Source organism: Schistocerca cancellata, chromosome 8, assembly GCF_023864275.1.
Source record: "Schistocerca cancellata isolate TAMUIC-IGC-003103 chromosome 8, iqSchCanc2.1, whole genome shotgun sequence".
In the NCBI taxonomy this organism is placed as follows: Eukaryota; Metazoa; Arthropoda; class Insecta; order Orthoptera; family Acrididae; genus Schistocerca; species Schistocerca cancellata.
This window is the reverse complement of record NC_064633.1, coordinates 267913480-268057658: the sequence shown is the minus strand read 5'-3', so window position 1 is coordinate 268057658 and position 144179 is coordinate 267913480.

Genomic DNA, 144179 nt, shown 5'->3' with positions numbered 1-144179 from the left:
CCGTCACAGAACTTCACATCATGCACTTCATCTTTAAATGCATGCACACTTTGTTACTTCAGAATGGAGGTATATCAGACATCTTTCGTGGTTAGATAACAGGGATGAAAGGGTCTTGATAGGAGTCACGGTTTATTACAAAAATTGTCGTCTTTTATTTTCAAGTTTAGATTTGGTTACTGGTATTGGCAAAACTTTCGGTAGTTCATGACTCTTCATGGCTAATAATCAATATGATGTGATTAGATTAGATTACATTACATTAGATTAACTCTTGTTCCATAGATCATGAATACGACATTTCGTAATGATGTGGAACGTGTCATTTTAATGAAAGATTTCTTTAAATACCATGATTCAATTTCTTTACAACAATTTTTTACACACTCTCTCATTGCTTTTTATTTCTCTCTCTCTCTCTCTCTCTCTCTCTCTCTCTCTCTCTCTCTCTCTCACACACACACACACACACACACACACACACATTCTTTTTTATTTTTATTTGTATGTTCTGCTCGACTATCGGCGAGGCAGGAAAACGCCTGTGAATGACTTTCTTAGTTTTGAGTGCACTTACGAAAGAAATATAAAAACAACAATGAGAGTTACTGATTTATGATGCTCAGTTTGCAGTCAGTTCTGAGTATTATTAGTAACTACGCTCCAGTCCCTAAACCTAGTTACAGAAAGCGAATCAGACGCATTACGTATTCCAGGCCGTAGCAGCCGCGACTTGGAGACACCAGCTATGGTCACTTCCCAGACCGCTGTAGGATCACATCGGTTCGTCTTCTTCCTGCTGGTACTGTAACTGAGATTTGGCAACAAGGCAACGTATGTTTGGCAACTCTGTGATCGACGAGTTACTTCCTGGTGTGCACGGAATTAAGCCTCAAAGTTCACTTGATTTTACCTGTCATTTCCATTGAATAATCTGAGTTATTATAGCTTGAAGGGTAACAAAAGATTGAAAATTTACGGTTTTCAGCCCAAGAAAGTCGTTGCAGGTGGAAATCGCAACTAATCTCGACCTTTAAATAGCGGTTTACGAGTTCTAGTTACTATTGCCGTCGTAATAGGAAGCTGACACCCATACCCCCTCGCCAGCTCTGTGGTAACGTGCTGACATGTGAAACAGCGTCTGTTACGGTTCGCAGTTCCTGTCTCACTGACTGAAACGTTTTTATCCCTTCTGTGAAAGAGCTACAAGCAGTCAGATCAAACATCAATACGGAAATCGCAAGAAAATGCTTTCAGCTCATAGCGCAATGTTGAAAAACTTACAATGCTGCACAACAGGTAACGCCTCTTTCCGCTGCTGACAAGCGAATTTTGGGTTTCTAGGAATACGTAACTATATTTATGAAATGCCACATTTGCATACCTCTTGAGTATGACACAGCATACCAATTAAACACAGACCCTATCAAAATCTAAGTGAGTAGTATTTTACTAATTCGTGTCGATAGAGGCATGCTTGTGTACAGATACTTTCGTCGTAAGGTTATCATCGTTAGTTTTATTTCATTTCTTATAATACAGTGCACAATTTTCGTAAGGTTTCGTTTAGTGTTGTTAAAACAATAGTAAACATGAGAGAGAAATTAATCATCAACGATATATGCGAATTCTCTGATGTTACCTATGACAGTCTGACAATGCACATGCAGTTTATTGATTACATGCATGTAGAAAATTTGTTCTGAGTTAAAGCTGTCAATCAAAGTTTGAAGAAGAATAAAATATCACTACCACACGACGGATAATGTAGAAAATACTTTTCTGACATATTATGGCACGATGCGCTCTCCCTGCACATCTTCGAGATGCATCTGCTGCCTGCTGTCTATTAAACCTGAATAGGACAAAATGTCACAGTAGTTAGTCCTTTTTCCACATGCGACTACTTTGGGTTGAGAAGTGAAGGGAATTTGTTCAAAGTTCCATTAGATTGATAACTTCAGCAGAGAGCAGAATTGCGTTTTAAAAAATGTAGCACTGAATGTATTCGAACTCGCGACATCTTATCTATGCTACAAGCTGACACGGAACTACAACAGCTCCAGAGCTCGGCAACTATTCCTTCAGAACTTTTGGATTCCACAGCACTGTGAGATTGGTGGTGGTTAGTGTTTAACGTCCCGTCGACAACGAGGTCATTAGAGACGGAGCGCAAGCTCGGGTGAGGGAAGGATTGGGAAGGAAATCGGCCGTGCCCTTTCAAAGGAACCATCCCGGCATTTGCCTGAAACGATTTAGGGAAATCACGGAAAACCTAAATCAGGATGGCCGGAGACGGGATTGAACCGTCGTCCTCCCGAATGCGAGTCCAGTGTGATAACCACTGCGCCACCTCGTTCGGTAGCACTGTGAGATTATGCATATGGCCATGTCTTGACTTCTGAGAGACAAACAGTTACAGCTTTTCTTTTGGACTGAACGACGTTTTCTAGTAACAGATAGCGCAATAGAATAGCTCAAGTGAAAAGGAACACTTCTTATTTAAACTTCTGCATCCTACAATGTTGGCAGTTGTGTGTAGGTGGCAGTAACGTGATTTTATTTCTGTGATTACAAAATAGTCGAATGTATGCACTGGGTAGCCGAGGCAGCTAGTTCATGGTGATTCGGTCAACCAAGTAAATGAATTTACTGAACTTGCTGCAAATTACTACAGGGAGCCTGTGTGTCAGAATTCTCATCCAGTGTGGCACAACTGCGTTACGATAGAAAAATGACTCGCAGAGAAGAGGATTTCGTGGTCTGTTGGACGGATGGTAGGTTGTTATACCTATGGTCTGGGTTCGATTCCCACTTCTGTCAATGATTTTAGATAGGGAGAGACAGATTCCATTCTCTCCTGGCTACACCAAGTGAAGGAGATATAATGGCTGCATGGTCAGAAAATTCACATTAAAGATGATATTCCTTCTTTACCAAGTAGACGGTAGGTTGAACCACAATAAAGTCTGGAGTGGCGACATGTAGAAACTCTACCACCAGTAACCTTTCTTATACTAGTTATTTATTTCAAGTGACGACACAAACGCTATGTATGGTCACAGGACACTTATTCCATCTTTTATTTGAGCTTCTGTATGTCGATAAAATTGGTTCTGAACTGGGAATGCAACTCAGACCGCCCTTACCGCGGAATTTGATCCCTTCGTGGCAATACAGCTCGGCTACAATTTGTTGTTTGTTCAAAACTGCAGATTCCTCAACACCTTCACATATTATGCGTGAATGGGATCGAATCCTGGCCCGGCACTAAAGATTTAATTATGTATTATCAAGCTCTAGCATGAGAACACCTGTCTGCTGGTGGATAATAATTTTGATTTTTAATGTATTTTCATTCGCTGTCACACTAACGATATCTGACGTTTTTAACTCCCAGTGAGACACAGAACTATTTGCGAGATGACTGTAAGTTCAAGATGCTATTCTGAGCAGCTGGTGGAGAAAAATTCGGTAGCTGGCGTCTCTTTGTGTGTAGTCAACAACGATATGTGTGGGGCTCTATTCCCAGTGAGCGCTGAACTCTTCGTCATATTATTTCAGTTCAAACATGCTCACATGTCACTGCTGGTGCAACAAACCCATATTTAACGTTAGTTTTCTCTAGAATATAACAGCGATAGGTGCCGGGTTGGAGTCCTGGGAAGGAAAAAATTAATTTTTCGTCTCGTCATTTCAGTTATAACATCTAGTTACTGCCGCGAAATTCCGATATGTCACATTTGACTGTGCTTCGATAGCAATCCGATTAGGTTCCGGGTTCGAATCCGTGTCCAACACACAGCTTTACCTCACGGCATTTCAAGTAAGTTACTTGTGAAGAAGCAATATTTAACATCTCTCGTAGTTCGTTAACAGGGACAATAGATGCTGGGTAGGAATTCGCGTCTGTTAAAAATGTTTGCGTTATGCAATTTAAAGTTGATATTTGCTAACTGATACTGTCTAAAATCGAGGTATATCACTCTCTGTATGCCTAATCAGGAATGACTGTTAGTTTCCGTCAGTCACGAAATCTTTGCTTAGTCTGCATGAGCTGGGTTTGAATCCATATGCAGAACATGACGGTTCGTCGTGTCATTTAATGTTCATACATATTCTCAACTAGCTGCTCGTGAATAACTTAAATTTTTAATGTCATTTTGTGTTAAATAGTTCAAATGGCTCTGAGCACCATGGGACTTAACTTCTAAGGTCATCAGTCCCCTAGAACTTAGAACTACTTAAACCTAACTAACCTAAGGACATCACACACATCCATGCCCGAGACAGGATTCGAACCTGCGACCGTAGCGGTCACGCGGTTCCAGACTGAAGCGCCTAGAACCGCACGGCCACATCGGCCGGCCCCCACCATCTGGTATCAATGCATTACCTTATAATCCATTATATATAATCATTTTCATAGTACACTTGATATTATAGATGAGTAGGACACAAGACAGGACATAGATAATGTCCGTTTGACGTCAACAGTGTGTAACATTTTACTTTTTTGAATAGGACAATGTTCCTCTCCAATAATTTTTAGATTAGTTACAATAAGCTTACGCTGCAAGAGAATTCGCTTGTATTTTTCAATATGTGGTCTGTTGTCGGTTTGAAGGCCTTCCGTAACATCGGCAACGTAGTGCAACTCCACCGAGAGCTGTCTGGAGTAGGGTGGGGATAGCAATGTGAAAGTTGCGAGCTGTCGAAGACGATCTTCATATTCCTAATGCGATTAGGACATCGTATACTCTTGACGACGTTTAGCACCTGTGCGGTCAGTCACCCAATTTCAGAATTCATTTTGAGTAATCCTGTTAAATTCCCAAAATATTGTCTTTTTATATTGATGAGTAATATGGATAGTCGTCACGTTCATGTGACGTCTACAAACGCAAATTTAATGTTACTATCCTAGGAACTAACCTGCAATACGTTTTGTATTTCATAATCGGAACTATCTGCATTAACCGTCATCAGAGCAATGTCAGGGAACAGAGTGCAGCAGTGCCTACTTGAGGACCTGCTTGAGTCGTGTTCTAAGGAAAGGGTAGTTGCTGGTTCACATTATATTACACTAGCGAGAAGTACCGACTTTTCCTTTTCTCTGCAAACATCCAGAACTAAATTCAGTAACTAAATGCTAAGAATATATTTTCATTGTGCCAACTCAAAGATCAATAGATATGGATATAGATATAGATTTTTATATTTAAAGCCATTCTCTTTCTGCGTTGGAATAAACATCATTCATTATTTGCTTGTTCTTGTTACGATTGTTATTGTCATTCTCTCACTCGCAAGAGTCTTATGCTGATGCTGTATGAATAAATTATGCCATTGGATACAAAGCGGTTTAGTTTTGAGACCTAACCCACGAGGGGGGAAGGCACAGTGGTCTGCTTCAGGAATTCCAAGCAATAAAACACAAAAAACAACCCAGGAAGGGTTCGAACAGCTACTTTCACGCAGAGACATGCATTTGGAATCTGTTCATCGTTACGGGGTCAAACAAGAGGGTCACATTACTGAAACAATGATCGGGCTACTTAGTATATAATAGAGCATACAGATTTCAAGGAGGAAACGTATGAAGACGCAGACTTCCTCGTTATCAATATGTGCGGCATATCTTTCGTGTTAACGAAAGTAAATTCCCGCTTTACCTCTTCTTACGTGTCAAATGAAATGAATGCCATGAGGAATAGAATATTTGTTGACTGCGTCTCTTCTTGCTTCCATCCTTACCAACATATTTCTTCATTCTCGTGGTAATCATGACAATCTATGTGCATGCTGCAAACGATTGCAAGTGGACAAATTCGACATCGAGGTGCAAAGCGTTTGGTATCTTACATTATATTCAATTCGAATAAGATTCCGGTGTATTTTTACTTCGTTTGTATTTTTAGATGATTATGAACGTTACGGAAATTTATCTCACATGCTTTATGTTGAATGAGAAACATTGAATGATCCGTTTTGCTTTCCCTACGTTGAAATGATATAATGTCGGCGTCAACAGCCTTCTTCCACGCCGGAAGCTGAAACTTGTATCATTCTGGATTAATGATAATTGAATGTCTCATATGTATACATAGCCCACAAGGCGACGTCAGAAACCACCAGGGGAGAACGCCGCATAAAAACCAAACGTGCGCGCGCGTCTCCACTCTGAAGAACCGTATCGGAGAATCACGGCAAGCATTTCGCTGAAGAGCTGCCTCGTCAGAGAGCCGAGAAATGGCATCGTCGTAGCAAGTATTTGTCAACACTCTGATAGTGCATTTACTTCCGGGTGTAGGTCGGCGTTACCTCGCTAAATTCACTTAACATTTGTTTTCCACATCGAAGACTCGTACGATATAATCCGCTGCAAGATGACACAATTAGAAAGTATATTTAATTTCTGGACTCCAAGAACGGCGTTCTTCACATAAGTAACACCTGTTTGTGTGTGCATTCGGGAGGACGACGGTGCAATCCTGCGCCCGGCCATCCTGATTTAGGTTTTCAATGATTTCCCTAAATCGCTTCAGGCAAATGCCGGGATGGTTCCTTAGGAAGGGCACGGCCGATTTCCTTCCCCATCCTTCCCTAATCCGAGCTTGTGATCCGTCTCTAATGACATCGTTGTCGACGGGACGTTAAAACAGTAATCTCCACCTCCTCTGTTTCTGTGTTTAAGGTTGCGTTTTGAGGCTCAGGCAACATCGCAGTGACTATAGTCCGCCTCTGGCCGCCAGTGTGTCGTTAGCTCAGAGGTTCCCTTGTGCGTTGTAGTGCTTGTACTGTAAGTTCGAATCACGGTAGAAGCCGCTGACTAAAACATTTTATTTTCCATTTTAATTAATGGAGTTGCAAACTGCTAGTAAACATTTCTTATGCGAAATCTGAAGAATGCCTTTAAACATCAATCTTCGTCCGATTTCGATTTAGTAAATTAAGTTAATATCATGGATTTCTGCTTTGCAAATTCCAAGGTGCTTCACTGTAAAATAGGTCCTGAAAAGATTCAAACCGACTGTCAACGATATAAATTTGAGCTTTGTTCGTCATATAGGTCTAACATGTCAGAAGGTTGTTTATGAAGTGCACATGTTCATTAATATAGTTCACATCTTCTAAATTTTTGCAATAGCATTTAACTGTAGACGTTTTCTAACACCGGCGTTAGCAATTCCTTTCCGTTCTCTGAAACCTTCAAAACGACATATTTATCTGGATTAAATCTGATGACCTTAACTATCACTTCCGATCAACAATAAATACTTCATGAACCCATACATGGAACTCCAAATGTGCAGTGTTCCTGCACTGCTACAGAGCATGCATTGCAAGGTATTCACACAGTTTATCGCATAGACTTACCATAAGGAATCAAACAAGAACTGTAATACATTTTACACCACAGACGCTCACTCTGGCTTGACGAAAACATCCAATCATTGACCAAACGTTGCACAAATAATTAAGTTTGAAAGGAAAAGAAACGAGGTATGAAGCATTTATAAATTCATCGAATGTAGTGAGGTGGTTTAATTTCGTCCCAGTCTATAAAATTAATTTCGGGCCATACTCAGCTCTTGCCGATTACCCGCCTACTAATCAGGGCGTCTGTCTCCGTTGCTTTTGAGCGTGAATGGAAATTGTAGAAATTTTCTGTGGAGCAACATTTAATAATAAAGCGTTTCAAATCATCAAAAGCGATGAGCGGTAGCAGGCGCTTTCGATAAAGAACGAGGGAGTGCAGCGCCGCTGCTGTCGCCACGGCCGCTGCCAGTAGCCAGCAAATGGATCCCGGAGCTTTGCCGCATACGGCGTCCAGAGGAGGACAGTCTGCAGGAAATCTGCCGCAAAATCGTTACTAGATAAAATTTTGATATCGGTGTGTCACAAAGCGAAATAGATTGAATCTGCGCTACCATTACATTCACGTCTTCAGCATTCAGACAGAAGAGGCTATAAAAATATTTTATGCCAGCTGCTCTCGATCCACTGACATTATGAACAGAAACAACGCACGCTACCACTAGACCACAGGCGTAATCAGCCTGGAGTCTCTCTATCTTGGGACAAGTTTTCCTCCAGGAAGTGCCGCAGTCTACAGTGTTGCCAGATTGTGCAGATAACCGGACTTAGAGAATTAGCGAGTTGGCCAGTTTCTTTGTCCCATGTCGCGATCGGCGCGGATTTAGCCTCTGAAGCGGCCGGCCGCCGGTCAAGTTTTATGTCAAAGAGTGTACATAAACTTTAAAAAACAAACTTTTCATGAAATGCAGCCGACCACTGTGGCTGAGCGGTTCTAGGCGCTTCAGTCTGGAACCGCGCGACCGCTACGGTCGCAGGTTCGGATCCTGCCTCGGGCATGGATGTGTGTGATGTCCTTAGGTTAGTTAGGTTTAAGTAGTTCTAATTTCTAGGGGACTGATGACCTCAGATGTTAAGTCCCATAGTGCTCAGAGCCATTTGAACCATGAAACGCAATTTAAAGTTCAGCCTAACTTTTTCCTTATGTCACTTAATCAGAAGGCACCACATTTCTACTCTGGGTCGTCTTTCCCTTCAAGGCTTCTCTTCTGGTTTCTTGTTGTCTGTCTTCTTTCCTTTACCAGGTCTTCAACTGACTTTTCAGCTGCAGAGACGCGCTGTAAATCTATTTTTCTCAGTCTGTCTTGAGTAAAATTTCCTGTCTTGAAGCCCATTCTTTCTAATACCTTCATCCTCCCGACATTCCCATCATTAAATACAATAACTTCTTCATAAGAAAGAATCGAGCACTTGTATAAAAAAACCGTCAGTATCACAAGGCAAAAAAAGAATTGCTTCGTCATAAACGATGCAGCTAGTTCGTTATTGTTTATAAGATACGGAACAGAGTCAGAGATGATTTATAAAACCAAAGAGTATGTATCACGGCCTTTTAGATGTATCCCGTACACGTCTGGTTGAAAGTAATACACAGAATCGTTGTTCACTGAGGTGGTATTGAAGTGCTGCTTCAAAACGTGGGCGTGGTAGGGAAGCCGAGTCACACTTTTAATTAATTTTCAGGCACTTCGGGTGCGATTTCAACATTGAAACTTAGTGAACTTACTGTCCATGAGTTGTACTAACAAATACAAAAAATAAATCAAAAATTGACATTTTTGTCAATTTCATCAACATCCCCCCTTAAACGTTTACCTTAAGAGCTACGAGCACTTGTTCGCCTTCGCCACTGTGAAACGCATCCCTTGTACTGAACAGGTTCTCATAGATCTTAAGGTGCGCATTTTAGAGGCCACGTTTACTAAACAACTTTTTCTTATTTTGGTCCATAATACTTCCTTCCAAAACATGGAAAGCAAAGACCTTGCGGTAGGAGAGATTTGTTTCACAGTATCGAAGATGAAGAAGTACTCATAACTTTTACGGTACGTACTGTGTGCACTGAGGCTTTTTTGCTTTTAAGAGGGGCTTTCAGTAAGTAATGTAACAGTATTTGCCTGGCCAATTTCGGTTGAAAAGAAGCGGAATTTGTTGTGTGACATCACGGAATAGCGTTCCAAGCAGAGAGCTGCCTTTTAGTTTCCTTTGGCGGAAAACCATAGCATCACAAATATTCATAGGCGCTTGCAGAATGACTACGGTGACCTGGCAGTGAACAAAAGCACGGTGAGTCGTTGGGCGAGGCCTCTGTCATCATCGCAACAAAGTCACGCGAACCTGCCCAACTCCCACGTGGCGGCCGAACACACATAGCTGTGACTCCCGCACTGTTGCAACTTGCGGCACCCTCTTTCGAGACGATCGACAGATCACACTCAAACACCTCGCTGCTCAGCTGGACGTCTCTGTCGAAAGTGGTGACACACTCTGGGGTTCCTCGCCACCTAGCAGAAGACCATAAACAGCAAAGAAGGACCATCTCCGCGGAAGTGCTTGCGCTTTACGAGGCTGACAGTGGCAATTTTTAGTCGACTATTACCACAGGTGATGAAACATGGACTTATCACCTCGAACCGGAAACAAAACGAAAATCCACAGAGTGGCACCACAGCACCTCTCCTCCGAAGAAAAAGTTCAAAGCCGCTCTCTCAGCAGGTAAAGTGATGGCGACGGTCTTGTGGGACTCTGAAAGGATTATTCTGTTTAATGTGCTCCCTCATGGCGCAACGATCAACTCCGGATACTGAAGAAACGACTTCAGTTTGTTCGTTGACACAAAAGTGCAAATGAACTTCTCCGTGTTGATGACAACGAAAGGCCTCACACAAATCTGCGTGCCGGAGAGGAGTTCACTAAACTTCATAGGACTGTTTTTCATCATCCACCCTACAGCGTGAACTCGCCCCTTCCGTCTTCCATCTGTTTGGCCTAATGAAGGATGTACTCCACAGGAAGAAGTATGTGGATGACGGGGAGGTTACTGTTGCAGCAAGACGTTGACTCAGACGTCGACGAGTAGAGAGGTACCATGAGAGCATAGAGGCCCTTCCTGTAAGGTGGGGTAAGGCCGTTGTATTGAACGGAGATTATGTTACATGTAGCCAAAAGAATGGGGGAATAATATGGTGTACTGGAATCCTGAATAAAACAAACTCGCTTTGAGCAAAAAGTGTTACATTACGTACTGAACGCCCCTCGTAGTATCGTGTACTTTCTACTGAATGCATTTACGTCTTTAATTAAAAAAATGGTTCAAATGGCTCTGAGCACTATGGGACTTAACATCTGTGGTCATCAGTCCCCTAGAACTTAGAACTACTTAAACCTAACTAACCTAAGGACATCACACACATCCATGCCCGAGGCAGGATTCGAACCTGCGACCATAGCAGTCGCGCGGTTCCGGACTGCGCGCCTAGAACCGCTAGACCACCGCGGCCGGCGCCTTTAATTCTGATATACCCTCTATACTGTGAACGGTATTCAACAAACTTAAGTACAGCTGTTTGGTTAAGAAGCAGTTCTGTCTCTAGATGGTACTGTGTTGATATCTAGAGTTTTACCTGCATGTTACGTAGATGTAGTGCATCTCCAATGCAGAATGAAGGAACTGCCACCTACGGACTGCTGCAGCAGACGATCGGGCCTAACACAGTTCTGTATTTATAGCAATCGTCTACTTCGTGGGGTGCGGTTTCTGTCGCTCCAGTTCTGCTATCCTCGATACATGAATATATTTTGGGACAGAGGACTTGCGTTTGGAACTATCAGAGCACAATTGCTACCAACCGATGGTTCCGCCTCGTACCTCACTGGCTCAAGAGTGGCAAGCGAGATGAAGTGCAGAAGTTAAGCACCAATGGTATTGGCACCCTCCTTGTGGTTCTGATCCCTCCCCATGTGATTATCACGCCATCAGCCCCTTAGAAAAGGCCTTAAACTGTCGACGATTGATGTTTGGCGAGGATGTGCAACAGGCAGCTATGGGCTTCTTCACGCCGCAGGACGATGTTGGTGCCTCAATGCTCACGGCGATTTTTGTCCGATTGGCACACCGACTCTGGAATGTATACGGCTATGGAATAACTAACGATCATAAGTATGATAAGCGAGAACAAAAATTATACAGCTGTCAAGTACGTTGCAGAATGTATTTTTTGCACATATAATACACGATTTTTAAACAAAAATAAATAAATAAAAATAATAATAATTCACGTCAACAAATGTAACATATGACAAAAAATTTATATCTTTTATAAAATACAAGGTGCGCATGTGGTTTGTAATGGTGTTATAATATCGCTTAATTCAGAGGAATTTCACTATCAGCGTAAATAGTAAGACGTAGTGAGATGCCTGGTCTGACAAACACCATTCTTCTGATCAGCTATTTTGTTAGACTGATTTCAGATGTTGCTATAATCAGAGCAATTACTCAAAAGCAAATCTGGAAAAATACGGAAAGCAGGAAAACACGTGCAATATGAACAGTTTCTTCCATTTGGAGAGCTGTTGTTAACGTTTTGTGATATGATAAGGTATTGTGAGGTACTTGAAATAGATATGTACTTCACTTTATGCTTTTTTATCACCATAGATTCTTAATCAGATAAGCCAACAGGTAAAAATTAGAAGCGGCTATATGAGAACAAGATACAAGATTACTTGAACATAGGTTTATTTGATTTACTTTCAGCTGACCCCCGAGAAGGAAGTAATAATTTTACAACTATCGATTCTTACACTGCTTCCCTCCGATGATAACCTGCACACACATGATGAATCGTTTATTACAGCATGGTGCATCTTATCATTTTCTATAATCTTACGTACATTTTCACACATGTAAATAAAGCTTTTAATCACATTTGTTGCAAGCCACTCTTCGTTTCTCACACAAATATCCTGCTCCGACTTCAGTATTCTTTCATTAGGAACTTTACCACCTTCAGATTTACTTGGTTTACGTAAACAGTGTGGTTGATTGGGAAAAATTCTTTGAATCACACGTTCACGTAAATTTGGTTCAGAAGTTGGGTACTTCTGATCATTTACTTGCAAATCACACGAAGTATAAATTATTGTTAACGTCATCTTCTTCAAAATGTTTCGAATAGACCATGGATTCCTTGGAAATTATCGAGGTTTTCCTCGCAATTGTTTCTGTGTGTTCGTCCCTGTTAAGAACTGGAATACTGTGGTGTAGCTCTCTGCTCTGCAAGGACTGTTTGCTCATCCGGGTACAACGTATGTCTGTGCCATCTAAAAAGTGTTGTTTAATTCATAATGACACACATTTACTATAAGTAACTATACCTACTCGTACTTTGCTATAAGTAACACACAACTTTGTGCTGTTGTGCTATAGCTACGTATTTTATAATGTGCCTTCACTCGCTTATGCTGTCTTTCAATGTCGTTTCTCTAATAACAAGGAAGTAAGAAATGTCGCCTTTAGACAGATCAGTAGCCTCTGGACATCTTGGGAGAATATTTTAGCAGGCGTTGCACATCTTACAGGAATGGAAATCAAAACGATCATAATTCCTGTTTCCCTGAATAAACCACTGCAGCCATGGTAAGCCATCTTCACAGTGTTTCCTCTAATCATGGACTCCGGCGCGTTTGAGGTCCCTATGATTTTGCCCAGGCTCTCGGCCGTTGAGGGCCACTTGTGTGAGTGATGTGTCGCCACGGTGCGATGTCAGAGGCCGAAAAATCGTCTCACTGCCACGAAATATGTAAAATCCATAATGATGAAGTTACAAAATAGACAATAACACCAAATGAAAAATGAAAACAAGAACAGTAAGTGCGTCTAAACGCCCATTCAGTAGGCAGAATACTCATAGTACCAACTTGTGTAACTGCTGAAGTTAAAGGAATTTAGTGTTACCTCTTGTAAGGAAAGATATACATTTTTTCTCTAGCCTTTATTTTTCTTTTAAATTTCAGTCAAATTTTCGTTACAAATATTAAGGACAACACAAGTTCAGGTGATGAAAAATTTGTGTTTGAGTACATTCTGAGAAAACATACGAGGGCGTGCTGAAAAGTAATACCTCCGAATTTTTAAAGTGGAAACTCGCAAATCTTTTTAAACAAAACAAACTTTGTTTACATTATACACTTTATACTTCATGTTTACGTATTTATTTCTCAAAATACCCACCCTGGCTACGAAACATTAGTCCCAACGAGAGACCAGTTTGTTAATTCCACCATTTTAGAATGTTTGACTTTGTTGATGGAGCCACAACGTCACCTCTGCTTGTAGCGCTTCATCACCATCAAGTGACGTCCTTGAAGGTGTTCTTTAAGGTTTGGAAACAGATGAAAGTCGGATGCGACCAAGTCGAGAGTGTATGGAGGATGATCGATGACAGTGAATCCAAGGCGTCGGATCGTTTTAGATGTCGCAGCGCTCGTGTGTGATCTGGCATCGTCTAGCTGAAGGAGATGGTGCTCCATGTGTGGATGAAATCGTTCTTTGAGTTATTCTGACTGTCTCTCATTCACCGACATAGTTATCTTACTGCCACGTTAAACCCTACAATTTGGAGCCATCTACCGGCAGAGAGTAGCAACATGGGTCGTCGAATCATGAGGATGTCTCTATACCCGTACACGTTCTTTCGCTCGATACAATTTGAAACGAGACTTGTCCGACCAGGCAACATGTTTCCAGTCATCAACAGTCCAATGTCGGTGCTGACGGGCCCAGGCGAGGCGTAAAGCTTTGTGTCACGCAGTCATTAAGGGTACATGAGTGGGCCTTCGGCTCCGAAAGCTCACATCGATGATGTTTCGTTGAATGGTTCGCACACGCACACTTGTTTGATGGCACAGCATAGAAATGGTTCAAATGGCTCTGAGGACTATGGGACTTAATTTCTCAGGTCATCAGTCCCCTAGAACTTAGAACTACTTAAACCTAACTAACCTAAGGACATCACATACATCAATGCCCGAGACAGGATTCGAACCTGCGACCATAGCGGTCGCGCGGTCCCAGACTGAAGCACATAGAACCTTTCGGCCACTGTGGCCGGCCAGCATAGAAATGTGCAGCAATTTGCGGAAAGATTACACTTTTCTCACATTGAGAGCTTCTCTTCAGTCGTCGTTGAACCCGTTCTTGCAGGATGTTTTTCCGGCTGCAGCGATATCGGAGATTTGATGTGTTGCTGAATTTATGATCTTCACGGTACACTCGTGAAATGGTCATACATGAAAATCCCCACTTCATCGCAACCTCTGAGATCCTGTGTCTCATCGCTTGTGTGCCGACTGTGACACCATGTTCAAACTTACTTAAATCTTGATAATTTGCCATTTTAGCAGCAGTAACCTATCTAACAACTACGCCAGACACTTGTTGTCTTATATAGGTTTTTGCGGTACCGTATTCTGCCTATTTATATATCTCTGTATTTGAACACGCATGCCTATACCAGTTTGTTTGGCGCTTCAGTATAGTTCACACCAGTTTATTTGTTTTTTTTTTTTTTTTCATTTCAAGGTCTATACGGCGTCTCGCCCGCTCTAAGTACTCATCACATTTACTTGCGACGGTAATATATTCTTACCACATGAGTCATATTCTATAACGCATGTACAGTATGACAATTGCCAAGACTACAGAGGGAGAAGAGATATGTGAATGACCGAATTGGAAGTTAACTGTTTTGTGAGATAAAAAGGGCACAGGTGAGGTTTGAACACAGATCTCCCGCTTTGTACTTTGATACCGTGACCACACAGCATATAGAGTGTGTGTGCTTCCTCCGGTGCAAAGACGATCTTCATATATAAAACACTAATCAGAACATTCTTTCGTACATTTTGTAATCTAAATCCTAAAACTTGTAATATTATTTATGACTGTAACTTACTCGACTCACTTGTTTGCAATATTCTTAAAAAATTTCATTCTTCTTTCCTTACCACAGCTACGACACTCTGTACGAAATTTTTTCTGGGTGGGGAGGGGGGGGGGGTAGAGAATAATTTAAAGTTCTCATACGTTTTCTGCTATTGTAAATAATTCATCATTAGTGTACTGCGACAAAGGTGAATGAGTAGTGAATAAGATCTTTAACTCTGTGTTTACTTTTATCTGTGGTTACAATACATTACATTAATACTTGTTCCATAGAACATGAATACGACGTATTGTAATGATGTGGGAAGTATCAGATTAACGATAGTTTTTTTTAAATGATATAATTTGCTTTTCTACTTCATATATAAAAATTCATCTGTTGAATAAAAGGAGTTGTCATTCAGAAATTCTTTTAATTTTTTAAAATGTTGGTAGGCTGTCTGTCAGACTTTTAATCCTATTTGGTAAATGGCCAAAGATTTTTGTGGCAGCGTATTTCACCCCTTTTTGTACCAAAGTCAGATTTAACCCAGTATATTGAAGGTTATCCTTTCATCTACTGTTGTAGTTGTGCACTTTGCTGTTACTTTGGAAGTGGGATGGGTTATTAACAACAAACTTCATAAGTAAATGTATGTATGGCAAAGGTACTGTGAATATCCAGAGTTCCTTAAATAAACGTCTGCAAGGTGATCTTCTGTGGCTTTGAGTTATTATTCTGATTACACACTTTTGTGCTATAAATCCTTTTTCTCTTAATTATGAATTACCCCAAAATATAATGCCATATGAAAGCAGTGAATGAAAGGAGGCATAGTAGGCAAATTTACTGACATGATTATCACCAGAATTTTCAATAACTCTAACAGCATAAGTAGCTGAACCTAAACGTTTCAGAGGATCATTAATGTGTTTCTTCCTATGCAATTACTCATCAATTCACACACAAAGAAATTTTGAATATTCTGTCTTAGCAAGAGACTTCTGTTCAAAGTTTATATTTATCGATGGTATTATGTCATTTACTGTGTAGAACTGTGTATCCTGTGTTTTCTCAAAATGTGGTGAGAGTCCATTTGTAGAGAACCACTTAATAATTTTCTGAAAGAGGTTATTTAAATTTTCTCAGGTAGGTTGCTGTACTGGTATAATCAGCGAAAAGAACTAGTTTTGCATCTTTATGAATATAGAGTGGCAAGTCATTACTATATATTAAGAACTATAAGGCACTCAAGACTGAACCCTGTGGGACACGATTCTTGATATATTCCCAGGTAGAGGACTCTCCTGATGTTTGCAGACTAGCTCTACTGTTAATTGCAACCTTCAACATTCTTCCAGTTAAATATGAATGAAACCATTTGTGCACCGTCTCACTCGTACCACAATACTTCAATTTATCTAGAAGAATTTCGTGATTCACACAGTCTTTGCGAAATCACAAAAAATCCCAAAGGGTGATAGTTATTCAGACCGTTATTATTTGATCAGTGAAAGCATATATAGCATTTTCTGTTGAAAAGCCATTTTGAAAACCAGACTAACATTTTGTTAGTGCATCGTTTTTACAAATGTGTGAAGCTACTCTTGAGTGCATTACTTTTTCAAGATTTTAGATAAAGCTGTCAGAAGTAAGACTGGGCAGTAGTGGTTAGCATCAGACCTACCCCCTTTTTAAGCAATGGTTTAACAATAGCACATTTCAGTCTATCTCGAAAAATATCCTGTTGCAGTGAGCTACTACATATGTGGTTGAGAATCCACCTTATATGTTGCGAACAAGCTTTTAGTACTCTACTGGAAATGCTATCAATTGCTTGTGAGATTTCACTTTTGAGTGAATTTACTATTTTCTAATTTCAGTAGCAGAGGTGGGTTGAATATCAGTTTTATCAAGTTATATAGGTATTGTCTCTTCCATATAGAGTCTTGCATTTTCCAGTAAACAGCTGGATCCTTCTTTCTCTACAACACTAAAAAAAGATGATTAAAAATGAAACTTCTTGGCAGATTAAAACTGTGTACCGGACCAAGACTTGAACTCGGGATCTTTGCCGTTCGCGAGCAAGTGCTCTACCACCGGAGCTACCCAAGATCGTCGCGAGTCGTGCTTGGGTATCCTAGGTGGTAGAGCAATTTTCCGCTAAAGGTAATGGTCCCGAGTTCGAGTCTCGGTCCGGCACACAGTCCTAATCTGCCAGGAAGTTTCTTCGCTGCAGTGTGAATATACCATTCTGGAAACATCCCCAGGCTCTGGCTAAGCCATGTCTCCGCAATATCCTTTCTTCCAGGAGTACTAGTTCTGCAAGATTCGCAGAAGAGCTTTTGTATTGTTTGGAAGGTAGCAGACGAGGTACTGGTAGAATTGAGGCTGTGAGTAGGGGTTGCGAGTCGTGCTTGGGTGGCTGAAACGCTGGAGCAGTTGCCCGCAAAAGGCAACGTTACAGAGTTCGAGTCTCGGTCCGGCACACAGTTTTAATCTGCCAGGAAATTTCATATCAGCACACACTCCGCTGCAGAGTGAATATCCAATTCTGGATTATTAAAAATGTTTACTACTTATGACCTTTTGTTAACAAACGTTTCATGGAGTTTGATAAACATACTGTATTCCTCTGCTCCTTGTCCTGTTTCCCTTTTCACAATATTCCGAACTGTTTCAATTTTATTATCAGAGGTGCTAATCCCAGACATGATGCACATTCGTCTGGACTTTTTAATAACTTTTCTTAATACAGTGCAGTAGTTTTTATAATTCTTGACTGTTTCTGGTTCATTGCTCCTTCTAGCTATAAGATACATTTCTCTTCTCTGTTTACAAGATATATTTATTCCTTTCGTAAGCCAAGGCTTTTTACATGGTTCCTTACAACTACGTGTCACTGTTTTCTTAGGGAAACAATTTTAAATATGCTCACAAAGATATCATAGAATACGTTAAATTTGTTCAGACGGATCTACACCTCATTCCAGTCTAAATGTTGCAAGCTTTCCCTAATATATGCAATTGGTAAATCGGTAAGTGTGGAGGACTGTTTTACATTACTGTATGGAGCAATGTCATATACTGTAACTGGTTGCGCATCATGACCAGAAAGACCATTCTTAACAGGAAAAGTTTTTGTTTTATTTAATTTATATTGGTCTGCAAAAACATTGTCACTGTACTGCTTTCCTGTGTTACCTGAGCAGGAAATTCAATAACTGATGTGAAATTGAAAGAATCAAGTATATATTCAAGGTCATTCTTTCTGAGAGACTCTTTGAGAAAACCTATATTGAAGTCCCCATAAACAATAACTTGTTTCGCTCTGTCTGACATAGCACAACAAAGAATCCAAATTTTTTAGTCCGTGAGCTACGCAGCATCGAGACATCCTTATTTGAAGCATAGTAGCGCCTAGTTGATTTTTCAAAGAATGAGATCTCTTATTGTGAATCTGGGGGAGGCTATTTAGAACGCGCTATTTTGGAGATCGAAATTCATTTAATACTTTCTTGTTATTTATGTTAACAGAGAAGATTTTGCAAGAGTTTAAAGGTAAGTTTGTAGTTTCTTTTTAATGAGAGAATTTTGTAGTTGTTGCAGTCTTCTTATATTTTACAGTATTTTTGTCAATAATCAGAGTTTGATTTTTCAAAAATGATTTTGTTTAAAGTAAAATCTACCTCCATGAGTCTTGTAAAGTTCTGAATTTTTATCTTGGTTGTGTATTGCACCTTACGCGACTTACAGCAACAGATTGTTTCTTACAAAAGGAATTTAGAGTAGATTATTTATCTTTGGCTGCTGCATCTGCTGATTTGTATTTGCTTTCAAGAACGTCATACTCCAGACATGAAAAAACAGCATGCTCAACACAGGGCCAACCAACAGCCAGTTTTGCTCAGTAACTGATTACCGTACGTTATCTAAAGCACATGTTACCCGAGGAGAAAGTTTCAGAAATCTACGTATTCCGATTTCTCTCATAAATAGAGAGAATTTTATAGAAAGCTTACAATGTCACTGGGCCTATCAAAGCTGTCTATAAGGGTGACAAATTAAGTGAGATTTCGAGTTCTTAAACGACCAATGACTGGCATTCCGATACTTCCAAGATCCCTTTTTTCATGCACCAGTTACCTGCGGACAAGACTCTCGAGGCGGTCATAAAATATTACCTGCCGAAACCACAGCCAAAGAAGTTGAGGCAGAACTCTGTACCAGAGGTTTCTCCCAAGCCGCTGCTCATAAATTTAAGTATAGAGAGGACAAAACCATGACCTGTTTGCTGTGTCTCCCTGGCAGTGGGTACAACTAGCGATTCCATCTATGACGTACGTCACAAAATGGATACAAAATTAATGTTGAAACTTATTATGCAAAGGAGGGTCCCTCACAGTGCAAGCGCTGTTTAAGATCCTTCCAACCCACCAACTAGTGTATGTGTCAGGTGTGGGAGCACACACCAGTCCAAGAATCGTCGACAGCCACTCTCTCAGAAAGAGAAGTTTGCAAACCCAGCTACAAGGCGCGGTTGCACCACGTTTCAGCAATCCCCGAGGACCTACACGGCACAATAACTAGCAATCAAGACACGAGAACAGCAAGCCAATAAATTTGCAGCACAACCGAATATCTCAGACCCTAAAGCTTTTCCAACGCTGCCAGTTCGCTAGGCTCAGCCACAACGTCAACTGAATCAACCCGCTCACTGAAAGGCTGGTCAATGCTCCACCGCTTCAAGTAAAGGACAACCACCATTCGACTTTTCGGAACTTAGGGGAATACTTAGTACCATCAAGGATTTCATCGCGTCACTACAAAATGGGATCATCTTCAGCATCATCAAAGATACCTTGTTCAAATTTCAGGCTGAACTCAACACCGTTAGGAAGTTCATGGTCCTTCTTTGAGTGCGCTATGTCTCTATTTCTTCCCCAGCAATGACCCATAGATCTGGAAGGACCAACGGGAATGTTTCATCACTTGGTACCATATTGATAACCTTTTCATCACCGAGACTCACCACTGTCCTGCCGAATCGTTTAAACTGAAGAATATGACAGCATGCAGGACACACTTCTCAAACGGTCGTCAGCGAGGCACAGCAATCTTTCTCATGAAACGCATTACTCATGCACCTGCTACTGCCTACTTTGGAAGCCACAGCGATCACCAGATCGAATTCCTATGGTATCATCACATTGGTTGCAGCATACCCCAGCCCACAGCAGATGTTTGTAGAGGATGATTTGCAAGCACCCTTCAACCATTATCCGAAGGTGCCACTGTGTGGTAATCTTAAAGGGAAACATTATTTGTGGAACTCGAGGTGCAGCAACCCATGGGGTGTTCGGCTTTACCAATTGGAGGAACGTCTGGAAGTGATAACATTTGGACCAGAAGACCGCACATACATTCTGTCGAATCCAGCACATAATCCAGAAGTTTTGTATATACCGATGTTAAAGAACTTGTGGCTGTATCTCCTTTTACTAACATTAAACGATATGACGTCTGACCGCCTTCCTGTGATTGGTGTGATATCAAAAGCCCGCTTCCACTTGCTTACCCTGTCATCAACTCTAATCCACTGGGAGCAGCTTGGACGGTGGCTTAATAATGTTAACCCTTGATGTCTCTACAACCGAGCAGATAGATGATGCCAACTTTACTGTCTCAAGCAAAATACAACGTGCTTGCCAACGGGCCTCTGTCACAGTAGAACAATATACACCATACCACGACACCTGTTCGACACTGTTGGTATAGTTGAACAGATTGGTGAGACGCTCGTAACGGCTTCGAAATCCGGCTGAAGAGACTCTTATCAGAAGCGCATAGATGGGTAGTGGAACACGGAGAAGACCTACGGGGATATAAGATGGCTGTCCTTGAGCTTCATTCACACGAACACTGGACAACCTCCGAAACCCTAACTCGCGTTCAAGCCTCTTCGAGGTCAAACAGGCCTTGCCTATGTCCCACTGCGAATAGCAGAAATTTTTGCTTCCGTCTTTGAAGCTCAAAATCCAATAGACGACTTGGGGAACGATGCGGATGCTGAATGGGTTAGTCAGACAAGAAATTAGGGAAGCGGACCAGCATATCAAGCTGACCCTACAACGCCTGCAGAAGTATGAAAGATCATCAGACACCTGAGATCTCATTCCGCCCCTGAACCAGACGGAATTACAAATGCTTACCTAAGCACATCTCACAGAAACGTCTTGTGCTCCTCACGGGGATCTATAACGGTTGTATGAAAACTGATTACTTCTGGGACCCTTGGAAGGTCACCCGTGTCGTTCCACTCCCTAAATCATGGAAAGACCCAGTAATGCCAGTTAGCCTCTTACCAACATTATAAAATTTTTTAGAGCGACTCGTCTTTATCTGCTTACGAGCTGTCTTCATGGACTACGATGTAATGAGAACGGATCAGTTTGCTTTTTCAGCGGTCTCTCTCGGTGGAACTCCATCTCTTACGAGTCATGGAATACATCGCATACAACCTTAACGTCTCCAGCTATATGGCTGCCGTGTTTCTTGACGTTGAGAAGGCTTGTGACAGAGTCTGGAGGGATAAGCTCCTCAAAAAAGTTTATGACATTCAGCACCTCTCAGGCTACTGCGTACGATTAATTAGCAGCATTTTACAGAAACGGCAGATTATTGTTAAGCTCAAGTGAACGCGGTCGGGTTATAAACAACTTCAGGAAAGCCTTCAACGAGTATCGGTTTCATCACCAACACTCTTCCTTGTGTACGTTATGTTTTACCTGTGCTATCTCAATTCATCCTGGCCCAGGCTGCAGATGACGGCCCTCTGTTAACTAGAAGCAGATGGACCACTGCATCAATTGGTCAACTGCAACGACAACTAGTGCTAACGGAACAATGGGCCACTGCCAACCACATTCGTTTCAAGGCTGACAAGACCACGGCAATCCTGTTTACTCGTCGAGAGCGCAAGTTGCTCCATAATAATCTTAATCAAGAAGTGGCTGCGCGGTTTGAGGCGCCATGTCCCGGACTGCGCGGCCTCTCCCGCCGGGGGTTCGAGTCCTTCCTCGGGCACGGGTGCGTGTGTGTTGTTCTTAGCATAAGCTAGTTTAAGTAGTGTGTAAGTCTAGGGACCGACGACCTAAGCAGTTTGATCCCCTAGGAATTCACAACATTTGAACATTTTGAGCAGTGGTCGTCAAACTGCGTCCCACGAGCCACATGCGGCCCGAATCAAGCATTCATATAGCCCGTGGTTCTCATCTAACAACTACCAGCTGAAACGAAGAGTGTCGATTAACTTTAAGAACTTCTTAAGAGTGTGGTTTTCCTGTTCAGTACCTACAGAGAGAGTAATGTTTTAAGGTTCACATAATTTTAAGTGAAATTCCTGAATTCGGCCCTAGGCTAAGCAAAGTTAGCCGCTTACCTCAGGGCAGAGGGTAAGCAGCGTGGCCGCTGCGGGGTTAGAGGATGTGAGCTGTTTGTCTTCCAGTACTGGCAACTCACGGGTATAAATTTTGACTCAAACCTAACTTGGATTCGTGAGAGAGTCATATTCAAAAGCGTTACTCATCTGTAGGAAGAGCATTGAATTAATTAAGGCTGTTGTAAAGCTACGTCGTGAATAAAAGAATACTGGCGTTTATATCATTTATCAAAGTTTTGTGACGGTGTATTATTTTCAGTACTGCATTTAAACATAAGTACAAATACTATCATTAATCAAAGTCATTCGTATACATTGTAAGATCAACTATACTTCACCACGCAACTATAGTGCCACAATTGTTAGATCACTGAGGTTGGCAACAATCTGAAACGGACCACAGTCAACACGAAGTGTTCAGAGTGGTGCCGACTTGTAACGATCAGTACTTACCACCCCCTACTACAGCTAGTCAATTGGGGGATCATAACATACTAATTTATGTACGTTACAATAAGGTGCCCCTGCACAAAATCGGTATTGGCACACAAGTAGAACAGTTTGACGAACACACTATTAGAGAGTAAAACAGCTTTTGATATTAATCTGCAACACGACGTCCATTCTGGGAGTCGGCCGTCTATTTGACATCTGCGCCAGCTACTCGCGGGTCAAGCCGGGTGTACATGGTTCGTGTTTTCGAATGTCAACAACGAGCGTGCTTAGCCCAGCGTGCTGCTGAACACACTGAAACGATGCGACTTGAGCATACGGTACATGTGCCTTAACGTGGTATACTCGATCGCATTGCGCTCCAGCGGTAGTTGTTGCTGTATCTGGCACGACTGGACTTTTACGAAATGGACAGGTCTCTGTTGAAACTCACATTTCCGCCCTTGTCCGTATGCTAGTCATGTTGTATGCACAAATAAAAAACAGAAAGGAAACTACAATGTCCAGTCAGTAGGGACACTGGCTTATAAAAGTTACAGTACAGTCACTGCAATACAAGTTTGCAGGTAAAAATTATTTCATCATCATTTTTTTGAAAAAAAAAAACAACTCTAAGGCCATTCTTACTCGATTGCCGTTCCTATTCAGTAACAGAATCTTTACTACACATGAAGTACAGGACTTGAAAAAAAAATGTAAAAGATCTTACTGGAAGTAGTGCAAAATATTTTGTAGATAAAGGCAATCAAACAAACACACTCTTCAGAAAGAACGCACTTATGTTTATATGACATCATATTACAGAATATACTTTTATTAGTTTAATAAGAAAGTACCAGAACGTTTTAGAGAACTCGAAAGTTAGTAAAAATTGTTTTTGGACCCAGTACAAGGTGAACCAGAGAGGACAAGTTACTCTCTCACCTACTTTTCACATACAAAAATTATTAAAGATTTCATTACAACCTGATGCACCCTGAGCGGGGCTCTAGAAAGTTAACGGCCTGAGCAGACATTGATGGAACCTGGTAGGGCGCTAAAAGCATGAGGTATTTTTATGGTTCTTAGCTCGCAGAAACGGCTTATTGGGAGTTGAAAGCAATTGGTGGCGAGCTCATCCCTTAGGAAATCTTAACCGACGGGCCCACAGCCATACAGGGCAGTCAGGGCAACCCCTCGTCAAGACAGGGCTCCAACAGCACAATGCCACGATACCTGCTGCGGCGCCAGCAAAAGCCTGGACTGGGGCAATGGTGTAAAGAAATGCATCTACACAGTGGAGTAATAAACCACACATTGTGTGTAGAGCCAACTGTAATAAAAATTCATATGTTTTAGTGTTTGGCAATAGTGCAGATAGGCCAGTGAACCACTTCCCTTGGCCGCCTTGGTTGTATAAGAAAACTTGGGCGTCTGAGAAACGTTTGGAGATAGAATCTCTGTTACACCTCGTAGCTAGGAGTAACAAGCTCCATGGTACAGGAGATTTAGATAAAGATCTTTGAGATTGTATCTGTTCATTTGTTGCTGTGGGAAGAGATACGACTTCAGGAAAAATCATCTCTTCCCCCTGTGTTAAAACTTAAGAAAGCCAGTAATTGGTGGGTTCATTTTCTTCAGAGACCCAGGTTTCTTAACTCTTGCCCTGGTTCAACATGAGTTTGAGCTGTCGTGTGGGAGGGGAGATTCAGCGTGTCTAGAGCCTTGTGATTGGCTCAAGAGAGGGTGAAGATGGTGTCGTTCATACAATTTGCGGGAAAACTGAATTTTTTTTCTGGAGAGGTGCGAAGCACTCGAGTGCGGGACTCTGTTCTGGTAAAGCACTTCTGGTCGAAGCTCTGGCATGTGTGGTTGGTACTTGAGACCTGTCCTGAGACAGACTTCACTTACAAGTATTTCAGACAGGGGAGCCTGTGATGAAGCTCTTACTGTACTGACAGTGTTACTTCAAACGTCTCGGACTACTCGTTTGCTGTGGGCACACTTATTCGTTTTTGGTTTACCTGTCTTGACGTTTGGTATCCTTGTGTGCTCTGTCGTATAATGTACTGCCGCTCTGGCATTGTCAGGGCCGACAAATCTTAATCGCCACTTGCTCCCACCTGCACCTATGTAGAGAAACTTCAGTAGATTTGGTCAATCAAAGTCTGCTCAGCGTCAGATCAATTCAGCTTGCGTTATCCACATCTTAAGGGCCAGAGTACCTGAGTCACTGATCACCTAGTTAAACTGTGTGTGCCAACCAGGACCCACACAGTGGGGAATTAAATCACCTGGCAGTTGTTTAGGGTGTTCACTCTATAACTTGTTTAGTATAATTTATGTCTTGTTTGAAAAAATAAATGTTGTTAGTACACTAAATTTTGCCAACATTCTCAATTATTTAAATACTCCAAACTAGTTACCTTTCAACATTACCTGTTAACTTACAATTCTTCGCCTCTGCACCAACCATGAATGTTTTGCGACCATGATTCCCGTCCTACCATTTCCTGAAAGCTTTATCGTGCCTATGCCATTAACTGACATTTGATGGTAACAAACTGTACCAAATCAAAGCGTTTTTGATGGCTCCTCAAAGTACTGTTGTCTTGAAACTGCATACTTCCATAATAAGCAAGTTACAATAATTCTTTAACCATCTATATGACGTTTCCCGTAATTTTATTGCAAAAAACCATACAATTAACGACGACTTTTCGAGAGATTCTCAATTTGTTAGAGGTTAAGCCACTGGCACACGGACTGTGCATTTGAACTTTGAGCGTGCCCAATCTCTGACGTCACAGCGTGGAAAAAACACGTTGAGGAGTTTTTCCGAACGTGCAGAGCAATATCTGAACGTGCCTTTAAACGTTGTTCAATGTGATGGCGGAACTTCACCTACGTCATATGCACGTCATCTCTTTCCAATATCGAGTCGCGAGACACCGTACTGGATTTCAGTTGAAGCCCACAAGTACATATGCCGTTTCTAAGCATCATAAAATTGAGGTTCTCAAAAACACGTCGTTACTCGTGTGAGTTGTTGTAATAAAATGACCGGAAACATCATGTTGGTGGTACAGAATTCTTGCAACTGACGTATTTTGGAAGTATGGTGTTCAAAGCCAACGACACACTGAGGTTCCGTAAGAAATGCAATGTTCTTTAAACAGTTTGTAACAATCAAATGCCATTTAAAAACAATTGCTATTAAAAACTGTAAGATGCAAAGTATGATTCTGTAACACTCGTGGTCGGTATGGCGTAGTGAGTACTGTCGTAGAATTGTATGAGGCAAGGCGCTGCTGGTTAGCATCTCACTGGACAGAAATTTATTTTACTAACCTTCATGTTGTCTAATAGATTTTGATACTTTCTTATTATGTAAATTGAAAATGGAGAAGGGAGAAGGGAAAGGAACTAATGGTATCAACTGCTTTAGGACTTTATGCGGAATCAGCGGCGACGAGTGAAAATATGTATCAGACCGCGATTTGAACGCAATACCTCCGGCTTACTAGGGTCAATTGTCTTCACCACTGTGCTTACGGCAAATGCGCGCTTGGCGCGCTCTCCAGCCGAGTCCTTTCCCACCCACCTCCCATCCTACTAACGCCAGTTCCCGTTCATGTTCCCATGCTCGCAGATTTTAAGTTCCCACTGGAGGACGTACGTAAATGTGCATCCACACTGAAACTTGCGAATTCATTGCCCATCGAGGCGAATCGATTATACACTGACGCGCCAAAGAAACTGGTATAGGCATACGTATTCAAATACAGAGGTATGTAAATACGCAGGGTTCGATGGCAGGTTATCAAGATTTGGGCGACTTTGAATGTGGTGTTACAGTCGCCGCACGAGCGATGGGTCACAGCATCTCATGGGCAGCGATGAAGTGGGGATTTTCCCATATGACCATCTCATTAGTGTACCGTAATTATCAGCAATCCGGTAAAACATCAAATCTCCGATATCGCTGCGGCCGGAAAAAGATCCTGCAAGAACGGGACCAACGAAGACTGAAGAGAATCATTCAACGTGACAGAAGTGCAACCATTCCGCAGGTTGCTGCAGATTTCAATGCTGGGGCATCAACTTGTGCGAACCATTCAATGAAACTTCGTCGATAGGGGTTTTAGGAGCTGAAGGCACACTCGTCTATCCGTGATGAATGCATGACAGAAAGCTTTGCGCCTCGCCTGGGTCCGTCAACACAGACATTCGACTGTTGATTACCGGAAACATTTTGCCTGGTCGGACGTGTCTCGCTTCAAATTGTATTGAGCGGATGGACTTGTACGTACAACCTCATGAATCCATGGACCCTGCATGCGAGCAGGGGACTGTTGAAGCTGGTGGAGGCTCTGTAACGGTGTGGACCGAGTGATATGGAATCCCTGATACGTCTAGATACGACTCTGACAGTTGAAACGTACGCAAGCATCCTGTCTGATCACCTGCTTCCATTCATGTCCATTGTGAATTCCGATGGACTTGGACAATTCGAGCAGAACAAAGCGACACCCCACAGGTCCAGAATTGCTACAGAGTGGCTCCAGGAACACTCTTCTGAGTTTAAACACTTCCGCTGGCCTCCAAACTCCCCAGTCATGAACATTATTGAGCATGTCTGTGATGCCTTGCGGCGTGCTATTCAAGAGAGATCTCTACCCCTCGCGAACTCCTATGGATTTATGGACAGCCCTGCAGGATTCGTGGTATCAATGACCTCCAGCACTACTTCAGACATCAGTAGAATCCATGACACGTCGTCTTGCGGCACTTCTACGAGCTCGCGGGTGCGCTACACATTAGGCAGGTGTACCAGTTTCTTTGGCTCTTCAGTGTATGAATGCATGGTGTCTGTTCTTCCTGAGGGGACTCAGATGTTAAGTCCCATAGTGCGTAGAGCCATATGAACCATTTTTTTTTCTTCCGGACATGTCCAAAAGAACAAACATCACAGATTCGTATTTTATTACTAGTTTTATAAAAATATATTCTATAATATTCGATGTTATGTAAATATAAGTGCGCTTTTTCTGTTTTAAGTTTTGTATATTACATGTTGTAAAGATTGTGCTACTTAATAGGAATAGTGATCAACTAAGAATGACCTAAGAATTCTACTAAAAGTGAGAATGATGAAATAATTTTCACGTTCCATGGGGAACTGTTGTAAATTTCCGTCTCTGTGTTTGTAATCTAACATTAACAAGCCAATGTCCTTATTGACTGGAAATAGTACTTTCCTTTTTTTTTATAACATGTCCATGGATAATGTAGTTTTTATTTATGTATACTCCAGACAGAACAACTTGATTAACAGATGGACAAGACAGCAAATGTGGGTTTTAATAGAGCTAACGTAGGCATTTTACGCCCGTCCATTTTGTAAACAAAATGTGTGACGTGCAGGCCACATACGAGCGAAAACTGCTGCTGCAGCGCACTGTGATCGGATGTATTTCGTGCAGAACACTTACCATATGCACAAGCTGCATCGTTTCTCAGCGTTCAGATCAGTCGGGCCGGCCGCTGTGGACGAGCGGTTCTGGGCGCTTCAGTCCGGAACCGCGCTGCTGCTGCTACGTGTAGGGACCCTTTTTTCTATCCCGACTTCCGTATCTTGCATAAAAGTAGGAATGTTAATTTATCCATGCAACAAATTTGACAAATATTAAAATTTCAAAAGGGCTTAACAAAAAAATGGTTCAAATGGCTCTGAGCACTATGGGACTTAACATCTGAGGTCATCAGTCCCCTAGAACTTGGAACTACTTAAACCTAACTAACCTAAGGACATCACACACATCCATGCCCGAGGTAGGATTCGAACCTGCGACCGAAGCGGTCTCGCGGTTCCAAACTGACGTGCCTAGAACCGCTTGGCCACACCGGCCGGCAGGGCTTAACAGATTTGCCCACTAAATATTTCAAGACACAACCTGTAATAAAATTAATAATTTGGCCTAACCGAACTGCCACTACACAATTCAATAATTAAAATTTATCACTTATTATATAGAGCCTAAGCGCACTGCTCTGTTTAAAAAATATCATGGCTCTATACAAAACTAATTTTACCAAACTGGAACTTCAACAATTTCTTGAATTTTCTGCTGATGACAATACGCGCAAAAGAGAAGTTGCTACCGCACCAGATTGACCAGGCAGCATTGTACAATCTGTTACTTCACTCGGCCAACTCTTCTTTTGGCTTGCGAGTGAGACTTACGAACGTCTGTATCTCATTGTTTAATACAGACTATTTACGTTGTCGTCACTCGAAGAAGCTCGCCATAGAGACACTGCCAACTGCACCAGATCGACCAGGCAGCGTTGTCGATCTGGTTCTTCACTCGGCCGCCTCTTCTTTTGGCTTGCGACCGAGACTTATTTCATGAAGTTCGATGTTCTGCTGTATACAGTCGTTAATAGCTATATCTTCGACGATAATCACCGATATTACGAGGTGCATGCAAGTTCTAAGGCCTCCGATTTTTTTTCTCCGCACTGAAAAGAGATAGAAACATGCGCATTGTTTTAAAATGAGGCCGCGTTCATTGTCAATACGTCCCAGAGATGGCAGCACCATACGGTAGATGGAATTTTACCGCCAGCGGCGAGAATGAGAACTGTTTTAAATACTTAAAATGGCGACGTTTTCCTTACTTGAACAGCGTGCAATCATTCGTTTTCTCAATTTGCGTGGTGTGAAACCAATTGAAATTTATCGACAGTTGAAGGAGACATGTGGTGATGGAGTTATGGATGTGTCGAAAGTGCGTTCGTGGGTGCGACAGTTTAATGGAGGCAGAACATCATGTGACAACAAACCGAAACAACCTCGGGCTCGCACAAGCCGGTCTGACGACATGATCGAGAAAGTGGAGAGAATTGTTTTGGGGGATCGCCGAATGACTGTTGAACAGATCGCCTCCAGAGTTGGCATTTCTGTGGGTTCTGTGCACACAATCCTGCATGACGACCTGAAAATGCGAAAAGTGTCATCCAGGTGGGTGCCACGAATGCTGACGGACGACCACATAGCTGCCCGTGTGGCATGTTGCCAAGCAATGTTGACGCGCAACGACAGCAAGAATGGGACTTTCTTTTCGTCGGTTGTGACAATGGATGAGACGTGGATGCCATTTTTCAATTCAGAAACAAAGCGCCAGTCAGCTCAATGGAAGCACACAGATTCACTGCCACCAAAAAAATTTCGGGTAACTGCCAGTGCTGAAAAAATGATGGTGTCCATGTTCTGGGACAGCGAGGGCGTAATGCTTACCCATTGCATTCCAAAGGGCACTACGGTAACAGGTGCATCCTACGAAAATGTTTTGAAGAACAAATTCCTTCCTGCACTGCAATAAAAACGTCCGGGAAGGGCTGTGCGTGTGCTGTTTCACCAAGATAACGCACCCGCACATCGAGCTAACGTTACGCAACAGTTTCTTCGTGATAACTTTGAAATGATTCCTCATGCTCCCTACTCACCTGACCTGGCTACTAGTGACTTTTGGCTTTTTCCAACAATGAAAGACACTCTCCGTGGCCGCACATTCATCAGCCGTGCTGCTATTGCCTCAGCGATTTTCCAGTGGTCAAAACAGACTCCTAAAGAAGCCTTCGCCGCTGCCATGGAATCATGGCGTCAGCGTTGTGAAAAATGTGTACGTCTGCAGGGCGTTTACGTCGAGAAGTAACGCCAGTTTCATCGATTTCGGGTGAGTAGTTAATTAGAAAAAAAATCGGAGGCCTTAGAACTTGAATGCACCTCGTACTACACTACTGATCAATTTTAGGTTGGAACAGTAGATTCAAAGTATTCCATTGACTTTTAATTAATTTGTCCACATTCTGTTCTCTAATACGTTCTGTTGAATGCCCCTGTGACGGCCGATTAAAAATGTCAAGGCAGAAGAGTACTGAGTAGGATCCTAAAAATATGGAAGTTATGGTCAAACATGGGGGCGGCAGCGTAATGGTATAAGAATGTATGGCGTCAGTAGTTGTGGGTGAGCTAGTTTTTACTGAAGGCAACATGAACGAGAACATTTACAAGAATATACAACCAGAACATCTGCAAGAACTAAATCTTGGAAATAATTATTATTTCCAACAAGACAACGATCCTAACTATGCCTCAGAAGTTGCTAGGTTATGGATCATCTTAAACACATCACTTATACTCAAAACTTGAACTCAATCGAGAACATCGGGCAAGAATTGGAGGACAGGACCAGGAAACACTACATCACAAGTAATCAAGACTGGCAGATATTATTCAGCAGGAATGGAATAATACTGATTCGGACATAACAAGCAAGCACGATAACCAAGTGATAGAGTACTGTTTAATTTAATTTGTATACGCCCAACTGTTGGGCGAACGTTTTTCAGTTTTCATTACTAAAATGAATTTATGTTTAATTTAAGAATATGTATATGTGACATAAACAATGAAATAAAGGTTTATTAAAACCATAGAACGGATTCATTTATTTTACTGTGTATGCTTTGGTAGCATACAGTTAACATTTGAATACTTCTGTCCGCCCCTGCAGGTTCTGAGTACATAGTATACTCATTTCCAGTGTTGTGAAAGTAAAAGTATGAGTGTTACAAGTGATGTCGCAAATGGCGGAATGGTGATTGGAAGTACGCCAGAGGACGCAACGAATCACGCTGTGGTTTCGCACTCGTCTACATCACGCAAGACGTGATCCAAGGAGACGATTTCAGCCGTTGGAAAGTGGATGTCGCCAAAACATTTGCTTATTCCTGTGTAGTGCATACGGCTGGAGCATTTCCAACGTGCCGCAAAAATACTGGTGGTATATTATGTATGCGTGTGTGTGTGTGTGTGTTTGTGTTTGTGTGTGTGTGTGTGTGTGCGTATGAGTGAGTGAGTGAGAGAGAGAGAGAAAATGGTTTACATTGCAGATTTATATAGTTTAATATAAGGCGCAATCAAATATAAACGAGACAGATTAAAAAAAGTAAGAAACCTATTTATAATTTAAAAGATAATCGCCATAATGTTTAATACATTTATCCCACTGTGGGACGAGACGGAGAATGTCTTCATGGGAAAATGTTTGCATTTGCCTACTGAACCATGAGTGTTACCAGGCGTGCTCCTGTTCCTCTGAAGGAAATCGACGACCACGAATGTCTTTCTTCTGAACTCCAAAGACATGAAAATCGCAAGGGGAGAGAGCGGGACTGTACGACGGATGAATAAGGGCCCACATGTTGCCAAGGTTGTTTCGATTCAGCTGCAGACGTTTTTCTGGGAAGCCCTGTTGTGTCTGCGAATCCTGCATACTCGGTTCGCTAGACAAACAATCAAACAACTCGTATTAATGGGTTTTATTACAACAAGTACAAATACTTAACTTTGATCTGAGAATTCTCGAAGTCCATTATATATGATCATCCACAAAGTAACTACAAAGATGTGTTGCAAGCAAAGGGGTACATACAAAGTAATCAGTCTTCTTCAGAACAGATAAATCCAAGTAACATTTCTGGTCCTAGCGACAGCTACTAACAAAAGTCTGTCAACTGAGTTGCAGCGACTGATGATCTGTAACTGTACTATGTAGAGATTGCGAATGAAGTGGCTACAATGCATCGGCTAGCAAAGTGGCTAACATTGGAGCTGCTGTCGGAGTGGGTGCCACTAGTCGGGCGCGACGCTGATGTCTTCACCTAGAGGCCGCTGCTGTCGTGTTGTCATCCTGGAGGAAGGTTGCCCAGTGTGCGATTGACTGACCTCTTGTTACACAGCCTTCTCTTCTCTGTCGTTCCCGACCGCGCAACGGCGTAGACTTTACGCCGTAACAAGCCCTTACTAATCCTCCTATGTGGATCATATTTTCAGCCTTAGACAAATAAGTGAGAAGACGTGTTCTAAGGAAGTACACCAAATATTAGTGTGATCAGAAAATAGTATGATTCTCTACCCACAACGAATTTTGGGAAGCGATGGAGTATACAGGGTGTTACAAAAAGATACGGCCAAACTTTCAGGAAACATTCCTCACACACAAAGAAAGAAAATATGTTATGTTGACATGTGTCCGGAAACGCTTACTTTCCATGTTAGAGCTCATTTTATTACTTCTCTTCAAATCACATTAATCATGGAATGGAAACACATAGCAACAGAAAGTACCAGTGTGACTTCAAACACTTTGTTACAGGAAATGTTAAAAATGTCCTCCGTTAGCGAGGATACATGCATCCACCCTCCGTCGCATGAAATCCCTAATGCGCTGATGCAGCCCTGGAGAATGGCGTATTGTATCACAGCAGTCCACAATACGAGCACGAAGAGTCTCTACATTTGGTACCGGTGTTGCGTAGACAAAAGCTTTCAAATGCCCCCATAAATGAAAGTCAAGAGGGTTGAGGTCAGGAGAGCGTGGAGGCCATGGAATTGGTCCGCCTCTACCAATCCATCGGTCACCGAATCTGTTGTTGAGAAGCGTACGAACACTTCGACTGAAATGTGCAGGAGCTCCATCGTGCATGAACAACATGTTGTGTCGTACTTGTAAAGGCACAGGTTCTAGCAGCACAGGTAGAGTATCCCGTATGAAATCATGATAACGTGCTCCATTGAGCGTAGGTGGAAGAACATGGGGCCCAATCCAGACATCACCAACAATGCCTTCCCAAACGTTCACAGAAAATCTGTGTTGATGACGTGATTGTACAACTGCGTGCGGATTCTCGTCAGACCACACATGTTGATTGTGAAAATTTACAATTTGATCACGTTGGAATGAAGCCTCATCCGTAAAGAGAACATTTGCACTGAAATGAGGATTGACACATTGTTGGATGAACCATTCGCAGAAGTGTACCCGTGGAGGCCAATCAGCTGCTGATAGTGCCTGCACACGCTGTACATGGTACGGAAACAACTGGTTCTCCCGTAGCACTCTCCATACAGTGACGTGGTCAAAGTTACCTTGTACAGCAGCAACTTCTCTGACGCTGACATTAGGGTTATCGTCAACTGCACGAAGAATTGCCTCGTCCATTGCAGGTGTCCTCGTCGTTCTAGGTCTTCCCCAGTCGCGAGTCATAGGCTGGAATGTTCCGTGCTCCCTAAGACGCCGATCAATTGCTTCGAACGTCTTCCTGTCGGGACACCTTCGTTCTGGAAATCTGTCTCGATACAAACGTACCGTGCCACGGCTATTGCCCCGTGCTAATCCATACATCAAATGGGCATCTGCCAACTCCGCATTTGTAAACATTGCACTGACTGCAAAACCACGTTCGTGATGAACACTAACCTGTTGATGCTACGTACTGATGTGCTGGATGCTAGTACTGTAGAGCAATGAATCGCATGTCAACACAAGCACCGAAGTCAACATTACCTTCCTTCAATTGGGCCAACTGGCGGTGAATCGAGGAAGTACAGTACATACTGACGAAACTAAAATAAGCGCTAACATGGAAATTAAGCGTTTCCGGACACATGTCCACATAACATCTTTTCTTTATTTGTGTGTGAGGAATGTTTCCTGAAAGTTTGGCCGTACCTTTTTGTAACACCCTGTATAGGTACAGAAACATAGCAGATATCGCTAATCCGGAGAATATACTAGCAATTGTATGAAATGTTTTAAGTAGGGAGAAAGCTGAATCAGCCATTCCGAACATCGAAAGGACTTGGACAGGGTTGCAGTATGTCACCGACCCTGTTTAAAATATATAGTATATGCAGTATATACTGGAACGGTGGGATCAGTCATGGAAAGATACGAGAATTCTTTTCCAGCATAGTGCTGTCTATTCATTATTATTTGCCGCTGATCAAGTACTGATAGCATAAAGTAGGGGGATGTTAAGTTTATGATAAAGAAGTTAATGGAAGCATTTGAAGGAGGCAGATTTAGAATAAGTATGAGCCAAACAATCTGGTAGTGATAAAAGATGGAAGGGCTATAGTACTACGGCAAGGAACTAACTGCTGTAAAGCAGTTTAAACACTCAGGATCGATTGTCTATTTCTCAGGAAGCAGATGTGAAACGCAGGAACCAGACGGCACGAGGAGAAATTAAGATGCTAAATGGAGTTCTATGGAGCAGGGCAACATCAAAAGAGAGAAGAGGATTCTGCAAACAGTAGTGGAAAGTATACTAACATACGGTGCAGAAGGATGGTCCCTGGAGAGCGGAAAAGAATTACCGCAGTAGAGGCAGCTGGAATAAGGAAGGCAGCCGGGATATCCAGAACAGAGAGGAGAAGAAACGAGGAAATTACGGAGATAATGGATATGGAACAACCAGTCGTGCACGGAATTAAGAGAAGACTGCATCACTGGTATGGCCAGTACTGCGAATGGAGCAAGGACGATGATCGAGAGTAATCCCGTAATGGGCCGCCGAGAAGGAAAAGCGTGGACGACCGAAAATAACATGGAGAGCGGGAGTTAGTGGAGAAGTGACGAAAAGAGATCTGGAAGACCGAAGACTGCCATGACCGTGAAAGCTGGCGACTGGAAATACCGTGCAACCGTCCAAGAGCGGAGAAGCCCGCAAAAGTAGAAGAAAGTGAGTAGTATGATATACAAACAATTTTAGTTCATTAATATATTCTGAAATTACGTTTCGGTTTGGTTATTTTATTGTATTAAGTTACAAAGAATCAGTGGCTGTACACTTTTTACAAGTAAGACACATCTTTTTATTTATTTATTTTGTACAGTAACTGTACAACTTGATATTACGGACGTAATAGCGGTGAAAGTGTACGACGTTAATGTTTGAAGTTAAATCCAGTCAACCACCGGACACAGATCCTGTCAAGGTTTCAGTTAAAAAGTTGATATTGACCATTTGTTGCGATTGTAAAGTGATGTTAAGGATGAGGAAGATGAACATGGACAAAATGTTGGATTCACTGCATAGGGTGTACAAAGGAGAAATGTTGAAAAGTGTGGCGGATCCCTTTCAAAACGATTGAAGACTGAAATCCGAGCGCAAAAGTTCAGTTGACCGAACTTTTTTGACAAAATTAGTAATAAGAGGAATTTTACCCATGCCTCCCATCGCTCAGTAACAGTCTGAAATTGATATTACCGCAGAATTAAGTTGTAATTTAAAATTTGGCGAGGAATAAAAACGAAACGTATGTAAGCGGACAATGAAAAAACATTGCAGCTGAATCTGGTATTGAGCATTTGCAAAGATTCCAGACTGCTCAGACACAGGTGCTGATGATGTAAATGACTGGGTGCAAAATGACGGTATCATTTTTAATGACGAAATTATCTCAGTTTTTTCGTCTGCAGACAATGACGGTAGTGATAATGGGTTAGCTGACGATGTTGGCGCTCAGTCTAAAGACGTTATGATACGTAGGCTTACGGAGGTAACAACGGAGCTGGACAATACAGTTCTAGTTGGCGCGCCAGGGGGAAGCAGTTTTGACCGAATTAACGCTGGTGGAGCGCCTTCGTGGTCGTCCTGCACATAAACACACGAGTCTGGCTCATAAGAACTTCTTGATTTTTCAGTGTATAAAACACACTATTTTGCTCAATATCTGGTCAACATTTATATGAAAATGTTGTATCATTTTTGTGTTTATGTGAAAATAAATACGTCATCCAATTTTTTTTCACTATCCTTGTTATCCAGATTTTCCATTAAGCCCGATATCCTACGGCCCAATATAGTCAGAATAAATGAGGTTCCACTTTACTAGGTAACAGCTTTTCATAAGTGCAGCCACCATAAATGATAATTAGTGTTCTGCAAATGTCTTAGGAGCATTAATTTCCTCTAACTTTCTACAGTTCCTGCAGGGTTAATTAAAAAAATAAAATAAAAAATAATAAAAAACACGAATGACTGTATTTAATTTGTAGTAATATTTGAATATACGATTCCAATCAAATATTCAAACGTTATGTGCATAAGCTAATTCATATCGTAGCTTTATCGAACGAGGTGGTGCATTAGTAAGACACTGGATTCGCATTCCGGAGAACGATGGTGTGAATCCATATCTGGTATTCCCATCGCTCATCTAGATTTAGATTTCCCATGATTTTCCTAAATCAGGTAAACTGAAGTAAAAGACACAATGGCTCCTTTGAAAGGGTACCATCATCCTATCCTAATCTGAGCTTGGTACCTGCGTCTCTAATAACCTTTGTCGACGGAAAATGAAACTCTAACCTTTCTCCTTCCTTCCTTTTAGTGATTTCTTCATCGCACGGAAGAATGCAAGGAAAAAAAGATTTTAATGTCTCCTCGACCACAAGTCCGTTATAGACGCTGCACAAGCTCCATTCGAAAAGAAGCAACCCAGCATTTGCCTTTAGAAAAAGCACGAAAAACATGTATTTAGATGGCCAGACTGGGAGATGAATCGCTGTCCGTTCCGAACGCGAGTCCATTGCCTTACCACCGAATCAATTCGTTCGGTATGTTATTTTCTGGATATAAAACTTCAACTTTTCTTCCCCATATATGCATTCTGTTACAATCTACTCCAAATTGAAGCAAACGTCCACATTTTCTTTTTTTTTTGTTTTTTTGGGCGACACGAAATACGGAATACTGTAAACAGTCAGTCTGTATATTAAGAATCTCTCTACTTTGGTCTCCCGTTGACTTTTTTCTTTTTTTGTCACTCAAGTAGTCAGACCTTGTTGTAAGTCATTTGTCCCAAAGCTTGCGGTATGCATGTCCCGACGTGACTCTGCCTGCAGCGCTTGAAACGAAGGTCAGTCTGACGAATCGTTTTGCCGGCTCTGCAGGCGCTGATTGGTTGGCCCGTTATCGTCTTCCTTGTGCGCTCTGTAACCACAGCCATCTTCCCACTTAGCTCGTTGCAGCAATGCCAGCTCCCCCCTTCCCACACTTATACCGCAGTCACGTCTCTTTTTCCTGGTCTGATCGGTTCTGCTCTGTCTCGCCACGAATGAAATACATTCTTCTGACTCTTCCGGCTTCCGGTTTGTACTATTTCTGATACTATGCTCAGATAACGGCGTTTCTGCCTCGCCACTAATTCCCTCTGCTTCGCTGTACAGGAAGTACGTGGTCGAACGTCACGCACACACTCTTGTCTGAACTGCCTAACTTGTTCCAGATAGTGTGCTGCATCGTTTAACTGCCGACTTGTCTGCAGACGTCAGTCGGGGAACAGACGCCATAGTAACACAACATCTGGTCACGTATTTACGTGTCAGATGCGCGACAGGCATCCTGGGGATTTCTTTCATTATCAGGTTAACTGTATGTGTTTCTGACGAGCGACAAACAATGAATATGATGCTGCCGCATGTCTATAGTGATGAATTTGTGAAAGACGTCACGTGTCATTAGATATCCTGTCGCTAAGTGCGTTCACATTAACACACATAAACTCGTATACATGACTAAGCATATTACCCGAATGGCGGCAACTTACGATAACGCGTTTAAAAACAACTATTTGATGTTCACAAGACATTTCTTTCAAAAGAAAAAAAAATGTATCATCTGATGTAATATTGGCTCTAATGGAGTTGTATCTGATTAATTTCTGGGTAGTTATTTATTATTAATTCCTATTTTTAAGTAAATGCATAAAAATATATGTGCATAGATCTCTCAAATTGTTGGTTGTCCACTTGAGTCAGCGTTGCATCTTTACACATTTTCCTGATTTGTTAACCAAAGCAAACGGAAGTAAATAATGTGCATACACTGCCCTTTTCATGTATATGACACCTTTTTTTAAGTAACTACCTTTGCATCTATTTACGTTCACCTCACTGTCTTCTCATTTCGTGGCTGTAATGTAATGTGTTTTTAAATGCTGATAAAACTTGTCTTGTTAATGGATTTATTTTGAAACGTCCCCTTAGAACAATTATACACGACTGTGCTCATAAACTGACACACAATGTTTTTAGCGCAACGCAATCTGACTATCAAAGATCCCTGCAAAAGAATGGCCCTGAGTAACATTAAACTATACCTTTCAGAAATCACTTACCTCACAAAAATCTTCATTACTCGAACTACTGCAATACAGCGAGCGCCACTACTGCCAGCTAAATAAAAGATTCAAACTACGGAAGGCACTAACTACTGATAGGGATAGTTAGCAAATGAAAGATATTAATAGAGAACAAACAATGTATTTACCTTAATAGTCATAATATATATAGCAGTTAGTGACAAATTACAAAACTCCGCCATCTCTCTCCCCACATCCACCACTGCTGGCGGCTCACCTCCAACTGCCCAACGCTACGCGCTGTTCACATCCAGCTGCCGCTGCCCAACACTACAATGGCAGACAACAATGCAAACTAGCCACAGACTGCACACAGTACAGCCAGTGATTTTCATACAGAGCGCTACGTAACGTTGCCAATAAAAAAACATAAACAGCCTAGTTACATAAAGAAAACATAAACAGCCTACTTACAATTTCATTACTTTCATAGCTTCTGCTTTTTAATCGTGACAGCCATCACAAAAGCTGAACAAAATATTCTTATAAAGCCACATTTTCCAAGTATTAGGGTATAGTGTACTCAAGGGGAGCCGAATTTAAGAAATCCTCTAAAACAATCACAGATTTTTCGATAGGACTTACTCGTAACAGCCTAGGGATAAACCAAAACCGTCCTCATCTGCATGGCGTGACACGCTACTGGGAAGCCACACCAACTGGGTGCAAAATTCGTAACTTTATGACCGTACGGGGCACCATATACAGTTTGGTGTCGCAACATCTGGGGATGAGATAATTTCACCCTTTAAATTTCACAGTTGCTTTTTATTCTTTCTACTTCAGTTCAATTCAATTTACTGGCGTAAATTTTTGAGCTGTTCTCTGTAAACTCATAACAGACCATACATACTCAGTAACCACAATAACGCGCAATGCTTCATATAATATACATAGCCATAAAGAACGTTAACAGCAACTATCTTTAATAAATAACGTAAAAAGAAAACAGAAATTTAAAATATAATTAAATAAGACAGCACGAATTGAAAGAAATATAAAGATCTAAGTGAATAACTTTCCACTCGATCTTGAAGACTGAAAGTTGTTGCTTTTCAGATATTCGATGTGCAATTAAATTGATTGCAGTCCAAAAACCTCTGTCTTTGCAACTATTTGCAGATCACAATCTAATTGTCTGCATTCCCTCTTCATCTGGTATAGGAAGCAAGTAAAAGAGACATCATTAATGGAACCTCCTTCTCTACATTCGCAGATTCATACGGTAATACATACCACCGGATGCAGGTGTTTGCTGTTAACAGACGTACCATACCTCGAGCAGTCAACAGAGTCACGCATACTGAGCTCGTTCCTAATGTTAGGGAATACGCTGTGTATCCGCTTTGCAGTGCTTCTAGTGTCCCAAATGGTTCAAATGGCTCTGAGCACTATGGGACTTAACATTTGTGTCATCAGTCCCCTAGAACTTAGAACTACTTAAACCTAACTAACCTAAGGACATCACACACATCCATGCCCGAGGCAGGATTCGAACCTACGACCGTAGCAGTCCCGCGGTTCCGGACTGAGCGCCTAGAACCGCTAGATCACCGCGGCCGGCCTAGTGTCCCAGTCAGACTGCCATTCGTTTAATCTCCAAGCTCGTAGGTGCTCTTTTTTTGTTGTTAGAAATACGAGATCCTACAATCTCATATATTCAACCTCTACTAGTGAAGAAAGGGTGTTTTCTATGCGACTGACTTATTTGGGTCCACAGACGAAGTACAGACGAACACAGTTGCAGTATAGCAATGTCGTGTTTCTCAGAGTCTGCTACAATCGATCTCTCGTGTAAAAGTGAATACAGCCTCAGAGAGGCTATAGATAAATGGTAATGTACTGTTGCGATTAAGTTGTAAAGAATGGGGAGGAGATGTGTCCCTTTGGCAATTATGAACATATGTAAATTTCAGTCGTAGAATTTCATTACTTTAGACGACTCATACGGCCTGTCTAGGCTTGCAAATAGGTCGAAAACAGTAATTACAAAAAAATAATTCAACAGGTGCCCTAGACTGCGACATGAATTAATACACTACTGGCCATTAAAATTACTACACCACGAAGATGACGTACTACAGACGCGAAATTTAACCGACAGGAAGAAGATACTGTGATATGCAGATGATTAGCTTTTCAGAGCATTCACACATGGTTGGCGCCGGTGGCGACACCTATAACGTGCTGACATGAGGAAAGTTTCCAACCGGTTTCTCATACCCAAAAAGCAGATGACCGGCGTTGCCTGGTGAAACGTTGTTGTGATGCCCCGTGTAAGGAGGAGAAATGGGTACCATCACGTATCCAACTTTGATAAAGATCGGATTGTAGCCTATACCGATTGCGGTTTATCGTATCGCGACATTGCTGCTCGGGTTGGTCGAGATCCAATGACTGTTAGCAGAATATGGAATCGGTGGGTTCAGGAGGGTAATACGGAACGCAGTGCTGGATCCCAACGACCTCGTATCACTGGCAGTCGAGATGACAGGCATCTTACCCGCATGACTGTAACGGATCGTGCAGCCACGTCTCGATCCTTGAGTCAACAGACGACGACGTTTGCAGCAGCATGGACTATCAGCTCGGAGACCATGGTTGCGGTTACCCTTGATGCTGCATCACAGTCAGGAGCGCCTGCGATGGTGTTCTCAACGACGAACCTGGGTGCACGAATGGCAAAACGTCATTTCTTCGGATGAATCCAGGTTCTGTTTCCAGCATCATGATGGTCGCATCCATGTTTGGCGACATCGCGGTGAACGCACATTGGAAGCGTGTATTCGTCATCGGCATACTGGCGCATCACCCGGCGTCATGGGATGGGGTGCCATTGGTTACTCGTCTTGATCACCTCTTGTTCGCATTGACGGCACTTTGAACAGTGGACGTTACATTTCAGTTGTGTTACGACCCATGGCTCTACCCTTCATTCGATCCTTGCAAAACCCTACATTTAACAGGATAATGCACGACCGCATGTTGCAGGTCCTGTACGGGTCTTTCTGGATACAGAAAATGTTCGACTGCTGCCCTGGCCAGCAAATTCTCCAGATCTCTCACCAATTGAAACCGTCTGGTCAATGGTGGCCGAGCAACTGGCTCGTCACAATACGCCAGTCACTACTCTTGATGAACTGTGGTATCGTGTTGAAGCTGCATGTGCAGCTGTACTTGTACATGCCATCCAAGCTCTGTTTGACTCAATGCCTAGGCGTATCAAGGCCGTTATTACGGCCAGAGGTGGTTGTTCTGGGTACTGATTTCTCAGGATCTATGCACCCAAATTGCGTGAAAATGCAATCACACCTCAGTTCTAGGATAATATATTTGTCCAATGAATACCCCTTTATCATCTACATTTCTCCTTGGTGTAGCAATTTTAATGGCCAGTAGTGTATAATGTCATGGGAATGGTGTGGGTGAGAATTTGCACAAATTTCAAGCAGTACGTGTAAAAATTAAACAATATACTTAGCTGCAAAAGCTAAAGGGGAGTCAAATGACAACGAGACAAACGGAGAAAAAGCAATAAAAATTTTTTGTTTCAAAAGTAATCGCCATAACTTAATACATTTATCCCTCTGTGAAGCAAGACGGTCAATAACTACTTAGAAAAATGTTTGTGGCTGCCCATGCGGAACCATGACTGTATTCAGGTGTGCTCCTCTGCGTCTGAAACAGATCGACGGCTACGAATGTCTTTCTTCAATGCTCCAAAGATATGGGCCTGTCCGCATGTTGCCAACGTTGGGGAAGTCTCGCTGGGAAGCCGTTACACGTCCTCCATACATTCCCCATCTCTCCCCATGCTATTTCCGTTTTTTTGGTGCCCTGATTTCTGGTGCCTTTCGTCGCCGTCGATTCGCTTCGGACGGAAAGTTGCGCTTCTGGGTACAATTATGGTTCCGCAGATAACTGCGAACATTTTTCCTTGAAGGTACTTCACAGTCTTGTCTCAGAGTGTGATAAATGTATAACAACAGTTATGGCGATTACTTCTGACACGACAAGCAGTTTATTTACTTTTTTCCATCTGTCTCGTTTTCATTTGATTGCCCCTCACACAAAAATTAAATTTTATGAAACTATGGCGATATCGTTATTATTGCATGGAAACGAGATTTTGGTAAACTCAAAGAAACATGTCAGCAAAATATAAACGGCAAATATGACATTATTGAGAAGATGAAAAACTGCCCAAGCAGAGAACTAATGACGAAGTAAATGAATGTAGAGATACGCTGAATGAGACATGAGAGACCACCCAGAAAATCCTTAACTATGGCCTGAAAGGAAGGAGAGATACAGGTCGACCAAGAAAACGGCGTACATTAACTCTACGAAGGCGGAACATCCAGATGCCTAACGCCATGTGTGTGTGTGTGTGTGTGTGTGTGTGTGTGTGTGTGTAGGACGACGGCGATGACAAATACACTACTTTGTTCTGAAGTGATATTGCGACATTATCTTCTTCTCATATGATGGCTTTCAAAAGCTAGCGATTAAGCCTTCCGTGGATGTGACAGTATTGCTTGACAGACAATCCCTGGTACGCAACAATTGATCTCCGTGGGAATGGGCAATTGTACGTCCAAAGTACAATTTTAAGAACAGGAAAGTGATGGTCTGTGAACAAATACTGTCTGACGCACTGAAGGCTATGGGTAATGATGCTGTAACTACAATTACAAATCTGATGATCAAAATACCGGTATATGATACAGGTATCTGGCTTGAACATTTCCCTAAGCCCATAATGGTCCACTTACCCAAGAAATGCACGCCAATGAATCTTAAGATTATACGAAAATTTAGTTTATATGTCACTTTAATACGGCCATGGCCAAAATAGTGCCGAGGAGAATAGAAAGAAAAATAGAGAGGTGTATAGGAGAAGATCATTTTAGGTTTGAAAAGGAACGGGGACCAGAGATGCAGATCCTAAAGATAATGGCAGAAAGATTTTTGGAAGTGAAGAGAGAAATGTATGTTTGTTTTGTCGACTAGGAAACAGTATTTGACAGAATTGACTAGTGTATGCTGTTGAAGATTCTGAAAGATACTAGTATAGATTGGAAGGATAGAAGGTTGACAAATAACTTTATACGGGGCAGAAAGTGTTAGTTTGAGTAGAAGAAGATGAAACTGAAGAGGAGTGGAACAGGGTTGCTATCTGCCACTAGCACTTTTCAGTAAATACGCTGAAAAGCTAATCAACATTGCGTTAGAAAAATCAAAAGGACTCTTAAAGGGAAGACAAAGAAGAAAAACCGTCAAGTACACGGGTGACTGCTAGCAGAAACAGACGAAGAATTCCGGGTAATGGAGAATATTGTAGGTGTTGGTTAAGAGTTTGGAATGAAATTGAACATTGGCATGACCAAAGTAATTAGAATCGGAATAGAAGACGACGGGATTAATATATCAGTAGATGGAATGCTTTTAGAACAGGTTCATATCCGGGAAGCTCGATAACTTGCAGCGAAGTTGTACAGAGGAAGTGAGTCGTGGTATCTACATGGGAAAGAGAGCTTTCAGCAGAGAGAAGTTTGCTAACTGCCACGAGCATTCCCATTACACTTACCAAGAGGTTCGCCAATATTTTTTTGGAATGTGGTGTCTTGTTCCGACAGGCGGACAGTCAGAGAGAAAGAACTAAATGGATCGATGGAATGAGAAATGGGGAGATGCTGAGCAGGGTAGGAGAGGAGAGAAACTTCATGAGGATGATACAGAAGAGGAAAACATCTTGGTTGGGACATATATTGCGTAGGAATTGTCTACTACCGAGAATCATGGAGGGAAAAGTGGAGGGAAGTAGAGGGAGAGGAAGAAGAAGGTTTGGAAAGCCAACATATGCGAAGAGAGGTAGAAGTCCCAAGCAAATGAAGGAGGATGTGCAGGACGGAGAGATATAGAGAACGCTCAGTTGATACCTGTCTGAGGACAGATTTACTGAAAGAAGAAGACAATTCATTAACGATTCAATGATGGTTTTGTAGCTTATTTCATTTTCTGGATGATAGAGAGTATCGGCATTAGAGTGAAGTTCGTGTTTTGGTTAGTGCTTTGCATAAAGTTACTTGCTGATCACGATACCACTCAGGAGGACATAATAGATAATTTAAAACATCTTCTGATGTTACTATCTTCATATATGAAATCGTAGTGGCTGTACCACGTGTACTGCTCGGCTGTGCAGCGTTCCCTCCAGCCTTTGAGGAATCAGTCTTGAATTTCTCTGATGTGCCTCTGAAACATCTTGATATACATGCATAGAATACAGTTTATACTATGTTTCTGGTTCTTCAGTTATTCTGTGTAGTGAAAAACAAAATGGTTCTACAGTTAAGCTCTTAATTCTAAAACCTTATTTTCCTTACTGTGTCCAGGAAACTCATATTCTTACAGGGACACATTATGTCAAATTTATTATTTATACACTAATACAATCATTTTTCCTATTCCACCCATTACTATATTATAATCAAAAATCTCATACACTCTTGCTTGGCAGGTAACTCACTATTCTACTTTTTTCCCAACCATCCTTACTGCTATTAACACAACGAAGAAAAAAAGAATTGCAGCACCCCGAAGAGGTTGCGCGATATAAACAAAAGTTAGTGGGTGTAGTTTCTACATCCGAAACGTTAATTCTATTCAGATTTCACATCAGCCGCATAACAGTGGCTCTAGCAGCGCCACTATGAGGACGTAAATCAGTTTTTGCTGTTAGTTACCTTTGCGACTAGACGTGGTGAGTTGATGTTAGTCAAGAATTAGTCAAGAATATCTTTAGCGCGACGGAGACGCCACTATCAACACCTCACTGAGTTTGAACGACGTCGTGTGACAGAGCTACAAGAAGCTGGAAGTTTCTTCAGCAATGCTACAAAAAGACGTGGCAGGAATGTAGCCGCCGTACATAATTGCTGGCACCGGTGATCACGAGAATGTACAGTTGCAAGAAGACCAGGCTCTGGATGGTCACGTGGCGCTACCGAGAGGGAACACCATCGCGTCCGGCGTGTGGCTCTGGCGCATCGTACTGAATCTGTAACAGCAATATGAGCAGCAATTGGCACCACACTGACACAGCGAACTGTTACAAATCGGATACTTCAGGACAGTTACGAGTTAGACGCCCTGTAGCGTGTATTCCGCCGACTGCAAAACACCGCTGATGCGCCCTGCTAAGCCCGCAGGACAGGACAGGTAGATTAAGTTGTGAAAAGGGACCAAAGTAAGCGGCTGTCAACCTTTATTTTATTAAACATTACAAGACCACTTTGATTTAAAAACGGCTGAAAGCCAATGACTTAAAGCTCAACCACAAATCAGAAATATAAAAGGCGAAGCCTTATCTTAAAACAGTTCCTTAATTAGGCTGAAGGCCCGAAGAATCTGACACTTTAAGAGCAAACGACTTAAATTCAAATTCGGCTGAAGGCCCAACACTTAAGACTCAATAACATTAATTTTAAAAATGCCAAACGCTTTACGTAAAATAGTTCTTAAATTAGGCTGAAGGCCCAAACCATCTGACGCCTTAAGGGCAAAACAACCTTAATCTAAAAATAGGATAGAAGCCATACAAGTACAAACAACAAGACAAACAAGAAAATGCAGTACACCCAAGGGCGCTCAGAAGTTCCGAGGGTCGGCCTGGAATTCAAACAGTAACGCTCACTTAGGTGAGCTCAACCATTGTAGATCCGACGACAACCCAACCTACAGACAGTCAACGGACCCACTAACAAGATAAGCTCCACTTCAAAATGGTTCAAATGGCTCTGAGCACTATGGGACTTAACATCTGTGGTCATCAGTCCCCTAGAACTTAGAACTACTTAAACCTAACTAACCTAAGGACATCACACACATCCATGCCCGAGGCAGGATTCGAACCTGCGACCGTAGCAGTCACGCGGTTCCGGACTGAGCGCCTAGAACCACTAGACCACCGCGGCCGGCAGCTCCACTTCACCCGACCAGCACACAACAGAGAGTTCAATGGAACAACGTAGAAGGTATTGGCGCCCACGACCATTTATACATTGAGCTGTCAAACTACACACCGTTCTGGACAGTGACAACACGATGAGGAAAATACACTACCTGAATTTACGTCAATGGCCAGGGCAGGTAACCGGAACGTTAACGGCCACAAGGCGGAAGATTACGCTGGTGCACTTCAATTCAAATAACCAAATACAGTTAAACTCTACCGGAGGTTGGCTAAAATTTGCAAACTTGAAAACACACTTTGTTGCTCGCGGGAATATCCCATTAGCTGACAACGAACTCCAAACGACACAATGTGAACAGTCGTGACTTGCTGGTAGATTAAGTCAAAACTCAACTTTCATGCCCAGGGTCGGTGAGCCACGAACCTCGTAGCAATGGGAACAGCACCACACACTCTGACACCACATAGAGGCCGCCAGCGGGACCGGCTAAACTACGTGCCGCAGAGATTTCCTCGTTGCTCAACGCCAACCGACCAAGCCCGGAAATGGTGAAAGGACCAAATATACGTCGTCGGATGAGACGACCAAGCGAACGACCAAGCAGCAGTCGTCCCGCTCTAATCCCCCTCCGTCGGACAGTTCATGTGTGTCGCCAGCGGTCGGCGAGCACTGGCTGTTGGCGCCTCACCGGCGCTCCGTCCCGACTTCACTGCTGCTGCGTCCCGACTGCACTGCTGGTCCATCCCGAACTGACTGCCAGGCACACAACGATCCGGAAATACTATCGGTTGGTCCACACATGGTACGACAGTGCACTTATCGATATGCGCTGCTGCTGCCGCTCACAGGCAAGTAAGACAGGCAGTTAGTGATGCCAGTAAATGGAATAAGAAAACGAGGTGGCAGTACCCTAGTAGAAGATGACAAACAGTAAATGGGGTAAACGTGAGCCGTCATGGCTCAACCGACATTTGCGAGCCCGCATCTCGTGGTCGTGCGGTAGCGTTCTCGCTTCCCACGCCCGGGTTCAATTCCCGGCAGGGTCAGGGATTTTCTCTGCCTCGTGATGGCTGGGTGTTGTGTGCTGTCCTTAGGTTAGTTAGGTTTAAGTAGTTCTAAGTTCTAGGGGACTGATGACCATAGATGTTAAGTCCCATAGTGCTCAGAGCCATTTGAACAATTTTTTTGACATTTGCGAGTACAGTGGTGTCAAGAAAGAACTCATTAGAGCGAAGGATAGGGTTTGCTTTCTGATGAAAGCTGGTTCTACCTCAGTGCCAGTGATGTCTGCGTGTTGCTTAGAAGGAGGCTAGCAGAGGACCTGCAACCAACCCGTCTGCGTGCTTTGTAGACTGGACCTGCACCTGTAGTTATGGTCTGTGGTGCGATTTCACATAATAATCGGAGCACTCTCGTGGTTATCCCAAGCACCTTGACTGCAAAATTGCACGTCAGTTTGGTGATTCGACCTGTCGTGCTGCCATTCATGAACAGCATTCCAGAGGGTGTTTTCCAACATGATAACTATTGCCCACATACCGTTGTTGTAACCGAACGTGCTCTACAGAATATCGACATGTTGCCCTGACCTGCTCGATCGCCAGATCTGTCTCCAATCGAGCACACACGGTACATCATCGGAAGACAACTCCAGAGTTACTCACAAACAGCATTTACCGTCCCTTTATTGACCAACTAAGTGCAACAGACATGGAACTGCATCTCACAAACTGACGTACGGCACCTCTACAACACAATTCATGCACGTTTGCATGTATGTGCCAGGATTTTTCATTTTCTTATTGATCCGTTCGGGGTGAGCCAGCAAGGTGTGCGCTGCGCGCTACGCTTCTTGGTCGACGAGAGCTCTGGAAGAAATTCTGTGCTGTGGACGTCGCGAGAAGCAAATTTTCGTGTGTTGTTTTAACAACGCCAGCACATTGTCGTATTTTGGGCCCCACAGCATGGGAAAGAAGAGCACGCAGAACAAACCTGCTGCCACGAGGGGGCACTCGGTTGTGCGACTCACTGAGTCTGCTTACCAAGCAAAGACGACCCGAGAAGGCGAGTCACAGCCTGTCCCGCCTTTGTACGTCAGATGCAGAGGCGGGTGGACAGCGCTGTTCGACTTGATGAATACCTGCGCCAAGAACGAGGTGGTCTACGAGTCTGGCGACGCAGACTCGCTGATCTACGTTCTTGGCCGACCACAGGGCGGGCAAGAGCGCTGTGGCCGCCCAAATCGTCGACGCGCCGCCAGCGCGTGAGACGGCACCTTTCGCTGAAAAGAAGACGACCGAGGCACTCCTGAGGGGGTTGCCTTAGTACTGTGCTGAGGCAGCGGTTCGTGAGGGGCTGCTGCGAGTCGGCTTCGGTAACGCAACCGCAAGGCTGCACAACCGGACCAACAAGAAGAGGCCGCCGCTCTATGCCGTGACCGTGCAAACGGCCGACGGCGAGGGCGACTACTTCGGCTTGCGGAAGCTGCTGGGCTTCCCCGTTACGACGGAAGCTCTCCTGACCGCCGTGGACCCCCAGTCTCAGTGCCAGGGCGAGGGCCACGTCGCGAAGTATTGCCGCAGCGCGGCGCGGTGCGTCAAGTGTTCCGGCGAGCACGACAGCCGCAACTGCGACCGCGGCAGAGAAGTATTGTCGACTTGCGCCCCCTGTGGCGGCCCGCACGTCGCCAGCTGGCGCTGACGTAAGACGTGTATATGTCTATTGTTTATTGTCAAATCACAATTTATGAAAGATGTTTATATTTTATTAATAGGATTAAGTAGGAATAATTAATATTTGTCATGTTGGAAATAATTGTGGTAGCAGTGAATGTCTGCACCAAAGTATTGTTGACAAGAGAGACCGCAAATTGATATAATTTTAAAAAGGGCGGGAGAGACCGCGTATGGATACATTTTAAGAAAAGAGCGGGATAGACCGCGCATTGATACATTTTATAATGGTAGCAGGGATTGTCTGCACCAGAAAGCATTGTTGGCAGGAGAGTTTTTTTTTTTTTTTTGTGGTTTTAGGGCGCACAACTTCAATGGTCATTAGCGCCCTGACTACTCTAAAAATGCACCGCGAGGCACAAGTTGACAACAACAACTAAAAGGGAAAACACGCTAAAAGAGACTGACAGGCATAGGATTAAAAAACAACATCAAATGTCCTCAGCGAGGTTTGTCAAATTGATAAAACAAAGAACACGAGCAGCTGCTCGTGGGTCATCCGCTAAAATGGCATCGAAAGTATTAGGCAGGTTAAGATCGAGGCGCAGTTGGTTAAGATCGGGACAGGACATTAAAATGTGTCTAACAGTCAGCAAGTGCCCACATGGGCAGAACGGCGCCGGCGCAGCCGTCAGCAGATGGCGATGGCTGAACCGGCAGTGTCCAATCCTTAACCTTGCTAAAACGACCTCCTCCCGCCGAGAAGGGCGTGAGGAGGACGTCCAAGCCACGGGAAGAGGTTTTAAGGCCCGAAGCTTGTTGTCGGTAAGTGCAGCCCAATCGGCATGCCACAGCGACACAACGCGCCGACAAATGACCCTGCTAAAATCGGACGAAGGGACACAACAAGAAGCTGTCCGAGGCTGGAGGACCGCAGCCTTAGCCGCGGCATCTGCAGCTTCGTTCCCAGGGATACCGACATGGCCAGGAACCCACATAAAGCTAACCGGCGGACCGACGTCCACCAGCCGCTGAAGAGAGCGTTGGATCCGGTGTACGAAAGGGTGAACCGGGTACGGATCACTGAGGCTCTGGATGGCGCTCAGGGAATCTGAGCAGATGACATAAGCAGAATGTCGGTGGCGGCAGATGTAAAGAACAGCCTGGTAGAGGGCAAAGAGCTCAGCTGTGAAGACCGAACAATGGTCATGGAGCCGGTATTGGAAACTTTGTGCCCCGACTATAAAGGAACACCCGACCCCGTCATTGGTCTTAGAGCCATCTGTATAAATGAAAGTCATGTTGTTGAACTTCGAACGAAGTTCCAAAAAACGGGAGTGGTAGACCGAACTGGTGGTGACCTCTTTTGGGAGCGAGCTGAGGTCAAGGTGAACGCGGACCTGAGCCTGGAGCCAAGGTGGTGTGTGGCTCTCGCCCACTCGAAAGGTTGCAGGGAGTGAAAAATTAAGGTGTTGAAGGAGGCGACGAAAGCGAACTCCAGGGGGTAGCAGGGCAGAGACATACAACCTATATTGACGGTCAAGAGAGTCGTCAAAAAAGGAACGATAAGACGGATGGTCGGGCATGGACAGTAGCCGACAGGCATACCGACAAAGCAGTATATCGCGCCGGTAAGTGAGTGGCAATTCGCCAGCGTCAGCATGAAGACTCTCTACGGGACTGGTATAAAATGCTCCGATCGCAAGTCGTAAACCCCGATGTTGTATGGAGTTGAGGCGGCGTAAGATGGATGGCCGTGCAGAGGAGTATACGAAGCTCCCATAATCCAGCTTGGAGCGGACGATCGACCGATATAGACGAAGTAGGACGGTTCGATCCGCTCCCCACGACATACCACTGAGAACACGGAGGACATTTAAAGAACGGGTACAACGGGCGGCCAAATATGACACATGTGGAGACCAGCTAAGTATCCTGTCAAAGGTAAGGCCTAAAAATTTGGTTGTCTCCACGATTGGGAGAGCAACGGGACCAAGTCGTAAGGACGGTGGGAGAAACTCTTTGTAGCGCCAGAAGTTAATACAGACCGTCTTCTCGGCAGAAAAACGGAAGCCATTGGCGACACTCCAGGAGTAAAGACGGTCAAGAGAACGCTGAAGACAGCGCTCCAGGACACGTGTACGTTGCGCGCTGCAATAGATGGTAAAATCGTCCACAAAAAGGGAGCCTGATACATCAGCTGGGAGGCAATCCATTATTGGATTGATCGCGATGGCGAACAGAGCGACGCTCAAAACTGAGCCCTGTGGCACCCCATTCTCCTGGCGAAAGGTGTCGGACAGGACAGAACCCACACGTACCCTGAACTGTCGATCCATTAAAAAGGAACGAATAAAAAGAGGGAGGCGACCGCGAAGGCCCCATGTATGCATGGTGCGGAGAATGCCCGCCCTCCAACAGGTGTCGTAAGCCTTCTCCAAATCAAAGAACACAGCCGCGGTCGGGCGCTTCCGCAAGAAGTTATTCATAATGAAGGTCGACAAGGTAACCAGATGGTCAACAGCAGAGCGGCGCCTACGAAATCCACATTGGACATTGGTAAGTAGGCGTCGAGACTCGAGCAGCCAAACCAATCGAGAGTTAACCATTCGCTCCATCACTTTACAGACACAGCTGGTAAGCGAGATAGGTCGATAACTGGAAGGCAAGTGCTTGTCCTTCCCCGGCTTAGGAATCGGGACAACAATAGACTCGCGCCAGCATGCGGGAACATGTCCCTCAATCCAGATGCGATTGTATGTACGAAGAAGAAAACCTTTACCCGCAGGAGAAAGGTTCTTCAGTATCTGAATATGAATAGAATCAGGCCCTGGAGCGGAGGACCGTGATCGGCCAAGTGCGGTTTCGAGTTCCCGCATGGTGAATGGGGCATTATAACTTTCACAATTCGAGGAGCAAAAGTCAGGCGGCCTAGCCTCCTCTGCCTGTTTGCGGGGGAGGAAGGCAGGGTGGTAATGAGCGGAGCTCGAAACCTCGGCGAAAAAGCGGCCGAAGGCATTGGAGACAGCCTCAGGGGCCACAAGGACTTCATTCGCGACCTTCAAGCCAGAAACTGGGGAGTGGACCTTAGTGCCAGATAGCCGGCGCAGGCTACCCCAGACAACAGAAGAAGGAGTAAAACTGTTGAAGGTGCTTGTGAAAGCAGCCCAGCTGGCTTTCTTGCTTTCGTTAATAATACGACGACACTGAGCACGTAATCGTTTATAATTAATACAATTCGCCACTGTAGGGTGGCGTTTAAAGGTGCGTAAAGCACGTCGACGAGCACGTAAAGCGTCTCTACATGCTGCGGTCCACCAGGGGACCGGTACGCGACGTGGAGAAGAAGTAGGGTGAGGGATGGAATATTCAGCAGCAGCGAGAATGACTTCCGTGAGGTGTGCGACCTGACGATCGCAGCTTGTGAAGGTTTGATCCTGAAAGGTCGCCCTGGAAGAGAAGAGCCCCCAGTCTGCCTTGGAGATGGTCCAACTAGAGGAGCACGGAGAGGGAGTATGCTGCAGGAGATGGATAACACACGGGAAGTGGTCGCTCGAATATGCATCAGCAAGAGCATACCACTCAAACCGGCGTGCAAGTTGGGGAGTACATATAGAGAGGTCTAAATGAGAATAGGTATGAGATGTGTCCGAAAGAAAAGTAGGGGCGCCAGTATTAAGGCAGACAAGATTGAGCTGGTTGAAAAGGTCTGCTAACAAGGAGCCCCTCGGGCAGGAGGCTGGAGAACCCCAAAGGGGATGGTGGGCATTGAAGTCTCCAGTTAACAAAAACGGTGCAGGTAGCTGAGCAAGAAGTTGCATCATGTCTGCTCTGGTAACGGCAGATGACGAGGGAGTGTAAACGGTACAAAAGGAAAACGTAAAAGTGGGGAGAGTAATGCGGATGGCGACTGCCTGCAGGCCGGTGTGCAACGTGACGGGATCGTAGTAAATATCATCCCGGACCAGCAACATAACCCCTCCATGAGCTGGGATTCCTACCATAGGGGGTAGGTCAAAACGCACAGAGGTGTAGTGTGCCAAGGCAATGTGATCGCATGGGCGTAGCTTCGTTTCCTGGAGGGCTACGACGAGCGGACGATGCAAGCGGAGCAGCAACTTCAAGTCCTCTCGGTTGGAGCGAATGCTGCGAATATTCCAGTGAATAAGTGCCATCGTAAGAAAAGGAAGATGAGAGAAGGGGTCACCTCGAAGGCCGCTTAGGGCCTGGCTTCGAGCGAGCACTGCCGCCGCTATCAGTAGGCGGACAGTCATCGTCCATGGGGTCTATAGGGTCATCGGCCATCTCGGGAGGATGGCCGGGAGGGGGAGCTTCCTCCGCCGGTGAACGGCCAGATGTACGGCTACCGGCGGTGCGGCCAGGCGAAACGGATGACGGCCTGGGGCGGCAACCGCTGGGTGGCGCAGGAGAAGAGATGCGCCGTGGCGGAGAAGGAGAACTGTGCTTCCTATGCGCCTTTTTGGAAGGACGTTTGGTGGAAGTACCGGTCGAAGGCTGGGAGGTCGAGGGACGGAGGAAGTCTGCACGGGATGGTTCCTTCTTGAAGGACCGTGCATCTGACTTGGGGGTCTTCGACTTAGCAGAAGCTGAGGAAGTGGCTGGTGTCTGTGGTGTGATGGGAGGAAGAGGAGACGTCGACCGCGCGATCTTAGCACTGGCCGAACGGACGACCGTGGTGCTGAAGGTCAGATCGCATGTCTGGGTTGCGACCTCGCGGGTAGTCCGAGGAGAGGCGAGGACAGTACTATATTTCCCCGCTGGGAGCAGCGTGGGCTTCCTACTAGCCAATAGCTTACGAGCAGCCGAGGTGGACACTTTCTCTTTGACACGAATTTCTTGGATGCAACGTTCGTCCTTATAGACAGGACAGTCGCGGGAGGATGCGGCATGGTCACCCTGACAGTTCACACAATGAGGAGACGGAGGTGGACAGTCACCCTCATGGGCATCCCTGCCACAAGTGACACATTTAGCCGCATTGGAACAAGACTGTCGAGTGTGATTGAAACGCTGACACTGGTAGCAGCGCGTAGGTGTCGGGACATAGGGGCGAACAGAAATAACCTCGTAGCCCGCCTTGATGCGCGATGGCAGCTTGACACTATCGAAGGTCAAGAAGAGTGTCCGGGTCGGTACAAGGTCGTTGTTGACCTTTTTCATGACCCGATGGACAGCCGTCACGCCCTGCTCAGCGAGGAAAGATTGAAGCTCCTCGTCAGTCAATCCGTCGAGGGAGCTAGTATACACTACACCACGAGACGAATTCAAAGTTCGGTGGGCCTCCACCCGGACAGGGAACGTGTACAGGAGGGTGGCCCGAAGCAGTTTTTGTGCCTGAAAGGCACTCTCAGTTTCTAGTAATAAGGTGCCGTTACGCAACCTGGTACAAGATTTGACAGATCCGGCTATGGCATCAACGCCCTTCTGAATAACAAAAGGGTTGACGGAGGAAAAATCCTTTCCGTCCTCAGTTCGAGAAACGACGAGGAACTGTGGGGCAGGCGGTAGTACTTTTGTCACTGTTGGCTGGTCACGTTTCCGTTTTTGGGTCGAAGTTGAAAGCGATGGAGTAGAATCCATTGCGGAGGAATCCCCCATGATTGCCAGCGTCTCCGATGGCGCGCTCCTTCCTTGTGGGGACCCTCTCAGAGGGCACTCCCGCCTTAGGTGAATGTTTACACCTCAGGTCACACCTCCCGAGAACAGACGGAGGGACCAATCGGCATGGTCAGAAGGTATCAGCTCAGGCAATCACCCCTCCCCGGGCCTGGCCTTTACCAGGGGGTACGCGCGTGCCTTACATGTCTACCCAGGGCGGGGACTTACGCGTTACCCCGTCACCGGCTACGCGTGCGAACGCGTGGGTCGGCCTTCTGACACGCACAGGGAGGAAGGAAGAAGAGGAAAAAGAAGAGAGAGAGGGAGAAAGAGGACAGACTGTCTCAAACGCCGAGGCGGAGACCAGAGAAGGCAAGGAGAAGAAGGCAATGAGAAGGCAAGGAGAAAAAGGCAATGAGAAGGCAAGGAGAAAGAGGCAATGAGAAGGCAAGGAGAAAAAGGCAATGAGAAGGCAAGGAGAAGTCAAGGGAAAGAGTAAGGAAGACAGTGAGGTGGAGAAGAGCAAAGAAAGGGACCAACAAAAGGAAGGAAGAAACGAGAAGTGAAAAACCAAAAAGACCACGATTATAGGTCGTGAAACCGTCCGTCTCCGGACGCAGGCGCTAACTACCCCCGTGAGGGGGATGGACTCCTTTTAGTCGCCTCTTACGACAGGCAGGAATACCTCGGGCCTATTCTAATCCCCGGACCCGCAGGGGGGGTTGGCAGGAGAGACCGCACTTTAGCGTTCGAAGGATGTCAGTAGTAAGCGAGATGTGAAGCGAGTCGGTAGCAGGTCTGAAGCGAGAGGTTGAGAGGAGTAGTGTGCCTGCCAGCCACTAGCTATGATTTACAAGAGGTTATAAACGGATGTACAGAGACATCAGCTAACTATTATAATAAGAGGAACTAATATTATTGAATTACTTTTTCAGAAACTCAAGACTACTGAAGGTATGTTTGCGCAGTGCTAGTTGTTAAGATTATTGTAAAAAGTAAGTTCCATTTGAACGTTTGTAAAATCATTTCATTCAGAATATAATTAATTTTTGCCAGAAATATTGCATTTCTAATTATAATCCATCCCAAAAAACAACGTAAAACTTTGCAAAATTTTATTGTTGTCAATAAAAAGTTTAACTATGAATTACGTAACTTCAGTCAAATTAATTAAAGAATAACGTCAGCTTTGCTATTAAAGAATAACGTCAGCTTTGGTAATAAATACAGCCACTTATTATGAAAGCCCACCAGCAGCTAATAGAGTATAGTAAAACAGAGTAAGTATATTCATGTTGCAGTTCGATGTAGCAGTCAGATGGCGATCCAGTAACAGTAAAAAAGGTAAGTAAAAGTTTTAGGTTATTCCAGATAACGACTGAGGGCCACGACGACGACACATTCTATGTTTCGTCGAAATAATCAGAAAATCACTTTTAATAAGCAGCAATTAAATTTTTATGCTAAGATTGAGAAAGAGAATAAATTTCAAAGGGAAGATTCCATTTGTCATTATTAAGCAAGAGATAGAAATCCTAAGGATGGTTACATAGGTTATTGTAAAAGGGAAGGTTATCATTAACAAAAGAGTTATAGAGGAGACGGGAAGGTTTCATGCTACCCGGCTTTTCAAGCAACAGTCGTGCCGAAGGCGGCGATGCGGCCGCACCGATGCAGCGGAGGAGACGATGACGTCGTCGACGATGACGGGCGCAGACCAGCCCGGCTCAGCAGAGGGACGGCGCAGAAGCAGCTCCCCCGCCAGGTGCGAGGACGACCGTTCAGAGGCGGAACGACGGAGTGCAGTTCGCGCCCCCGAATTCAGCGGCGTCGACATCAGCACCGCCGTGGAGGAAGCCACAGCAGCCCTCAAAGCCGTCATTGGTGCAGGGAAGGAAGAGTCCTTCAGGCAACTGCGTGCAGTCCTTGTCCAAGGCCTACGTCCAGCAGAAGGGGTTCGAACCCTTCTGAACGCTCCTGCAACCTCGCAGAAGGGCGTTCGGGTGTTTGCCCCACCGGCTGCCCCAGCAGCGCCGCAGGGCAAGGGCGCCAAGAAGACAATCGCCGCCCCAACGGTAACGGCAGCAACGCCGACCACCATGGGGACATCCCCGCAAGGCAAAGAGAAGACAAAGGGGCAGCATATATCGCACGTGAGCGAGAGAACGGCCTGTAGTTCTCCGACGAATCTGCGGCGCAGTACTTCGAGCAAGCTGAGCTGCTCGAGGAGCAACTGCTGCAGAACTGTGCCACGCAGTAACAGGGGTCGCCGACCAACAACGAGCTGCCGCCGTTCAGCACCAGCCTGATGATGCCGTGCCAAGTCACTGACGACACGGCACTGCAGAGGGCTCAAGGCAACGCACTACGCTGCCGTACCGGACTCCTTTTATTATAACGACCAATAACACTGACACGGTATCCTCTTGCATGATACCTGCTATTAACATAACCTAACCTTGTATGACCTGTCGCAGTCAGCAAGACATCCGTTACTTGCTCTTATTCCCGTCTGCCCTTCAAACTGCTACCCTTCTTTCGACTTTCGACCCAATCTATCTCCAGATGAGCGCGTATTAATAGTTTGCTCATAGCAAGCAAAAAAATGTGAAAATCTCACACATGATTTTCGTAGTTGTTGCAGGTTGCATAAAACAACCTATCGGTAGGGTCAGCTGGTTCAGCCTGTATAATACACTACTGACAATTAAAATTGCTACACCACGAAGATAACGTGCTACAGAGGCGAAATTTAACCGTCAGGAAGAAGATGCTGTGATATGCAAATGATTAGCTTTTCAGAGCATTCTGACAAGGTTGGCGCCGGTGGCGACACCTACAACTTGCTGACATGAGGAAAGTTTCCAACCGATTTCTCATGCACAAAGAGCAGTTGACTGGCGTTGCCTAGAGAAACGTTGTTGTGATGCCTCGTGTAAGGAGGAGAAATGCGTACCATCACGTTTCCAACTTCGATAAAGGTCGGATTGTAGCCTATCGCGATTGCGATTTATCGTATAGCGACATTCCTGCTCGCGTTGGTCGAGATCCAATCAAAGACTGTTAGCACAATATGGAATCGGTGGGTTCAGGAGGATAATACGGAACGCCGTGCTGGATCCAAACGGCCTCGTGTCACTAGCAGCCGGGATGACAGGCATCTTATCCGCATGGCTGTAACGGATCGTGCAGCCACGTCTCGATCCCTGAGTCAACAGATGGGGACGTTTGCAAGACAACAACCATCTGCACGAACAGTTCGACGACGTTTGCAGCAGCATGGACTATCAGCTCGGAGACTATGGCTGCAGTTACCCACAGACAGGAGCGCCTGCGATGGTGTACTCAACGACGAACCTGGGTGCACGAATGGCACAACGTCATTTTTTCGGATGAATCCAGGTTCCGTTTACAGCATTATGATGGTCGCACCGGGTTTTGCGACATCGCGGTGAACGCACATTGGAAGCGTGTATTCGTCATCGCCATACTGGCGTATCACCCAGAGTGATGGTATGGGATGCCATTGGTTACACGTCTCGGTCACCTCTTGTTCGCACTGACGGCACTCTGAGCGGTGGACGTTACATTTCAGATGTGTAACGACCCGTGCCTCTACCCTTCATTCGACCCATGCGAAACCCTACATTTCAGCAGGATAATGCACGACCGCATGTTGCAGGTCCTGTAAGGGCCTTTCTGGATACAGAAAACGTTCGACAACTGCCCTGGCCAGCACATTCTCCAGATCTCTCACCAATTGAAACCGTCTGGTCAATGGTGGCCGAGCAACTGGCTCGTCACAATACGCCAGACACTACTCCTGATGAACTGTAGTATCGTGTTGAAGCTGCATGGGCAGCTGTACCTGTACATGCCATCCAAGCTCTGTTTGACTCAATGCCCTGTCGTATCAAGGCCGTTATTACGGCCAGAGGTGGTTGTTCTGGGTACTGATTTCTCAGGATCTCTGCACCCAAACTGCGTGAAAATGTAATCACATGTCAGTGCTAGAATAATATATGTCCAATGAATACCCGTTTATCATCTGCATTTCTTCTTGGTGTAGAAATTTTAATGGCCAGCAGTGTAACTCTCGTGCCCAACGGTTGTGTAGTAATCGCTCTGCTTCCTACGCTGGTATACTCCTTCTTTGTTATTTTCTTAGCCCTCAGAGTGTGCACACTGTTCAGCCATTTCAAACACATGGTTACAATATACACGGAGCTGTATGAAGAGAATATATAAATGCGTATTTACAGATATAAGAGCACACGCTTTCTCAATTTTGTTTACCATAACTGTTAACAGATAGATTTAGAAGCTAAGTAGATAATTCTGATTTATCAATTCACATCATTTCATGGGAAGCCTGACATGAAAATGAAAAATGCGTCACATTGAAACCTACATAAATTTCCCAATACTCTTAATGAAATTAGCAATCACTTTATGGAGTCTAATGTCGTTGGTAAACAAAAGAGAAGAAGCTGATTGAAGAAGGTCCCATACTCATCAATGTCTTCAAAAAGGTCTACCTTACTCAGTCAAATGTGGGGCACGAAAGCTCGGTGGATTGCATCAGTTTCTGATTCAGAATCACACTGAAATGCACGAGAAGAAGCGTGTTTGAAGCGCAAACGAATGACGGTGGATATCGCTGATCGGTCCAAATGTATCCCCGCAAATTACGCCTTTGCAGGAATTCGAAGTTATAGTGCCGCATAATAACCACCTTTTGTTTGTTGAGACACGTTCCACATCTCTTGCCATTGGTACTTTGCATGTTTCTTGACCTTCAAGTCAAGGACATTGCCAATAGTTGCGGCTTGCTTCGCTCTTATAACTTCCTCATGATAGAGGATGCTAACGTAGGAATGCGCCCATAGCAAATAGATAGTCTGTCCTGACATCCAATATGTTTGAGTCACTTAGAAGGCCTTCCGAACTTGGGGCAGAGGCTATATAGAAGCACATTCAGTATAATTTTCCTGTGAAATTTTGGATTCATCGATATAAAAACATAAATAATCAGGCCACTGAACTGCAAAGAGACGATTAAAGCTGCGGTTGACATGAACACTGTCCTGGCACTCGTATGAAATGAAATGAATGGAATTTGGCAGCTGAGTGTGTCGAGACATATTCAAATAAAGGCAAATACGAAGAACATCGAACAGAACGTGTGACAGTGTCAAAGCTGATCCAGACGACCAGAGGTTTATTTCCTCTGCAGGAGGCAATCTGCAATCGGTAAATGCTGTCTCAACTTTCATAGACAAAACTATTCATGAATGCCATGCCTTTAAAGTAAATTTTATCCGTGAACATCTGGTGTCAAACGCTGAAGGGCATCTCTTCTGGCACCACTAAAAGGGCATTTACGGGTGTCGAACGCATAGGTCTAAGACAGACAAGCGTGGATCTATACTGAAGGGTATCTACTTTGGAGAGATAAGCATTAGGCGCATTGTGATGTAATAGCAGCCATAATCTTCGAGATCGAATTATACCTCAGTACATGGTGCGTAACGAACTCCGATGCGATCTCCACCACACTCGGATGAGTGAGCGAATTACGTTTAAACTTTCTTCAAACTGAGTGACAGTAGTTCGAATATGATAAGCCCAGCTTAATCAAGAGTCAAATATCATTTCTAGGAGTCGAGCATGAGTTTTTTTATCTAGAAAGTGAACTTTCCACACGTGGCGTGACCATCAATGCGAGCAGCATTCGATTTGTAAAAAGTAGGCGATTACAGATTTCTCAGTCGAATCCTCCAGCCCGTTAGTCATTGATCGTTGTGTGCTGTAGTAGTCAGTATTGCCGTTTTGGCCTGCAGTTATAGAAGTCGACAGTGGAATAAACGCATACATCCTCTGTGTACTGCAGTATTTTAGTGGAGGAGGGGAGGTGACTGTGCGTTCTAAATCAAGAGTATACATAGTACACAACAGGGCAATTAAAATTGCACCCTATGGCAAACCCTGGGAGATAAGTAACGGCTCTAACGTATTGCCTTTGAATCTGACATAGATTGCTCTTTGAGCGACCATGGTACTGATGATACTATAAATTATTCTTTAAGGAATTTCGAATTCTGCTAGCTTGCCGAAAAGAATTGATATCATAAGTTCCCTTAATGACAAGAAAAGCAGAGACGACTATTTTGTTTGAAATGCTGATGTGATATCCATAGCAAGCTAATGCAGACTGCCTACAGTCCATTTGCTTTTTCAGTGTTCATGCTCATTTCGAATCATGAAATAACTATTTTCAAACTATCATTCCAGTCTCATTTTCACCGTTGGATCCAATTTTTTTGGGACACATGACGACAAATGGAATGACCGATATTGGAGCCCACATTTGCAACTTCCCCACTGTTTGGAATTGGCATTATTACTTGCTTCCTCCACGGTGCCATGAGGTTGTGTTGAGCCCTATATCGATTAGAAATGTACAACAGCAAATATTTCGTTTTCGTTGGTAGGTTCGCAAGCGTAATGAATAAAATCAATAACAGGACAGCTATCACTCCATGATTTAAAAGGTTCTTTGAGCTTTTCTTGAGAGAAAGGACGAAGTGGGATATGAAGTCGTTCATCTTCAGCATGAGACGGATATTTTGGGAATGGTATCGTGGGAAAAGCGAGCATATCGATAAATTCTTCTATCAGGCAACGGTAGAAGGAAAAGGCAGTCGCTATTTCTAAAAGACTCTGTTTTATATTAAATGCTTTTCTCACTGATTCTTTTATTACGTGAAGACCTAAACTTAATCCAATTGTCATTTTTCGTTTTCTGTTTCGGTAATTTACTAATACGCGCATTCACTTTTCGCTTCACAACGGTAAACTTCTATTTCTTAGGAATGCAGACATCCGCTGCGAATTCCATAGCGTTGGTTAAAGAGTGATAAGCGTCTTCTTCCAGGTAACACACGTCACATGTTGTCGAGTGTTCGTCGAAACGTGCCCTTATACTCCATAAGTTCCTTTTGGTTCTGCACTTTTCCGCTTCCCATTAGCGCAACATATTTCTGCAGCATCAACGTCTATACTAATGTGAAACCCTATAAAAAGGTGACTGGATCCCAGTGAATCTGTTTTAACGTGCCAGGTAGGAAGTTCTGTAAAACAGGAAATGCAAAACATTACATGTACTGCAGAACCTACTGAAAGGTGAATATATCATACTCGGACATCCATCGTTGACTGTCACTAGATTTTTGTCTTCAGTAACATGCATCAAAGTCCATCCTTTACTGTCATGTCTCCTCTCCAGACTACGTGTTGGGAATTCAAGTCGCCACCTATCATAACGGGAAGGCCGAATCTGGTTTATCAAGTGTCTCCTGTCATCTTCACGATACTATCATGGGGAGCTTTATACACAGAGGCAACTGTAACGTTTTCGAGCAGACTGTATCGACACAGCAACTAATTCGATGTCGCTGTCTCTTACATTAAGCGGGTACGGTTGATGCGACAGCGCAGTTTTTACCAATATAGCAACGAAACCCTCCCCATCGTCACTTTCCTTCCCATTTATGAAATAATTTTTAAAACGAAAAGTCTGCTGAGACTTCACCATGTTTCGCGTAATACGACTATATCAAGCTCTAGTCTTCCACTGCAATTCTTCTACAGGCTTCATAATTTAGGCGGAAAGAGAATGATAATGGAATATGCCTGTTACGAGATGTTGGGTATCATTATCGTTCATAATAATGTTTTGTCGTATATTCTGAGTGGCAATGTCAGTCACATTTATTATTTTGTATATCTACATAGATACTTCGCAAGCCGGCTAACGGAGGGTAGGCTGTACCACCACCAGTCCTTTCCCTGCCTGTTTCATTCGCAAATGGAGCGAGGGTTCAAATGGCTCTAAGCACTATGGGACTGAACATCTGAGGTCATCAGTCCCCTAGGCTTACAACTACTTAAACCTAAGGACATCACACACATCCATGCCCGAGGCAGAATTCGAATCTGCGACCGTAGCAGCAGCGCGGTTCCGGACTGAAGCGCCTAGAACCGCTCGGCCACAGCGGCCAGCTGGAGCGGGGGAAAACGACTGTCTGTATGCCTCCATATGAGCCCTAATTTCTCGAATCTTATCTTCGTAGTGCTTACGCGCAGTGTATGTTGACAGCATTAGAATCTTTCGCCAGTCAGTTTCAAAGAACAGTTCTCTAAATTTTGTCAATAGTGTTTCTCAAAAAGAACGTCGCCTTCCCTCCAGGATTCCCATTTGAGTTCCCGAAGCATCTCGGTACACTTACGTGTTCGAACCTACCGGTTACAAATATAGCAGCCCGCCTCTGAACTACCCCGATGCCCTCCCAGAATCCGACCTGGTACTGATCCCAAACATTCGAGCAGTTCTCGAGAACTTGTCACACCAGCGTCCTATAAGTGGACTCCTTTACAGGTGAAACTTTCTTTCCTTAAATTCTCCCAATAAACCGAAGTCGACCATTCTCCTTCCCCACGACAGTTCTCACATGCTCGTTCCATTTCATATCGCTTTTGAACGTTACGCCCAGATATTTAGACGACTTGACTGTGTCAAGCAGGACACTAGTATACTGTAACCGAACATTACATGTTTGTTCTTCCTACTCACATGCATTAACTTACATTTTCCCTCATTTAGACCTAGCTACCATTCATCACACAAACCAGAAATTTTGTCTAAGTCGTCTTGTATCTTCCCACAGTCACTCAACTTCGACACGTTACCGTACACTACAGCAGAATCAGTAAACGACCACAGATTGCTGCCCACCCTATCCGCCAAATCATTTATGTGTATAGAGAGCAACAGCGGTCCTGTCATCCTTCCCTGGGACACTCCTGAGGACTCCCTCCTTGTCTCTGACAAACGTTCACCGTCGAGGACAGCATACAGGGTTCTATTAAGAAGTCTTCGAGCCACTGACACATTTGTGACTTATTCCGTATGTTTTTAAATGAACACACCGCCATTTGACTGTATTGTTGTTTATTTAATTACGACCAGCGTTTCGGCTTTTATGCCATTTTCAAGTGATTGAGTTTATGTCATTAACATATTTTGCAGGACATCAAGCTCAAAATTGGCCACAAATTAAGAAAAATATTCGTTCCCACGAAATGCCAGATGTAAAACCATCATCTTGTAGAAATATAAATAAATAATAGTGGGAGCACGTCATTTAATTTTAACAGTTTTATTTTGATTTAAATACCAAAATAAACCTGCTTTTATTAAATATGACGTGCTCCCACTATTATTTATTGATCTTTTTACAAGATGATGCTGTTACATCTGGCATTTTGTGCGGAGCGAATATTTTTCTTAATTTATGGCCATTTTTATGTCCTCCAATATATGTTAATGACGTAAACTCAATCAATTGAAAATGGCATAAAAGGCCGAACCCGGCTCTTAAATAAATAAACAACAGTACAGTCAAATGGTGGTCTTTTCATTTAAAACTTACTGTAACTGTTTCTCAGCAACATCGAAAACTGTTTATTCCATACGCGCATATCTTCATTGACAGCCTGCGATGGTGCAACGTGTCAAATGCTTTTCGGAAATCTCGAAATTTGGAATCTGCCTGTTGCCATTCATCCACAGTTCGCAGTATATTATGTGAGAAATTGGCAAGCTAAGTTTCACACGAGAGATACTGTCTAAAATCATGCTGATTCTTAGTCTCAAGAAAGTTTACTATCTTCGAACTGAATGCTCAAGGAATCTGCAGCAAACCGAAATTAGGGATGTTGGTCTGTAATTTTGCAGGTCCTTTCTTTACCCTTCTTATAAACTGGAATCAACTGCGCTTTTTTTTTTCAGTCGCTTGGGACTTTGTGCTGGGTGAGAGATTCACGATAAATGTGATACGATTCGCTGATGCCATTGCTATCCTGAGTGAAAGTGAAGAAGGATTAAATGATCTGCTGAACGGAATGAACAGTCTAATGAGTACACAGTATGGTTTGAGAGTAAATCGGAGAAAGACGAAGGTAATGAGAAGTAGTAGAAATGAGAACAGCGAGAAACTTAGCATCAGGATTGATGGTCACGAAGTCAATGAAGTTAAGGAATTCTGCTACCTAGGCAGTAAAAAAACCAATGACGGACGGAGCAAGGAGGACATCAAAAGCAGACTCGCTATGGCAAAAAAGGCATTTCCGGCCAAGGGAAGTCTACTAATATCAAATACCGGCCTTAATTTGAGGAAGAAATTTCTGAGGATGTACAGCTGGAGTACAGCATTGTATGGTAGTGAAACATGGACTGTGGGAAAACCGGAACAGAAGAGAATCGAAGCATTTGAGATGTGGTGCTATAGACGAATGTTGAAAATTAGGTGGACTGATAAGGTAAGGAATGAGGAGGTTCTACGCAGAATCAGAAAGGAAAGGAATATGTGGAAAACACTGATAAGGAGAAGGGACAGGATGATAGGACATCTGCTAAGACATGAGGGAATGACTTCCATGGTACTAGAGGGAGCTGTAGAGGGCAAAAACTGTAGAGGAAGACAGAGATTGGAATACGTCAAGCAAATAATTGAGGACGTAGGTTGCAAGTGCTACTCTGAGATGAAGAGGTTAGCACAGGAAAGGAATTCGTGGCGGGCCGCATCAAAACCAGTCAGTAGACTGATGACAAAAAAGTAAGGGGCAATGCCGTAGAGTACTCTTTGTGAAACAGAATTGGGGTTGCATTCGGATCTGATGATTTATATGCTTTCAGATATTTCTCTACTTTCTCCTCCATACAGAAGTCTGTCCGAAGGGGAAGTGCATCTTATCTATCAGTTCAGCGTGAACGGGAAGCAGCCGTTGACTTTGTACTTGTAGAGTCGCTAACCTACGAGCAGCAGAATGATAGCGACTCTGCCTTAAAGGTGTGGCTGAACGTTGCGTGGCTTACAGCAGGCTGCGGTATTCAGGCCACTCACGTACTTTCCTGTGTTTGCGTCCTTCCACCTGCCGCCGGTAAGGTCTATAAGCGGCCTTTGTCTGCTGAGGCACGTTCAGACATTGAGTTCCGTCTCTGCTTCCATGCTGTTGAGTCTGTATGCTTGTGGCGAGCATCAGGGGGAAACCTCGTGTGTTTGAGAATTATGAAATGCACTCGCAAAGTGCGGATAAGATTGTACAACGGCTATACGATTTAATTGAAACATGTTAAAATTTGTGATACACCGGGAGTCTAACCCGGATTTCCCATTTTACAAGTGTGGTCCACTCAACCGCCTCGGCCATCCGAGCACGCCACACGCCACACGCCACCAGGACCGACCCAAACTTCCATATCTCCTACTGTCCAGGTCCCATATTACTTACACACGAGTCGTATGTTCCAGCAATTGGATAAGACATTGGTTTGTTCGTCAGGTTGCCTTGCTTTTTCATGAAGTACAGGAGAGCAGCGTCTGTATTTGACAATGTCTGTTTAGTTCTCTGCAGTGTTCCTTCGGAGACGTTCATGCAAGTCCGAAGAAACATGCACGCATGTCCGATGGAATAGTGCACCGAACTAAACAGACACTGCAAAATAAAGGCACTGCCCTACTGTGTTTTGAAAATCTGGAGCGTTGAAAGTTGTGAGACCAAAAGTGATTGGCGCGAGGAAGAAAAATTGTTGTCGCCCAGTGACGGAGGCGTAGGTTGGAGCACAAGCAAGTAAGCGCATCCGTGAAGTCAATGTTATTGAACTCGGCTAATACATGGGCTCGTTGCAGTTTATAATATTCAGAGCAGGACAGGTCCGCTGATGGATGAGAAATAGCAATAGGAGAGGCACAGCTGAAGAGAATGACGCCAACGTGTCTCATCTGGGACCGACAGTGCTCGCTGATGTGCTTGTAATGAAGGCAATTAAAGCACTACTCAACTGTTGGCACATAAGGATCTCCATACGACCTGGTTCTACGGATTGACACAGTTTCCGGTAAAGCTGAAGAGTAGAAGGCTAACGAAAAGGTCTGCAAATTGACAATTTGTTCTTTACCATAGCTCTTCGTATTCCTACGATCACCTATAACGAATAAGGCAGATTGCACAACTTCCAAACTCTTAGCCTCTTCATGTTCTGCTTCTACTATCCTATACCAAAGAAGACAAAGTCAGTATTCCAGAGTTAGAATCAAGAACAGCTCCCAGCATGAGTAACTTAGAAGTCGATATCCTCGGAGTAGAGAAGCAACTTAAGTCATTTAATAAAAACAAGTCCTGCGGTTCAGACTGTATACCTATTCGGTTCCTTTCAGAGTAAGCTGATGCCATAGCTCCATACTTAATAACCATACACAACCGATAGCACGACGAAAGATCCGTACCCAAATACTGGAAAGCTGCACATGTCACACCAATATTCAAGAAAGGCCGTAGGAGTAATACACTAAATTACAAGCCCATATCATTATCTCGATATGCAGCAGGATTTTGGAACAAATATTGTGTTCGAACATTATGAATTACTTCGAAGAGAACGGTCTATTGACACACAGTCAACACGGGTTCAGAAAACATCGTTCCTGTGAAACACAACTACCTCTTTACTCACACGAAGTGTTGCGTACTATTAACAAGACATTTAAAATTTATTCCGTGTTTCTAGATTTCCTGCAATTATACGACTGGATTCGTGATTTCCTGTCAGAGAGGTCACAGTTCATAATAACTGACAGAAAATCATCCAGTAAAAGAAAAGCGATTTCCGTAGTGTTGTAGACCCTCTGCTGTTCCTTATCTATATAAGCGAATCAGAAAATAATCTGAGCAGCCCTCTTAGGTTCTTTGCAGCTGATACTGTTGTTTATCGTCTAGTAAAGTCATCAGAAGATCAAAAATTGAAAAAATATTTATAAAAGATATCTGTATGGTGCGAAAATTGGCAATTGACCCTAAATAATGAAAAATATGAGGTCATCCACATGAGTGCTGAAAGGAATCCGTTAACCTTCGGTACACGATAAATCATTCAAATATGAACGCCATAAATTCAACTAGACACCTAGAAATTACAATTACGAACAACTTAAATTGGAGAGAACGTACAGAAATCGTGGGGAAACCAAACCAAAGATACTTAGATAATGTAACAGATCTACTAAAGAGACTGCGTACATTATTCTAGTCCGTCATGTTTTGGAGTACTGCTGTGTGGTTTGGGATCCTTACCAGATAGGATTAATGGAGTACATCGAGGAGGTTCAAAGAAGACCAGCACATTTTGTATTATCGCGAAATACGCGAGAGAGTGTCCCTGACATGATACAGGATTTGGGGTGGACGTCATTAAAACAAAAGCGTTTTCATTGCGATGGAATCTTCTCACGGAATTTCAATCACCCAACTTGCTCCTCCGAATGTGCAAATATTTTGTTGACGCCAACCTACATAGGGAGAAACAATCACCAAAATTAAAGAAGGGAAATCAGAGTTCGCACGGAAAGATATATGTGTTCGTTTCTAACGCGCGCCGTTCGGGATTGGAATAATAGAGATTTATTGTGAAGATGGTTCGATGAATTCTCTGCCAGGCACCTAAGTGTGATTCGAAGAATATCCATGTAGGTGTAGATGTACTGTCCTTATTAATCTCAATTTGTGCACAACGAAAGAATGATTGTAAGCTTCTGCATATTTAGATTTTAATACTTAATTAATTACTAAGAAATAGGTTTTGTATGGAATTTTCACTTCGGCGAGAAGTGTTGATAACATTTTGTTAGTTGGAAGTGGAACTATACGCTATTTTTACAAGGGCATCAGCTGCATTTCAAACATTAATAGGAGATGAGGCTTGGCTAGCTTCTGCACTTAAGGTTTCTGAATTCCTTAAATCTAGACTAATCTCACTTTATTACTTATTTCTCGTGCTAGAGAAGATTGAAGTATCATGTTCTGACAGATCCACTTCTCTTATTCCAGGTGCATTCACATTCACCTCGAACGGCCGTAATAAGTGGCTGACAGCACCCATCGTGGTATTCATTATAGTTTATGGAGGAGCTGGAAAGGGAACTTATCTTTACGTGTGTGATGGGCAGCTGGTGGCTGTCATGTTGTCCAGAGGGGGCGTCGTAATCACCACTCCCCTTCACCATACACCTCACCATACATGGCGGAACTTCTCACGGAAAGGAAAGCAAATGTCAAAGTTTGTTACAGATAACCGTACGAAACTTAAAACCAGTATTCGCACATTAGAAGGAAACAAACATCACACGGTAGAGCGGCCTCGGAACACATTCAAACACTTCCGCGTTGTACCCTACAACGGTTTCAAGTGATGAGTTAAATGGACAGTGGCAGAGACTCGCGAGTCGAATATCCGACCGTTTGGAGATAAGGAATTCAATGATGACGTCGTAGGACCCGCTGGGGAGTTTAAAGTGAGTATGCAGAGCTCATTTCTGATCTCTAATATGGAGCTCTGTCGTGACAACGTGTTTGGTTATTGTGTAGGTCCTTGTGATGGTTACGTAGGTGACGATTTTCGTACTACAACAGCACGACGACATTGGATCATTCAGATATGGTGCCTCGGGTGAACGTCTTCAAGAGATTGTGGACTGACAAGAGAGAACGCTTGAGATCCTCTCGAGAGCCGTGAGAAAACCTTTTCCACGCCAACAGCATCTTTGCAAGAAGAATGAATTTTCAGATATCGCCATTGATAGCATCACACGTCCTTGTATGTGGTGTATGCCCGCTAGGACCACATACACTCCATGACGAGTGTGTTTTTGATATACCAAACTGACAGTCCTTGTCTACGTTCAAAAAGTGGTATACGTTCGGACATAAGTTCTCTGCTTGTGAGTGGTGTTTTACATTTTTTTATACCACAATGTGTATTCTCCTGTCATGCTAGGTTTAATTACATTCTGCACAAAATTTAGTCAGAGTAGTTCTTTTGTGATTTATTTACTTAAAATATAAAAATAAATGTATTCAGACCCGAGTCATTATGAGCGATGGTAAATTATTTGTTTTTGATACCTTTGTGTAATTTATTTTACTGACTGGTAGAAGTCTTTTAATCATTTAGTAGATACTCCTTTCCACACTGTGCAGTGGAGCCCCTTTTTCTTCTCCTCCATGTGCCATTTATTCACTTAAGATGGACGTGTCAAATGCATGTTTCTTTTGACAATTCGAACTTCACATATATGGTCGGAAACTTGAGAGTCACAGAAACTTTTCTGCAGGCTTTACGCCCAGTAAAGACTGAACCCCTGGGGAAATGGATTCTCGCTCATTACGCGGAGCGAGAATAAATGGCGCCTACCGCCACGCGAATCCCAAGAGCGCCGACTTGCCATTCCACGGGATTTCCTGTAGGAATTACACAAATTAAACAAAGAGCCCGTTTGCGTGACAACGCGCTATAAAGTGGTAGTGCGCCACGTGTCGCAGAAATAGAGTGGAAAGTGTTTCCAAACACGGGCAGCCGCCTGAGTCGCAGTACAGGAAGAACCAGACTTCACTGTTGGATGTACGGTAATCATATCATCTATATCATCTAATGACAGGAGAGGATAAGATCATTTCTATGGCAGCAGATATCCTGAAGTATAAACTGGGTGAATATGAAAGCATGAAAAGCGCGCGAGTTTGTAGTTCTACATTTGCATACACGATCAAATTAAGTGCGACCTTCAAGTTTTGGCCAAAGTAGGAACCAGAATGACAGCAGTTTATGATGACGTGTTACTCAAGAAACACTGAAATACGATAAAAGTAATTTAATGGTATTACTCTCTGCCTGTGCTAAGTGCTTATAATTTAGAATTCTCAAATGAAGCTAATGTTTACCTTGAGATGTTTGCGTATAATGTATATATTAAAGTGCCATTTTCTATCCCATTTATGCGCCTAGTTTCCAGCACGATTTGTACACAATGGACTAAAATCTTTACATCTAAATGTTTCACGGTCCATACCGTACATTTCATAGTTACCGTACATTTCATAGTCATTCTGTTACTGATAGTATTTTCATTAAAATACACTTCAGATGTTTTAATGCGGAAAGTGGTTACAATACAGGCACACTGAGGAAGTAGTGCGCCGGGTTCAAAAAACAAGCTTGCTTTATTTCGGTAGCGTTAGTATCGTTACTGCCCACTAACAAAACATCACCGTACAAGTTTTTGCTGCCGTTTGTGTATTATGGTCCACTGCAGCTTGCCCAGTTCGCCCAGATAACACCGGCCTACAATTGTTTTTTTTCCCATTTATATAACAGTGGTTTGAAGATAACTTCCTGATAATGAATCCAAATACGTCTTTAGTTTTGAATGCCTAGCTCTAGTTCTTGAGAAATGCTCATTTTTGTAGGAAAAAATAATTAAAACGCAAACAGAGACAGGAAACACACAGAACGAAAAATTTTCAAAAAAAATTTTTGAGCAGTACAAAGAGATGGTATATGGATGCAGATATCAATCAAAGAATTATACGAAAACGCAGATAGATAAGAGACATGACCAGAAAACGACGATTAACGTTCTATGGACACTTGCATAGAACGAACAACAGGCTTTTTGATGTAGTAAACAGTTCAGTCAAAAACTCTTGGCTTCAAGAAATAGAAAAAGACCCGAAACAAGCAGGTGTCAACAGGGAAATAATAGATGAAAAAGGCAACTTAAGGAACAAAATTATGAAAAAATAAAAGAAAGGAAAAAAGGGAAAATATGCACAGAAAAAGGAAACAGGATCAGCGTCAAAGAATGAAGAGAGTGAAAAAGAGAAGAAGAAAAAGTCAATAAGAAAAAACTGAATAACCATGTAACATTCCAGTTCAAACGCTATCATAAAGACAAAAATGTATAATTAAAAACAATAAATCATAAAAAACTTCCACTTCTGTCTAAGGCCTTCTCAAACACGTGATTTACGCCTAATTTTGTGTGCAGTAGTGGGGAAACAATTTTCCCCGCTCAGCCAAAAGTTCATTTGTGCCATTTGCTGCAGCAGTTGTCATGTTTTCCTTTGTAGGTCACGCCGGCCGGTGTGGCCGAGCGGCTCTAGGCCCTTCAGTCTGGAATCGCGCGACCGCTACGGCCGCAGGTTCGAATCCTGCCTCGGTCCTGGATGTGTGTGATGTCCTTAGGTTAGTTAGGTTTAAATAGTTCTAAGTTCTAGGGGACTGATGACCTCAGATGTTAAGTCCCATAGTGCTCAGAGCCATTTGAACCATTTTGAACCTCGTAGGTCATTCCACTTTTCTCCACTGCACATAGGTACTTTGTATAGCCTTTCTGTTGCCAACGTAAGCAGTTGATAAACGTTTTGTAGGATCAGCCTGATATTTTAAAAATCTTCATACAGTTTTGTGGAATGAGCAATTAGAATACTTACATCGCTACTGCCATTCTGTTTATGAAAAGACTAGTCCCCTGCTCGATATCCAGACAAACCCATTTTGATACGCGATTCGGAATATTTTCGCAGTGCACAAGTTAATCATCTTCACTGATTTTAAAAGAAGAATAACATGTTATGTTACAGTAGAATATTTCAGAATGAGCAGCCATTGCAGCTGTGGAATACACAGCTGTATAGGTTTCATGATCCGTGGATGACCTGAAACTGACCGACATTGATAGTAAACAAAAAATGCAGTTCGTGACAAACTTAAAGCTTTCAATGATTTAGCGTGTGTCGGAATTTCATTCGCACTAGAACAACAAAAATACTCCTAATACACGTATAACACCAGCTACCAGTAGCCAAACGGTTGTAAATGCTTGAGCAAAGCAGTCGATGACCAATAGCAGAGCAAACATTTGTTTACACGAGATTTCAACTAAGACTATAGCTATTTAATGCTTCCCATTTTGTAAATAGAGCTAAAAAAATCCTGTTTTTCCGACTAAATTGTTTTCTTTCTTTAAAACTGCTACTTCTAATGCTACTAAATTGTAAATGCCGCTTCATTGCACCATAGCAATCTCGAGAATAATAATACAACATGGGAAACTTTGCTACTGAATCGGCTACCTCTCAAACAAGGTTTTTAAACTATACTGTAGGAAATACTGCAATTAGCTACATGTTTTCTTGAAATGATTTTATTATACCGTCACTAGTTTCGGGTCTGAGTCCATCGCCAGATCGTAGATTTGAGTTCTTTTACATCTATGTCATCCTAAAAAGAAAGGCTTTTCAGGATGACACAAATGCAAAAGAAGTCAACGCTACCATCTGACGATGGTCTCAGGCCCGAAACTGGGAATGTTATGACAGTATCGCTTCGAGAAAACTTGTGGCTGGTTGCAGTACTTCCTACAGCCTAATTTACGAAAAACCTGTGGTGTTCTCCAACCAACATTGATAATGGGTCAGCTTCGATTAACAATAACTGGCGATTGACAACACTTAGACGAATATAGACCACGCATTTCTTTTCTCCGTGTCTTGCTTTTAATAGATACGCAATGAGAATGGGTCCAACTCTTGGCAATCGGGAGAGATCGCGGAACGAAACTGACAATCTGCCACCGAATTTATCGGGGAAATTTTTTGTATGAGAGGCAACGAAATGAGTGTTTGGTATTCGTTTGATTTCTATGATGCAAAAACTTCTTAGGTGTGGGAGTAGCGGATTTCGTAACGTTTTTATCAGAAAAACAGGATTGTTTAGTGTTCGTTTTTGCATGATTTCTTTGCTGTAATAAAACAGCAGTAAAAATTTCATAGCTGTGTGAGTAGCAGTTTTCGAGAAAGTAAACATTTTAGTCCAAAAAATAGGATTTTTAACTATTTATAAAATGGTAAAATATTCTACAGCAGCTGTAGCTGTAATAATGGAATGTTTTACAATTTTGTAAACAGAGCTAAAAAATCCTGTTTTTCTGACTAAAATGTTACCTTTCTCGAAAACCGCTACTCTTACACCAAAGTAATTTTTACTCCTGATTTATTACAGCATAAAAATCATACGAATAGTAATTACTCATTTCGTCACCTTTCAAACACAATATTTCCCAACAAATTTGGTGGCAGCATCAGTCAGATTCATTCGATGATGACTCCGATTGGCAAGTTAGACTCATTTTGACTGCTGGCCCAATACAAAAAAGAAACGGAGAAAATAAATGTGTAGAGTCTGGTACCGCAAGGGAGAGAATGTTGTTATGGGTGGCGGGTATCTTTTTTCTATAACACAAATGGACACGTGGATTAGTATGGTTGAAACTTCTCCTTTGAATGTACAGAATGACAACGCTGGAAAAACTCTTACGTTATTTGATATTCAAACAGCTGAGCAAAAGTCAACGTACCCAGACAGTTTTATCTTTACTTATCTGATATCACTAAACTGACACACAATATTTTAGCGCAGTGGAATCTGACTTTAAATAATCTCTACAAAAGAATGGCTCTGAGTAACAATAACTTATACCTTTCATGAATCACTTACCTCACAAAAATCTTCGTTACTCGAACTACTGCAATACAGCGAGCGCCAATACTGCCAGCTAAATAAAAGATTCTAACTAATGAAGGCACTAACCACTTATAGGCATAGTAAGCAAATGAAAGATTTTGATAGGGAACAAACAATGTATTTACGATAATAAAGTTCAAAATATATAAATTTGTGACATCCAGTTAAACAAATTTCCTTTTTCTGACGGACACACGTCCAGTTCGTGCTCTCATAGTAACCTCTCAATACTTTGGCATCTCGCTCCACATCCACCACTGCTGGCGGCTCACCTCCAACTGCCCAATGCTATGCGCTGTTCACATCCAACTGCCCAACACTACACAAGCGAATATTCCAACCGTGAGTCCAACCAGCCATAGACTGCACACAGCGCACTCAGCGATTTTCATACGGAGCACTACGTGGCGTTACCAACATAAAAACCTAAACAGCCTACTTACATGGTTCTTTGTTTATATTAACTGGAATTTTTACTTATCTTGAATAGAGTCCATGTATTGTGCTACAAGCTCATCAGTAATAGTCCTCTTGTAGATTTATGTAACATAACAATATTCACTTCTAGTAAAGTACAATAATGGCTGAGATAAACCAGTCATGCTACAAACACTAATCTGGTCACTATGTACTGTCGTAGCTTGTGTTGAACTAAACCTGCTGTGCGAGTGAATGACTGTCAGACGCCAAACTACAATGAGTGAGTGAGTGAGTGAAATCCTCCAGTCTTTTTTTTTTTTTCTTTATTGGTATTTTAAAACCCGTACAAACAGGCAGGCTGTCAGCAGCATGGTACGCCGCTCTTCAGCCGTAGAGGAGATAAGAAAAAACAGAAAGAATACACAAATGCGACATAACGGTGGTTAATAAAAAGGAGACACATAAAGACAAACACGGAGCCGTTCACACTCGACGATAATTCACTACAAACTGTTGTCACGACGCACGAACACTGAAGATGGCGATGGCACAGGTGAACGATGGAGTACGACGGCAACACTGAACACTAAACACGACGGCACACACGATACACTGATGGCGATGACCTCCAGCGCGCGAATGTTCACTCAGCGTGTACGAGTCCGGGGACCTGCCAAGAGTGGAGGTGAAGGAGGAGGAAGGGGAGATGGGAGAGGGGAGAGCAGAGATGCCATGGGCAAAGGAGAGAGGGGGAGGGAGGAAGGGGGAGGGGAAGCCCGGAGGAGAGGGTAGGAGGGAGGGGGGAAAGGAAAGAGAAGGGAAGGGAAAGGGGGGGAGGGAGGGTGCCTAAAGGGAAGGACACAGGAGGTGGGGGGGGAGGATCAAAGTTGATAGGAGGGGTATATGCAGGGGAGGAGGACATCATCAGGGAGGGGGAGCTGGCGGAAGCCACCTTGGGAGAGGGTAAGGAGGGTGGAGAGATGGAGACCAGGTGGGATGTGGGAATATAGACGCGGCAGCGGGCGGGGGTGGGAGAGGATCGGGGACACGAGCGGGTGAGGAGGATCAAGTTTATGGGAGGTGTACAGGATCCGTATCCTTTCAAGGAAAAGGAGGAGGTGGGGGAAGGGGATGAGATCATACAGGATCCGCGTGGGGGAGGGGAGACGGATGCGATAGGCAAGGCGGAGAGCATGGCGTTCAAGGATTTGGAGGGATTTATAAAAGGTAGGGGGTGCGGAGATCCAGGCGGGATGGGCGTAACAAAGTATAGGGCGGATGAGGGATTTATAGGTGTGGAGGATTGTGGAGGCGTCCAAACCCCATCCTCCAGTCAGCGGCGGTGGCCTAAATACACGCTGTCGAGAGGGCGTTGGCGGCTTGTTGCTTGTGCATGTATCTCTGGCTTTTCCCGTGATAGGCGCGCTCGACCCAGCGCCTAGTAATCGGTCTTCGTGCTTCATCTTTGCCGACTGGTGTCCTGGCGACAGCTTACGCCACCACACAAAAGGCACTTTTTCCAATACAAGCAATGCAATGGAGTCGCGATCTGAGGGCATTCTGTAGGAATGGAATGTAGTATGTTATTCTGCCTGGTACTAACTGTAGTTCAGGCACATTGCAAAGAACAGCCAGGTCATGGATTGTAAGCAAATGAAACTGAATGGGGTGCACACCCAGACTGTTTATTACATGACGTAAGTACGGTAGTTCAGTTTGAAAAAAAACACACTTCTCGAGACGGCACTTGCGTCCTACATCTGACAACATTCGAAAATGAGTATGCAAATTGGCAATGTGCTCCTCTGGTGTTCGACCTGAGACGACAATATCGTCAAGGTAGTTTGAACAAAATGGCATTTTTGCAGTCAGCTGTTCCAAGTAACGTTGAAAAATGGTGGGCGTGGAAGCACTGTTGGCTGGCCGCGGTGGCCGAGCTGTTCCAGGCGCTTCAGTCCGGAACCGCGCCACTGCTACGGTCGCAGGTTCGAATCCTGCCTCGGGCATGGACGTGTGTGATGTCCTTAGGTTAGATAGGTTTAAGTAGTTCTAGGGGACTAATGACCTCAGATGTTAAGTCCCATAGTGCTCAGAGTCATTTGAAGCACTGCTGAAGTGCAAGCGCAAATACTCGAACAGTCCTAAGCGTGTATTTACAACAAACACTTTCTGTGATTCTTCATCCAATGGAATTTGCAAGTAGGCATTACGCAAATCTGTCTTAGAAAAGTAACTTCCTGCACCAAGCCTGTCCATGAGTTCCTCAGGGCGAGATAACGGATGTGTCAACTACTGTCTGTAGACTTGAAGTCAACACAAATGCGAATGTGACCAGAAGGCTTAGGCAACAAAACGAGAGGACTTTCCCACTGAGAAGCTTGAATGGGAGTAATTACAAAATTATATTGCAATTCTTTCAGCTCACTGGCTGCTTTGTCTCTTAAAACAATTTGAATGGGGTGGATCCGGAAAAGCTTAGGCTGTGCATTTTCTTTCAGTGTAACATATACTACAAAGTTATTAGATTCTACCATTCCTTCTGAAAATAGTTCAGGAAAATCTTTAAGCAAGCTAGCTACATTTACTTTTGATTCAAAAGCACACACTGAAAGTACGTTGTCAGGGCTGCTAAGTTCAAACAAATCAAAGGCATCTAAATCGAATACGTTCTCACTGCCTCTTGATTTCAACACAGTAAAATTCACTGTCCAAGTGTGAGATTTGTAAGTGGCAGGCAAACTAAACTGTCCATGCACTGGAATTTTCCGTCCGTTGTGAGGTGCTTGCTAGATTGAGAAAGTCTTGGTGAGCCTAACTGTTCACACCTGGAACGATTAAGCAAAGTTACGTAGGCACCTGTGTGTAACTGAAAGTTCACACGACGACCAACAATTCGTAATGAGACAAATAGTTTGTTAGAACCTCGTTGCACAGCACTAGGGCGAGAAGGAGGCAAAGCGTTAATCTTACTTTCGTCCGAACCTATTGAAGGTTTTGAAAACAGCATTCACTCCATGTGCACGAGCCTGTTTTTTTCTGGAAGCGGGCGAAATTGGCGTTTTTGTGCCGTTGCAAACAAACTGCTTGGACATGACCTTTTCTTCAAAAACGGCTCTTGAGCACTATGCGACGTAACTTCTCAGGTCATCAGTCGCCTAGAACTTAGAACTAATTTAACCTAACTAAGGACATCACACACATCCATGCCCGAGGCAGGATAAGAACCTGCGACCGTAGCGGTCGCTCGGTTCCAGACTGTAGCGCCTAGAACCGCACGGCCCCTCCGGCCAGCGCCTTTTCTTCCACACGTCTAACACGTTGCGTTACGTGATGGGCATTCCTGTGTTTTATGGTGGGCAGAACATCTAGGGCAAGACTTCACTAAATTCAGAGGCCTGTTTACATGTCCAAGTGGCTGTACGCCCGGATGTGCACACGCTCGTTGTTGGCGCTGCTTGGGGCGGTCGCGAACAAGGGGCGTCTCGATCCAACTCGGGGCCTGATCAAAGTTATTGGCCGCTGTAGCACCCTAGTCATATTGCTCTGCGATTTGCAATACTTGGGGAAGTGATGGAGTAGAGTACTTTAAGATGTTCCCGTATTCTACTATCTGGGACAGTGAATGTTATTGCATCACGTATCATTAAATCACTGTAAAAGTTGCCACAGCTAAACTTAAATTTACACTTCCTAGTCATGTCCGTTAATTCTGTGTTCCACCGGCGGTACGTCTGTTTCGGCTCTTTCTGCAAATAAAGGGACATACTCCGGCGCGGTAGCTCAGCATGTTAGGTCAGAGAGCTGCTTGGGCTCTGTAATAAGAAAGCTGAGTGAAAGGATCAACAACGAACTTCAACGGATGTCATGTGATATCCGCTACGACCAAATACAACGGACAAAATAAAAAAAAGCAAACAAAAGCGGTTCTAGGCGCTTCAGTCCGGAACCACGTGGCTGCTACGATCGCAGGTTATAATCCTGCCTCGGACATTGATGTATGTGATGTTCTTAGGTTAAGTTAGGTTTACTTAGTTCTAAGTCTAGGGGACTTATGACCTCAAATGTTAAGTCCCATAGTGCTTAGAGGCATTTGAACCATTTTTTGAATAGTTTTAGTGTTAACCTAAACATTGGGGACCCAGCAATCGAAAGGAAGTATTATAGCTTTACAGTACCTTGAACACGATGAACTTGACAATATGCTTGGAACTGAGTCAGGTATTCAATTCAGTCCTCCCTTGTTTCCTTAAACTGCCTGAACGTTGGTATACTGGTCGGAAGTACTTGGTGGGCTGGTTGCTTGGTCGGTTGTGCGGCCGATTCAGCTTGTCCAGCCAGTAGTTGTTGGACCGTCGTCAGTAAGATATTTGTTGGTTCTGAAACTGCCGACTCTGGCTGAGGCGTGGGGGTAGGGGGTGGAAAGGGCGGCGAATTCATGGTTTAGATAAATACGTGATATCAGAAAAAAAGCAAAGCCTCTGAAAAGAGAAATCTGATTAGTTCTGCGGCTCCCCTCCTAGAATACAAGCAAGAACACAACAGCAAATTAGCAAATAGAAACACCCGAACACGAGCACCCCTGCAAGCTACAACACAAGAGAAGCAAGCAAAATCTTCGCCCAAGTTGATTATCTTCGGTCACCAATGAATTATTCTTGTTCGTTACTGTAGAGTCTTGTACCGCAAGGGAGAAAGGGAGAGAATGTTGTTATGGGTGGCCAGTATCTTCTTTCTACAACACAAATGCACACGTGGATTAATACTGTTCTTTATTTACATAAGTTTTACTTAACTTGAATAGAGTACATGTGTTGTGATACAAGCTTATCAGTAATAGTCCTCTTGCAGGTTTATGTAACATAACAATATTCACTGCTAGCAAAGTACAATTCTGGCTGAGATAAACTAGTCACGCTACAGACACTAATTTGGTCGCTATGTACTGTCGTAGCCTGTGATGAACTAAACCCGCTCTGTGAGCGAATGACTGATAGGCGCCGAAATGGAATGAATGAGTGAGTGAAACCCTCCAGTCTGCGGCGGTAGCCTTAATACACGCTGTGGAGAGGGCGTTGGAGCACCACCACCTAGAGACAAGGCCGCGGCGCGAAATTCATAGCAGGTCGTGACGTCACTCCAAGCGGGCCACCATGTTGTGTTTCGAAGCGTTTGTTTATCTACACGTTTGTTGGATCGAGTGCTATATTCTTGCTTAAAACTAGCGATTACAGTGTTTGCCTGTAGTGAAGCTACTGTGAACATGGTTTACAAGTGCTGTGTGCCAAGGTGTCGTGGGAATTACAGAACTCGACCGAAAGTAATGTTGTTTTCCTTTCCGAAAGATGCGAATCTGCGTTGGAAATGTCTTTCAGCGATTCATCGGGACAATTTCCCACCCACTGAGCACACGAAGGTATGTAAAAACTATATACCTAGTACAATTGTTATTTTTTCTGGTGGAATATCTTGCATTTTGGATACATTAGACTAAAATTGTGAGCAAAAGTTCGCAGTAAGTAGGCCTAGTATTCGTTATCAAGTGGCTTTATTTTTATTTTGAAAACGAAATATAAATTTGTGGCTCGTGTTACTTTTTATTCGTGTTTAAATTTCTCTGCAGTTCGTATTTTGTTACGCTTTACCGATACGTTTTATCCTCTATTTGTGAGTGGGTGTTGTTTTTCACTCTCGCATTAGTTAGCATCAGTGCTAACGATTGTTGAAACTGCTGTTTTCATGTTTAAAAAGCGATCTCTCTGTATGAAGCATATCTGTGTTATTTTTCGATGTGTCAAACACTGGAACAAATTAATCTAGAAATAGGTTAAATTTATTATTGACGTATTTAGCTTGACTCATTGTCTCATTCCAACTGCTGCAAATGTCTGCTGAAGGTTTGTAGATTTTCACTGTTGACTTATGCTCAAAATCTGCCATATTTTTACAGGAAAGAAAATTTACATTACAATAACAACGCATAATTGTTTTTGTGAGGTGAGTTAAAAGTGATTGTTTGCTTGGGGAATGTACTCAGCTTTCCTGATAGAGCTCTATAAACAGCTACACAATATTTATTTAGTATACTGAAGGCAGAGGAATTTAATATTATACACTGTATTAGTGCAGAATTTTTCAAGTGAGTGTAAATAATAGTTGTCTGGTCCAGAAAGAATGTACTTTATCACAGTGCATTTTTCACAAATGTACCTTGTTTTACCATGTATATCGCAATGTTATTTACATCCCGCACTCGTACGTTTTCACTGGCTATTGATAAGTCTTATGCAATTACATTACCGGTAAAAAAGAATTATAAACTATAGTTTCTGCTATATCGCGATTGATATAGTTACTTATTTTAACCATTCGGCAAAGTACTCTCCTCTTTGCGTGGTATCATTTGCAAAGATCTCGTTTCGTTATCTCCAGCGGTTTACGAGATGTGACAGGCGTTATGAATATTTCATTCCCGCGCGTTGCGATCGGAAGTGAAGTTGCTGCAGATGCTCAATTTTTTCGAGATTGGAAGCAGATATTGATCCAAAGATTTACGAAAATTTCAAAACCTCATCTGTATTTCATACTCAGCAATAGAATGTCTAATATGCATCAAACACAAATTCATAACGACCTCTATTTTTGATGCCAACGTTCTCAAATTTGATACTCATCTGTGAAACACCACAATAGTCATGTGTTTTGGTAATGTAATTTGCATAGTTCAGTTTTTTTATTCTATTTTGCCATGATGGCTTCTCATTTAGATTGTATGTTATTATTTCGCCTAAATGCTTAAATTTATCAACAATTTTGATTTTCTGTTCTCCTATTGTAATTTTGTTTGCAAGTGGTGGATCAGTTAGCATAATCTCCGTTTTTTCAAATGATATTCTAAGGCCTGCTTTCTCTGCTATTTCTTGTAGTGATTTCACTTGTTGCCTGGCTTCTTGAACGTTGTTGGCTAGGAGAGCAAGATCATCAGCGAATCCCAAGCAGTTTAAGCTAATATCATCTTTTGCACTTCCAATTCTTATCCACTTTGGATTGTCCTTGTACCATTCTCTCATTATGTATTCCAGTGCACAGTTGAAAAGTAATGGTGACAGGCAGTCACCTTGTCTTAAGCCTGTTTTTATGAGGAATGGTTCCGAAATTTCTCCTCTAAACTTCACTTTTGATTTGGTGTTGGTTAGAGTGAGTTGTATTATTTTAATTCATTTTGGATGGAGTCCTAGATTTCTTAAAATTTTTAATACTGAAGGTCTGTGGAGACAGTCATATGCCTTCTTAAAATCTACAAATGTTATTGCCAGAGGTTTGTTCCGTTTCTTGTAGTATGCCATAATCAATTTCTAATTATCTGCTCTGCACAGCTTCTCCATGGTCTGAAACCTCCCTGATATTCCCCTAACTCCTGTTCTAATTGCTCCTTGATTTTTTCATATAGGATCTTGGATAGAATTTTATATGTGCAATCTAGGAGAGAGATTCCTCTGTAGTTATCTGGATTGCTCTTATCTCCCTTTTTGTGTAGTGGGTGGATGATAGCTGTGGTCCAATGTTCGGGAAATTGTTCTGTTACCCAAATTTTTGTTAGAGCCATGTGTAAGGAGGTCTTGACTGTGTCACTTGCATATTTCCACATTTCAACAAAAACCTGATCTTCTCCACTTAATTAATAATAATAATAATATGATTCTATTTTTTTGTGTGACCTCTGAACAAAATTGGTTCCCATTTAATGTACCCACAAAATTCTTTTCTCATTCAATATAAAGCTCGAAACAGAAAAATTCCTAAACCTCGTAATAAAAAATAAATTCAGTAACCTGGTAAAATTTGGACGACAGCAGTGCTGCGTCATGGCCCTGTAAGATCATTCTGAATAAAAAGCAAAAATTCTCACCTCGATAAAGTCGGCAACTATCTGCTCTTACAATAGCTCTTTTCCGGCACAGCTCTGTGCAATGCTAGCCTATACATTTGTTATTTATGAAAGAAAGCAAATGATTTTTCTTTTGCAACAATCGGAATGATCATGCATTAAAAAAAATTAAATTCTTTAAATTGAAATCAATGCTTGTTAGAAATTAGACAAAGATTATTATTAGGACATTTTTAAAAGATTTACATGTGAGTTTACATAATATTACTAGATATGCGCGAGGCTGCTTTTTTTACCTTATACAATAATACTCAGACTCCGGCATCGCTGCACCGCGACCGGCCCACCCAACATGATACACCAGACAGGACTGACAAGCGCAGACAGGCGACTGCTCGCTAGCAACAACTTACTGCTACTACTACACAGTTCGTACTGCAGTCAACACTGCTCTTTGGTCTCAGATTCTCTTATAGCTTACATATCGCAGGCAGCACATACCTCTTACAAGCTATTGCATCAGCATAATCCGAAAGGAACCTAATTAGTATGCTACCTGGACCGAAAGATTGTCCTGTATTAAGTGTCTTAAGCCTCTTCGTTCCACTGAGGAGATCTGCTTCTAAGTTACTCAGTTGGTAGTTGTTCTTGATTCGAATTCTGGAGTATTTACTTCGCCTTCTTTGGTGAATGAATTTCGGCAAGCTGTGTGTAATAACTCCGCTTTAGTGTCGCCCTGTGCGGGCATATATTATTTCGGTGAAATGTAAGCCCAAGGTGACTTCCAATGAAGAGCAACAAAACGGGACCTAGGGACGTAGAATATCGGCGATGTACTACTGTGCTGTAAAGGTGGCGCTGACGACAACCAAAGGAGTCCTGCCATGAAAAGAAATGGCACCAGAGATCGTCGCTCCTGGTTGTCGGGCAGTATCGTGGGCAGCGGTCAGGTTGGCGTTCCACCGCTATCCAGGGCATCTCTAGACACGTCTTCGCTGATCATCGGGGCTCAGTTCGAAGCGGGACACTTCACTGAATAAAATTCTATTCTAGTCAATGAAATTCCAGGCCAAAGACATGTATGGAGATGCCACAAACAGTGGTGGGATACAACCTGATTGTCGTCCACCATACAGTCCGACAACCAGGAGAGATGGTACGGGTGAACTCTGGTGTCGCAGGACAGAGCGGATCAGGCTGTGGAAAGGGGCCAAGGTCAATTACTGTTAGCTATACAAGGGCACACTCAACTTTATTCCTCAAACCAATGCACAGTTTTCTCTTTAAAACAACAAAGATCAATTCACAGCTGAGGGCCCAATTAACTTCTTCAGAATCAGTTTAAATGATTGCTTTTAAAACACCAGGATTTAGAGTAACGGCTCAAGGCCTTACTTAAGCAAAATTACAATATCTTCTCGACTTAAGGCCGAAGGAATATTTCAGATCAGCTAAGGAAATTCTTTAAAAGGCAAGCATTAACAAATTCCGGCTAAAGGCCATATTAAGGAAAATTCACGTTAATTCTTCGGCTGGAGGCCGATAAAAATTTTTTCTTTACATAATAAAAGAGGGCTTCAAAGATAAGCTTTTACACAGTACAAAAGAAAAACATTTGAGAAAACTTGAAGTATCTTGTCATCTGAAGGCCCAAACAATTACTCAAGAATAAGACAACCTTAAGATAAACATTTATAGAACACGGCTGAAGGCTGTTTCAAGAATTCAAGATAATTAAAGAGAAACCTTACAGACAAGGATTTACAGATTAAAGCCAGAGATTCTGGAACAAACGTGACTGAAGGCCTAAATACAGAGTAAGAAAAATTTTAAACGAAACACGGCTGAAGGTCTAATCTTAAAATTGTTATGAAGGTCGGCTGAAAGCCATATACTAAACATAAAACAGACAATATTAATACACGTCTGAAGGCCTGGCACAGTACCTGCGACCAAATAAAATGACAATTACAAACAACAAACAGTGGTGCTCAGAAGTGTTCCAAAGGGTCAGCCTGGGGAGGAAACTCTAACAATAGTTTAGGTGAGACAGGCACCCAAACATCACACTAAACAATCGCGTTGCAACACGACCTAGGGACGGCTGAAGAACCAACCAGCAACCTAATCAATTCACTCTGTCGCAACCGACCAACTGCCTATTCCAGTACGCAGACAGCATTTATCTGTTCAGTGGAAATCACAGACGCTACACACGGTTCCAGGTAAACACACTTGCACAAGAATTTGAACAGTCGTAAAAGCAATCACTGTGGAACAACAACAAAGACGAATCAATTCGACACACAGGGAGTTTCCACAAGCGGTCGGCGACCAAATACACGCCGTTCGATGGGACGACCGACCGAACGACCAACCCAGGTCGTTCCCACTCAAGTTACGCGTGTCGACAACGGTCGGGCGAGTCTTGGCTTTCCGATGCTGACTGCAGCTCCAAGCCGACTCAAGTCCATGTCCATTCGGAACTCGGAGACATGGAGACCCGGACACACTGGTTTGGACCCAACCATGCAAACTCTTGCCCATTGGCCACGACATGGATGGAACCGACCCACGTCTGGCAAGATGCCCAGCTGATGAGGCCCAGAAACGGTCAAAAGACCAAATACTCGTCGTCCGATGAGACCACCAACCAAACGACCAACCAACGGTCGTCCCGCTCCAATCTCCTTCCGTCGGACAGTACATGTGTGTCGTCAGCGGTCGGCGACCACTGGCTGTCCGCACCTCAGTGAAGCTTCATGACCGACAGAGCGACCTCACTCCTGCTCCGACCCCGACTGCTGCTCCGTGCCCGACTCACTTTCAGACACACGACGACCCGGAAATACTATCGGTCGCTCCAAAGATAGTACGACAGTGCACTTGTCAATAAGCGCTGCTGCTGCCACTCACGTGCAGGTAAGGCAGGAGGTTAGTGACACCAGTAAATGGAATAAGAAAACGAGGCGGCAGTACGGTAAGAGAAGATGACAAACAATAAACGGGATGAACACGAGCCGCGCACGGCTCAATGGGGTATCATTTCTGTTCATAGCAGGACTCCTTTGGTTGTCATCCACTCCAACCTTAGAGCACAGCGGTACGTCGACGAGATTCTACGTCCAGTTTTGTTGCGCTTCATGGCAAGCCATCCTGTACTCACATTTAACCAAGCAAATGCCCGCCCACACACGGCGAGAGTTTCTGCTGCTTCTCTTCCTGCTGCCAAAACCAACTGGATCTCTCCCCAATTGATAACGTTTGAAGCACTGTGGGCAGGACGCTCCAACTAGCGCGATATAATGCGCCAGCTGCACAGTATTTGGCATGATTTTCCTCAACACATCCAACGACTCAGTCAGTCACTCTCAAGGCGAATAACTGCTTGGACAAGCGGCTAAGGTAGACTAACGTGTTACAGTCTTGCTCAATTTGTGAAGCTGTTTCTCTTAAATAAGCCATCTAATATTTATGAAATTGCAATCATTTGTTTGTCTGTACATGTACATCACATCTACCGACCTCCGTCCCAGCCCTTTCAAATAATTTCTTCGTGGTGCGTCGTCTTCTTTTTGTTTTTGAGGGTGTATATACTTTGCCTGCCTCATGAAAAGATTCCTAATAAGAATTTAGCCGAACCATAAGCTTGTAAAGACTACATATACAAAAAAACAGCATCATATAGGTGGAACAAATATCTCTCTGGCTCTCTGGGAGAGACCTAGAAGTGGAAGTGGACGGGGCGTACGTAAAAAAAGTGTTTGAGGACAGTGACACAAGAACCTCTATTATTCTCTGCTGCGGAGTGTGTGCTTAATTGAAACTTGACAATCTTAATCCGTTTTGTGCTCTTGCCGTGTGGTCGAAAGTGTACTAGACAAGAAAAGCGTTGTGAAATGCAGGAAGCCTGCTGATCGAAGCGTAACACAAAGATTGGAAACTGACCTTCACCACAACCGAATTTAATATAACATGTAGGCACTTCTGAAAGTAAAGTAAATATCTCGACCCAAGCTAAGACCTTTGTACAACAAGATTGGTATACTGAAACCTGGTAGTTAAGGGAAGGCAGGATTCGGTTACGATTGTGGACGGGGCCGTAATCAATTACTATTGGTTGCCTTTTACAGTTACACACTATTCATTTTAAACGAAACTTCAGACCCAACAATAAATAAAAAATATCACACGTTATTAATGAAGGAATAAACAACGATATAAATAATGGTATTTTCAGTGAGTTACAATTTAGCAAAAATAGCTCTGAGCACTATGGGACTTAACATCTGTGGTCATCAGTCCCCTAGAACTTAGAACTACTTAAACCTAACTAACCTAAGGACATCACACACATCCATGCCCGAGGCAGGATTCGAACCTGCGACCGTAGCAGTCGCGCGGTTCCGGACTGAGTGCCTAGAACCGCTAGACCACCGCGGCCGGCTACAATTTATCAAATCACCATTGAAGACAGATACAGCAGATAATGCTTTAAAAGCAAGCCACTGTGATCTGGGCAGAAGACCTTACACGCCAGGAATGGCAATAAATTAAGAACTGTTTAAAACTCGCTGCAGCTTACAAATTACAGGTATTGAAATATTAAAGACAAGTCGCCACGAACACAGCAGAAGGCATCAGACACCATGAATGGCAGTACATAAGGTTTCATGGCTTACTGAGTAAATACAAATACCAAATTAGAATTTAAAGTCAAGCGACCACCATTACGGCTGAAGGCCTTACACGCCAAGAATGGCAATAAATTAAGCCGCAGCACGGCTCACGTATTGTCAGAATGGACTTCATGTTCTGCGTGTCCTGCAGACACAGTTCTGCTCTGGTACAGCTGCTCATCACCGCGTGCGAGGGAAATAGCGTGGCACCTTATAAATTTCTCCGAAATTGAAATACGTGGGAAGTGCGACTCTTGTGGGAAAAACGTCTAAATTACACACAGATGCACCGTTAAAGTCTGGCAGTATATGGACCAAAAGCAGTGCGAGTCCAGCCGTAATGAAATGGCACCAACAATTTGACGAAGGCCACACACACGGGGGTGATGCTAATCGAGAAGTCCAGATGTTGCGCCACACGATTTCGATCTTTTCGCAAATTGAAAGAACATACGTGCGGCAACAGATTTTCCATCAATAAAGACGTTCACGAAGCGGTTCTTGAATGTCTCTGTTACCACGGGACAGATTTTTGTAATCGAGGCATTGAACGATTGTTAGAACGTTCCGAACAGCGTTTGCAGACACTTGGTGGATATGTTCAAAAATAGTGTCGTGTATCTGCCACTTTCAAGTGCAGTGTTGAATTCAATAAAAATCACGTGGCCTGCTATAACACACTGAGGCGACAAATGTCATGGTATAACGATATGGTTGTATACAGACGGCGGTAGCGTTGCGTGCTCAAAGTATAAAAAAAGCATTGCATTAGCGGAGCTGTCATTTGTACTCACGTCATTCACATAAGAAGGGTGCCAACGAGATTACGACAGCACGACGGGAATTAAGGGACTTTAAACGCGGAATGGCAATTGGAACTAGACACACGGGACATTCCGCCGGCCGCGGTGGTCTAGCGATTCTAGGCGCTCAGTCCGGAACCGCGCGACTGCTACGGTCGCAGGTTCGAATCCTGCCTCGGGCATGGATGTGTGTGATGTCCTTAGGTTAGTTAGGCTTAAGTAGTTCTAAGTTCTAGGGGACTGATGACCACAGATGTTAAGTCCCATAGTGCTCAGAGCCATTTTTGAACCATGGGACATTCCATTTTGTAAATCGTTTATGAATTCAATATTCCGAAATCCATAGTATCAGGTGTGTGCTGAGACTAGCAAATTTCAGGCATTACCTCTGACCACGAACAACACAGTGGCCGACGGCCTTCACTTAATGACCGAGAGCAGCAGCGTTTGCATGGAGTTGTCAGTACTAACAGACAAGCAACACTGCGTGAAATAACCGCAGAAATCATTGTGGGAAGTACGAGGAACGTATCCGCTAGGACTGTGCGGCGAAATTTGGTTATGGCAGCAGACAACCGACGTGAATGGTAGCCCTTGCAGCACGGCACTACATGCAGCGCCTCTCCAGGTCTCGTGACCATTTCCGTTGGATTTCAGGTGGCTGGATTACCGTGGCCTGGTCAGATGAGTCCAGATTTCATCTGGTAAGAGGTGATGGTAGGGGCTCGAATGTGACGCAGGCCCCAGGAAGTCATGGACCCAAGTTGTCAACAAGGCACTGTGCAAGCTGGTGGTGGTGGCTCTTTAATAGAGTGGGCGGTTTTTACATGGAATGGACTCAGTCCTCTGGTCAGACTGAATCGATTATTGACTGGAAATGGTTATGTTTCGATACTTGGAGGCCATTTTCAGCCATTCATGGACTTCATGTTCCCAAACAACGATGGAATTTGTTTGGATGTCATTGCACCATGTCACTGGGGCGCAGTTGTTCGCGATTGGTTTGGAAAACATTCTGGACAGTTCGAGCGAGTGATTTGGTCTCCCAGATCCCCGGACATGAATCCTGTCGAACGTTCTTGAGAGGTCAGTTCGTGCACAAAATCCTGCAACACCTTCGACATTATGGACGGTTATAGAGTCAGCATGGCTCAGATTTCCCGTTGCGGACTTCCAACGACCTGTTGAGTCAAACGTCATGTCGAGTTGCTGCATACATCGGGAAAAAGGAGCTCCGACACGATATTAGAAGGTATTCCCTGACTTTTGTCACCTCAGTGTAAAGGCACCATTTCTCGTCACAGGCTAGGAATGGTCCGTGTTGTCTATGTGCCAGCTGATGAAGGGCAGTCGGAGATGCGCATATGGCCACCTGCTGATTTACGTGATTTTGGCTTAGAAAATGTGGTACCCTGCCACACGATTTCTGAATCTTCTCCATAGCATGTAAATGTCACACGATAGTGGAATGCTCACATTTGCCACTTCTCGCGGTCAGTGACGTGGATAATTGTGGATTAATGGGTGTAAACTATCTTCATCAGTCCCCGAAGATCTTCCTGATTGTGGAGAGTCACTAATGTCAAGACGATCCTCCTTAAAACGAGAAAACCATTTTCATGCCATGCTCTGTCCAGTCCATTATTCCCATACGCGGCGAAAATGTTTCTGGCTGCCTCAGCTGGTGTCATCTCTGTACTGAACTCAAACAGAAGAATGTGCCGGAAATATTTCGATTTCTCCACTTGGCACTCCGTTTTCTAGTGTCCACAGAGACATTCACTGTCTCCAAATGAGAAAACGACAATATGTGAACTCAGATAGCAACAGTGAACTACAGATAAAAAATGACAGTCGATAAATAAACCCATAGTAACCGGAAAACCAACACCCAAAACAAAAATGTTACGAAGTTATGCACCAACCAAATACAATGAAAACAGCTTTGTCACCAGTTGTTTGTATTTCGCACGAGAAAATGTAACTAAACGATGTTGAGAATCAGCCTGGGTGCCAGTTGCTTGTATGGCAGATGAGAAACGTAATTTAGCCCTGCAATGGGAAATAGCGTGGTTACCAATTGCTTGTATGGTGAGAAGTAGAACCAAGTAACAAACAAAAGTGGTTTTACTTTCTCGCCAATTGTTTGGTCGTCCTGCTAGTGGGTGCTAAGGAGTGGTGGCTTCTATGAGACAGAGAAAAATAACAAGATGCACATACAGTGTCTGATAATGTTTAGACTACAGAAACTGAGCAGAATATTCAGACAGACTAAACTAGGTTAGACTAGACATCTTTTATCAGCTGTGTGGCCACACGGGCTGAGGGGGAGGCCGCAGATTGGCTACAGGGTCACATGATCGTTGCAAGTTTCGAAACGTGCACTGGTACGACGTTGTATCGATAGCACAGGATAGCACGGAATAGGCGAGTGTTTGAGAAACCAGATGAAAGAAAATTTGTAAAACTTACAGAATGAACTATTAGTACATGATAATGCTTTTACTTTGACATTGTAACGAAAACTAGACTTGCATTCGGGACGATGACGGTTCAAACCCGCGTCCGGCCATCCAGATTTTGGTTTTCTGTGATTTCCCTAATTCGCTCCAAGCAAATGACGGGATGGTTCCTTTGAAAGGGGACACCTGTTTCCTTCCCCATACCTGACACAATCCGAGCTTGTGCTCCGCCTCTACCTCGATGTCGACGGGACGTGAAACCCAACCTTCCTTTCATTGTAACGAGAATTTCAAATGCACACCAGAAAGAATGATTGTAGCTTAGAGATAAATGAATGAAAGCCTAAATGAGCATTGTGAAATAAAGAAAAATTTACAATCACTTTGGTCTGCACTCCCATTCTCACTGATCACATACCCACTGCTACGAAAATTTTACATTGATGACAGTGTATAACAAATAATACCTGGGTATGTCCCACTACCTTTTCCTAATTCAGACACCCCCCGCACAATATTTTTCCTGGGTCCTGAGGTAATGAATTGCATCTGCCATTTTCACGGCTAACTTGTTTCATGTGGTGCTAATGTCTATCACTCTGGTAAAAAGAATAAAAATGGATCAAATAGTAACAGAAATAATTGCAGAAGAAAAGTAGCAAAAACATTTGACATCCCAGCTCACATTTGTAATTTAGATGCACTTCCCCGTAGAGACATTTCACAAGCAAGTTTTAATTTTGTCTAAGGTAAATAAGTTTCCACTTTGTAGTAAAGCTTTTCTGGAGAGAGAAAATCATGATAATAGCCTCCCTTTAACCTTATGCTGGCGTCACAAAGGCGGCTCAGCGAGTGAGCTTTTGTGTCCTGTGAATACACCTCGTTGATTATGCCTCTTATTCTTTGGGTAGGAACTTCTTAGTCTGGACGCCTCTCTTGACGTGGGGGACGTGACAGCCTGGTTGCGGGGACGGCGAGTGCCACACCAAGACTTATGTTGTTTTGCAGTAAAAAATTGTCAGTAGTATTTCAAGTTTTCCGAAGAAAGGAATGCAGCGACAGGTGGCGCCACGCAGGTAGGTTTCCTGGAGTTTCTATGAATCGATCTTGTTTCATCTTACTGGGTAATCAGTGGGCACGCGTCTTGATTGGCTAACGGAAGGATAGGAACACTTTTATCCCTCGGGGATGCGAGGGAAAGTGGAAAAGTGAAATTTTTTGACACTCTGTGACAAGATTCCGACTGAGGCAAATGCGATGCCAACAGATTCCAACAGGTGCAGTGTCTTCCTTGAGACTTTGGCAGAACTTTCTGACGGACACGGTCTCTGTCCTCATACTAAGACTGCGACTCCTCGTCTGGTAAGTGTCGCTTCGCTCTGATGGTCAATGTAGCCCAGAAGTAGATAAGGTGTAGGTTAGAGCAGGGGTTATTAATCCTTAGCAGATTTCAGTGGGATGCCTGATTTACTCTATTTCACGTTTTGATGGCATTGTTTCTTTCCTCTAATTCCCGAGTAGATTTTACAATAGTGAAATGCCTCCATTTATTTTTACATGACTGCTCATCCAGTCTCAAGAGCGTACTGCTGTCTTATTGCATCTATCTTTAACGTCCTCGATTCATATAACATGACGCATGCAACTATTTCTGCACCACTAGTGAGCCTAAATCTTCATTTTATTTTACCAGTTTCTTGTGGCCGACTCACAAGTGGTCTATGTATAATTAAACTAATTCTTTCCCACTTTCGTTAACAATTTTCCTTTCCCTTTCACATGGAATTAATGCGTAAATTTCCTTTCTCATTTCTGTACTCATGACAGCCAATAAACTGGGCAAATTTAGTCTTGTCGTATCTACTCCGTAGTTAGACAATCACTGAACCTCATTATTTAATAATTTATGCGAGAATGGCACACATGGTTGACTGATGAGGCCATTCTGTATTTATATTTCGTATCTGAACACATATGGAGAGTTCTGACTTCTGAAAATTCTACACAGGATCTGAAATTAAACGGAGAAGTTAAGTGAAGGGTCACGACTGACCACTTGCAGCCTCAATACGTAAAGGCTGATTGCTTATAACTTTGAGTCCGTACGTATGTGCCAGATCCGTCGTTCTGTTTCCTTCCAACATGGGAAGGAAAGCCAACGTGTGGGAGATGTGTTTTAGACGCTCATTATCCAGGCCGACCGTGCACTCAACCAACATGTTGTGTTAATTTCTCAGACTCACTTCGAGTGGGTAGAAGAAATTCACTGTCTATGTGTAAGTAGACTGTATAGGTTTTTTTTATTGGTAACGCCACATAACGCTCTGTATGAAAATCACTGGCTGTGCTGTGTGCAGTCTGTGGCTGGTTTGCATTGTTATTGGCTATTGTAGTGTTGGGCAGCTGGATGTTAACAGCGCGTAGCGTTGCGCAGTTGGAGGTGAGCCGCCAGCAGTGGTGGATGTGGGGAGAGAAATGGCGGAGTTTTGAAATTTGTAAGACTGGATGTCATGAACTGCTATGTATATTATGATTTTTCAACACTATTAAGGTAAATACATTGTTTGTTCTCTATTAAAATCTTTCATTTGCTAACTATGCCTATCAGTAGTTAGTGGCTTTAGTAGTTTGAATTTTTTATTTAGCTGGCAGTAGTGGCGCTTGCTGTATTGCAGTAGTTCGAGTAACCAAGATTTTTGTGAGGTAAGTGATTTGTGAAACGTATAGGTTAATGTTAGTCAGGGCCATTCTTTTGTAGGGATATTTGAAAGTCAGATTGCGTTGCGCCAAAAATATTGTGTGTCAGTTTAAGCACAGTCATGTATAATTGTTCTAAGGGGACGTTTCATATGTCGACCCTTAGCCGAGGATACCTCGCTCGAATCTTCCGATTTTTTCTTGTAGTTAGTGTAATTAGTGTAGCTTTTGTTTATTGCTAGCGCGTAATTGTAGAGAAAATCTCCTTTGTAGTTGCAGTCTTTCATTGTTGTACAGTAAAACAGTTGTGACATGCATGTAGATTTGCACCAAGTATTTCGCAGCTGCAATTAACTAGATATTATTTTCAGTGCTATGTTAATGTGTTCTCTTATTTTTGCTCTTCAAATTGTGTTTTTCTGTGTTATCGTGTGAAATATTGTGACAATAATTGCGTGTGAAAAACGTAACACTAGGCTCCAAAGTAAACTGAGAAATAATAGTGACGACGAGCGTAGCGTATCAGCACCACTGTCTAGTGAATTAACAGACATTCCAAGTAGTAATTTGGTAATTGTGCATAGGGAAATGGAGCGGGCGGCAAATAATGGTGTAGACAGTGAAACAGGTAGTGAACAGGAAAGCATTATCGATCGATCGGTCGGCAACAGCTCGCCTCAGGAATCTGAAATTACAGAACACAATATTGCAAATACTGTAGACTTATGTTTTGGGTCCTCACCGTTTTCTCAAATGAGTCAAGACACATTTTCTGCTTGTCAAAATGTGAATGTTGCCGGTGAAAATGCACTGCCAAAAAGCATAGAGAAGCAGATTCCAGACACTAATACATTATTATTGCAATTAATGCAACAAATGGAACAAAATCAGAGACAAACACAGCAAAAGCTTCAAAAGTTAGACTCATTGGAACAAACTCTCGAACAAACACGTGAAGATTTAACTGCTGAGTTACATAACATTGAATCGAAATGTCAAAAAGTCTGTAATGACGTAAAAACACAAATTTGTGAGCATTTCTAACCTATTTTTTCGCATCATGAAAATGCATTACAGGATCACGAAGCAGCCGTAAAAGAAACTGCAAACTATTGTTCATGAAAATCATGAGACCTTGCAAGCTAAAATTGACTCAGTTGCATCTACCGATTCGGTTACGCAACTTGCAAAAACTCAGGAAAACTTAAAGGACACAGTAGATACTCTGAAAATTGGTTCAGAAAGACACATGGAGGAAATTAGTTCATTATCAGAGAAAGTAGTTGAACTTTCGGATCAGCTAAATAATTTATCTACGAAGGTAGATGATAATCTGAATGACACAAAACCGGTAGTCTTTAATGACACAGAAGAGTGCGAACAAATTAGGAAATTCAAACAAAATCAGAATCAAATAAATACGCAACACCAAAGAGAAATCCGGGAAGTACAAGATCAGCTGACACAGGTAATACCAGAATTACGTATTTCAGAGGACACTTGCGCCCCGATACAGGAAGAGGGACATAGAAATACGGAAAAGCCACAAAATAATGACACAGGGCATTTCGGAAATTATGAAAGAAATTGGCAAGGTGCACCGAATTTTGAAATGGAACCGCCGAAACGACGTAACAATGACCGATATGCGACTCGCCGACATGATGATTTTGATTATAAGCTGTTCATTACTACACGTAGATTTAAAACGTTTAAGAATTCTGGCAACGACATTCATCCACAAGCGTGGCTCCATCAATTCTCTCATTGTTTTCCTCCCAACTGGTCATTAGAGCACAGATTAGAATTTATGTGTGGCTATTTAGAGAATGAACCAGCTGTAGAATGCTATCGGTCATTCACGATTGCCACAGTGAAGGAGAATTTTATCATGCCTTCCTCTCAGCATATTGGTCTCAAACTACACAAGACTGAGTAAAACATAGCATCATAATGATGAAACATTTCGAACAATCTGAATTTTCCAGTCTTGTGAAATATTTTGACGACATGTTGCACAAGAATCAGTACTTGTCAACCCATACAGCCCCTCAGAACTCATCCACATTTGCTTAATCAAATTACCTGAACATTTAAGAAATATTATTTTGGCAGGGCGTTGCAAAGACGACATTGAAGCTTTTCAGGGACTCTTACAAGAATTAGAAATTGACACAGACAGTCGCAGGATGCGAAAAAAGGAAAACAATCACTACAGGTCACATCCGTCACAATTCCGTGACGACAGAAATAATAACTGGACACGACAAGGCTATTCTTACAACGCAAATCGTGAACAAAACAGACACCATCCATATGACAACCACTGGCAGAGTAATTGTTACAGAGAAAGATCGCTTTTCCATAGTAATGAATGTGACAGAGACAACCATAGAAACAGACAATATGGGAACCTAAATAATTATTATCAAGGGAGACAGAATAACTTCAGACGCAACGGTCCACCACGCAGTTACGATTCCGGGAGAAATTCTCCACCACATGACCGACAAACAAGAAACTATGTAAACTACCGACAAAACGACAGACCCGAATTCCATCAGAACTGGCGAGCTTCAAACAGCGCACGGCCTTCTCGTCAAGGTGAATTTGTAGAAGTTAGGTCTCCTAATCCCAATAATGACGTGCGCCAACAAAGGAACAGACAATGACTCGCACCGCAGGCAGCCACGTGCGCCGGCTGGCTCAGAGAAGAATAACATAGACGCCAACCTTGAGAAAAATTCCAGTACTCTTTACCAACGTATACTGCATGATAATTGCGTTCAAGTTGAAACTCTGAGTACTATGAAGAGTAAAGGATTGCACCACATTTCACATGTAAAACCGTTTATTGAAAGATAATCTGCTTTTTAACTTTGTCTTTGCCATATAACTTTTAACTTTACATTACCAGTATGCTTTGTCAGACTTAGAATCTGTTAACATGCAACAATGTTTAAAGTTAAATATCCAGTCAAGAACCAAGAGAACGTATTTAAACAGAAATTACGAATGAATTGTTATAGTGAACAGACGACACAGTGTTGTTATTTGTACATTCTTGCTTGTTAGTTGTACGATTACGTAACGACTATAAGGCTTACATATTTAGAACATTTACCGGCACTGCTAATGAGATTTTCATCCAACATTTTGGTTTACTTGAAAAGACATTCTTTATTTGAAGTACTTTCTGTGGGAATAAAGATGACTTAGCACTTGGTTTCTTTGACAGCTACACAATTATATCATGACGCTACTAATGTGCGACACAATTTACAATGTTGCTTTTGCGGTGTTTCTGTTTTATTTCTGCACAGTTTTTCTGAATTATTCTGGAAAGTAAAACATGTTTTAGTAGTAACTTTTGTGGTATAGCTACAATGAGACAGCCTTTTCCGTAGCACAACAATACGTTACAGCACAGTACTTTCTTCATCACGGCAATAAGCATAATAACTAAGATATCTATACACAAAGCATTTCACTTTTGTTTATCATGAGGTAAGTACATTGGCTTCTGCAGAACTTAGCTTTCGGAGGACAATAACTACGACACTTCCACAGAGATTATCTTACAGCAAGATGCACATTTAGCGCTACAGGACACGTATTTGAGTGATTAATTTTGTACTTTAATCATTTATTTTTAAAGATATTTGAAGTACAATGATACAAAGGTTTTCCGTGATACATTTCATTCCATTGTTGTAATCTGTAACACGTGAGGGTATAATTACATTAATCCTCAGGGGGGTACACGCCTACTTTGTGTACCATGTGTTTGGCAAGCACAAGGAGCCATAGCTAATATGGTATTTGCTTATACAACTTTACACATCGGTACCATATTCCTCTAACACATAAATTACACAGCTATCTGATCATTTAACTGAGAGATAACTTTTTTACTACATCAGTGACACATGTTTACACAATTACACAGTTGGATAACTTCACACTTATGAAATTGTATTTTGTCTGTACTTTGTGAACTGTTCATATTTTTTCAGAACCATTGTGATACTATGTGAGCATTGAATGATGTATTTGGTATGAGATCATGATTTTTAAAGTACATTTGAGGTAGATGACAATACTGAAATGAGCAGAGAATTTTTTTTAGGTTTTGAAATTATTGCAGAAAGCTACGACGATTTTGAGATTTGACTCAGGTGTTTTGTTGTTATTTTTACGACGACGATGTGTATTATGCTGTTGAGGTATGTTTATGATCAATGAGATGATGCTATATGAGGAATCTGATTATGCTATGTATTTATTATGATGAAATATTGAAGACGTGTTGATGAATATGTATATGTGTAATAAGGTAGGGACTCTGACTTGTGAAACAGGGTGTTGGAAACAAAGAATCGTACTTTAAGAGTTATGAAATGTATGTAAATGCGTGCATATATTACAATGCCGACGAAAATTTTTTCGTCACTGTTATATCAATAGGATTTTGTTTCTACAGATTTGTAGCGCAAATTCTTGACCTGTGAAATATTTTTATATGAGACTGTCACTGTAGCGGAAACTGCTGTCGTAAATATTTCAGTAAGAAAGCTAAATGACCACCTGCACGTAATGTGTCCTGGGCACCCAGCTGTGTTGGACGCCTGGAGAAAAAGCCATTAGTGTGTGCCTTTTCAGAGGCACAGGTAGAAAAAAAAAGGGAGGCCATTATCCTCGCTATTGACATTCCTTTGTAGAAAGCATCGCAAATACGACACACTCAAACTTGAAAACATATGATTACACTGTGGAGCTCTTAATTTATGATATTTACTGAAATACCTAATGAAATGATGAGAAACATTTCATATCTATTGTCTTTCTAGTAGAGAGATTGCTCATTTTGTTTAATATCTAGTTTCTAGCTGCAGTGCAGCATTGGTTAAAATAAAATTTCATAGATGTACTAATATAGATATTTTATACCTACAGATCCAGTTAATAATCAGTTTATGATGTACTTAAAAAAAAGGAAGGAGCACAAAACATTTCACAGGAATTGCATACAGAATTTTCTTTTCAAGTACTTGGTAATTTCTTTTGTAGAATAAGTTGTGGTGCACCACTTTAATTACATAGACATTAGGATGTGAATATACATATCCTTGACTGCATTGTTGTCTTTAATGTAAAATTTTTTCTGCTTGAGATTTGTCATGTTTAGATATAAGTTATTGCATTTGCTGCTGCTGTTTGCCAGGCATAATGTTACTGAATTTTACTTTGTATTACACTGTTAAGCCAGTTTTACTACGGATTTATTTTTCTTGTTTGCTGCACATTGCCTTATATTAGTCGTAATATTGCAATTGCTTTGCCAATTTGAATTTTTTGTCATTGATGTTTGTGTTAATTGTTTTGTGCTGCTGCATTGCCTCGTCCCTTAGTTTAGCATCTGAGCTCAGTAGATTTAAGTTAGCTTAAGAGGGGGTAGACTATATAAGAAACTAACTATGATGGATTGGAAGAAATGCATTGAGAAGCTATAAGAAAATGGTTTGGCCAAAAAAAAGTAGTGTACAGTGGAGAAAAACTATTTTTGAAAAAAGGATGTGAACAGAATATAGAAAGCATGCTTGGACAGGTTTTTTTTTTTTTTTTTTTTTTTTTTTTTTGTGGCTGGAGCAAGCAAATGTCGAAATAAGAGGAACGATCTATGGAATGGAATGAAGTTTTGGGTTGGACTGCAGTACCAAATGTTAAACTGAAAACAAACCCTGTCCTTTCCTTTTGTGTTATCCCACTATGTGTTTGTGTACCCTTGGGTATTTGTTTTCTTCCTGTCTCTGTGTAGTTTCATAGAATTTTTTCTTCTTCTAATACTTAGCTACATTCACTATGATGAGGAATACTGATATCCTCAAATATAATTGGCATTAATAATATGTTATTTACTTTGTAAAGATGTTTAGACATTATTTATGTGTTCTGTTTTGTTGCTCATGTGTGAAGTTGATGTTTCAAAAGTTATTCTGATCTTTTATGTATTTACTTATGTCATATGTCCTGTAACATTGATGTATATGTTTATTTCTATTCTGTTGTAAAGCCTGTACTACAAATGTTATCTGTATTGTTATGTTCTTTAAAGATGCATTTTGTACCTTTGTAATTGTATTCTTATGTTATAAAATTGTAATTGACACCAGTTCATCATATTATTAACTTGTAAGTTACATTTCAATGCACACCTTTCTGTTGGTCATAGTATATGGACAATATGTGAGAAGTAGGGACTGTTAGTGTTTGCACGTGTGTTAATAATTCAGCAAGGGACTGGATAACAGCATTGCTGGTTCTAAGGACAATTCCACAAACTTTGTGAGTGCACAAGTGGTGGTTTATGGGCTTGCTATATTCTCCACAAGACTCTTCGATGGTGATTGTGCACCTGCACGGTCGCAACAGATGGCTGCTGGCCATCTCTACAAGGACTAAAGTGGGTCTGCATCTTTGATGACCCACCAGTACCATTATTTCTACAAGGACTGCAGTGGGTCTCCACCTCTGGTGGCCCACCAATACCGTAATCTCTACCAGGACTACAGTGGGTCTGCTCTGTGATGGCCTACCTACCAATATTCTTCAAAACGTCGAATGACTCTGCTGTGGGTTTGCTCTGTTGTGGCCCATTACCTGTCAGCATGTCAAGAGTCAGCACTGTCTTTCCGTTGGAAGGACAACACTACTTCTTCAAGACTGCATGGAAATCCACTACTTCCGTGTGCATTGTCTTTTACTGCTCAGACTTTGAGAAAAGAAACGGCAGTTTTACTGTGATGAATGATCAGGACTGTCTTTATGGACTGTGAGAAAATTTTAGCTTTTGACCAAGATTGTATTAATGTGTGTGCATTTGATTTCTTTGTTACTGTAATTATGAAATTTTTTTTCAAATCTGTATTGGCCACTGCCCAAAACAATTTGTAAAATTTTTTGTGGGGAGCATGGAGGCTATGTAAGTAGACTGTATAGGTTTTTTTTTATTGGTAACGCCACATAGCGCTCTGTATGAAAATCACTGGCTGTGCTGTGTGCAGTCTGTGGCTGGTTTGCATTGTTGTTGGCTATTGTAGTGTTGGGCAGCTGGATGTTAACAGCGCGTAGCGTTGCGCAGTTGGAGTTGAGCCGCCAGCAGTGGTGGATGTGGGGAGAGAAATGGCGGAGTTTTGAAATTTGTAAGACTGGATGTTGTGAACTGCTATGTATATTATGATTTTTCAACACTATTAAAGTAAATACATTGTTTGTTCTCTATTAAAATCTTTCATTTGCTAACTATGCCTATCAGTAGTTAGTGGCTTTAGTAGTTTGAATTTTTTATTTAGCTGGCAGTAGGGGCGCTTGCTGTATTGCAGTAGTTCGAGTAACGAAGATTTTTGTGAGGTAAGTGATTTGTGAAACGTATAGGTTAATGTTAGTCAGGGCCATTCTTTTGTAGGGATATTTGAAAGTCAGATTGTATAATTGTTCTAAGGGGACGTTTCATATATACTGTAATAGAGGATTCAGGAGCTTCGGGTTACAAGTCAGCTGCAATACACGGAGGCAAAAAAAAAGTTTTTTTCAAGTCTATGTAGCCACCTCTGTCGGACTGAACAGACACCACTCAAATGTACATCCCTACATTTCTGTATGAGAGCAACGGTTCCTTGAGTTTTGTTTCAGTGCGAATGCACTGGTATCGTCCGAACTTCTACAGGAATCAATAAATTGCGAGTCTAGGGTTAATGGACGATGGACGCTTCACTGCAGCAAGCGATAAGTTATGAATTTGGGTCGGACGGAAAGCGTGTTCGGAAGTCCGAGACGGCTAAGGCAACCGTTCTGGAGAAGCGGAGCATCCACGTTCTAGATTTGGATCGGAACAAATTTTCATCACTCGCCTTTGCTGGATGTCACGAGTTTCCCAGCTATCCTTTCCCTTTACTTCCCCACGCCCGTCATAGCAAACACCACTCAAATATACAGGGTGGTCCACTGATCGTGACCGGGCCAAATATCTCACGAAAAAGCGTCAAACGAGAAAACTACAAACAACGAAACTTGTCTAACTTGAAGGGGGAAACCAGATGGCGCTATGGTTGGCCCGCTAGATGGCGCTGCCATAGGTCAAACGGATATCTACTGCGTTTTTTTAAAATAGGAACCCCTATTTTTTTATTACATATTCGTGTAGTATGTAAAGAAATATGAATGTTTTAGTTGGATCACTTTTTTCGCTTTGCGAAGGTGTTTTACTGTTTTTTGAAGCAAAACTTCGATACCATTAAGAAGGTTGGAGGAATTGTTTCAATAAAATCTTCGCAGATCTACCTTCAGTACGATATGGGGATGAGCCGTAGCTTTCCAGCGTTTAACTTAAAACACACATTTCGTGCTCCTCTTGATACTGAATAAAGGTCGGCATTCTTATGTGATACAGCAGCTGCAGCTGCTTGGGGTTGCCACGTACAAGGGTACCGCGACTGCTCGTTATCACCTGTGTCGTCCATATTAACGTTATGTCCAGGGCTTGGCGAGAAATGAAAGTGGCAGAAATGGGACTTCCAGATGGGCAAGCGTTTAGAAAAAATTGGCCAAGTGCGGTCAGAACTTGAGCTACGAGGGTTCCGTACAAACTGGATTACAGACAGTACATCCATCACGGGAATCTAGAATCGCAACGATATTTGTATGTTATACTGGCAAAAGAAATTTGACTAGTAGAACAGACAGACAGGCAAAATGATCCTATAAGGATTCCGTTTCTTACCAACTGAGGTACCGAACCAAAAAAAAAAAAATAACAATTTTAGTGCGCTTTCGGTGAAGCATTTGCCGTTTATGTTAGCGTAGTCTCCAAGATGCACAAAACCGTAGTCCGTGAGTCGTCAGATCGAGTCCCTATGAGGTAACTTTTTTTTATTTTCAATTATTATTTTCCGAGAATAATGGGGGAACACAATGAGAATTTGTAAAAAATCTCGGGTCGACCGAATATCTGTGACAGTACAAGTGAAAATTTAAAAAAATAATGTAAAAATAAGTCTCTGCAAAGGGGCTCTACCACACGACGCCTAGGATCTGCGTTCTGTCCTCTTTCCGCTGCACCAGCCGATGCCTGGAAACTGTGCTAACATTAATGGCTCACGTCTCACCCGAATCACACAAAAATTACTACTTTATCTAAACGCTTGGCCATCGCCTTCTGAAGTTCCCACTTCTGTCACTGTCAGTAGTGGCCGTGCCCAGTCTATACCATGGATTAGCCGAAAACGGTGACGACAAGTAGGTGCGATCCCCTTGTTGGTTACAACTGGATATCGCCGCCATACAAGTGATAGTTACACGAATGAAGTGCAGCTGCGCGGCCACGGGGTTGTGCGATGGTGCTTCAAAGCGCTGTACGCATTGGCTCATGGTTTCGTCACCACCAACGAAGGCAAGACAGAGTGAGCCTTGTGGGACAGCGCGGTAGCTATTCGCATGGGGAGACGATAGCACCGGGCTGGCACAGAGTTACCTATGATGCTGGGTTATCTGCATATGAAGTGAAACTCATACTTGGAGTTTAAACTGAGCATTGAAAGGTAGCTGTTATACTTGCCGGCCCGTCTAATTCACCCTCGAAATTACGCGTGTAAGTGCTCTTGATTGGTGAAAGGTATGTGCTAAGGTGTGATCAGGGTAGCTCCAGAAAATAGTCGGTAGTTGCCTACCGCAAGGTGGAACTAGTATAATATCTTTGAGTAGGAGGTTCTTTGATGGTTAAGAGAGCTGAGGACGCGCAGTAAAAAACCGAGGGGTCGCAGGTAGGTGCCCAGAGAAAGCACACGTGTGCAGACAGCTTTAAGGCAGGAGTCGCAGGTAGGTGCCCGGAGGAAGCAGACGTGTGGTGACAGCTGTAAGGTTGGTTGCGCTCGCTGTCCCAGACCAAACCTTAGCACGTAAATGAGAGAAGATATATAATGATTTCAAATTGGTTTTGGTAGATAATATTCAGAGTTAGGATTTGTATGTACAAGGTTTGACACAGTAAGCGTTTGATAAAATTTTTGTAAGAGTGTTTCGTGCTACGGTAGGTTTTGTGTGTGACTTAAAATTTTAACGATGTATATATTGATATCAACAATGTGTTTCTAACAGCCTGAATCATAATCCAAATCCTTTGCTTAAATTGAATATGAAAATGAGTAGTAGACTAAAGTTACCCACCAATGGAAGAACCAAGTAAACATCAGGGCCAAAAGTTAATTTTCCAGTACCATATTAATGCCATTGCACAAACGGCATTATTCTCTTAAATTTTATTGCTGAGTCAAATACATGTTGCATTTCTGGCAAAATGGAGTAGTGCAAGAAACAAGTTCAGAGACGCAGTCAGATGCAGATCTCTGAATAATCAATTTAGAACAATCTTATCAATGATACTTTCATATAATAAGAGGATACAATTTTGGTTAGATACTTTCAATGGGCTGCCTGTTTCAGTTAAAGAACAACAGGCACAACGAGTAGGGCTCCTGTCGTCCGGTAATTTAGCCTTGTGTCACCATATTGCCTGTGGATTTTTATCGTGGTAGGGGAAGATCAACGTAACGAACAAACGGTGGGCGTTACAGTTTAATACGCAAACATTTGCCAGTTTTGGTGTTAATGCACGCTACCGATTAATCTTGTTTAAGGATACAGGGTACTTTTACGGCTCAATATTATATAAAAATCAACACCTATTACTTTCAGGCGCTGTTTCTAATGTATATGTTTTACAGATTTTTTTGTTGATATCAGGTACTGCAGCACACTTTATAAACACATTAGAAGTATTTTAGATATTTTTGAAACTGTTTAGGGTTATTAAAAAAATTACAAATAAATTGATGCAATTTTTTTTCCAAAATGCTTCCTTAAATTGAGGTACCATTTAATCCAATGTTATACATTTGAAGGAGACCAAATTTTTACCAGATATGCATGACATGGTGGCTGAGGTACTAGATCTATTTAATTCCACCTATTTGTATATACAAGGATAAAAAATATCCATCTTACATTTTAATTGTTATAATATTTTTCCCAATAAAATGATATTTTTTCTGTAATTTAGTTGATTCTGCAATAAAACTTGGTCTACTGCATAAGTAAGGACTATCGAAAGTTAAAGAAAAAAGCACAGCAATGATTTATAAGTTTTAGGAAATATTTGTACCTGAATTCTGAAAACTACAACTTGGAGGAAATTGCGAATGAAGATATGAGTCCAATTAAACTGTGCCTCAGAACATTCCTGAAGCATAGTCTTCATCCTGCACCATTTCTTCATCTTCAAGCTTCCTCTTGACATTCCTTTTAGCACTTCTTGCTTCTTTGGTTAGTTGAAGAGCGAATCTTTCACCTTCATGCACCCGTTGTCTGTCAAACGCAAACAATTGATCTTCCATGTTAGAGCCTCGTTAAATTTCTCAGGACTCACAACCTTCCTATCACTCCATCTCTGAAAAATATCACTGCATCTAGTCAACAACTTTTAATGTATTTAGTCCTACAAAAACATTCTTGGATAATATTTCCCATATGCAACGGTTGAAACTTTGATTTGTATTCTGAGTGCCCCAATGAAGACATTTACTACGCAAAACAGGGTCACTCAGGTCTCTAAAAATTGGCTTTATTTCGTTCATAACAGACTCAGAAATAGAATGCTTATGATGGTATATTTGACCACTTTCTTTTGCCTCTTGTTAACCACACCAATAATCTGCTCCTTTAGGACAAAGTTCGTGAACAGGGTGGTCATCTGTGGACAACTTATGAAAGTAGGTGGCCCATACAACTTTTCTTATTGCTGTAACATCATTCAGAGCTGCAGTTCGTCTAATGACAAGTCCATAATAACTCTGAAGAAGATCTATTTCAGTTTGCCGGCCGAAGTGGCCGTGCGGTTAAAGGCGCTGCAGTCTGGAACCGCAAGACCGCTACGGTCGCAGGTTCGAATCCTGCCTCGGGCATGGATGTTTGTGATGTCCTTAGGTTAGTTAGGTTTAACTAGTTCTAAATTCTAGGGGACTAATGACCTCAGCAGTTGAGTCCCATAGTGCTCAGAGCCATTTGAACCATTTTTATATTTCAGTTTCTGTCATCTGCCTCTGCCAGACAGAGATTTTCCATCACATAGCAACTTTCCTTTCATTTCTCTTCATAGCTTCCTCAATCTAGCACCCATATTCTTTTGCACATGCGCACAACACTCCAGTTTTGTTACCAAGGTATCACCATAAACATTGAACTCATTAATTTTATTGGAAGCTTTAGAGTCCCCATCGTCTAGGCACTACTTATATCTAACGTTATGAACGGTCACCGACTTCTGAGATATTTTTAGAGCTCCATCACACTCCATACCCCCACTGTAACCATCATAATTCTTAGAACATTGATGTTCAGTATATCCTTCAGCGTTACTATGGCAGGTGTGGCAGTACTTACATAAGCACTCATCAACAACTTTTCCATTCTCCAGAGAAGTAGCACTTACAACACCATTCAAGGAACGATGTCTTAGACGTTGCCATGTCCCATCAGGTGCAACAGCAATGTCATTGGTTCCACTAATATTCACAGTTTCTTCTATCGCACGCTGCGTAGATGCTTTAGATACAATCGTCAAGGCAGCTAAAAGTATTTTTTTGTACTTGCTGAACCTACTGGGACGAGGAGGAAGTTCCATCAAACCACAAAACGTTTGAGCAGCCTGTTTTCCTTTTCCTATTGCAAGCATTGCATACACTAACTGCAAATTCACATAATATGAATTATGCACAATGTTCGAAGTCATTTTCGAGGTAGGTTTATTGCAGGATCTACACAGAACAACTAATTTTGACGCTAAACCTTTCCTGCTACTTTGTTGTTCACTTATTTCCAGACAGCCTACACCATCACATTGTTTACATTTCGCCACTTCCTTTACCAAAAAAGATAAGATGCCCGCACCAACAACAATAAATCCACTACAAACAGCGTCATTGTTAACACAAAAATTTGAATCACCAGGAGGCGTGCCATGCAGGAGTTTCTTCCCTGAAGAACTGATACATAAGTTACTTTCAACAGTGTGGCTTGCTTTGTTTGTAAACTGGTTATCACGGAATTTCCTTTTATTGAATTTCTTGATGCGTGGCATAGTTCGTATTTATTGAACGCTAAAGGATATGTACTTCCACAAAAATATATAGCACTTGGACAATAAACATTCAGCAACACGTGAACAAACTGCTTCAGCGAAACAAAAGTAAATACTAGCAAAGAATCATTTACAGACACTAGAAACCTGCACTGTTTCCAACACATAGAATGTATCATACGTATAATTCCTGGCAACATAAAGTTCATAGCTATTTTCGAAATAATACTTGTTTCTGCAACAGGAATAAAAGTGGCGTGGAGGCATACATGACTGTAACTTTAAAATGTGGTATACATAGGTCATTTTTCATTTGAGGCCCTATAATGTATATATCAATGTAATCAGGAAAGACTATAGAATTTAATAAAGTCATAGAAAATTTCGATTTTTCCGCTAGTTGTGTCTCATGGGGTTTCAGAGCATTATTTTAAGTCTACATTGAGAGTGGTACTCTCTATGCCCAAACTCTTCCAAGATTTTTGCAATTTGGTTTCAGCTGTGTGCTGTTAAGTTTTTTGTCTAGTATTTGTAAAAGGAAGTACTTGTATGAGCGGGACTCTTGCCTTACTAAGTGTTTCTTCTTTAGATTCTTTTAAAAGTAAGTTTTTTTTATAGCTCTGCTCTTCGTTAAGATTATGATCTGTTGCCATTAGAGAGAGATTTTGATTAAACTGTGATTCATGTCAAGCAAGGTGTTTTTGAAATCATATTGTGGCAAAGTTGTTTCAATCTTTTAAAGCCTGATATTTGTCCAAGTATTGTAAAATCTTGTTATTTAGGTCATAGTTGAGAGTTACAGTTTGTTCAGTAGGGTCCCTGATTTGAGATCTGTTCTAGTTCCGCTACTTGGTTTTCAGATCACATTACCTAGGTAAGTGTTCTTCTTTTAGAGTGTAAAGCACATAGTGGCTTGTTTCATTTTAAGACATGTGTTGTAACTGATACTTGATACTTGCGCGCGTTTTCGATTGCTGAAGAGTATGATTACTTATGTATCATAATCAACCTGGTTGAGACAGCCCACTGCATTTTGGGAGGACAGATTAGGCGGTTTTTTTTAAGCTGTTATGAGCAGTTGGATCGAACAAAGGAGTTGTATCTAATTTAATGACTACATTGTACGAGGGGCGTTGAGAATGTAATAAAACACATTTTTTTCGGTTGGTTTTATTCAGGATACCAGTACACCATGTTATTCCCCACTCTTTCGGCTACATAACAGTATTTTGAACATAACCTCCGTTCACAGCGACAGCTTATTGATATCACTCAAATGGTCGAGGTGGGAGCCAGCATCTGGCTGTGTCAATAACCTCCCCATCATCCACGTACTGCTTCCTGCAGAATTCATCCCTCACCGGACCAACCAATGGAAGCCGGAAGAGACGACATATGAACTGTAGGGTGGCTGAGGGAGAATAATCCATTGAAGTTTTTTGAGCTCCTCTCGGGTGCACAAACTTGTGTGAGGCCCTGCTTTGTCATAGAGAAAAATAATTTCATTTGCATTTTTGTGGCGACGTACGTACTCAAGTCGTTTCTTCAGCTTCCTGAGCGTAGCACATCCACTTGCGAGTCGATCGTTGCACCCTGAGGGAGGACATCAAACAGAATAACCCTTTCGGAGTCGCAGTGGAATGTCACCGTAACTTTACCCGCTGAGAGTGCGCCTTTGAACATTTTTTCCGGAGGAGAAGTGGTGTGGCGCCACTGCACGGACTGTCATATTCTCTCGAACTGGAAACCCATGTTTCTTCGCCTGTGAAGGTTTTCGAGAAAAAATTGTCATAATCGGCGTCGCAACACGCAAGCAGTGTCGCACAGATGGCCTTTGGTTGCTCTTTATGATCTTTTGTTGGGGGGCGAGGAAGTCTTGGCGCACGCAACTTTGAATACGGCAAATGACGGACGTGTGTGTCGTCGATGAGCTCGAATGAAACTGTCCACACGTCGGGAGCCACAGCTGTGTGCGACAGCCGGGCACACGGGCGACTCCGTGCAAATGCCGGGATGGTTCCTCTGAAAGGGCACGGCCGACTTCCTTCCCCATATTTCCCTAATCCGATGAGACCGATGACCTCGCTGTCTGGTCTTCTTCCCCAAACAACCCAACCCAACCCCCCACACGGGCGATCGGACAGGTCTGCGACACCTTACTGCAATGACGACAGACGCCTCGCCCGACGATTCAGCGTGCTTTTGTTCACTGCCTGGTCTCCGTAGGCATCCGCAGTGCCCTGGCTTTCCGGCAAAAGAAGTTCGGTGACAGCTGTCTGCTTGGAACGCTTCACCGTTACAGAGGCCATGTCGTAGGCTAGCTGTAGCGTCGCCAGCTATCGGATCCCCAGGACACCATAGGGACTGAAACGGCAAATATTTCGCGATGTCCCACAAGAAATTTTTCAACCGAAATTGGCCGAGAAGAAAAATCTGTTGCAATAGTTATTGAACGCATCTCGTACATTCATTACAGGAAAATAATTGTTTCCCTTGATGGCCTTTGTTGTTGTTTTCAGTTTTTTGAGCAAGCCGTTTTAATTTGTTATTCGCTAAAATCAAATTTTGTAAAAGATTTACATGTTTATCCCGACGTGTGTGACTGGATCCTTCCACTGCTGAATAGAATATTGTGGTAATTTTGAGATACCTCAGGATACGGAGAGATAAATATTTCCGTTTTCTTTGCTGATGGCTCTTTAGTATGGAGAGTGTTGGGGGGGGGGGGGGGGGGGGAGCGGAGGACGAGGATTTATTTGTTTTTTCCTGTAACTCCTCGAGATATGTGCGAAGCTTCTGCGGCTCGGACTCATCCGGCAGCGAGGACAAACAGGAAGCGTGTGCCAATAGGCCGCTGCATCCGCCGTGCCAAGGGCGGCAGATAGCCGGCGCAGTCCCACGGCCTAGGAGGCGCGACGGCCGCGCTATCTGCTGGCCCGCTCACAGCTCTTGTCTCGCGAGGGAGGGAGGCCTCGTAGCCCTGCGAAACGTGCCGGCCGCGGCCGCGGTAACGACCGCACTCTCTGGAGGCCCTACTCGTAACGGAACAGTCCTAGTGGATCGGAAGGGGGATTTCTACTTCAGTTTGGCAGAGTGAGGTGATGCAGTGGTTATCGAGCATATCCATTACGAGTGTTTAAGAAACCGCGACTGCTCATTCAATATAAATACTTAAAACTGCAACCAGTCACTTTTTTGAAATAGTCATTTATTCCGCAGACCGGTTTTCGAAAATTTTCAAGCCCATCTTCAGATGGTGTACAGGAGGTTACATGAGCGTTTCAAAGCGTAATGCCCGCATCTCGTGGTCGTGCGGTAGCGTTCTCGCTTCCCACGCCCGGGTTCCCGGGTTCGATTCCCGGCGGGGTCAGGGATTTTCTCTGCCTCGTGATGGCTGGGTGTTGTGTGCTGTCCTTAGGTTAGTTAGGTTTAAGTAGTTCTAAGTTCTAGGGGACTTATGACCACAGCAGTTGAGTCCCATAGTACTCAGAGCCATTTGAACCATTTTTTTCAAAGCGTAATTTTGGGTGTTGGCGAGGTGACAAGCCGTGAGTGTTGTTTATATGATGATTCAGATCCGAAGATGAATTCTGTAATTAATGCGACAGTATGGGCAGCTTTGTTATTAGTATCCATCTATCAGCTTCCATTGTGAGTGAGAGCTAGTAACACATCACTCACGTTTCGCAACATATGTATGTATATACACCTAGTTACAAAACTTTAGAAACATCCGGCATGTGCTGTACAACAGGTGTTTGTTACAAATATATTCATTTTTTGTTTACATGTGATGCAGTCGATGTATGGGGAAATACTTTAATCGAAAACAGCGTTAATATGAATGTCAGCCGCGCGTGATTAGCCGAGCGGTCTAAGGCGCTGCAGTCATGGACTGTGCGGCTGGTCCTGGCGGAGGTTCGAGTCCTCCCTCGGGCATGGGTGTGTGTGTTTGTCCTTAGGATAATTTAGGTTAAGTAGTGTGTAAGCTTAGGGACTGATGACCTTAGCAGTTAAGTCCCACAAGATTTCACGCAGACACACGAATGTCCAAAAATAAAATAAGTAAAACGAAATGAAGTTACAATAACCGCAGAGAACTGTAGCTGTTAAGAAGAACAAGAACAAACTTCAAATGCCCTGGTGTCTTATTTCTGTTCTTATATTGGCGCATAATAAAGTGAAAGTATGCGCAGATACTTTAATCATAACTGGTGTTATCACGAATCACCAAAAAATAAAGTATTTCTTTTATACAGGGTATTTCCGTAAGAGCGTGCAAAAATGTAACAGGACATAGAGAATGCTCCACTGAACAATTTCAGGTAGGGAACCTGGGATCGGAGAAGGTAGCTTAAGGAGGTACAGAAGCATACTTGTCTACCGCTTTGTCTAGCATTACTGTTTTCCAGATTATTTACAACGAACATGCGTACAAGTTTACACGTACAGTGCTGTGTATTTACATGTACATTACAGGAAACAAGGGTCGAGTCTGATTACTAGGAAGTCATGAAGCAGGTTTTGTTTAGTTTACTTATTTATAAGGTGGCCCTGTTGTATTTACATTGTCCCATGACACTACGTGCTATGAATCAACGACAGACCTATTCATTACACTGTGCTATACAATACAATACGATGGAGCAGTACCGGTATTCGCAGAACTCATTGACATGCGCCTTGTGTATGGGGAAGTACGTTACAATGCTCTTCCTGTCGAAAGGCTGTACAGGGAACGATTTCCTAACGGGTGTCATCCGTCACGACGAGTGTTTATTTCTCTTGATCGACGAATGCGAGAGAATGGTTCACTGGAAACAAGAAACGAGGGACCTGGCAACAAGAGGACTGCTCGCATACCCGATTTTGAAAAGAAGCTGCTTGAAAGTGTTGCAGCGGACCCCGCTATAAGTACTCGTTGTATTCCACGTGAAATTGGCGTTGCACATATTAGAATGTGGCGAATACTCCACGAACAACAATTACAGCCATGTCTCCCACAAGGAGTACATGCAATGCTTGTGACTTACTTTGCACCAAGGATCGCATTGTGGCATTGGTTGCTCTAAGAATGGACTGATAGACCAGATTTCCTCCAAATCGTGCTGTTTACTGTCGAGGCCTCGTTTGATCGGGACGGTATTTCGAGCAGCAGGAATAGCCATGTGTGGGATGAGGAAAACCCTCACACTGTAGTGGAGTCACACCATCAAGTACGTTTTGCTGTGAATATCTGGGCCGGCATTGTAGGCGACATTCTCATTGGGCCATATCGTCCACCTGGTCGTCTGAATGGTCACCTGTATTTGAGGTTCGTGCAAAGAGCTCTAAGTGAGCTGTTGGAGAACGTACCCTTGGCTGTTCGTGAGAGGATGTGAATACAACATGACGGTGCACCTCCTCACTTCAGTGTGGGTGTCCTCAAGCATCTCAATGGTGTATTTCCTGGTCACTGGACTGAAAGGTGAGATCCTCTTCCACGGCCTACGAGGTCACCTTACCTGAATCCCCTTTTGTTATTTCCTATGGGGTGTCTAACGTCACTTGTATATGAGACCCCAGGGACACGGAGATGGAATTAGGTGCCTGAGTTGTAGCTGCCCGTAATGTGAGTCGAAACACTCCAGGGATATTTGTCCGGGTGCGTCAGAAACTTGTTCGCCGATGTCATGCTTGCATTGAGGTTTATGGCCATCAGTTTTAGCACTTTTTGTAAGATATAGTACAATGATGGTATTTACAGTTAAATGTAACTAATCTAAATAAAAAAGTATACAGTAGTGCGATTTTATTCCTATTATCTCCTTAAGCTGGCTTCTCCGACCCCAGCTACCCTACCTCAAATTGTTCAATGATGCATCGTCCTGTTAATTTTTGCAGTCTTTTACGGAAACACCCCATATAGACAGATACTAATAACCAAGCCACCCACACTGTCACAGTAAGTACAGAATTCATTTTTGGATCAAATTCGCCGTATAAACAACACTCATGCAGATACAATGAAACATTTTCCATTTTTTTTGTCACAGAACCAGCACTCAGCACTGCGCTTTGAAATAGTCAAATAACCTCCTGTGCGTTATCTGAAGATGACCCTAAAATGGTTCAAATGGCTCTGAGCATTATGGGACTTAACATCTGAGGTCATCAGTCCCCTAGAACTTAGAACTACTTAAACATAACTAACCTAAGGACATCACACACACCCATGCCCGAGTCAGGATTCGAACCTGCGACCGTAGCAGTCGCGCGGTTCCGGACTGAGCGCCTAGAACCGCTCGGCCACCGCGGCCGGCTGACCCTAAAATGGTTCGAATACCGGTTTATGGAACAAATATTTCAAAATTGTAATTGGTTTCAATTTTCTATATTTATATTGTAGTGGTTATGAGAGCGGTCTCAGAAGGAGAGCGTGGCACGTGACGTGCCTTGTCATCAGTCACGTAAGAGGACACTATTGGCTGAGCTAGACAGCAATATGTAGATAGTAAAACAAAATTTCCGGAGCAGACATGCGTCGCTTGTACGTCCTGCTCATTACATTAATTGTTGAATTTCCTGCACTAAAAGTAGAATCGGTATCGGTGGACTCAGTCATTAACAGATTGTAACTGGCTCTCGTTACTTACAGTCAATATTAGTGTTTATATTTGCATACTTGCGGTCCACCGTTGTGAGGTAACGAATGTGCATAGTGAGTGTCTTCTGGGTAATCTCCCCATATTTGTTGAGTGGAATATTAATATTAACGAAGGAAGAGTAAAGTGCAGTGCACTACAAGATGGCTGGAAATTATACGGTGTAACCTATTAAATAGCTGTACGTTCTTTACTGCCAACAAAATACGTAGTTGAGGATCCCATTCGCGGTTCATCAATGCAGTTACACCTCCGTATTCAGATGTGACGAGCCCAAGAGCAGCGCTTCCATCGCAACAGGAGGGGTCAGCAGCTGAAAGAAGCAGGTTGGTGGATTCCTGTCCAGCAACCAACAGATGTGGCCGACTTGCATATCTACAACTACGAACACGCCGTGTACAGTCGCTCTAGTACGAACAGAGGCTGATAACAGTCTTGCCAATGCAAAGGGAGTGTTGTACATTGCCAGGAAAGCTGTTCAGTTCTTGATAGCTAAAATCGAAGAGCTAGGTAAAGATACCGAAGGTTTGGCGGTTGACTGGAGCCCTATTCACAACTGTGCAAGAAAAGGCTACTGAAATCATAAACCAGTTTAAGACTTAGAAACTGCAGGGAGCCACTGTGTGTAGGGATGGTATAACACCCCACCCATCACTTATCTGGTTTTGGTGTGTGTTCACCCCAGGTAATTGACTAACAGATCAACAGAGCGTGCAAAACTGCCGCAATGTCGGATAACACAAAGAAAGTAATAAGGCCCTGTGACTCCTGATTGAACTGCGGTGACAGTTTTGACATTAATTGATTCAGAATTGATCCATTTTAATTAAAAAAGGGGTGCACATTGATGTTATATTCAGCTATTGAACACCAGATACAAATGTTCAACATAAAATTAATTAAGAAAGTGACTTGGGATTTCAACTACTTGATTGAAAACAGATGCAGTCGATTAGCACAGATTTATTTTAACGCACGATGTTCAATCAACACATTACATGACCCTCCTACCAGGCAGTGGTAATAAATTGCGTTTGTGTGGATGTAAAGCGCGATAAATCAAAAGCAATTCCTATCAACTGACCCAGGCGTAATGCGAAGTGCGAAAAGAATTCTACAATACATGGCCCATGAAACCTTCGTCGAAACTTTGCCGATGTGATCCAACAAATTAATCAGTGGCCGGAGCGGGCGCAATATCACCGAATTCAGCGTGGCGGGGCGACGTCGTTATGCGGACGTCGGCCGACCTCGTGGTGCTGCAAGCCTGCGCTCGTCTATTCACTTCTAGCTATCTTGCTCAGTGCGTATCTGAACAACAACTTTCTATCTCCAAGCTCAATCGTTCCGTTTGCTAAGTCCTAAACTGCAGAGATGCTCAATCTTTGTCAGGCAAGCTGAGTAAAGAACTCCACATCCGCACTCTAGGCAAGCTGGAATGGAACACCTTTACGGGGACTACTCCCAGTCCGCTCTTCACCTCAGTTTCTCCTCCAGCAAAATCACTTATGCCAATTGCAGCGCAAGTCACGTTAACTATACGTCGCTTCCCAGTGCTGACCAGTGCCTGCTCTGGGAAGTGAACGAATTCCCACAAAATTTCCCTTCCTCTCCACATCTGCTATTAACTCCTCCCAGGCCACCCATCAAGGTTAGCGTCTGCACAAACACCAATTTTTCCGGAATTCTGACTCCTAGGAGAGTACTTCAAATTCCTTGGTCCTACGTTCCCACCGGAGGCCGGCTTATTTCATTCTGTTGCTCTTCACCTGATTTACTTCAGACTCTGCGGACCGTGAATTCAGCGTGAAGTTGCTATAGTCACGAACAGGCATATTTTGACCTCTGTTGACTGCTCCTCCGTAGCTTTGCGCGGCTTTCTCGCATGTTTCACTGAAAACAGGACGACGTACATTTATCAACAGGTGTACAAGTTCTCCGTCTGCTTCCTGGTACACCAGCATGGGGTCAACCACCCACTCACTGTCACTCATGTTAAGGCAGCTGGAGGCCGCGCCCCATTACCGTTTTCTCAGAGCCTGAGCCGCCCTAAGCTGCCTATTGTCGCGTCCCTTTGCCGCTCCCCACCAGTCACAGCCAGTTCCAATACTTCCATGGGATAAACTAGCCTCCAGTAAATCGACGCGTTTCCACGAAGTTTTCATGTCGTGTGAATTACTTTAAAACCACCACCCGACATTAGTTATTCCAATACATCCATACTATACCCTCTACAAGGTGCATTGTGCCTTGTCGGTCATTTTTGTTTAGCCCTACTGTTCGCTCAACGTGAGTTAGGTGACCTTTAATGACTTCAAGTAAGGGGCATAGTTCTTGCCATCTTACAATGGAAAATACAACCAGCATTAACGGAAACTGCAGGCTGCTACAGAGTATATGGATGCAAAATACTTACAGCATTAACAGGTAATGAACAATACAGCAGACAGACTTCCTGGGACTCTTTCAAACTGTTGTGCTGAAAAACCTATCGATCTGCCTGGAACTGGAAAACAACAAGCAAGAGATCTCAATAAAACTATTGCAGAATAGGGTCTTCAATCCAATGTTAAGGAATTAGCTTTTGACATATCATCAAAATAGGTACTATTGTAGGTGCGTGTATTTTGATTAAAGGATTTCGGAGGACCACCTTAGTATTTACCTTCGGTTTTTTAAGGTTAATAATATCGGCTGCAGAAGCACAGGTCTAAGTACAACAACCTGGAGAAAATTTCAATACGCACGGTTTCTAAATAACGTCAATAAATACCAAACTGGACTTCAGCACGGAAATGTCAAGCTAAGTCTGTTGACGAGGAGGCACGGCGCATGAATAGTGTGACTCGACTGAAAGGCATGAGCAGCAGGTTTTGGACATTGTTCGTGAACTGAAACTGGCCATTATAGAACGCATCTGCAGACCTAACTCGCCGAGACAGTCTGTCAGTTTGTTTTCGTGTAATTTCAATGAAACTGCAGGTAGTAAATTTATGTTTTGTCTTCAGTGAAGTTATTTTCCACCAAAGTGACCCTCATTGGTTTATAGCCAAAATTCCATGACAACTTCTGTGGGAAATAAGCCGCACTTCATCAAAATATATCTCACATAATACATTGCATATAATAAAATGGAGAGCGTCACCTAAAACAAATTGTTCAATCAGGATATAATCGGAGTAACTTGCACTCAATTTGAAGAAAACTTACACGGGGTAGTCAAGGGAAAATAAGGCAGATGGGAGAAAAGTGAGTAGTTTATTATTTCAAAAACAATCACCCTAACTGTCAACACATTTATTCAACTGTGAGAAAAGTCGATCAGTGGCTTCATGGAAACATCTTTATGGCTGCCTGAGAAATTTATGGAACACGGCGCCAGAATTAAAGCACAGTGGCACGTGGACACTTTGCAAAAACTGAAGTGCGTCATCAAGTCCAAACACCCACGAATGTTGACTAGAGGCATCATTCTGTTGAGGATAACGACCGCCCTCAAGGTTCTTTCCTCTACGCTGCAGAAGTTTAGCTGGGAAGCCGTTACACACGCTCTGTACAGTCCCGATCTCTCCCCCTGCCACTTCCATATTTTTGGGTCCATCGAATTGCTTCGGCCTAAGAAGTAGACGCCTGGATACAATCATGGTTCTGTAGGGAACAGCAAACTTTTTCCATATGGTGATTACTTTTGAAATAATAAACAGTTTACTTACATTTTTGTCCATGTTTCTCGCTTTTATTTGACTGTTCCTCATAGTTGTCCATACATTACATGGTTTCTGACATCATATATGCTGAACGCTGTGTAATACAATGATATTAAGTTTGGAGGTACATTCAGTGGTATGTATGGATACCTTCTGTGAAATGTATTACGAGTATAGTCAGTGGTAAAGAAGTGGTATATTAAATTGTCATGCGTGATACGGCAGTTTTGCTGCATGACAAGCGAATACGTGGAAAGCGATAAACTATTTTTCCGTTCATCAATTGGTGGAGATGTCAGCGAGAAAAAGTTTCTTAAAAGTTTGAAATTATGTGTAAAGTTTGTTGTTAGTCTTAATTCTCTCATTCTTAACTGTCAGATGAAAATCGTGTGGATACTTTCAAGTTTGGTTGAAATCGATCCAATGGTTTACGATAAACTGTGGAATATATTCATTTTATAGTATATTGAGAGATAGATATAGATCTTATCAACATCCTTCTGTAACACCACATTGCCAATGCTTCGATTCTTTTCTTTTCTCTCTTCTTTTCCCCCACTGTCATTCATTGCCATACAGTGCTGTGGCCGATATTCGATACTTTCGGCCAGCAATGCTGTATTTGTTTGCGCTAGTCTTCCTTTTAAGTCCTTGTTCTTTCCCTCATGTGTTATTTGGGTTTGGAGGCGGGAGAAATCCTTACCTTCGTCTACTTCGTGATCACCTATTTTAGTGTCAGCTTCCTCTCTTTTCACAATTCTCCTACTCCTCATTACTTTCGGCTTTCTTCGGTTTACTCTCAGTCCATATTCTGTACTTTTTAGACTGTTGATTCCATTCAAAGGTTGTGTAATTCTTCTTCACTTTCACTGAGGATAGCATTAGTGAATCTTATCACTGATGTTCTTCCACCTTGAATTTTAAACTCTAGAACTTCCCTTTTATTTCTGTAAGTGCTTCGTCGATGTGTAGGCTGAGCAGTAAGGACAAAGACTGCACCTATCCTTAACCTCTTTAAGCCAAGCGCTTCGTTTTTCGTCTTCCAATCTTACCGCTCCTTCAGAGCTCTTGTATTGTATAATATCCATCTTTCTCTATAACGTAAACCTATTTCACATCGTCGAACTTTTTCGTAGGTCGACAAATGCTGTGACTGTGTTTTGATTTTTCTTCAGTGTTTCTTCCACTATCTAGCGCAACGTTATAACTACGTCTGTAGTTCCTTTACCTTCGCTAATGTCATCTAACAGATCACCAACGTTCTTTTTCATTATTATGTCTATAATTCTTGTCCGCAGCTTAGATGCAAGAGCTGCTAAGCTGGCTGTGCGATTGGTTTCGCACTTAACTGCTCTTGCTGTCTTTGGGAAGATATTTTTCCAGAGATCTGTAAGTATATCTTCACACTCAAATATTCCTCAAAGTGACTTGAATAGTCGGTTAGCTGCCGCTTTCCCTAATGATATTAGAAATTCTGAAGAAATATTATGCATACCTTGCGAATTATTTGATCGCTAGTCTTCAGAATCTCTGTCCAAATATACTACTAGATGCACTATTATACGTAGTTCCGTACAGCCTCCCATTTCTTTTTCTATCACGTCATCAGTTTCTTGGCGTCGCAGAGGCCTTTACTGCATTCTTTGCACGCATCTGCTTTCACCTCTGCATTTAATACTAGAATTCCTCCTTCGTTCTTGAAGGTTTTGCTTATGATTTCATCGAATGTTGTTTTGATTTTTCTGTATGCTGGATCAGTGTTTCAATTTCGTCGCAGTTTTCCTGCAGTCATTTCACCTTGGCACCCCTGCATTTCCAATTTATTTAATTAGTAGTTGCTTGAATTTCGTATTCCTGTCTTTTCCAGAAAATATTTGTACTTCATTAAGTCATCGATCAATTGAAGTATGTCTTCAGTTACCCAATATTTATTTCCAGTCACCTCCTTCTAGCAACACTTGCATGTCTAAATTCTGTGGCTGCTTCATTTTAGGACTGTCGAATCCCTGCCTACTGTGGTATTCATTACCGCAATTTCTACAGCCATAAAGAACTTCAAAAGCACTTCATCATTCCTAAGTACTTCAGTATCCCACTTCTTTCGACACTGATTGTTTTGGACGATTCTCTTAAAATTTGTCTACGCTTCATCATTACCACCTCCGCCCCTCCGGCACACACACATTCTCGAAGTCACTCAATTATCTTTGTTGAGCACGTTAAAAATTAACCTGTCAGGAACCAGCGTCGCGGCTGCTCTATCACCTGAAGGTGGGGGAACCCCACCTAAAGCCACCTAAAGGGTGTCGAAGGTGTTGACTAAATCCCTCAACTAATTCGACGTGACGAACGAAGGTGCGTGGGTTGCATCGAAGGTGTTGCTGAACTGGCGGTGCCTTAGAGGTACCTTTTGCCGTTTTATTCACGCATGTGTCAATAACGCACCCCTCTGTGATCACGCCACAGGAGGGCTTGAAACAGGAAACAAAGCATAAGGACCTTTTGCTGCTTCGGATCATGTTTAAATTTCGATGAATGGTTTCGGACGGTCTTTAGTGGTTCTCGTTGCTCATCGCACTGCGACCTCGATGGCGAAATCTGTGGGAATCAATGCCTGAAAGAATGGGGTGGTTTCACTGCTGTCCTTTATGCCAGCCCCTGAGGCCTTTTCGTCTTGATTCTGAGCGGCAGTGTATCTGAAATTTTTTTCTCCGTCACTCATAATAAAACCGAGTGATTTCAACACTGTGTGTCATGGTACTGACCTTCATCAGAACCCTCGAAAGAAGAAATGTGGCTAAAAGGAGCTATAACGTCGTGTGACAAGGTCGCGATGACGTTGGGAAGAATGGGGGTAAGATTTGGAACGAATGTGACATAATTAACCCACTTTCTACATCTACATCTACATCTACGTGATTACTCTGCTATTCACAATAAAGTGCCTGGCAGAGGGTTCAATCAACCACCTTCAAGCTGTCTCTCTACCGTTCCACTCTCGAACGGCGCGCGGGAAAAACGAGCACTTAAATTTTTTCTGTGCGATCCCTGATTTCTCTTATTTTATCGTGATGATCATTTCTCCCTATGTAGGTTGGTGGCAACAGAATGTTTTCGCAATCAGAGGAGAAAACTGGTGACTGAAATTTCTAGAGAAGGTCCCGTCGCAACGAAAACACCTTTGTTTTAATGATTACCACTCCAATTCACGTATCATGTCTGTGACACTATCTCCCCTACTTCGCGATAATACAAAACGAGCTGCCCTTCTTTGTACTTTTCCGATGTCATCCGTCAGTCCCATCTGATGCGGATCCCACACCGCACAGCAATACTCCAGAATAGGGCGGACAAGCGTGGTGTAAACAGTCTCTTTAGTAGACCTGTTGCACCTTCTAAGTGTAAGTGTTCTGCCTATGAATCGCAGTCTTTGGTTTGCTCTACCCACAATATTATCTATGTGATCGTTCCAATTTAGGGTATTTGTAATTGTAATCCCTAAGTATTTAGTTGAATTTACAGCCTTCTGATTTGTGTGACTTATCGCGTAATCGAAATTTAGCGGATTTATTTCAGTACTCATGTGAATAACTTCACACTTTTCTTTATTCAGGGTCAATTGCCATTTTTCGCACCATACACATATCGTATCTCAATCATATTGCGATTCGTTTTGGTCATCTGGTAACTTTACAAGACGGTAAATGACAGCAGCATCTGCAAACAAACTAAGACGGCTACTGAGATTTTCTCTTATGTCGTTAATATAGATCAGGAGCAATAGAGGGCCTGTAACACTTCCTTGGGGAACGCTGGATATTATTTTTGTTTTGCTCCATGACTTTCCGTCTATTACTACAAACTGTGACCTTTCTGACAGGAAATCACGAATCCAGTCGCACAACTGAGGCGATATTCCATAGGCACGCAGTTTGGTTAGAAGACGCTTGTGAAGAGTGGTGTCGAAAACCTTCTGGAAATCTAAAAATAAGGAATCAATTTGGCATCCCCTGTGGATAGCACGCATTAGTTCATGAGTATAAAGAGCTAGCTGTGTTTCGCAAGAACGATAATTTCTGAATCCGAGCTGAATATGTGTCAATAAATCGTTTTCTTCTAGGTACTTCATAATGTTCGAATACAATATATGTTCCAAAACCCTACTGCAGATCGACTTTAGTGATATGGGCCTGTAATTCAGCGGATTAGTCCTACTTCCCTTTTTGTGTATTGATGTGACTTAGGTACGGATCTTTCTGTGAGCGAGCGGTTGTACGTAATTGCTAAATATGGAGCTATTGTATCAGCATACTCTGAGATGAACCTGACTGGTATAAAATCTGGACCAGAGGCCTTGCCTTTATTAAGTGATTTAATCTGCTCTGTGTCACCGAAGATATCTGTTTCTATGTTTGTCATCTTGGTAGTTGGCTCAAATGGCTCTGAACACTATGCGACTTAACTTTTAAGGTCATCGGTCGCCTAGAAGTTAGAACTAATTAAACCTAAATAACCTAAGGACATCACACACATCCATGCCCGAGGCAGGATTCGAACCTGCGACCGTAGCGGTCGCTCGGCTCCAGACTGTAGCGCCTAGAACCGCACGGCCACTCCGGCCGGCTCTTGGTAGTTGTTCTTCATTGGAATTCAGGAATATTTACTTCGTCTTCTTTGGTGAAGAAGTTTCGGAAAATTGTGTTTAATAACTCTGCGTAATAACAATTTCGCCGTTGTTATCGTGCAGTGAAAGTATTGATTGCGTTTTGCCACTGGTGTGCTTTATGTATGACCAGAATCTCTTTGAGTTTTTTGCCAGATTTCGAGACAGAGTTTCGTTCTGGAAATTATTTAAAGCATCTCGCATTGAAGTACGCACTATATTTCGAACTTCTGCAAAACTTTGCCAGTTTTGGGGATTTTGCGTTCTTTTAAATTTGGCATGCTTTTTTCGCTGCTTCTGCAACAGCGATCTGACCCGTTTTGTGTACCATAGGGGATCAGTACCATTACTTATTAATTTATGTGGTATATATCTCTCAATTGCGGTTGATACTATCTCTTTAAAATCATTCCACAACTTTTCTACGCTTACATGATCAGATCGGATGGAGTGCAAACTAACTCTTAAAAGGGCGTTAAGAGCATTTGTATCAGCTTATTTAAATAGATATACTTTGCGTTTCTTTTTGATGGTTCTAGGAGTTACGGTATTCACCCTAGCAGCTACTGACTTGTGGTCGGTAATCCCTGTATTCGTCACGATAGTCACTATTTGACCAGGATTATTTGTTGCTGACAGGTCAAGTATGCTTCCGCAACCATTTACGCTTCGAGTGGGCTCATGAACTAATTGTTCAAAATATTTTTCTGAGAAAGCATTCAGTACGTTTTAGGCCTGCCGCCGGCTTTAAAAGTATAATTTTTGCATCATATCGGGGCTAGATTGAAGGTACCTGTTTGAAATGAGGCTCAAGTTTTCTTTGAACTGTTCGGCAACTATATCTTCTGAGCCGTGGGAGGGGGGGGGGGAGTGGTAAAACGATCCAATTAATAGTTCAGTCCGATTGTCGAGTATAGCCTCTACCCACACTATTTCTCGCAGGAACTATCTACTTCAGAATGGTTCAAATGGCTCTGAGCACTATTGGACTTAAATTCTGAGGTCATCAGTCCCCTAGAACTTAGAACTTCTGAAACCTAACTAACCTAAGGACATCACACACATCCATGCCCGAGGTAGCATTCGAATCTGCGATCGTAGCGGTCGCGCGGTTCCAGTCTGTAGCACCTAGAACCGCTCGGCCATCCCGGCAGGCCGAACTATCTACTTCAATTTCACTACAAGGCAAACTACTTCTGACAGCAATAAATACTCCACCACCAACTGTATTTAATCTATCCTTTGTGAACACTGCTAGAACGTTAGAAAAAATTTCTGCTGTGCTTACTTCCGGCTTTAGCCAGCTGTCTGTACCTACAACTATTTGAGCTTCAGTGCTTTCTATTAGGGCTTGGAGCTCTGGTTCTTTCCCAACACAGCTATGATAATTTACAACTACAGTACCGATAATTTCTACAACTAACTTACAGTGTTTTACCTGCCCCCTTTTAGACGGACACCGTTTCTGTGGTTTCCTGAGGCCCTCTAACCTAAAAAACCGCCCAGTCCCTTCCACACAGCCCCCGCTACCCGTGTAGCCGCTTCCTGTGTGTAGTGGACTCCTGACCTATTAAGAGGAACCCGGAAACCCACCACCCGACGGTACAAGTCAAGGAATCTGCAGCCTACACGGTCACAGAACCGCCTAAGCCTCTGATGCAGACCCTCCACTCGGCTCTGCACCGAAGGGCCACAGTCGCTTCTATCGACGATGCTGCAAATGGTGAGCCCCGCCTTAATCTCGCAAGCAACACTGGCAGTCTTTATTATTTCCGCTAGCCACCCAAAACCAGAGAGAATCTCTACCTATCCAGAGCGACATACGTCATTGGTACCGACATGGGCCACCACCTGCAGTTGGCTGCACTCTGTACTCTTCGTGTCATGCGGAAGCAGTCTTTCCACATTCAGAATGACTCCTCCGGGTATGCACACGGAGCGCACACTGGCTTCCTTCCCTTCCTTGGTCACCATGTTCCTAAGTGGCACCATTACGCGCGTAACGTTGGAGCTCTCAAATACCAGCAAACCCACCCTCTGTGAACGCCCAGACATTGCGGGCCAAGAAGCTTCTTCTGGAGCAGAGTGGTCGACTGCATCCGGCTCAGAGACACAGTCAGCCACGGACAACGCCCGAAACCTGTTGGTCAAACGAACACGCTACATGATTTCCGAGCTCTGGCTTTTTTTATCGCATATGTCGACACCTTTCTGTTGAAACGTCATCGGGCTGGAGTGCCGGAGGGTGCCAAGCATGTGACCACAATTTCAAACTTACGCGTCGCAATGGTGGACAATTACGAGGGTTCAAAAAAGTGGTCCCTTAGCTCTGTTGTGCAGTGTAAATGACTAAAGCGGTGCATGGTGTGAGGTGCATGGTCCATGTTGCAGGCTATCTATCCTGCGGCTTCCAGGAGGTACAGAAATTGGATTTTCAGTACTTCATGTAATTATTGACCGAATTTAAAAATTTCAAATGCTCTCATAATGTTTTCATTAGTAGGTATAATTCACGTTAAAGGTTTATCGCAGTAAGTAACGTATTGAAGTTAGAAACTACACAGGATGGAGAAAAACTGTGTCACGAAATTTTAACCCTGGACAGCTGAAGCCTGTAGAAACCAAAATTACTAGTGTTGTGTAGGTCGACAAGGCACAATTTTTAAACTCCGGAAACTTGGCGCCACGGGCTCCGATTGGCCGCAGGATTGCCCTGCTGCCGGATGTTCTGGACAACGCATGGCCACGAATGCTTTGCCTGCCGGAGAATGCGATGTACCCAAGGCGGCCCGCACGCTCGGTGGTAGTGCGCCAGCTTTCCACTCTGGGGGGAGTCCACCGGGGTCCCGACACATCCATTTTAGTTTCATGATAAGGCGTACTGGGAACAAACACTTCAACAGCTGTTAAATCGCGTACATTTTGTCGGCTCTGAAAAGGGCCTTCTTTGTAGCTAGGATACTGTTTACTTAAAGCAGGTGCTCGAACTGGCGACCCGCTGAAGCGACACAAGTTTGCTAACGTCGAACGGTTTTTTCCCGAACCCTTTCATATATTCCTGGCATTGCCCTGATATGATGCGATCCATTAATTCCTCTTCGTTTCTATGTGGTTCGCGTCCAGGTGGGTGAACTAGAACCTTGAAGCCCCACAGGAAAAAGTCCGGTGGCATAAGGTCTGGAGATCGCGGGGGCCATCACCCGGCCGCCGAAGAGTTCATTTAACCATCTGCGCACAGCACGACTGTTATATGCCCCATCATGCTGCAACCACACACGTAGTCGTATGTCAAGGAGAACATCTACCAGGCCGGGTAAAATTTCTTGCAAAAAGTGAAGGTAATTTGCCCCTGTAAATCGAGGAGGTAGACGGAACGGCTCAATGACATTGACACCCACAATGCCTGCCCAAATGTTGAGCGAAAATCGTTCCTGGTGTCCGTGGACGTACGTGACGTGAGGATTTCCCCTTGCCCACTCACGAACGTTTCGATTGTTTTAAAGGCCATCCCGATGGAAGGTGAACTCGCCGGTAAGCAATACAATGGCGGGGAAGTCGAGATCTTATGCAAGACGTCGCAGAAACCACCGGTAAAACCCTAGCCCGTGTTCATAGTCCGCCACAGGATTTAGGTATTGACTGTGTGGAAACTAAATGGATGCTGGCCGTCATACCTCGAAATCTGTCAGACTAACCGATGAGTGACCCACAAGTCGTGTCCAACCGCTCGAGTACTTGTCGTAGGTGCTTCCTCGAAGCGCTCGAGAACAGTCCCTTGAAATACAGCATCCCGCCGTGTTCGAGGTCTTCCAGCATCACCATGATATCCCGCTAACGAGCCTGTTTCGCCAAGTCGCCGGTGAATTGCTGCAAACGTCTGCGGGTGTGGGTGGCGTCTTGCTGGGTACCGATCCTCATACAACTGTCGACTAGTCCATAAACAAAAACCTTATCTCGTTGTTTTTCAAACGAATACAGTGCCGCCCTGCTTGCTGTATGACTAAATCGCAGGTGACGTGTGTGCGCTTCGAAAGGAAGCTTACGTGTGATTGTCTCTGACGTGAGATGACGACAAACAGCAAGGCCTGTTCGACACGTGTGCGTTTCACGTTGGGGCAGTGACGGGGCGAGGGACGTTTGTATGTGTGAACCGACAACCATAGTGCTGCCCGTCAACCGACGAACGACAACAGGGTAATCCCACGGCCAATCGGAGCGCGTGGCGCCAAGTTTCCGTAGTTTAAAAATGGTGCGTTGTCGACCTACACAACATTAGTAATTTTGATTCCTACTGAAATCAGAAAGCCAGGGTTAAAATTTCGTAACACAATTTTTCTCCACCCTGTATATATGCCATGAGGCTTGCAACTCACGGCGCACAAATTACACGGCACATATTTGTCCAATATTTGAGAATGAGAGTACTTAACGACTTTTAACAAACCTTACACATAATTTCAAACCTTAACAGTAGGATTTTGGAACATACGCTGTGTTCAACATTATGAATTACGTCGAAGAAAACGACATACTGCCAAATAGCCAACACAGAATCAGAAGACATCGTCGTTGTGAAACACAACTAGCTAGCTCTTTATTCCCACGAAGTAACGAGTGCTGTCGACAGGGGACGTCAAATTGATTCCATATTTTCAGATTTACAGAAGGTTTTTGACATCATACCTCAAAGACTTCTAATCAAATTGTGTGACTATGGAGTATCGTCTCAGTTGTGCGACTGGATTGGTGATTTCCTGTTAGAAGGGTCACAGTTCGTAGGAATTGACAGGAAGTCCTCGAGTGAAATATAAGAAATATGTGGCGTTCCCCGAGAAAGTATGTCGTTCCTGCTGTGCCTGATCCATATAAACGATTTAGGAGACAATCGGAGCAGCCATCTTAGATTGTTTGCAAATGATGCTGTCATTTATCGTCCCGGAAAGTCATCAAACGATCAAAATCAACTGCAAAATGATTTAGAGAAGATACTTCTTTAGTGCGGAAAGTGGCAGCTAACTTCAAATAATCAAAAGGGTGAAATCATGGACAGAAGTGCTAAAACGAATCCACTAAATTTCGGTTACACGGTAAATCACATAGATCTAAAGACTGTTAATTCGTCTACATATTTAGGGATTACAGTTACGAATACCTTAAATAGGAACGAACACATAAATAATGTTGTGAGCAAGGCAAACTAAAGACTGTTTTACTAGCAAAACACTTAGAAAATGCACCACGTCTGCTGAAGAGAAAGCCTGCACTAAACTCGTCCATCTGCTTCTGGAGTATTGCAGCACTATGTGGGATGTACATCAAGTAGGATTGACGGAGGGCATGGAAAAAGTTCAAAGAAGGACAGTTAGCTTTGTACTGCTGCGAAACATGGTAGAGAGCGCTGCGATTGTCTTGCACATCCTTTGACCAGTCTAATACGTTGAAAATAAAACATTAACAAATTATTCGATCCCTTAAAAAAAAGAATTTTACAAAACCTCTACTAGTACAAGCAATCATTAATTACGCCATTCTGATAATAAAGACACTCTGTCAACTTTCATGCAATAGGCGTTAACAACTATTTACAAGGTGTACATGACAATGTCAGTCTTCTTTAAATATTCGTATATACGATGTACAACCTACCAAATGATACCTAATTCTGATTGTAAATCACGGCAAAGCATGTAGATGAGTGCTTGTAAGGTGTGAAATTATTGCCACCTTACGACGTCATAAAAATTGAGATGCATGACAACTGCCGCATCAGTCATGACGTTTTAATTCATTACTGCTTTACTAGTTACTCTATTCGCAACTCATTTTGTGAACAGTATCGCCTTATACCAATGAATATACCTGCAAAAGTAATTCGCTGTATGGCACTTAATTCGGGATACATGACATTTTATACACGGGAGTTTGCTCGTTTGAGGAACTGGAACCGGTGTTACTGTTAAATAACTGACAGTAATTCAATGAAATTACTGGTTTCAGTTCACTTAAATATCTAACGGAAGTTACTCTTCTTCATTTCTTATAAGTGGTTGAGGAATATTATCATCTCATTGTCTCCTGGTAAATGGAACTAAAATTTCTCAAAACCACTGTGCTACGTTTCCTCTCATAAGCAGACTGCGTCCTAGCAGAAACTATGTTTCGTTTGTCCATTTATCTTACAAGATATATATAATTTTGTGGCAATCCCGTGCTCACTAATATCAGTTTCTAGATAAAAATTTTGTGTAAGGTCGAGATGGTGCAGTACTGGAACTTCAGAAAGATAAATATTAAATTTGTTGAAATCCGCCTTCTGTTTACCTGTATGTGTGTCTTTCGTCAGTATGTTTGTAAAACGCTAGTAAAAACTATAAATGCCAGGGGATTCCTTCAGGTGTATTTATAGTATGGTTCCGTGGACTTCTCAGCCGCTTCCTTCTTCATAGTATCTAGTTCAACACCGCATAGGGAAATAATATTTGCAAGAAATTAGTATGTATGCGAATGCGTACTTTCAATACTTTTGACGTTCGAGCCAGCCGGTGTGGCCGTGCGGTTCTAGGCACTTCAGTCTAGAACCGCGTGACTGCTACGGTCGCAGGTTCGAATCCTGCCTCGGGCATGGATGTGTGTGATGTCCTTAGGTTAATTAGCTTTAAGTAGTTCTAAGTTCTAGGGGACTGATGTCCTCAGAAGTTAAGTCCCATAGTGCTCAGAGTCACCATTTTTTGACGTTCGAAATTTTTCCATATTTGCTGTAGAAGTTCGTCGTGTTGCTCCTGTGACGATGAATGCAGTAAATCGTCAATGTGTACTAATTTTTCCCAGAGCTTTATCCGGAGCACAGTTAAACGTTGCTGGCAAAAATTTCAATCTAGAAGACGTTCTATGATTTTATTAGGATCTGCCATTGCCCATAAAAGCTTCCTGGCGTAAGTATAATTCTCAATAATCTCTTATCAAACGTATACTTGACACGTATTTGCCGCCATTGTATCTAGGAAGTGTGCCCTCAAGATGTTCAAGCTAATCTCTTCGTACTAATATACGAGTAATCCATGTATCCTTTTTATCTACAAATTAACGAGATTAAAGTACTCAGGGCGCTCATTGACGTCATTAGCTAATATGCGACGACTTCCTCATCAACTGATCAGTAACGTAGCCACGCGGTCTAGGGCGACTTGTCACGATTCGCGTGGCTGCCCCCGTCGGAAGTTCGAGTACTCCCTCGGGCATGGGTGTGTGTGTTGTCCGTAGAGTAAGTTAAAGTTAGATTAAGTAGTGTGTAAGCCTAGGGACGGATGACCTCAGAAATTTGGTTAAATAGGAACTTACCACAAATTTCAAAAATTTTTTAGTAATTTAAATAAAGCAGTCTTGAAACTGAAGAATGGTTTGAAGTGTACAATGTTTTACTAGGCACAGTTCTATTTTAGGTGGGATACCATTGCTTTCCTCCATACTTAAACTACCTTACCCAGCCACTTATAAAGTGAACATCAGTTTAACGTGCACCTTCTACTATGCTAAAACGTGGTATTTATCACACCAACAGATTATTCAAAGAGGTGAAAAAAAGTAAGATACGAAGCCGTATGGCCAACTGAAGATTGAATCCCAGACCTCTAGATCAGTGGCCTGTCATTTACTTAGACATTGTGGAAATTCTATTAGCAAATCGCAAAAGATATGTTTTAACAGTAAAATTTTTGGACTTTCTCACATTCAAATGACAGAGATATCCCTCCATCTGCCCTGATTTTGGAAAACACATCTAAGTTACACATGAGTATTTCACGAATTTCTCCCCTGTTTACTACAAGCACATCTATGGAACTTTTAATTTTGAAACACATTTCATTGTAGCGTTATATCCAGAATGTTCTCTGTAAATAATAGTCTTCTAATCACGAACCTTAAGTCCCAGATATACTTATTCCATACCCTAGTCAAAACACACACTTCATTGCTGTCAGTCTGCATCTAAAAACAATCTCGAACTTAGAGATTTCCTGATTTATTCTGTCTAATTTGACAAAGGTGTCAGTATGTCACAGTCAGTCACATTTATATTAACAATTTTGACACTATCTGAATTTACCTGACCAGCAGTTTTATCAACGGATTCCTAACTATGCTGATGATAACCTGAAATCTTAATTTCTGATTCATTTAATTTCTGTTTTTATTGTATCGTGCTTATTGCGAAATTCTGGCCGCAGTTCATTCATGTCAAGCAGATAAGCGAATCACTTGCCTGTATTCACGGCTGTATCCCGAAACTGACATGACTTTGTTCGAATGCCATATTCACCTTGGGAACTAATTCCTTGATGATGTTTAATTTCTTGTTAACTGCTAGGGTATTTTACTTGCCGAAGTTTTCACCAACCTTTCATGTGTTTCTCTCAGATATGAAATTACGCGTCATTATTGTCCGCCACAGGCTTCACTTGGAAAGAGGAGTTGATGTCTCTATGGTTGAACGCAGTGCAGGACATCCGAACTGTTGAGTTTCCAGAAATTTACGATTATTTGAAATGCCAAAATCAGTGCTTGTTTTGAGAGAAATGGAATGGTATCCAGGGGATTACATATCAATATTTCGCTCGAATTTGTCTTCTCAAAACACACAGTCCCTGTAACGCTTAGCAGTTTCTAATCTGTCGCAATAGAAATTTCAAGTTTACGTAACAAATTGACAGTTTTCTTCCTCACAAAACATTCCTGCTCAACGTTATTTCAATTCTACCAGAACCGGTGTAATACATTTTGCTGAACGCTTACCGTATTTCAGCGTGAAGGTCATCGACAGATATTTGAAGATTATCACGAAATAGATGTTTGGGAGGGCCTGTAGCCATTAAGACTCTTTGTTCTTCTTCTGTGTTCCACTATTGACATTGCTGCTTCTCTGACCCAAGCTGCAGCTATCTGATGATAGAAGGCTCCGAATTGTGGCATGTAACATCGCAGTGTGTAGCGTGACTATGTCGATGTGTGAGAAATAGCGTGGTGTAATCGAGTTTTTAACTGCAGAAAACTTCATCCATACATGGAGCACCGTCTCCTTCCGTATAACAATGCCAGATCACACACGAGCTCTGGAACAATCTGAGTTTTGGTTTCACTGTCATCGACCCTCCTCCACACAGTCCCGACTTGACCCTATCCCATTTTCGGCTGTTTCCAAAACTTAAAGAACACCTTCGAGGACTTCTCTGATCGTAATGATGCGCTTTTATCTAGCAGACTCATATATGTGCTACACAGATGGTTTTCCTATGTACTGCAGTCAGTTGGGAAGAGAATACGTTTGGTGTTAAAATATTTATTTTGTGTAAACACCAGCACCCTTTGCTCACCATATACTAGCGTAATCTCATCAAGCAAGAACATGTGTGTGTTTGTGTTTGAATCAGTGGGTGTGGGAAACAGAGTCTTCCTTGTATTGTCTGGTAGTGTAGTGCTAAACTTACTGAGCTTCCCAAGAGAGGTCAATCAAAGTATTTATTTTCGAGCCAAAGCATTGCTGTAGGTTTCTCTCCGAAACATTGGCAGCTAGAACCCCCCTCCCCCCCCCCCGCTTTCCTCCCCCCCCCCCACTCTACTTAGTAAAAAGAGAGGTCTTGATGGCAATTGGCGTCGATTTTGAATGATTGACAATGTTTGATTTCAACCCACGGCCTTGCCTTTCGCGGGCAAGAGCTCTACCGATGATCAACCTGAGAACCGTCCTCACTGCTTCACTTCGGCGAATACCTCGTCTCCCACCTTCCAAACTTCACAGAAGTCCTGCAAGTTACGCAGAAGAACTTCTGTGAAGTTTGGAAGGTCGGAGATGAGGTACTGGCCGAACTAATACCGTGAGGGCGAGTTGTGAGTGATGCCTGCGTAGCTCAGTCAGTAATACACTTGGTCACGAAACGCAAAGTTCCCGGGTTCGGGTCCCGTTCCGACACACAGTTTTAAACTGTCGGGAAATTGCATATAAGCGCACACTCCGCTGCAAAATTCTGCATTCTGCAAAGTTTGATTCTCTGTGAAGCAAATGCTTCCCACACATGCGTCTCCAATAGCAATTGGCTGTCCGTCCCGGAACTAAAAGAGAGACAGAGAGAGAGAGAAAGACAAAAAAAAAATCAGTGTTCCCACGGCTACAGACGGTGATCGGCGTCTCAGGATTCTCATTCTTAGGCCTGACCCTGGTGAGGTAAGCACGATGATTTTCGAAATATGTTTTGGTACATCTTTCTGTTTTTTGTTAGTGAAGATAGATATTCGTTTTTTCGTTGTGAAACTGCATCATTTATTTCATTAAGTGTTCGGGACTTTTTTGCCGTTCTTTTCGATCAATTCTCGTCGGTGGTGTTTGAATTTGATTACTCTCTTTGTTCATGTCAACATGAGGCGTGATCGACCACAACTGATGTTCTTCCACATGAGAAACACTTCGAACTTGTTGAAAGACGGTGCTTTTCTAATTTTGCGTGCGTAACGATGCAGATATAGATTTGATTTCTTGGTATAAGGTACACTCCTGGAAATTGAAATAAGAACACCGTGAATTCATTGTCCCAGGAAGGGGAAACTTTATTGACACATTCCTGGGGTCAGATACATCACATGATCACACTGACAGAACCACAGGCACATAGACACAGGCAACAGAGCATGCACAATGTCGGCACTAGTACAGTGTATATCCACCTTTCGCAGCAATGCAGGCTGCTATTCTCCCATGGAGACGATCGTAGAGATGCTGGATGTAGTCCTGTGGAACGGCTTGCCACGCCATTTCCACCTGGCGCCTCAGTTGGACCAGCGTTCGTGCTGGACGTGCAGACCGCGTGAGACGACGCTTCATCCAGTCCCAAACATGCTCAATGGGGGACAGATCCGGAGATCTTGCTGGCCAGGGTAGTTGACTTACACCTTGTAGAGCACGTTGGGTGGCACGGGATACATGCGGACGTGCATTGTCCTGTTGGAACAGCAAGTTCCCTTGCCGGTCTAGGAATGGTAGAGCGATGGGTTCGATGACGGTTTGGATGTACCGTGCACTATTCAGTGTCCCCTCGACGATCACCAGTGGTGTACGGCCAGTGTAGGAGATCGCTCCCCACACCATGATGCCGGGTGTTGGCCCTGTGTGCCTCGGTCGTATGCAGTCCTGATTGTGGCGCTCACCTGCACGGCGCCAAACACGCATACGACCATCATTGGCACCAAGGCAGAAGCGACTCTCATCGCTGAAGACGACACGTCTCCATTCGTCCCTCCATTCACGCCTGTCGCGACACCACTGGAGGCGGGCTGCACGATGTTGGGGCGTGAGCGGAAGACGGCCTAACGGTGTGCGGGACCGTAGCCCAGCTTCATGGAGACGGTTGCGAATGGTCCTCGCCGATACCCCAGGAGCAACAGTGTCCCTAATTTGCTGGGAAGTGGCGCTGCGGTCCCCTACGGCACTGCGTAGGATCCTACGGTCTTGGCGTGCATCCGTGCGTCGCTGCGGTCCGGTCCCAGGTCGACGGGCACGTGCACCTTCCGCCGACCACTGGCGACAACATCGATGTACTGTGGAGACCTCACGCCCCACGTGTTGAGCAATTCGGCGGTACGTCCACCCGGCCTCCCGCATGCCCACTATACGCCCTCGCTCAAAGACCGTCAACTGCACATACGGTTCACGTCCACGCTGTCGCGGCATGCTACCAGTGTTAAAGACTGCGATGGAGCTCCGTGTGCCACGGCAAACTGGCTGACACTGACGGCGGCGGTGCACAAATGCTGCGCAGCTAGCGCCATTCGACGGCCAACACCGCGGTTCCTGGTGTGTCCGCTGTGCCGTGCGTGTGATCATTGCTTGTACAGCCCTCTCGCAGTGTCCGGAGCAAGTATGGTGGGTCTGACACACCGGTGTCAATGTGTTCTTTTTTCCATTTCCAGGAGTGTATTTCAAGTAACGACCCTCATGCACAACCTAGTTGAAGTTTGCATCTGTTCGATCAGAGCTATAACCTTCAATGATTAGCTCATAATCTTGAAGTGAATTGCTTGTTTCGATTGCGAAATTTGAATTTTGTTCCTACATCACTGGAGTTTTGCACGGCTCGACACCGGTTTGATCACAAAGCAAAGATACCGTGTGCATAGTGCTTATTAACGAGTAGGATAAATAACACCATGCAGAATAAACAGCAGTGTATATAACGGTTTTTAAATATCACGAAAATTACGGAATTTATTAATTTTACTGACAAAGCTTTGACTTCGACTTACGCTCCTCTGCAGAAGGACCTCTCGCTGCGGTGTGATTCATTAGTGGTGCTGGATGTTTTATTCCTTTTTGTTACTATGTTTCGTGTGTCAGCTATAATATTGGATATTAATACAGGATTGTCTCCTTCTTTGCATGGATTCACATCTTTCACGTCATTACCTTTGAGATCATATGCGTTGGTGCTCCTTTGTGACTACATTTAAGCCTGACTTCTACAGTGAGGGACTACATAATTTTTTTATTAATTTAATGCTATGTTATGTATTCCATATGGGTTATCAATTATTGTAAAAAATTCACAGTCTTAGAGTTGACTTTCAAAGGTTTCCCCCGGCGATGTACTCGAACATCCTTTAAAATATTCCCCAGAAAGCAGTAGAGGTAGAGTCAATTCCAAATTAGATTTTATTAGTGATGAGGGTCTCTGGAAAGTACGTTTCGCAACCGTGCAGTCGAACCGTTTCACTGGCATCTAACGGTTACACAATTTGCTGTTACGGGTATGATAACGTTTAAAAAGGATCCCAGGCCGTCGACATTGCATGCAGGCTAGCTACGAGTGAGAAGAAATTTGCGTTAATTACTTGTTTTCTCATTTCGATACCTCAGAGGAAGTATGAAAGTCCATGATAAGTGGCAGCTTGCCTTACTACTTTTGGCCAGTTGTAGGCAGTACTTCGAGGATATAAACTTTTTAACTGCCAATTCCTATCAAAGATAAGTAATAATTCTGCAAATAGCGTTGCAGTAACGCATACGATAGAAGTTTTTGCGCCATTGTTATCGCGACACAGAACTCTGTGCGGCCCCACTTTGAATAACTGTTCAGTAACACCTTGTCAACACTGTGCAGATAAATGAAAGTACTACAGAAGCCCATCTACTTGGATTATTGTCGTTTTCGAGAGACTACGTGCTGACGCTAATTTTTAAAACTAATCTTGCTTGCTTGTGAGTTTGATGGTGCGGAATCAAATGCTGGATCGATTAATACAATTATTAGGCCTGTATTAGTCTAGGTACGATAGCTCATCAGTGCAGTCTAGTTCCAGAACAACATGTAGTTTATAACGTTCATGAAATGATCAGATAATAGTAGATTTTTTAAATTATTATTATGTAACAACGAAGGATGTGAGTGCATCGCAGCATGTCAAGAAGGTACCCAAATTCTACTAAGTCAATAACTCAGCTTTACTCTTTTTACTCCCAGAATTTCCAAGTATCTCAGATCTGCATACATGCGGTTGTACGCCACGTAGAAAAAATAAGCGCAACTCGTCTTCGGTGAACCTCGATTTAGATGCACGTCCTTTCTCTCAGTGACCCAAACGAGTCCTTCTTTCACTGCGTCCCTCTGAGAAGCCCTCCCTTTACCGCGTCCCAAGCGCCTCAGCGCACTCACTTCCCGTTGCTTAAGACTTCGTTTGCTCCCTTCCTAGACGCTACACTGATTTCTGACGCCAGTAATTACAAATTAGATGAAATTTACAACTCACGTGGCAACAGTCCTATTTAAAAGAAAATGAGAAGATTGTTAGGTGCGGCTAATGACGTGATTGCCTTGTTATAAATAACACCACAATTAGCTACATTCTTATTCATTCTTTTCCATAAGGATCGTTGCTCTCATCTTCTACAAAAATGATCCCACAAATACATAGAGTACATTATTTTTTATTAATTCTTTACTGTTTTTTTGTAATTCTCTTGCACTGTTTACTACGCCGGCCGTTGTGGCAAAGCGGTTCTGGGCGCTTCAGTCTGGAACCGCGCGACCGCTACGGTCGCTGGTTCGAATGCTGCCTCGGGCATGGATGTGTGTGACGTCCTTAGGTTAGTTAGGTTTAAGTAGTTCTAGGTTCTAGGGGACTGATGACCTCAGATGTTAAGTCCCATAGCGCTCAGAGCCATTTGAACTGTTTATTACTCAGTCAATAATTTAGCATAACACTAGCTTAATACAAAGGCATTTATTCACAAGTCTAGAGTAATAGAGGGATGAATAAAGCAAGGAAGACGATGCTCTAACTGCACGTTAGTGTATGTTATTATTTGTTTGTTAAAATAAATCACTGTTCAGTCCGTCAGTGCGATGTAAAGTCAGTTTCACAGCGCGTTGTTCTTGAGTCGGGAAACAATAATATCATCCTGACATCTTCCAGAGCGTGAGTACCTTTTCTGATCACCCACTTCCGTTGACGCTCTGTGAGTCCCTTTGGAAGTATGTAGCATCATAAGTGCCATTGCTAAGCTCTCCAGCTGAACTGTCCCTGCCAAAATTACAGCGCGACTATTTCCACCTTCCGAGACCAATGCTGAGTTTGAAATTTTTTGATTGTGAGTTAACAGCATTTGAGTTAGTTCTTTCCAGAGAATTGTTCCCCGTTTTAAATCGGTATAGTTATCCTTCTCAGTCACCGCCAGTCCGACACGCATGCCCAAAGGAACATCGCCTCGTACTTCTTAACAAAACAGGTACTGCAGTATCGCAACGTAACTATGTTGGTGCGTGAGAAGCAGCATGCTGTAACCGAGTTTCTAACTGCAGAAAACTTCGTCCACACACGGAGTTCCCTCTCTTCTAGCACGACAATGTCACATCACATACGAGCGCTGCAACATCTGCATAAAATATAGGAAATATTTCACCATAATAATAACAGACGTGCTTTTTAGATATGAGATGTTGTGGTCTACTGTTCGAATCCTGGTTTGATGCAGCTCTCCATTCTACTCTAACCTGAAAATGGCTCTAAGCACTATGGGTCTTAAATCTGAGGTCATCAGTCCCCTAGATACAACTACTTAAGCATAACTAAAGTAAGGACATAACACACATCCATGCCCGAGGCAGATTCGAACGTGCGACCGCAGTAGCAGCGCGGTTCCGGACTGAAGCGCCTAGAACCGCACGGTCACAACGGCCGGCCTTCTTTATTCACCTCTTATTCTCCTGCTACGACTTTTATATTCCACACACCCCTCTAATTGTTGACTAGTGATCCCTTGATGTCTCAGAACAAACAGGGATCAGCCGATTCCTTCTTCCACTCAGGTTGTGCTACTAATTTCTTTTCTCATCGCTTCTGTTCAGTACCTCTTCAATAGTTACATGATCTAAGCATTTAATCTTCAGCTTTCTTCTGTAGCACCATATTTCAAAAGCTTCTGTTCTCTTCTTGTCTAAACTATTTACCGTTCACATTTCACTTCCATACATAGCTAAGCTCCAGACAAAAACCTTCACACATGACTTCCTAAGACTTAAATCTGTATTAGACGTTAGAAAATTTCTCTTATTCAGAAACGATTTCTTTGCATTAGCAGTCTACATTTTATACCAGCTCTACTAGGACCATCGTAAGTTATTTTGCTGACCAAACAGCAATACTCATCTACTACTTTAACTGTATCATTTCCTAATCTAATTATTTGAGCATCACCATTATCATTGTCTTGCTTAATTTTGTTTATCTTCGATAGTCCTATCAGAACACTACCCATTCCGTTTAACTGCTCTTCCAAGTTCTTTGCTGTTTCTGATGGAATTACAGTGTCACTGGAAGTCCTCAAAATTTTTATTTTATCTCCCTGAACTTAATTCGTACACCAAAATTTCCTTAGTTTCCTTTACTTCTTGCTCAATGTACAGATTGAATAATATCGGGGATAAGCTACATCCTGTCTCACTCCCTTCTCAACCACTGCTTCTCTCACATGCCCCTCGTCTCTTATGCCATCTGGTTTACGTCCAAGTTGTAAATAGCTTTCCGCTCCCTGTATTTTACCTCTGATACATTCATAATTTCAAAGAGAGTATTCCAGTCAACATGGTCAAAAGCTTTCTCTAACTCTACAAATACGTAGGTTTGCGTTTCCTTAACCTGGCCTCTAAAGTAAGTCGTAGGATCAGTATCGCTTCCGGTGCTCCTGAATTTCTCCGGAATACAGGCTGTTCTTCCCCGAGGTCGGCTTCTAATAGTTCTTCCATTCTTCTCTAAAAAATTCGTGTTAGTATTTTGCAACCAAGACTAATTAAACTGATAGTTCGGTAATTTTCAGCATCTGCTTTTCAGCACCTGTTTTTTTGGAAATATTTTTATTGAAGTCTGAAGGTATTTCGGCTGTCTCATACATCTTGTGCACTAGGTGGAATAACTATGTCAAGGCTGGCTCTCACAAGGCTATCAATAATTCTAACGGAGTGTCGTCTACTCCCGGGGCTTCGTTTCGACTAAGGTGTTTCTATGCTCTGTCAACTTCTTCTCGTAGTATCATATCTCCCATCTCATTATCTACTCGTCCCATTCTATAATGCTGCTGTCATCTCATTTGTATAGACCCTCTATTTACTCCTTCCACCTTTCACCTCTCTCTTCTTTGGTTATGACTGGTTTTCCATCTGGGCTCTTGATGATCATACAGCCACTTCTCTTTTCTCCAAAGGCCTCTTTAATTTTTCTGTAGGTGGCGTCTATCTTTACCCTGGTGAGATATATTTCTAAATCCTTACATTTGTCCTCTAGCCATTCGTGCTTAGCTATTTTGCGCTTCCTGTCAATATCATTTCCAAGACGTTTGTATTTCCTCTCATCTGCGTCATTTGCTGCATTTTTAAGTTTTCTGCTTTCATTAATTAAATCAAGTATCTCCTGTGTTATGGAAGGATTTCTTCTACGCCTTGTCTTTTTACCTATTTGATCCTCTGTTGCCTTCACTACTTCATCTCTTAAAGCTGACCATTTGTCTTCTACTGTTTTCCTATCCCCTCTTTTTAGTCATCCACTGCCTCAGGCTGTCTCTGAAATTTTCAATAACATCTGTTTCTTTCAACTTATCCAGGTTCCATATCCATAATTTCCTACCTTTTTGCAATTCCTTCAGCTTTAATCTATAGTTCATAACCAATAATTTGGGTAATAGTCCACATCAGACACTGCAAATATCTTTCAATTCAAAATCTGTTTCCTTAATCTCTGCCTTATCATTATACAATCAGTCTGAAACATTCCAATTTCTCCAGGCCTCTTCCACGTACACAACCTCCTTTCAAGTTCCTTAAACGAAGTGTTTGCGATGATTAAATTATCCTGTGTACAATAGTACACCAGGCATCTTCCTCTTTCATTCCTCTCCCGCAGTTCATGTTCACCTACTATGTTTCCTTCTTCTTGTTCTCTCTTTTAAATTAAAGTAGAACCCTTACGTGACAGGTTTGAATAGCTAAATCACTTCAGTCTATTGTTGCCTTGACGTAGCATGCACTTTTCAGAATTAACCGACAAGATTACAGATTTCAGAAAAAAACTAGAACCAGGAAAAAGAAAAATGAATGAAGGAGGTATTGATGGTTGTTTTGTTGTTCTGTAGCTGATACGAGATGACGAAGAACACTACTTACATTTAATAAATGAATAAATCTCAAATACTTTTATTTACACTATGTACAAAGCTAAGTATGTTATACATGACTTTGGTTTCTTGGTTGTCTGTTTCATATTGTTTCTCATACATCAATTACTGAATTGTCTGATTTACAATCACTGCTAACGGCTTCAGTCACTGAACATCAGTAGTGCTGTGCCTAGTACGTAGTTGTCCCATCTCCTGAGACCTGACGTGGAGCTCAGTGTGTGGACTCTTAAAGAGGTACGTAGACGGATTCATTTCCATGCAGTGAGTAGAAGTGAAGATAGCGTCCTCTGGTGGCGCCGTAGCGCCACCCGTGTGAAGATGACGACCCTGGAGAGGGCGTGGCTGGCGCTGACGGCAGTTTAAAGGAAATTTTCTTCATCGAAGGTGTGAGTGGCGTTCGACGAACCGTGAGCGGTCGAAAAAGACGCCGTTGATAACGAAAGCCAGCCGGTGTGGCCGAGCGGTTCTAGGCGCTTTAGTCTGGAACCGCGTGGCCGCTACGGTCGCAGGTTCGAATCCTGCTTCGGGCATGGATGTGTGTGATGTCCTTAGGTGTAAGTAGTTCTAAGTTCTAGGGGACTGATGACCTCAGATGTTAAGTCCCATAGTGCTCAGAGTCATTTGAACCATTTTTGATAACGAAGCTTCCCCTTCTTACACCTGTTTTTGATCTCCAAGGAAACTGCTTTGTGTTGCAATAAAAAATCTGAAAAAGAATTTATTTTTGAAGCTCACCTGTGACTGTGACTACCTACCAAGTCAACATCTACATCTGTATTCCGCAAGGGACCTTACGGTGTCTGGTAGAGGGCATTTTGGGTGCCACTGTCACTTCTCCCTTCCCTGTTTCAGTAGCGTGTGGTTGCGGGAAGAAAGATTGCTGGGAAACCCCACATATGGGCTCGAATTTCTTTAATTTTATATTGATGGTCTTTTCTTGAACGTCTGTCCTCCAGCTTCTGCCACTGGCGTTGACTGAGCATCTCCATGACGTTTTCGCACTTGATAAGTGAATCCGTAGCGAAATGCGCTGCTCTTCTTTCGATCTCCTCTATTTGCTCTACCAGTCCTCTCTGGTACGGAACCCAAACTGACGAGCTAAGTACTGGTCGAAGCTATGTTCTTTGTCCGTGGACTACATTTTGGAGGGTTCTTCTAATGAATCTCAGTCCGGCCTCTGCCGTACTTGCCATTAATTGTATGTGGTCGTTCCACTTCAAATCGATCCATATGCATACTCCTATATATTTAATGGAATTAACTGCTAGCAGTGATTTTTCTGCAATATGTAATTATACAACGAAGGGTCTTTCTGTCTATGTATTCGCAATACGTTACATTGGTTTATGTTGAGGGCCAATGCCACTTCGTGCACTACCCATTGATACTCTGCAGATCTTTATGTACATCGCTACAATTTTCTACTATCGAAACTTCTGTGTACATATCACTATTATCCACAAAAACCTCACGGAACATCCGACGTTCCTGCTAGGTCATTTCCATGTATTGTGAAAAGTAATGGTCCTGTACCACTCCGTGGGGTACACTCGATATTACCTTCATGACTGAAGGCTTCTCTTCGTTCAAAATAACATCCTGTGTTCTGTTTACTAGAAACTCTTGTTTTCAGTCAAATAACTGGTCTGATATTCCGTACGTTCGTGTTTTGTCCATTGCGCAGCAGTGTGGAAGTGCATCAAAGTCAAGGAACCTATATCTACTGCTTTCTGGGATCGTGGACGAACAGAGAGAGCTGAACTTCACACAATTGTTGTTTCGGAATCCGTGTTGGTTCCGAAAGAGAACATTTTCGGTTTCCAGAAATGACATGACATGCGACCATAAAACATGTTCCAAACATCTGTGACAGACCATCGTCAGAGATTTACCAATGGGTTTGTGCGTCTGTTCGACTGTTGTTAAGAACGGAATTGAGCAAGTAGTTCGAAAGATACTTTCGAGCAGATAATATCTACAAACTTGCTTGGATTCAAGACACGTTGAGGAATAAAGCTTGACCTAAATTTTTATGTTTCGAAGCAGAAAATGTTATGACGAGTAACATAAGCACATTGAAGTACGAAGCGACAGAGTGTTAGAAGTCTGAGGCACTGAAAGCCAACTTCGGTCGCAAACGTTTTTCCTTCATATCATGACCTGTTTCCATGTACGAGATCGTGAGATGTTTACTGGTTTAGGAACACAGACACATCCGATGACGATCTCATGGATCGAAAGCGGTCATGTGATAAAGGAAAGAAAACTGTGATCGCATGCTGCTTTCAATTCCACAGGAGAAAATAATTAGCTGTCTTGTGGCATACAATGAAGACAAAATATGGCTGCTTCAATATCTTAATTTCTCAATATAAACAATCCGCTGCTTTAGAGCCCAACGAACATTCTGTTTGTGCAAAACTTGGTTTCCTACAGTCGCTGTACTGAAGGCTAACTATCGTCCAATATCTGACGCGGTACAGGAAATTAGGATGGCTGTATGCAGTTTAATTTAGACATTTGAAAAGTTTTGTTGTGAACAACAAGCTAGTGAACAAAAAGCTCATTAATCCCGTTACTTACATTAACGAAAAAAAGACAAAAAATGGGAACCAATGCCCATCCTGATTCCGGAGTTGTAATATTGCTTCATAGCGTCGTATATTTGATGTTTTTTTATTTCATTAAACAAAAAAAATGTAGGGACTCGGTTTTATTCATTTGCGATGAATTCCTTGTGACTCTGCGATTTTTTACAACACTAGTGTGTCATCTACAAGTTATATCAATTCACCGACTTTTCCCTTAGAATGGATTCGTAATTCATTATCATTGTAAGTCAACATCACTAACAGTGAAAGTTCCAAAATGGACATCAACATTCCAATTACAAAAGTCAAAGACAACCTGCATACACTGACGGTAAAAGAAAATGGCAACACCAAGAAGAAGTCGTGCGACATAAACGAACGTTGGTAGGCCTGTTTCTACATCTGAAAGATGATGTCTGTTCAAATTTCGTATCAATTGCATGAGAGTGGCACTAGTAGCGCCACTAAGAGTATGCAAATCATGTTTGCTTTAAATACTCGCTGTACCGGTCGTGAGTGTTAGTTACCTTTGAGATTGGACGTGGTGAGCTGATGTTAGCCAAGAATACCTTTAAGACGACAAACTGCACCTGCAGCAGCAATCTGAGCAGCAGTTGGCACAACATTGACACAACGAATGTTGTTTCAAGGACAGCTCCGAGCCAAAGGCTCTGTAGCGTGCATTCCACTGACTCCAAATCACCACCATTAGCGACTTCAGTGGTGTCAAGCGAGAGCTCTTTAGTGTGCATGTTGGAGGTCTGTTGTGTTTTCTGATGAAATCTGGTTCTGCCTCGATGCCAGTAATGACCGTGTGTGCGCTAGAGAGGCCAATTGGGGACCTGTACCCAATCCGTGTGCATGCGAGACACACTGTACCTACACCAGGAGCTACAGCCTGGGATGCAATTTCATATGACAGCAGCAGCACTCCCATGGTTATTCCACGCTGACTGCAAATTTCTATGTCAATATGGTGATTCGACCTCTTGTGCTGTCATTAGTGAACAGCATTTCATGGGGTGTTTTCCAACAGCATAACGCTCACCCACATTCCGCTTTTGCAACCCAACATTCTCTGCAGAGGGTCGAGATGTTGTCTGGATGTGCTCGATCGCCAGATCTCTCTCCAATCGACCACATACGGGACATCATCGGACGGCAGCTGCAGCGTGTAGAAGCAGGCTTATTTCCTGTGGAGGAAGGTGAGATGCAGTATTAACAAAAGTAAGACAATAATGCACTAGAAACAACATCGACAAGAGATTTAGTCGATGACGACGTAGATATGATGCAGTCTGATCTTGCAGAAATGTCGAGCGTACAGATATCATATAGCGGACAAGCCTTTTAAGCTACCTGGCTGCAAGACGCGTCTGTTTGTGCGAGTTGAATGTGGCTCCCAGCTTTAATCTGTCTCTAAATAAGTGCTGTTGCTGTTGTCTTTTGTGTTCTTTTTAACACCAGCTTAAGTCCTGCCTGAATACAGAGGTGTTTCAGATGCTAGTCTTCTACTTCTCTCTGATCTCTTAACAGTTTGTCCTTTCGCAAGACTATGCTATCCTGTGGAGACGCCTTCCGTACAACTTATTTCGACAGTTACAAGGTAGTGTCCGCGTTTGAGGAGAACCGGCAGACTTCCTCGTTAGTAGAAAATCGTCATAGACATAATCCTCTACATGTTAAACTTTCGGTCATTTGAAGATTAGAATGTCATTTCGCGTACAAGTATTAAATT